Source organism: Diceros bicornis, chromosome 17 (genome assembly GCF_020826845.1).
Source record: "Diceros bicornis minor isolate mBicDic1 chromosome 17, mDicBic1.mat.cur, whole genome shotgun sequence".
Taxonomy (NCBI): Eukaryota; Metazoa; Chordata; class Mammalia; order Perissodactyla; family Rhinocerotidae; genus Diceros; species Diceros bicornis.
In genome coordinates, this window is record NC_080756.1 from 29,856,387 (window position 1) to 30,000,565 (window position 144,179).

Sequence of the window (144,179 nt, forward strand, 5' to 3'; positions counted from 1 at the left end):
AACAGCAAAGAGAAAAGTGAGAAAGAAACACAGAGAGAAGCAAAGACAACAGATGGAGAAAAGCCTTCAGCCCTAGAGTCTCAAGTTCCAATTGTTCCAGAGGTTGGGTTGTAACAAGCGCCCTCCCACTTCCTTAGCTGGTTGTTCAATTAATCCTTGGATTTTGTGAAATATTCCCTTCCCCCGCATTCTGCCAGTACATTCTCCTTTTCGCTAAAACTAGTTCAAGTGGGGTTTCTGAAATTCACAACAGCACGAGTCCTAGCCAATATAAAATATATATGAAAAAACAAAGCTGGCCCAAGACACATCATATACACAAGTAAAGACAATGTGTTGTAGTGGAAAGATTGCTGACTGGAAGTGAAAAGGTCTAGGTTACGACCCCAGGTTGGCACTGACTAGGTAAACTTTGATCCATCATTACCCTCTCCAGTTGCCTTATATGAAAAGTCAGAGGATTGGGTGAGGCTTTTAAAAATTTCTTAGTGGCAAACTCTCTTCAAACGAAATCATAAGGATAAACCAATATATTAAACAGATGGGGGAGAGGCGAATGGGGTGGGGAGTCCGGGTCCTCTCTGTTACCTGAAGGGACCCATAGAGAACTAGAACAAAGCGCTAGATGATGTCTAAGTCCTAAGTCATCTCCAATATCCTGTGATTTAAAGAACAAAACACACAAAGTGGTTTTAGTTAGAGAAGGTAAACTATTGGTTAAATTCAAAGAAGGAAAAGCAGAAGAAAAATTCTGGAGTGGGACTAGTAGCTACGTATACTCAAAAGCTGCTTTTGAGACGTAAGAGTTCCCGGGCAGATTCTCATGAAGCATCCACAGGGGAGTGGTTCCAGTTCTCCATCAGTGGCCTGTAGCCTTCCCTCTACAGATCAGCTGAAGATTTTCCCCATCCACCACCTGTGAAGAAAAAATTGCTGACAATGTAGAAATGGGATCATCTCTAGGAAAATCAAATGATGATTATTCTATCAATCCCCAGATCAAAATTGGGAAGGAATTCTGAGGATGAAAAGCAGTTAAAGGAATAAAGAATGCAATCAAAACTGAAAATCGACCTTTAGATCCTGGAAGAAAAACCAACTATTATTCTCCTGCTGATATTCGCTAATTGAATTTTTCTGACCATAAGCGCACATTGATTTTCTCCCATTGGTATGAAAGGCACCACATATTTTATTTTGAAAATTACATGCTGAAAAGTAGTTTTAGTTCTCAGTTTGGAAAAACAAACATCCTTCAGGGTAAATAGGTCTGCAAGGCTCCCCATCCTGACAGATTAATTTCCCTACATGAGAGATGCTGTATCTAATTTTATTCTGTGTGAAAGGTAATCTAATCCTTACCTTTCAGTCAACTCTACAAGTGCCCAAGCATATTTGGTTCTATTCAAGCAGCCTGGAAACCTCAATAGAATAGTCTCCTTCATGAGCTTTCAAGTTATCTGTATCTCATTGTTGAACTGGAGTAGTATTACCTTGTGTTTTCAATTTTTCTAACATCTTTTCTAACCAATGTTACCAATTTGTATGTTTCTTGTCATGTATCCTGGAGGTAGAGGAAAGTTTTAATGACATTTTCTAAGCAATACCCATAAGGCAGCAACAGTCCTTTCATAACAGATGGCAAAAATTGCTACCAAAGGAGATTGAGAACAATGCTGAAGGTTAAATAGCAAAATCTGGGCAGGGTTTTGATTTTTAATTTTTGCGTTTGAATTTCCACTTGATCATATATTAGAACCGTTGTTGATTTTCAGAAAAGTGAAACTGCATTAGAATTTTGACACTCAAGACATTTTTTCAATATTCTCTATTATGATTGACGTGATAAGAGTCTATCAGTTGTCAGTAAGTCAGTCAGCATATTTAACACCATTGGACATCTCTGAGCTTGGTGCTGAGGAGCATAAAAATGAACTTACTCTGTAAATAGCATACAAATGTAATGTGTTCATATTACATACATGTAATAAAAGTAAATGCATTTCTTCAATTCTAAGATGTATGAACTTTTTTATGTTGAAGCATTTCCAAAATAGGGATGTACTTAAGATTGATGGCGTCATGAAGTTGCTATTACCCAGACAGCAGTTATAATGCATCAATGATTGAGTCCAGGTGGAGAGTATACATAAATATTCATTGTAGTATTCTTTGAACTTCTCTGTATGTTTAAATTTTTTCATAATAAATGCTTTGGGAAAATCTATTTAATGAAATAATTAAACTGAGCAACTTAATAAAATAAATCTTTTTAATTAAGATATTTTTGGCACAGAGCACATTTTAAAAAAAGTGGACCAATAAATCTCAATATAATAGTATATCGCAAGATTTGAACTCCGAATGTGCAGAAATTTTAGAAATCATTAACCAATATTTTCGTTTATATGATATATAAGATGTAATTTTAAAAGTCTAAAAGAATTCTTTTAAAAAGCAAAAAATAATTCTCAACAATAAGCAAGCATTGAGTCAAAGATTAACTAGCAGTGATTTTTTTAATTTCTTACTGGTACTGAAAATAATGACACAATTAAGCACAATCAAGCATGCCTTAAATTTGATAAAATATGCTTAGTAAAATTTCTAAAACTACAGGTCAGTAAACAATTTACAGCCTCAGGGGCCGGCCCGGTGGCACAGCGGTTAAGTTCGTACATTCCGATTCGGCTGCCCAGGGTTCGTGTGTTCCAATCCTGGGAGTGGACATACTCACCATTCATCAAGCCATGCTGAGGCGGTGTCCCACATAGACGAGCTACAACTCTACAACTATGTACTGGGGCTTTGGGGAGAAAAAAGGAAAAGAAGAAGATTGACAACAGATGTTAGCACAGGGCCAATCTTCCTCAAAAAAAAATAATAATAATAATTTACAAACTTAAGTTTTATATCTGAGCGCTAAACAAATATTCTAGCTACCATTTAATAAACATCTATAATGTGCTAAGAATTCTACATGTATCACTTTATTTAGTCCTCAAAATAAAACCTCTGAGTATTATTTTCTCCACTTTACAGACGAGTCAACTGAGACTCAGAGACTGGTGGCCTGCCAATTGTTCTGTAGCTAAGGAAGTAACAAACTCAGGAACATGTGGTCTGAAGCACTATCCCGTACTAAATAGAAGAGACTTTCCTGCAGTGAAGGGAACCTAAAAAATAACAGCTAAAAGTAAAAAAACAATAAAAATGTTTTAAAACCCCCAAACAATTCAACTTGTGCTATGAATAGAAGGCTGGACCAACTTCAAGAAAAACTATGTGGTTAAATAAAACTTTCAACTTTAAAAGTCACCTCTAAAATAGTAAGTAGGTTACCAAACAGGGCAAATATTAGAATTATCTTGCGTTATTTTTAAAAATACAGATTTCTGAGTCTGATCTCTGTAGACTCTGATTCAGTAACTTTGCAAAGGAATTGGAGGGAATCTATCGATCTAAAACTTTCCAAGATAAATTTGACACGTAGTCAGTTTTGAGAACCTCCACTTTGGAGAGGAGATATTCCATGACTGTTAAGAGAGCCCAGATTCAAATTCCAGCTCTATCATTTTCTAGCTGGTGAAGCCTTTGGCAAGTTACCTTGTCACCCTGTCTTTTAGTGTATTCATCTCTAAAATGGGACTAATCATAGTACACACCTCATAGAGTGGTTGTGAGGATTAAATAAGTTAAATGTATGTGATGTTCTTAGAGCTGTTTTTTGACATAGATTAACAACGGAATACTTGTTGGTTACTATTGGGCGTTTGGCATTGATTTTCTTCTTTATGTACTCACAGGCTACTGGAAAGAAAGCCATATACAGTAACAAAATAAAATAAATACTGAGGGGATCTCTACTTCCAGTCAAGATGGAGTAATGGGGATTGTATTTCTCTCCCACTTGAAACGACAAAAACCAGATAAAATATATGAAACAATCATTTTCAAGGCACCAAACAACAGAAAACAAAGGGACGATAATCCCTAATTGATGGGGGAAAAATTAAGTGAGACCTATGATTGCTCCTGTTTACTGCGTGAAAGAGTTTTCTTACCATGGTGTAGGGAGAGGGAACCCAAGTGGAGCCTGGTGGATGCCCTGGGTGTGGAGACAAAGCTGAAAGTCTGGGAGATAAAGGAGGCTAGAATTAGTAAGACAGAGTATCAGAGAGGAGTGAGCTATACAGAGAGAGAACTCCAGAGAGCAGTAGAGGGTCTCCCTTGAGTCTTCAGCCAAGTACTGATCAGCACGTATATGTTAGGAAATTACCTGAGGACAGGTAAAATAAGATTAGAGGTAACAGTGCCAAAAAGAATCACCCCCAAATGGGGCCGGCCCAGTGGCACAGCAGTTAAGTGCGCACGCTTCGCTTCAGCAGCCTGGGGTTTGCAGGTTCGGAACCCATGCGCACACTGACGCATTATTTGTCAGGCCATGCTGTGGCAGCATCCCATATAAAGTAGAGGAAGATGGGCACAGATGTTAGCCTAGGGCCAGTCTTCCTCAGCAAAAAAGAAGAGGATTGGCATCGGATGTTAGCTTAGGGCTGATCTTCCTCACACACACAAAAAAAGCAGTCACCCCAAAAAGGTTAGAAGTAATAGTGTCTACTACTCAAACAGGACCAAAAATAGTGTGTGCTCTTACCAAGCAGAAGGGGAAAAATGCATGATTCATGGAGTCTTGGTAGAGTACATAGAAGAGTCTTACCTGAGTGGTATGAAGTAATTAAACGTAGTCTGAGCACTACTCCAAATAGTGTAGTGCCAAATAAATCTTAAAACAAACTTACAAGGGTCAAACTTTTCCAAATAACTTATCTGCATCCCAGAACAAAGCATATGAAAATTTACAGGAATAAAAAAAATATCCAACAGGCAGCAAGGTCAAATAGACAATGTCTGACATGCAATGAAATTTGCCAGATGTGGTGGTGAATTTTATGTGTCAACTTGACTGGGCCAAGGATGTCCAGAAACTTGGTCAAAGATTATTCTGGGTGTGTCTGTGAGGATATTTTTGGAAGAGTTTAACATTTAAATTGATAGACTGAATGAAGCAGGTTGTCCTCCCTCATGCAGGTGGGCATCATCCAATCAGTTGAAGGTCTGAATGGAAAAAAAATGGCTGACCCTCCCCCTGAATATAGAGGAAATTTCTCCTGCCTGACAGCTTTCAAGCTAGGACATAGGTGTTTTCCTGTCCTCAGACGTGTACTGAAACATTGGCTCTTCCTGGATCTTGAGTCTGCTGGCCCTTGGACTAGAATTACACTATCTGCTCTCCTAGGTCTTCAGTTTCTTGACTACAGATCTTGGAACTTGTCAGCCTCCATAAACGCATGAAACAATTCCTTATAGTAAATTTCTATAGTGTATATATATGTACATCCTATTGGTTCTGTTTCTCTAGAGAACCCTAGCTAATACAGCTGTTGGTACTGAGAGAACGGAATTTTAAGGATGAGTTTTATACATTGGTTCTGAGTTTCTAGAGTTGGCTTTCTAATCTGATTAGATTTAAAGATGCAAATGACTACACTTCCAGTAGTAACGAGAGCACTGATAGTCCATAGCATGATCTGGCAATAGAGACACACAAAATATCACCATTGAATACTCCTAATCAACCACTTAAAGGAAGCAAGGATCTGGGTGATTGTGTATATGATACTTTCAAACATTTTTGGCAGACTAGTGAATATAATGAGATTGGCTAAATTGCTCCTAATGCTGCTGGACAAAGTGGGAAAGAAAAGGATGAGCTCAAGGATTCAAATTCCCAGCTCAACCACCTCAAGAATGATCTGTGAGCTTCTCTGGATGCCCTGAAGCAGATCCTTGTCTCCTGTAGCCACAAGGCTGAGATTGCTGAAAATCACACATAGAACTGACTGAATTACACTGCAAGTTGAACTCCCAGCCTCACAGGGTATGTACACGGAAGACAGGGCATTGATTGGGAATGAATGGGATCCTGAAAGTTGGCATGGGGATGTGGGACCCTGATGAAGCTGGGGACGTTGAACCCCTAAATTCTAAGTCCTCTTTGCCAGTGGAAGCAGCCTTTCCACACCCAATGGAAGAAGCTTCTCCACATCCCTGTCTGAGTGAATTAACCCTCCATTGCCTGAGGAAACTATACCCTCATTCCCTGAGGTAGTTACTGTTGATTCTCCTCAGAACACCCCCCAGAAAACCCCTCTTTGCTTCTAGATCCATGACTAGACTTAAGTCCCAGCAGGCCCCTAAAGGTAAGATACAAAGTGTGACCCATGAGGAGGTGTGCTACACTCCAAAAGAACTACCTGAGTTTTCTAATTTATATAGAAAAGAACCCAGGGGACATGTGGATATTAAAGATGTGGGAAAATAGCAGAAGATAAACCAAGTCGAATTTATTGATATGAGCTCACTAAACAGAGATTCTGTATTTAATGTTGCAGCTTGGGGAGTTAGAAAGGGCTCTAACAGTTTGGTTAATTGATTGATTGGCTGAAACATGGACCAAAAAGTGGCCCACAGTGAGCGAGTTAGAAATACTGGAACTGCCTTGGTTTAATCTAGAGGAAGGGATTCAAAGACTTAGGGAGATTTGAATGTTACTGTGGATTTGTCATTTAAGGTCTACTCATCCAACTGGGAGAGTCCAGAAGATATGCCTTTTACCATGACTCTAAGAAATAGATTTGTGAGACCTTACAATGGGAACTTTGGTCACTGACTTGAGAAACTTAAATGCAATGGGAATAATTGGATCCCAGGGTGACAGGGGCAAAGCCAGAACACTGAACTGCCATAGGAAGGGTGGGTGTGATTACCGTAGAGAACAGCAGCATCAAGGTAGCAATCAGAATAGTCTGACTTGTGCAGACCTACGGCATTGGTTAGTTGATCATGGTGTTCCTAGAAGTAAAATATACACAAAAGCCTACTAAATTCTTACTTGATATATATGAGCAAAAAAGTTCTAGATCAGGTGAACAAAAGTCTAACCTGAATCATAAAAAGAGAGAGTCATGGCCCCTCAATCAATTCCCAGACTTGAGCCAGTTTACAGATCAAGAACCCCTTGAATGAAAGGAAGGCTAAGTCCTCTTGAGAAAGGATCCTGGTACACTGCGAAAAATTTACAATGTCAATCTTTCTTCCAGCCTTCTCCAAAAGAACTTATGGCCCTTTGCCAAGGTAACTGTGCATTGGGGAAAAAGAAATAATCAGAACTTTTGGGGACTACTGGATGGTGGCTCTGAACTGACATTAATTTCAGGTGATCTAAAATGTCACTGTGGTCGACCAGTTAGAGTAAGGGCTCATGAAAGTCAGGCTGTTAATGGAGTTTCAGCTCACTGTGGACCCCGTTAGTCCCTGAGCCCATTCTGTGGTTATTTTCCCTGATTCAGGAATGCATAATTGGAACAGACATGCTCAGCAGCTGAGAGATCCTCACATTGTTTCCCTGACCTGTGGAGTGAGAGCTATTACGTTGGGAAAGGCCAAGTGGAAGCCACTAGAACTGCGTCTACCTAGGAAAATAGCAACCAAAAGCAGTACCATATTCTTGCGGGGATTACAGAGATTAGCACCACCACCAAGGACTTAAAAGATGCAGGGGTGGTAATTCCCACCACGTTCCCATTCAGTTTGCCTATTTGACCTGTGCGGAAGACAGATCTTGGAGACTGACAGTGGATTATTGTTAAGCTTACCCAGGTAGTGACTCCATGAAGAAGTAGCCCAGGGTCCCCACTCCTCCTACACTACCTTGTCTCTCCTAGCCTGCACCTATGGCCTCATGGAGAGTTCCTTATGATCAATTGACAGAAGAGAAGACTCAGGCTTTGTTTATAGATGGTTTGGCATTATATGTAGGCACCTCCTGAAAGAGGAGAGCTGCACCACTACAGTCCCTTTCTGGGACATTTCTGAAAGACAGTGGTGAAGGGAAATTTTCCCAGCAGGCAGAACTTCAAGCCATGCACCTAGTTGTTCACTTTGCTTGGAAGGAGAAATGGCCAGGCGTGCAATTGTACACTGATTCATGGCCTGTGGCCAATGGTTTGCCTGGATGGTCAGGGACTTGGAAGGAACATGATTGAAAAATTGGTGACAAGGAACTTTGGATTAGGGAACAATTTTTTAGATATGACACCAAAAACACGATCCATAGAGGAAAAAAATGATAAATAAAACTTCATAAAGATTTTTTTTCTGCTTAGAAGATACTGCTAAAAGAATGAAAAGAAAGCCACACTAGAATAAAATATTTGAAAATCATATATCTGATAAAGGTTTTGTATCCAGAATACATAAAGGACTCTCAAAATTCAATAATAGGAAAACAAAGTTTAATAATAAATGATCAAAGTATTCAAACAAACAATTCACCAAAAAAGATATGCAGATGATAAACACATGAAAAGATGCTTGATACCATAAGCCAAAATGAGATATCACTACACTTATACTAGAATGTGAGGTGTACTCAAAATTGTAAACAACCCCAATGACCACTCACAGGTGAATGTATCAACAATTGTGTTTATACAATGGAATACAATGTATTCAATATATACAACAGCATTCTATTCTGCAATAAAAATTATTACACTGTTGATACAGGCAACTACATGGAGAGATTTCTAATTAGTGAAAGAAGGCAGACAAAAAGAGCAAATATTGTGTGACTCTGCTTATATAAAATTCTAGAAAATGCAAACAAATGTATAGTGGCAGAAAGCAGTTCATAGTTTGTCTAGAGGATGGGAAGGTGGGAGGAATACAAAAGAGCATGAGAAAAAGTGGTAGTAGCCATTGAAAATCCATATTGGAAGCCAACAGGGACTTCTATGTAAATAGGCTGATTGAAAACACTTAAATCTAATTTCACTTTATCCAAAAATGCCATTAAAAGTACAGAAGTGTTTTTTTTTTTAAATAAATCCAAAAGTAATGGGAGAATAGGAAAAGAAAACAGAAAAAAATTTGAAAGCTAGATAACAGATGGGCAAATGGTAATTGTGTAGCACATCTAAGAAAGTTGACTTCTTAATAGGGATAATAAGGCCAAGATTCAATCTGGTTTATGCTAAGAATCCTCTAAAGACTAAAAAAATAATGACATGTTTCTACTGAAAGAGGAAATGAAGAGAAGGGGCAAACAAGGTGCATTAGTTAAAAACGTAAGAAACAGTTGAACAGCTGGATCTCTTCCCTACCTCCACACAGCCAGGAAATTTCTCACAACCCAGAAGAACACTGAATAGTTTTCTTCTTCAAAAGGTAGAGATTGTTGTCTATTTTTGGACTTGGTGACACCAAGCACAGCTGAGGTCTTGTGTTCTGTACTAAGAATAGCGGGATTAGGAGAATGTATACAGACCAGATTCTAAGACCCACAGACTACTTCCTCAATTCATCTGCCAGAAGAATGATAGCCATGTTTTCACCTGTCAGACAGAACATTGGAAAAGTCTTTTTTAGGGAATATGATCATTCCAATAGAAAAGACTTAAAGATATTTACATCAAGGTTTCATAAATAAACAGGCCAGTCTAATCTTCCTACAATGACACACATAGTGGACAAGCCCCAACCCTGTGTTCCTCAGAGCTTTCCAAACAGAATTTTTAGTCCCACATTCTTAAATATGAGCCTATAACCAAGCGTTGTCAGACATTTAAGGAAGTCACTAATATGAAAGATATGGACCAAAACAAATAAGTAGAAACAAGCAACACAAAGACACGAGCAAGCTTGAAAGGTGTGAGAGAACTTGTAATTGTGAAATAAAAAAACAGTAAAAGTAGGAAACATCAGTTATCAGGGTGAGAGAATCTGGGGATCTAACAGTTTCTTAAATTTTCAACCAATTTTTCTTATAGTTTCTTCTGTTTTCACACTTTAAGAAAACCAGGTGCTACTGATTCCTAAGATTTAGGGGAATTACACAGTATAAACTGAGTTGGATTTGCCCTTTATCGATCCTTATGAATGATCAGCTTTCTCCAGTATTGTAAATCAATTACTATTTGTCCATCAGCTTTCTAGTTTTCATTTTTTTCTTTTTGCTTTTTTTCTCTTTTCATCTCCTCTCTTTTTCTTATAGTTGTCTGAGTTTAAAAATTTGAATTCAGAAATGAAAATCTCAACAGAAGTAAATTTTAGAATTAATTCAGGATGCCCAGTATCTGAATAATAGGGGTTCCAAAAAGAGAGAGCAGAGGAAACCTAGGGGAGGATATGACCTGTGAAAGAATTTGAGAAAAGTTCACAAAACATAGAGCCATGATTTTCCAGATTTAAAGGGTCTATCAACACATATGGTAAAAATAGACTCACACTAATATGTATAACTGTAAATTTCAGAAAGCTGGGGACAAATACGTGATGCTCCAGGCTTCCAAAGGATGGGAGAGGGTAGTCAACATAAAAAATAATTTGCATTAAGATGATTTTGCAATTCTTAATAGCAATAGTAGAAGCTAATAGAAAATGAATCATTGCTTTCAAAATTCAGAAAAAAATATTTTAATACTAGAATTTTATATTCAGGCAAACCATCCATCAAATGTGAATGTAGAATCAAGCTATTTTCATATGTACAGTATTATAAAAAATATTACTTCTCACAAACTTTTTCAGAAAGGACTATCAATATGTTCCTGTAAAACGAAGGAATAAACCAAGAAGGGAAAAGACACGGCAAACAGGATATCCATCACAAAAGGGTGGTGAAGATGTGGAATCCAAAAAATGGTGGAATCCCGGGATGATATATATCAGACTTGAAGAACAGTCAGTCGGGATTATAGCTGGACCATGGTATTATTTAAGAGAAATGTTCCCAAGAAAAAAAATGGAACTGATAAGATTACCGCACATCTTCTATTTCATTGAGTCATGAATGGACAGCTGAGGATTACTGGACATTAGAGAAAAGTCCAGAAATACAGACACTAAAAGTAACAAATAGGAAAAAAAAATCTCAGAAAGAGAATATATCCATGAAACCAGACATGATTTTATTTCTTTAAGAAAAGTAAGAGGAAGGACAAGGGTTAAGACAAAGTTCTTAGAAATTAACATACATAATACAACATGATGACTACAGTTAACACTGCTGTTTGGTATTTTCGAATATTGTTAAGAGAGTATATCTTAAGAGTTCTCATCACAACCAAAAAACCCTTTTTTTCTTTATTTTCTTGTATCTGTATGAGATGATGAACTTTAATTAAACTTATCTCAATAATACTGGGAAAAAAGTAAAAAGAAAAGAAAGAAAGAAATTAACAAAAGGGGAGCTAAAAATTTTTTTAAATCAGAAGAAGGATTTGATGAAATTACTAATGAATTTTCACAGACAATAGACCAAAAAAGACCAAGACATTTGCTCTTGAGAATAAAAAAAAGATAATTGTGTGTAATTCTAAGCAATCGAAAATCAGAATAATAATTAGATAAGAAAAATTATCAAAGAATAATACAAGAAGATATCTGTAACTGAAGGATACGAGTTTCTAGATCACAGAGTGAAAAACACAATAAACAAATATACACATATACTTTCTACTGAGAACATTGGATAGTATAGAGAAGTTCCTGAAAAGCTTCCAGAGAGAAAAACAAAACAAAATGTAAAAGAAAGCCAATACAAATAAAAACTAACAAAGCAGGAATCAGAATGACCTCAGACTTCTCAGTAGATAGTATTGCAAGCCCATTGGGTCAGCTGTGAATAACATACACACACAAACACACACACATACACATACATTCACACATAATACTCATATATATTACTAAAAAGAAAATATCTTATTTTTATTTATAAATAATAACCCAATTAGGTCAGCTGTGGAAAATATTTACATGACACAGTGATTTGTACACTCGATATTGAAATAACAAAAACTTGTGAAATAACAATTAGGAAGATGGAGAGGGGGAAGAAAACATGGATCAGATGGAACAGTGCTGAATTCTTCTCTTCTCTGGTAGATTATCAATAGATTGTGCCAAAAATGGAAAAGAAAACAAAAAGCTTATTTTGAAAAATGAATGTAAATATCAGAAGAAAAAGCTAAGGGTTGAAAATGGTTTTCTTTAGAGTATGGGGTTCAAGACTAGAGAAAGGTGCTTATTAGAAGCTTTGTAGTAATAGTAATAAAACAAATTAAATGTTTAATTAAATGATTTTCTTAGGAGATTAGGGTAGGCAGAGATGAACAAGTGAGTACTAAAGCAAGTTAAGCCTGAATTATCTCTAGAGGCAAAAATGATAAAACTGAGGCTGTCCTACTTTGGGCGCATCATGAGAAGGCAGGATTCTTTGGAAAAGATGACAAAGCTGGGATAATGCAGGAAAAGAAGACCAAATATGAGATTGACTCCACAAAAAAGTCATAGACATGAGTCACAGGAGCTGAGTAGGGCTGTTGAGGACAGGACCTTGTGAGCATCACTCATTCATAGGGTCTCCAGGACTTGAGAACACATAACAATAAGTAGGGGGAGAAGGCTTAAACAGGCATAACGATAACAAATTCATGTTGGAGGATGTTAAGTTTAAGGTGCTGTGGAATTTCCTGTAATTTCTCCCTCACAATTTCAGTATATTTTGAATAACAAGTTTCAACTAAAATGAGGGCGGCTTTTATTCAGAATAAGAGTGAATGGGTGTAAATGAGACAGAAAAAAGCCATCTTTCATTCCTGTGGAGTCTCCTGCAGTTTATCAATTTGGATAGAATACTCCACATCTGTATTATAGCGATGCACTGAGAATTACGGGATGTCAGCCTGCAGTTTTGAAAATTTCAAGTTCCTTTTGCAGCAAATCACCATTTAAAAATGATCTCAGTTCTCATGTAGTATTTTGTAATGGTAGGCATTCTACTTATGCAAGCAAGCCGAGGTTCTGAAAATTCCAAAGACTTTCTCTCAAAGTTATCCATCTAGTCAGGGAGAGAACCAAGCCACAGTACAAGTTGTTGTGTTTTTTTTTTAAATCTCCTAGACTAGTGATTTTCTTACTATGCTACTCTGCCTCCCTGAAAAGACAAAATATACTGGGTAAAGAGCCATGACTGAGATGATAAAAATGTGCATTTATTGCCAGCTCTGGTAGTGTGCGACTGTTGGCAGCTGCCTCAGACACTCTGAACATCAGTTTTCTTCTGATAAAATGAGAATGTTGACTCAGTCAATATTGACAAGGAACTTTGAGATTTTTCTTAATGAGCTTTCTAATTACAGATCCCTCTTTTTTCCAGTGGAGAACTAGCAAAACAGCAAGAACAAAACAAAATGAAACAAAATAAAAATTATGAACTTATATCAAACTCACATTTGCCAGATTATTTTTCTGACAGATGACCGTTATTATGTAAAGCATATAGGCATGGATGTGGATATGTCGGACACAGCCAAATCTCATCCTTCCCCCTCATTTGAATTATAAGCAAGATTTGGAGCATTTGGGCATATTTCTAACTTTTATGAGTCCATATAATTAATACTTCTCAATATTAAAGCCTTTGGTATTTGAAAAGATTTCTGTATTCCTTGTTATATAGTCAAGAAGATACTCTGAAACCATATGGTGGATCTGTCTGCCAACTGTGGAATGATATGTAAACACTTTGGTGTTTTCTTTAATAGCAATATTAACATCAATACCTGAAAAATGATTTTACATTGGATCCTCTTTGTCAATATTTAGAATACTATGACAACATAGAGGCAGAACTATCGTTATAGCATCTAATTTCTCCGTTTTAAGATTTAGCATTTTCTTAGTACACAAGGCAAGTGAGACATAAAATGCAAGAAGAACCCATATATAGATTGAAATGGAGAAATTGCCTCAAACCAAAGCAGAAGCAGATGGGGAGGCCCCAGAGTAGCTTTATCCCAAAGGGAAAGGTACAACCTGCCATTCCCACTTACTGTTGCAAAATTGAATGCTAATTAGGATAGAATATTTTTGCAAAAGCTTTGAAACAAAAATATCTATTTAAAAAATTGTTTTCAGGTCTTTTTAAGAGTGTTTTATTTTTTAAATATTACTAAATTCAGTTACAACCAAGTGAAAAGTATTCAGTGTCTCCAGACATGTTAATGGTTATTGATATGATTCCTACACATTTTTATACCTTGGGAGATTAGGTACATATATTAAAAAACATCACTTCAACATTTTTTGACATCTTTTGGGATCAAGACTTCATAATTCATTCTCTAGCTTCTGATCTGGACTCCCCACTTCCTTCCAAATATCTTTCCCTTTTGTGAGAGTGATCTTGTAAAAACAAAAAGCTTGCAATGGGCTTTTTCATGTCTTACTACTAACAAATCATCATAAATTCATTCAATCAATTAATATTCATTAAATGCTTCCAACTATTAAGATCCAGCTGGGCAGTGTAGAAGACATAGAGATTAGTAGAATACTTTCAAAATATACAATCTAGTAATAAAGCTAAGACAGCTACCCACGTCAATATTAATCTTTACAATGTGTAGTACTTCATTATTAAAAATGTCTCTTTTAAATTATGCAATTTGATTGTTACAATCTCTGTGGTAGGCTGGGTAAACAGCTGCAGTTATTCATTTCTTCTCTCCATACACATTACTGAGCTCTCATAATGTGCCAGGATTTGAAGTAGGTTCTTGGAATGGAAAAAAGACAGCATTCATGTTCTTGAGGATTTCAGAGATCAGCTGAGAGAGAGGAAAGGAAAGAGATAACATTGGTGCACTGTGATGATGGCTCCATGGGGTGTACAGCAACTTGTACAAACTCAGAGGACCAGCAACAATTCCAGGCTCACTTGGGATTGAATCCAGGCTCTACTTCCCAGGAATCATGTGACTTTGATCAGGATATTTAACTGCCTTGAGCATCAGTGCCTCATCTGTAAAATGCATCTATTTCATATAGCTGTTAAGAGGACTAAATAAGGTAACGTAAGTTCGGTGTCTGATACATGAATCGGTAACTAGCTCATTACATCTCCAGGAACATGTCAACCTATTCGAACTATTTCTCTTTTTCCCCAGCTCCATCTCTCTTTAAGTGTTTTGTCTCAGCTCTCAAAATGTCAGACATTTTGCAAGATGAACAGCAGCATGCACTGGGCTGAGGAAAGAGAAACAGCAGAAACCAGAGTTGAAAGAGCCCAGGGAACCATCCATCACAAAGCCATCCTGCCTTAAAGTGAAAAGTGTAATTCCCTAAGGTTCTGGCAACACCCATGACTGAACATTCTGCTAATCTTAGCAAAATAACAAATATGAACAAAACTTGTCTATTCAATTGACCAAATGAGAGCAGGAAACCTCAAATTGAGAAGAAACAAAAATTGAGAGCTCTTCCCTTTCACTTGCAACCATTATTAATAAACAATTGTGAAGACCCAGTTCCTCTCAAGAGATCAGAACTAGTATGATTCAATGTTGGCAGCTTGCTGGAAAGATTGTTCTTTCAGCTTGCAAAACCAGCAATCAATGAAGGTAAGAGAGTTGAAGGAGGCAGAGATGATGAGTGAAAGGATCAATTTGTTCAGGTTGGTAGGGGGTGAAAACCTGACGCTGCTAAAATTCCCAATGAAATAAAAATTGCCATCAAGAAGAACAAAAGAATATGAAAGCAGTTTTTTCGATGTTACTGCCTGCTCAGCTTCTTAGAGAAAAAAATGGATTTTTTAGATTAGATTTGCAGCAATGAATAATAGAAAATGAGATGAAGTTCTCTTTTTTAAATGACTTGTCCTGTTTCTTCAGCTGTGTTGTAAGATCCTGGAGGACACACACATCCCATCACAAATTTCCTTCTCTGTTCTTCTGTCCTGCCTAGAATAGGCCTGATAGGGTAGGGTTCAACACGGAGTCCTGCTTGGCTGATAGCTAGGAATAGAAGATAAGCAAAGCAGAGGGCACTAAATATTATTTTAATGTGAATTTACACTGACATTACTTTTTCCATAGAAAAGAAAGAAAGGCAAGAAACAGAAAGGAAGCCATATCTTGTTACTGCATTTCACTTAGCACAGAGGATGGCCCCCAGTGAATGTTTAATAAACGTTTTTGAGGGAGTTAGTGAGAAAAACAGCGTGGAGGTAAGTGGACAAGCGATGCTATATTTCTGTTGCCTTAATGAAAAGAAACATCCTCCTTTCGCTCCAGCGGGCATCCCAGCAGCAGTAGCAGCAGCAGCAGAGGTGTATGCAGCTGCATTTTCTTAAAATAGCACCATGGATCTACAGGTTACAAACCGTGACCTCCTGAAGGGTGCAAGTCACCTGTTCTACCTCAGTGGCTAGCACCCAGCTGAGCCCTTGACAACACCTGTGAACACCTGGAGTTGATTGAGTCATTTATTGTAGTTCTGTTCTCATCTCTTTCTTATTTGACCAGATTCTCCACGTTTACCTGAAAGGTCCTCCATTTACCTCAATTGAACAAAAGTTCCAACTTTATTGAGGTTACGTCTCTATAGGTTTGTTGCCTACCCTTCCTGGTTATAACATGATCTTGTAGAGAGGAAGACTTCTGTGAGATATGAAACATGAATCTACCATCTACTTAAAAAACCTCACGTAGCAAAGGTCTTGAGTTTATGATGCGTTCACCCTGGATTTCAGGCAGGTCTGGGAGTGTCAGGAGGATTGTTAGAGAAACGTTACAAGCAGGAATCTAGTCACATGAGGAATCAAGTCTCTGTAATCACAGAGTTCATTCATTCAACAGATATTTATTGAGTACCAACCGTGTGGCAATGTATCAGGCTTTGTGCTCAGCACAGAAAGCCATGATTTCTGCCCCCAGAGATGGTAGACAATAAGCAAATGAACTAAGAACTTTAAAGAATTATAGGACACTGTGGAAGCATATTACAGGGGGACCTAATCTAGTATATGGAGGGAGATCAGAGAATACTTCCCCATGGAAATTATATTCATGTTGAAACCTGAGGAGTGAGTTGAGTTGTGCCAGTGTCGGTCAAAGAAAGGATAATGGTCCATGGTTAAGAGTGGAGGGGTGGTTTTGAGGGCAACGTGGTGTCTGTTACATGGGTCATCTCCCAGATTAGCTTGTTTAGACTGACATCTGAGACTTAAAGTGCAATGTCCAAAAAAAAAAAAAAAAAGTTGGTGTGGGATAGTGGCTGGGACTAATATCTAGAAAGACTGGATCCTCTGCTCCAGATAACCCAATGTCTATGGCTTCCATGTTGAAAAGAAACTATTGCAATGGCTTTAGTAGCTAAAGGATACAGTGCTATTTCTTTAGTATCCATAGACTCTATGTAGATATTAGTGGGAAGAAGGCTTCCCTTTGCTAAGCAGACACAGGCATACAGTTACCACAGCAGCAAGCCAAACAAGTATAGGCAAATAGATAGGAAGGTAGTGTAATGACCACAAGTGGAATGTCCATGGGTACTCCCAGAAAGAGCTGGGAGAAATTTGAGACCATCTAGAACTCCTATGTGGAAGATAGGAGTGGATGGTGAAGCAAAATCACACATTATGATTTTTATAGTAACTTTGTTGGTGTAACTTAGATACACAGGTTTCCCTTATTACCTATAGACTTTGGATTTCAGCTTGTTTTTGCATTCTCTCACCTAAAAACCCCTGCTGGAACTTATACATCAGTGTTTTTATGGGAGTTAAGAGTATGGTCAGACGGGTTAAGTGAACTAACATAGAGAATTCTCCTCTATTTGTTAGTGTCTGGTTTATTTTTTGGAGTACTCAGTCCCTAAACATTTTAGGGTAACATTAACTGGTTTCCCTACTACTCTCCCTACTGGATCCCAGTATGAGGCTGGCTCTTTTAGACACCTTGTAGGTTTTGCTGTCCTTGTCAATGTGGTCCTGCCAGTGATAAGCAAAATACATTCAAGATGCTTTGTCTAAAATGGTTGAGATATTTCGCTAAGTAGGGAGTGTTCGTGAAGCAATGCATTAAATCTGTCATGCTCTAATTGGGCTCTTATTGCTTCAGTCATTATCATAAATATCATACTAATGAATATTTTAGACGTGGAAAGCCATACAGCAAAGGAGATTTATAAGAAAAATAACAATGTCATTGGCACAAACAGATAGAATGCTGGCCAAGTGTTCTGGGCTTCATCTGAAATTTTTTATTAGCCTTGCCACACAAAATACGATATATTTCAGTCATATAACTTACAGAAGGCCTGGATTACAAGTAAAAATCCCATTTTAATGAATGTCATCATAATGTCCAGTTCTATATGTCTAAATCATTTTTATATTTTGCTGGCAGCCTGTAATAATTATATCTAATTGATGTGGGCTCAATGGCCACTTTTCAAGTGAAAAATTTCTTTAACACATGTATTCACTTGTTTCTGAATATTTTGAAATTATCTATAATAATATAATACATGTATTCTACAGCTGTATCAAAATACTTATACTACATTAAATGTTCCTTTTGTACATGGAAATTTTTAAGGTTATTTTTCTCTTTCAGGCATTGTAATGAAAGTGGGGAAGGTTTTTTTAAATTATTTTTATTTTCTTATTTTGTAAAGGGCTCTTGATGTTTGCCCTGGTGGAATTTATGAAATAATAGCTCCACATTTGGAACCCAGCCATGAAGCGATAAGTGCTTAAGTGCTTCCATTTGATGGTGATCCCCATTGCCCAGAAATTGCATCCTCTTCATTGGTAAATTTCCTGTACCTAGCACAGAACAATTGTTAATGTTAGTTGAATGATTTAAATAAAAATGTGTAAGTCTACATTTGCCTATGGACAGTAAATTATTTGACAGCAGGAACTTGAAAAGAATCGTTGTTTTCTGAAGTACAATGTTGCCAGCTTGGCTTAGTTTAGACATGGCATTAATAAGACAACTGTGTTTGGTCTTCACACAAAAAATGACAATAGCTTATCATGTTATTGATTTAATCAATCCAAGAGCAGATATACTTTGCTAATATAAACCAACTGGTGTGTAAATCCTTGGAATACCACCAAAACAACATTTGGAAGTAGACATTATTAACACCGGGGCTAAATGACCCCTTGTACTTTTCCAAGAAACTGCTCCTACTGTTTGACAATAAACTGGACACCTAATCATTGCAATGACCTTCTTCTATAAATGACAGCTATAGACTCATTTTTATAAATGGATATACTATGACAACCCTTCCATTTCCTTCCAACAATCTCCAATTATGGTTGAATTTACTTCTAAATTGTTTTGTGCAATTGTCATTTCCCATCTGGATTACCAGAGTTCCTGACTTCAAGATGATCCTTCTCTAATACAGGCTTCATGTTGTAGCCACTGACTTTTGAAAGGCACAGGTATGATGATGTTATCATCTACCTGCTTAATACATTTCATTACTCCTCTTTCCGTTTGTTCTAAGAATTAATTCCAAACATGGCTTATAACACTTCATGACTTGGCTCTTGTTTATATATATATATAATCAAGTACATAAATATCAAGATTCATCTTTAATGATTTCTCTCCCACCTTTCCAGCAACACACACACTCTTACATATACCCCATATTCCATTCACCGCAGCTCTTCAGGAGTGGTGTTAAGTAAAGGCACAAAGAGAGGCAAGAAGTATTCCATAAGAAGCAACCTTCAGAAGAGGGGAAGGAGCTTTCCCCCTAACAGACTTATTTAGTAGTTCTACTTAAGATAGACACACTTGAAGAAGACACTTCGGTTATCTTCACTCAAAAAAGATATCTAATGTATTTCACAGCTGGATATATATGTTTATGATGAGGTCAAATTTCTGACAAAGAAAAGTTCTCTGAAACACTGACAGGAGTTTTGGGATAACTCAGCAGAACTAGATGCCACTTTCAGAAAAACAACTAAAACTATACCCATTTCTGTGTAAGATAAATAAATCTCTGGACTTCCTCTCTCCAACATATCCGAGCAGGCAGCTAGCGAGGTTATAAATGAGATCAAGTTGGATGTGAAACATGGCAGTCAACTGGTATAATAGTAGTTGAAGTCAGATGTTTATTCAACAAATACATAATGAGCACTTATCATGTGCAGAAACCACGTTATGATTAGTAAGACACTGTGTTTATCGCCTGGGAGCTTATAGTCTTATGAGAGATGTGGACAAGGACTCAGGCAGTTACAATGAAGTAGGATAAGTATTATGAGAGAGATAAGTGTAGGGCACTCTAAAAGCAGGAAGGGGGACCACCTTATCTCATCTCGGGCATGTAATAAAAGGATTTCTGGAGGAGATTTTAAAGGCCAAGTAGTTTGTTAAGCCCGAGAGGAGGAGGCACAGGGAATTACCAAGGAGAGGAGGCAACAAAAACAAAGGTCTGTAGTCCAGAGAACCAAAAGAATGACTGACATGCTTGGTTCAGCCTTAGCTGTTTACCTTCTGAGTGTAAATTGCTCACAAGGAGCAAAATGCTCACAGGGAATAGGAGACCTGCTTTTGACGGGGTCAGGCTCTGTCTTTGAGGTGGTAGCTGGGGAGTTGGCTTGGGTGGAGAAGTCTGTCAAATTCTGAGATTAGATATTAGGAAACCCATTTGGATGTTATGGTAAGCTGTGTTCTCCAACTTGGTCATTACCAAGGTCATGATTCAATTTCTCATTTGCCATTTGTCTATGCCTCAATTTGTTCAAAATCTAAGCGAAAAAGAGACTTTCTCAGAGACCCTCAGTAAAGTCCAATTTTTAAGAAGCACTTGGGGACTCCGCTGATTCTGTGCCTAAGCTGCACTCTAGCTAAATCAATGTCTTTTCTTCATGAAGTTACACGTGAGCAGACCCTGGACTTAGTGTATCCTGGGATTGATTTCAACTTCAGCAGAAGGCAAAAATTTGGCTTATGATGGAGACAAAATGAGAGTTGAATTTCATTGACTCCAGCTTCTCCTGGCTTGCTTGGTAGTAGACTCTATGCCTTAACTTGAACTTCAATATTTGTGTGTACATGAACACTTGGCTGAGTTCTAACTCACTGCCTCACCTGTGTTGCCAATCCCCTGGCATTTCTCAGGTCTGGACCACTTTCCTGTTTGCTTCAAACATTTGTTCCAAGTCTTTTTCTGGCCTTCCTGAGACTGGCTTTCCACCTATCTGCATTCTATTACTCCACGCACCTGGCATAGTAAAATTGGAGACATCAGCTATTATGTTGCTTTTTATAAAAGACAGAGCATGGCAGAGAGGGAAGTACCAGGGTCTTTACCACCAGAAAATCTAGTTTGAATTATATCCCAATATTTACTAGTTCCATGACCTTGAGCAATAGTAATGGCAGCAACAAATTACTGACTGCCTGCTACGTGCTAGACATTTGCTAGGATATGTTACTTCTCATATCTGTCAGCCAGATATATCAAACTTGCAAGGTAGATATATCATCACCCTTCAAAAGTGAAGAAGCCAAAGAGGCTATAAATTACACATGTAGAGTGCTTTAGCAGAGTGCCTAACACATAATATGTACTCAAAAAAAAAAAAAGATTACTTGTCTTACCTTCCCATTTTAATTTTATTTTTATAATGGTTTTACATTTAAAAGGTTCAAAAATGGTAATGATAAAAAATAAATGCTCTAAGAAGTCTTGGTCTCTTCCCTGTCCCTGTACCAAACCATTTTTATATTTCTTGTTTATTCTTACACTATATATTCATGCAAATATAAGCACATATATATGCATGCAAACACACACACAATTTTCTCACCTTTTTTTTAAATAAAATGTGGTATAATGTTCTCTGTAACATGTCGCTATGTCTTTCAGTCACTGAAGCCTAAAATCTTTTTGTCAACCTTGACTCCCTTTCTCTCTAACTCCCAAATCTAATATTTTAAACATCTAATCTTTTAACAATCTTGTCTACCTTCAAAATGTAAATATGACCATTTGTCACTTCCTCCACCCTGGTCCTATGCACCATCATCTCTATCCTGGATTAACTGCAATAACCTCCTCACTGGTCTCCATGCTTTTGTGCCTGACCCTCTACCATCTATTCTCACATTTGTCAGAATAACTCTTGTAAACTCTAAGTCAGATCAGGCCACTCTGCCCCAAAACTTAACGAAAATGTGTCCGCATTTAACTCTGAATAAAACCTAAAGTTATTACACTGATACGTCTGTTACCTATTGCTGTGCAACAAGCCACCTCCAAAATTCAGTGGCTTAAAACAACAACCATATTCACGATTCTCTAATTTGGGCTGGTTCAGCTGGGAAGTTCTGCTGGATTTGCCTGAGGTCGCTTATCTGGCAATTCTCTGGGACTGTTGGCTGGGATGCCTCGGTTATTTTCACCTGGGCTCTCCGGTAGGATAATCTGGACTTCTTCACACGGCCTGGTGATTTAAGGGTTTCAGGACAACAAGTGTGAGAGCGGCAAGGCCTCTGGAGGCCAGGCTTCAGAACTCAGACAGCATCACTTTGCCACATTCTAATGGGGAAAACAAGCCCCCAACTCTAACTTAGAGTCAAAGTTTGTAGAAATATGCTTCATTTATTGATGGGAGGTTTCGATCTACAACTGGGCTATAAAGCCTTCATGATCTGACCTCTGTTCTCTCACCACTGTTTATTTTTCCTCTCACTCACTCTGCTGTAGCCACACTGCCAGCCTCTTCATTGATCCTTACAAAGATCAAGTCCAGCCAAAGGGGGGTTTCCTCTGCATGGAGCACGGTCTGCACATGGCTAACTCCCTCACTTCCATTAAATTTTTGTGGACATGTTCCCTACTCAATAGATATGCCCTTTTAAATTGTAATCCTCTCCATTCCCTGAACACCCTATCTACCTGTTCTTTTCTACTTTTGCGTTTATTCACAACACCTATCATTTTCTTTTACATAGGTTAATAGATTATTTGTTATGTCTACTCTTTATTTTCTTTCCCTCCCTGGTGGGGGAGAAAGGAGGGTATGGAGGGTATGTATCTTTTTCTGATGTGTCCCAGAGCCTGAAAAATTGCCTGACATACACAAAAATCATTCAACATATATTTGTTGAACGAATAAAGCAACAAATAAATGAAGCATGTGATCCTCTTTATTTTGTCTTTTTTATTACATTTTCTAATATTTTAAAAAATTTTTAATTTTTCTGAGAACTATCTTTATTTTATACTTTTCTATAATATCTTTCATCCTTTATTTAATTGTTGCTTTACTATGAGCAACAATAAAATTTGCTCCTCTCTCTCCTCCACAACTCAACTTCAGTTTAATAATATGTTATTTCTTCATATTTATTTTTGAACTATTAAATATGCTTAAATGTCTAGTACTTATTTTGTCAGCAACATATCTTTTGATATAAACGTCATGAGATAAATAAGCATATTCCTTCTCTGCCTCTTCCCCTCCTATTTTTGCTACTTACATTATTTTCAAATTATCAATCTAAATTGTTGGTGAAACCAGTAAGCAATTAGCCATTGGTGATTAGGTAGCTGGTAACTAAAGTTTTTTTTTCTTTTTTGCAATTGCTGATTGTAGCTTTTCCCAAGCTTTTAGTTGTTCCCTCGCCCATTGTTGACTGTGTTTCTCAGGCAATATGCTGTCTGACTCCCACTAGGTTCCTGCAGATAACATCTTCCTGGTGCCTGGGTCACCATGGTAATGGGTGTTTGAGCTGTTTTTCAAGAATTACAACTCCTTGTCCACTTCAGTCCTGTTGAGACCACCAACCTGTCAACAGGGCCCACGCAGATGCCTGATAAGTGACATTTTGATGTCAAGAGGTTAAAACTCCACCCTCAAATCATCCTTATGCATGTGAACATGCATCCTATGAAGAGGCATGACGTCTGACTACGCTTCCGCAGATCATCAGTTACCTCACCTCTCCTCACTTCCAATCATCTATCTCCACACTTCAGACCACATTACCCTATAAATATCCCTGAGTCCCCGTTTTCAGGGAAGCAGATTTGAGACTTGTTCTCCCATTTACTCACTTGGCTGCCTTGTGATTAAAACCCTCTCTCTGCTGCAATCCTGTCATCTCGGTGTTTGGCTTTCTGGGTTACCAGCAAAAACAAACACTGGTATTTTAACAGACTGATGAACCCCTAAGTAAGACTGATCAAGAAAAAAATAGAATCATTTAAAAAAAATACTTGACATCAGAAAGAGAGAAAACACAAATTATCAATATTAGAAATGATAAAGCAGGCATCACTACAAATTTTATAGGCAAAAATAAATAAATAAAACCACAACGTACCAAAAGGAAGATGTAAAACTCTAATTATTTTCAGATGTCATGATTGTGTATGTAGAAAGTCCAAAGTAATTTATAATCTATTAGAATTAACAATTTAATTAGCAAGGTACATAGATACAAGATCACTATACAAAAATCAATTATGTTCCTATATTCTAGTAACCAGAAATTGGAAAGTTAATTGTAAAAACAATATCATTTAAAATAGTGCAAATATATCAATTTTTTAGGAATAAATTTAACAAAAGATATGAAGCAAAATATTATTGAGAGATATTAAAGAATACCTAAATAAATAAGAAATACTATGTTTATGAATTGGAATTTTTAATATTGTTAAGCTGTCATTTCTATCTAAATTGATCTACAGATTCATGCAACCCCAATCAAAATCCCAAAAGACTTTGTGTGTGTGTGTAAATTCACAAGCTAGTTCTAAGATATTTATGGAAATGCAAAACAATGTAGAAGAACAGAGGTGGAAGAATCAAAACTTATTATAAAGCTGTAGTAATTAAGGCTCTATGGTGTTGCACAGGGATGCAAAACTTAGAAACAGACTTACATGTATATGATAACCTAAATTATGTCAAACTTGCTACTTCAATTCAGCAGGAAAAAAGGAGGATGTCATTAAAAAATGGTGCTGTTGAATACTCACATGGGAAATAAAAACCTTGACCTTTTCCTCACACGGTACCAAAAAAATAATTTGAGATGGATCATAAACATGAACATGAATGTACACCATAAGACTTCTAGAAGCAAAAAAAAAAGGAGAATATCTTCATGGTCTTGATGCATACAATTATTTTGTAAGCAACAGGCTGGGAGAATATATTTACAATACATGTATCCCACAAGAAGACTTGTATCGAGAATATATAAAGAACTTTTTCAAATCAATAAGAAAAAGACAAACACAATTTAAAAAAAGGCGAAACATTTGAATAGGCACTTCATAAAAGAAGATATCCAAATGGCCAAGAAGTATATGAAAACAATTTTATATCATTAGTCATCAACAAAATTCACATTATAACCACATTGGGATACCACTATACACTGACAGAATGGATAAAATTAAAAGAATTGACAAACCACCATTTGAAAGGGTATTAAATTGGAACTCTTATATACTGTACATGGGTGGGTACATAGCCAATAGATAAATACTTATATTCACCAAAAGCATACACAAGAATATTTATAGCAGCATTATTTATAATATACCCATAATTGAGAAACTGATAAATCATGGTGTCAATGGAATATTATGTGTTGATGAAAAATAAAAAAACACTATTGCTATATACAACATGGATGAAAGAATCCAGACACAAGAATAAATACTGAATGATTCCACTTAAATGAAATTCAAAACAGGGAAAATTAATCTATGACATTAGAGGTCAGAATAGTGATTACTTTAGGGAATATTTACTGCTAGGGAGCACAAGGGATCCTTCTGGGGTGTTGCAACCTCCCACTGTTGATAGTACTAGTGTGCTTCATCATTTCTCATTGGTTTCCATTAACTCCACTCACAATTTTGTAACTAGTCTCTTCATCTGTGCAGCTCTCACCAATCCTTTTGAGGGAGCCAATTATTTCTGGCAGGGCTATTGCTGATAGAGCACTGCCCTTCCTGCCACTAAGACTCTCCCAGCTGCCACTAAAGTCTTCCTCTTCCCCAAGATCCCTCCTCTGCCTGGTTCTTTGCTCCATGCGTAAGCTTGGCAGTAGCTTAGAATGCAGGTGCCCCTACTCTGATGCTCAGTTGGTGAGAGACAAGCAAAATTCTCTTCCCTCTGTAAGTGTTTTAAGGTCAGAGAGGTTTTGCTTAATGTAGCCTGGAACATGTTCTTTTCCCATAGAACATTATTCCAAAAGTGGGTTATTAAAAATCTTAGATTTGATATTTTCCATTTTCACAGGAATTTGCTTTTCTTATTTCTCTTTGAAGTTTTAGGAAAAGGCTAGATAAATTATAGCCTAATACTGCAACAGAGATTTTTGTTTTAGTAAGTTATAAGTATATTCTATTTTTCTTCTTTCTATTAAGCATTACTATGTACAATATTAATATAATCTTAATCGTTCTCAATTTGTTGCACTTAAGATATTTTCATAATCTAAATAGTTTTGCAATGGGGTTGGGAATGAGCAATGTATTAAATATTTTAGTGACGTATATTGGACATAATACGTTATATAATTAAACTATATGTCTATTATAGGCTATTGATATAATACCTGATGTAGTTTTTTCCCTTGATTATTAGGGAGATTATATGATTGTTAACCACCATTAAATAAACTATTCAAAGATTTGTTCAAGTGAGAAGCAACTCAGCTGTAAACCAACGCCTGCAATTTCATCCATCCTCGTGCCTTGTGATTTGAGAGTCATATTTGAAACTGTTATTCATTTGATTTTGTTTGTTGTTTGCTTTGTTATCCTGTTCATGGAGACTCATGGGTCTCATATAAATTTGGTTCTGCGACTCTAGGACGTGAAGGATTGTTTTATTTTTTTGACATACCACCCAAGTCTCCCCAAAGTGATTTTCTTGTACATCATGTAGTCCATATTTTAAGGTAGATCACGCCAAGCATGCTTGCTAAATGTGTTGAAAATCCATCTAACTACTCTTACATAAATCTGAAACAGAAAAATGACAGAAACACACTTTTGTTTATACAGATCCATGAATCTTAGTTATGGTTTTTCTGTTTCACTTGATCTCCACCTACTTGTTCCTTCAAGTATAATTTTCTTCTCCTTCTCCTCCTCCTCTTCCCCCTCGTCCTTCTCTACTCCCTCCCTTTTCTCCTCCTCCTCCTCTTCTCTCTTTTTCTTCTTCTATTTATTTATGCTTTTTCACTTTCATACTTTTGGTTTGTATTTCTATAAACAAAAAACTCTTATTGATTTCTGTGCTTTATTGGAGCCATCTAGAAACTTCTAACAGGGAAAGATTTTGGGCAGTTCAATTGCCAACTCTTTCCCCAACTAATTTACCTACTTTATTTCTCACTATTGTAGGGATTTGATACGAGCCAGCCAGCTGTCTATAATGGAAAATTAATTTGCCTTAATGTGTTTCATCTCAAAGGAATATTTTCATTTTAATGAAAAATTTCCATAGATGGTATGTCAACGTAAAGGAATTAATCCTATAAATGGAGGTCTCCAGTTCCATGACAAATCAGCTGGAGTGTCGTTCTTCACATGACAACCTTTCCCTAGCACTTGTCAAATCTAACAGGTCACTTGAACTCAGTCTACAAAGATGTTAGCCTTCTCTTTTCTTAGATAAGCATGGCTATACATGCCAAACATGTTTTGATTGGAATCTAATCTAAGGCATATTAGCATGATCAAGTACTTGCTATGTATAAGGTATCTGCTAATTGTAATTTACTCACTGCTAGTAGATGGCAGAGACAAGATTTGGACCTATAAAGCCTGATTCTGAACTTTCTGCCTGCAATACTTCTGAACATGGAAACAAACTATAGCAGTTTCTCTCAATTTAATACTTTGGAAGATTTTTTTCTATCAAAAGCTTTCTAAAGGTCTATTTCTTTTATTTTTTTCTGTTTTTTCTTTTTTTTTTTCTGTGAGGAAGTTTGGCCCTGAGCTAACATCTGCCAACCCTCCTCTTTTTGCTGAGAAAGACTGGCTCTGGGCTAACATCCGTGCCCATCTTCCTCCACTTTATATGGGACGCTGCCACAGCATGGCCTGACAAGCGGTGCGTCAGTGCTTGCCTGGGATCCGAACCCACAAATCCCAGGCTGCCACAGCGGAGCGCGCGCATTTAACCGCTTGCGCCACAGGGCCAGGCCCTATCAAAAGCTTTCTAATTGACTGTCAAGATGTCAACATTCTGTCTATTCCCAGTCAACAATTCAAATTGGTAATTAGAAAAACTGAGAGTAAATAAGATTTCTGAAAATACACGTGTATATCTAGCTATCGATCTGAAATTATTTCATCGACTACAGTATTTTTTGCCATGTAACTTTTAGAACATATTTATTTTAATTTGGGATGCTCTTCCTATAGATTTAGAAAACTGAAGCAAAATAGTCTTTTTTTGTGGGGGGCAGGGTGTTCTTTCTATTTATGTTATAGTGGGAGGCTATACTTTCTATACTGATTATTTTCAAAGAAAGGAGTACACCATTTTCCAAGCCTTAGTAGGTCGTAAATGCTTATAATTCTGAATAAGCCAAGGAATAAATTTATATTGTGTAAATGGTATAGTTGAAACCACTGTGCACTGTACCCTGGAACTAATGGAACAAAGAGGACGATTCAGGCCAGAGGTGATTGTAAAGGACACACAAGCCCCAGAGCATTTCACCGCAGTGAATTCTACCTGGCAGAATAAGTACTCTGTTGCGAGAAGCACAAGTGGATAATTAATTCATTCCAAGATTAAAAAGAGTACTGATGATTTGTTTGTTTAAATTGATTGAACTTAATATAGCTAGGATATTTTAAAGCCTTAGAAAGCTAGCTTCATTTTTAAAAATTACTGTGCATGATATTTTTTTTTTCTGTTTCCTTAATGACTAAGAGCAAGGAAGATCAGACCAGAGAGATTTAGAAAAACAAGTTGATATTAAACTAAGAGGCACCACTTTTTTCTCAGGCTTGTTCTACAGGTTCCTGGGAAATTAACTACAGCAATTTACTGAAGCCATAAGCACAGTAGGATTTTTCACAAGAGCAGCCATAAAGATGCAGTTTAAGGAAGAATGGAGCTAATAGGGCAGATTATTGAACACCTCAATTTATGCCCAAGATTGCCCTTTGTGAATAAAAAATGTGTTGATTAACTAACTGGCTATATTGGCCAAAAAGGTAATAGAGCTGAGTGAGAGAACATGGCATAGAGATAACAGAACAAATTTATCAAAAAGTCACACAAAGCGTATAACCTGATAGTCACACATACCTAGCACATGAGTTCAAATAAATAAAAGAAACATTTTAAAGCACATTTTTAAAGCAAAGTTGCTGAAATCTAAGATTACTTAAAATCAGATTCTGGTTTTTTTTTAAGTTGAAAGGAAAATGTTCAATATAAAAGTAAATAAAACACACAAATATAAACAAAAAACACAGCTCATTTGGTAAATATCATAGAAATGCATTATAATATTGGAAATTGTTACCAGTACTCCTGCTGGTTGAAATATGCTTATAAACTATTCGAAAGAAATGAAGATGTAAGAAATTGAAACAAAAAGAAGGTAGAAAATGGACCTATGAATCAAGAATTTGCAGATTGTTAAAGGCTAGATTTATTTTAGCTGCTTAATCAAACATGTATATTGTCTAAATTTTTTTTTGCAAAGACAGACTTTTTACACTCTGCCTATAGAAATATGTATAATTATACATAATAACATATAAATATATATAACTATATATTTTAATTATAATTATATAAATATATATAATAACAAAACAAAGCAGGCAATCCAATTCAACATTAATATATCACATGGATTGACAAACACAGATATAGATTTTGGTTCATCGTAATTTCAGGTTTTGTAGTTGCAAATTTCATCACAGCCAATATTTTGAATGAATAAATTTCTTTCTGAAAAGATAATAGCTTCTGTTTAGCAATAAGGGGACCAAAGAAGTTAAATGATCTTTCCTATTCAACAATTCATAGCCCATTGCTAATCCATGATAAATTCTCTCAGCTCCCCACTATTGAACTGAAAGTTTAGGTGTTTTCAAAGATGGTCATATTTTAAAACGTTTCCGCGTTTGCTCTTGAGTTTAATCAACCATTCCCACTCTTATGTCCTTTCAATCCTTCATTTCCTAATGCCCTCCAACATTACTAAGACAAATGGAGAAAGATCTTTCAGAGTGGCATGGCGAGGAGATTGCTTTGCCAACTCCACAGTACATAAAAGATCTGAATTACGGAATAAGGAAAGAGAGTCAAAAAAAGTTCACACTAGTGAAATTTTGAGTACATAGCCAGAGGGATGTTACTACTGCATAAACAAGGTTTCAAAGCCAAGTATTTTTTTTAAGTTTTTATGCATATTTATGCACTATCAACCCTTGAAATCTCCCACTCTCTTTTTAGACAATTTTTGTAATTCAAAAGAAGCTTAATTTGATCTTCAACTTATACGGAATATGTCTTGATTTTGAATCTGCCCTTTAATTGTCCAACTCATAAAAAAGAATTATGCTAACCATTTTATTATTTTGCAATGTTCTTATATGTACGAGAATATAAAAAGGATTCTCAGTTCTGTTATCTGGGCCTGGATTTGTCAACCTTCCCACACGATCAGACAAAGACTGAATAAACAGATGGGTGTCGGGTTTTGTCAAAATAAAGTGGGAGGCTAGTTCCGGAGATAGAAATCCTGCTTAGGGAAACACTACTCCACTGACAGAGTCTTGGAATCCAAATTTGGGTGTGATAGCAGAGTGGTTGGCTGGCTTCAACTTGTAAGGTGCTATTGAGGCATCAGTGTGATTTAACCAGTTCCCAGCCCTGACCACAAACACTTGGAGGATTTAATGATGAAAGTGTGTCTTACATTACATTGAGATTAAGAAGTCAGTTTCTAAATGGAAAAAAAAAAATAAGTGAAACAATCAACTTTGATTTAAATGCCCTAGTTGCTAGGTAAGAAAATGATATGCAATCTTGCTTTTCTGTAGTTTGAAGAGCCCGTAAAGTCAAGTAGATATGCTTAGTTAAATTAAAGGGTGCAAAATGTCTCCAACAGAGTCATTTGCGGAGAAAGAGCACTGAAAAAGCACTTGCTCCAACCAAATGGCACTATTCACCCAAATCCACTCAAATCGCTAGGGACATTAGCTCTCTGTTTTTCTGATCTGGAATCCCTATCCCATTCCTTTTCTCATTCAAATTTCTGCAGGCTTCTGGTTTTCAATAAAAAATTCCTAAAGCATATCATTCTAGCCCTTCAGTGATCTCTCTTTTTAGAAACTCCCAACATCGTACCAAAAAGAGCACTTGGCACTTACAAGGCACTCAATAAATATTTCCTGCATAAAAGAACAAATATGCACAGCACTTTACAAATTGATTTTATACACAACTGTATTTTTGATACTGAGAGCAGTCCCACATGATGGATGTAGGACAGATATTCTTTCCTTTTTATACTGACTACCTGAGCATCTGACAGCTTATGCCTTATCCTGGTCACACCTGAAAGAGCAAAGCCTGGGCTCGAATATAGATTTTGCAAACCTAGTGTAGTCCTCTCTCCTCTCCTCCTACTTCTCCTTCAAGCTGGATTATTCATATCCTAAAGTTGTATGCAATGATGTATTCTTTCAAGAAGGTAGGTATTCTGAAACTGTTAATTTTACTGTATGATTTTTAGTGAGTAATTAAATAATTTAAAACATTGTTTTATATAAAAGAAAAATAGATATAGGAAGGGGAAGAATTTAAAATTTTCATGGTTTCAAAAAAGGATACATTAAAAATTGACTATGGAGAAACATATATCTTTTAGGGAGCTCTTATCTTCTTTTCATCACCCCTCCTCCAACACACACACACACACACACACACACACACACACACACACGCACACACACACGTATTGAGTTGAAGACATCATTTGGACCAGAAGAGAACCCAGGAATTTCATACAAAAAATATAAATACAAAAACAAGAAACAAAAAAGAAAATTAAAAATAACCAACTCTGCCTGACAGGGAATGACTTCTATCTAGATATAAGGTATCCTGAGAAAGACACAGAACATAGCAGGGGGGATCCTGAGGTAACTCTAATGGCTGCAAAAGACAATAAAAATCAATAAAAAACAGAAAAATAATAATGGAAACATAGTCTTATGCAAAATGAAACTAGCATAATAAAGCTTTCCTTACATTAGCAATGAGGCAGAGAAGGGGATGTCCCATCTTGCTTGTCTGCCTCACTCCCATGTTTACAAGAGGGGATCCTACCTTTTGGCATAACTCACACTGTATATGGAATCCCAGTCAGTTTCCATGTGAAAGAGAGGCCCATGTGGGAAACAGATCTATATAAATATAGAAGGTGCCTTTCCAAGCTATGTAGAGTCATCTACCTGGTCTGCTATTTGTTGATATAAACATACACCAAGCGTAGCCGACTTGAGGGAAAACAAAGAACCTGAGAGAGCAGGAGTAAATGAACAAACAGATGACTGACCAGATTTATTAAACATATGGCTTCCAAAATTAAAAATAAGTCTAACAATGATCACTGTTCAAATTTAAATTCGAATGTGAGAGATAAAGATAAGGCGTACTCCCAAAATACAGAAAAATAAGAAAAAGAAACAGAAAACATAAGAAAATAATAAGAAGCGTAAAGGATTGATTCAAGAGGTCTAACAGGCATCTAATAATAGTTATAAAGGAAATAACACAATAAAAAAGGGAATAAAATATATTAGAAAAATGTTACTATTGGGAAATTTCCAAGAGTTAAAGAGTAAATCTTTGGAATGAAAAATTCCCATTAAGTGTGAGGCAAGATAAATAAAGATTCACAACTATAAACCATGTTGAAATTTCAAAACTTCATGGATACACAGAAAATCTTAAAGCTTTTGGCAGAAGGGTAGGAGGGACAGCTTACGTGCAAAGGAGCCAAAATCAAATTGTTACCAAGAATGTGACTTGTAGTAACAGACTACGCTGGTTTCAATTCTAATTGTATCACTTCCTTGTCAGAAAACAATTAAAAAACACTTGTCTTTTTTAAGCCCCATTTTCCGTACTTACAAAATGGATTATCATAGAACATATTTTATTGGTTTGCTGATTAAGTGATCTCATCAATTATAGAATTATGCATAATAACATGGCACTTGTAAACTTTCAGTAAATATTATCACTATTATGGGTTGGCTCTATAAGTCAGTGGGAAAATATTTTTTAAAAACTGAGGGAAAATGATTTTGAAGATAAAATTCAATAAGCAGCCAAATAGTCAAACATGAGAGCAAGATAATAATAATTTTAGTTATGTAAAGGCTTACACAGTTCAGCATTCACAGACTGTATCTGAAACAATTCCATATGGATTGATGACATCAAAATGAAAAACGAATCCAAGAGATGTGGGTTATGTAGGATACAATGAAGCAGCAAACTCAGAGTTGACGTTTCCAAAGACAGATGACAGAAAATCAAACCCTGGAAGAAAGGAACAAAAAGGCCATTGAAGAAAGGAGGATACATATGGAGGGTCTAAAAGGGAGAGGCAAAATATGGGCAATTGTCTCTAAGAAAAATACAGAACTAATTGCAAAGAAAAATAGCCAAAGACTTAATGGAATAAAACTTTTCTTGAATGAATGAAGATATAAATCTGCAGATTGAAAGAATCCATAGAAACACAGGAATAATAATTTAAAATCCTTGAAGTTTCAAGACATATCTTAGGGATATTGTTAGATTACATATTCAAGAAAAACTGCATAGGAAGAAGAAGATGGTCACCTATAAAGCGTGTGTGCATGTGGGGGTGGGGGTGGGGCAGTACGTGTAGATTAGACAGTTATTGTCAACAATTTTGGAAGCCAGACAACAATGGAACACTTCCTTAAGGTTATAGTTTCATTAAAATCATTACGTCCTTCAAGGTTTGGCTCAAATGTCATATTTCCAATTAGATCTCACAAACATCATAATCCGATTAGATTAGATCAATAGATCACCCTATTTAAAATTGCAGTCTTTCCACTATCCAACATTCCTCATCCTACTTTTTTTTTTCTCATAGTACTTACCTTTCAATATACAATATTATTTACTTGTTTCTGTGTGTATTGATTTTTGTCTGCTACACTCTACCAGAATGTAAGCTTTTGGGGGAAGGTGCAATATGGTTAGTACCTGGCACTAGTGTGTGCAGCAATTATTCATTAAAAGAATGAGTAAATAAACATCGAGGGTTGGGAAAAGTATGAGAAATGGGTACTCTCATACATGGCTGGTGGGTGTGTAAATTATACATTGTCATAGCCTTTCAAAGGGTAACTTGACAATATCAAAGTTTAAAAATTCTCGTACTCCTCTATTAAGCTTTTCTATTTCTCTGTATCCATCCTAGAAAATTTGCCACATCCACAGAAAGACTTCTACAATGATTTTCACTATAACATTCTTTGTAATTGTTAAAAATTCAAAATGATCCAAATGTTCATGAAAGGGAACTAGTCAAATAAACTATGGTATATTTAATTTATGTAACACTCTACAGGATTTTTAAATGATCCATTTACATAAAACAAAATAAAACAAAGCCATATACCTGGATATGCACATATAAAGAAGTATAAGTGGATGAAAGAAATCAGGAAGGGCACAGATCAAATTGTTGAGTGATTACTTGGAAGGACAGTGGGAGGTGAAGAAAGACGAAGGGATGAGAGGCGTAGGAGGAATTCCACAATTTACTACATGTACACGTATTTCTATATTGTCTGAATTGCTTACAATGAGGATTTTTCAGATTTTGTTGTGTGGAATTCTTATGATAAAAAATAAAATGAAGCAAATTCTCCACCATGAGAATGTTCTGTAATGAATGAAAAATGTTTATGATAATATTAACAATAATTGCATTGTTTATATCAGTAATATTATTATACATAATTATTATAATATATTAGTGCTAGTAATTGTTAAGTTTTTTGTCTGTGCTAAGGCACTTTGCTATTGAACGCACATGTATTATATCATTTAATCCTCAAAACCATTCTGGTACTATTGTCATTCTTTCTTATTGGTGAGGATACTGGGACAGAGAGGTTAAATAACTTGCCCACAAACCCGCAAGCAGATACGTGGCAGAATAGGGCATGAGTCAAGTGCCAAAATCCCTTTTATTTTCCAAAACACCGCCTTGTAGGCTGTTCTAGTTTTTTAAAGTTGATTGGGGACCAAACCTATTTCTTATACAAAATTTTGTCCCTATATACAGTATACGAGAACTAAATAAATGTCTCTCACTTATGATTTCAAAAATGCATAAGCAACGTATATCCTATTTTGCTGGACATATTCTACACAATATGATTAAATGCAGATCTTTTAGAGTGGCACAATTTTTCTCTATTTTAATATGTCATAACAAAATTCAACTAGCAGTTATATCTACACAAGACTAAATTGAAAGTTCATATTTCAACCTGAGGTTTCAAAAGTAAATTAAATGTACATGCTTTAGAATTACACTGAATTTTTCTGATTTTCCTAGATAAATAATGAGATTTTAGAATTAATGCTTTAATTCTGCTAAGCTATTTAGCGTAAGTCTGTTCTTTCTCGTAATAATGCTTTATTAATAAATTAGATTCCAAACTGTTCATCTTATCTACACTTAGTTGTAATGTGTGGTATTTGTTTTTTTCTATATTAAACATATGCATTGCTTTAAAAAAGCAATAAAGAAATATTAAAAACATAAATTAAGGCAAACACAAGGCTCTGGAGGATTTTCCAATATTAGATTTGAACACATTTTAAATGAAGAACATGTTTCAGACATTGATTGGAACCAAATGATGGAAAAGGAACAGTCCATTTATATTCACCCAGTGGCCTCAAGTTCAGATTCAAATATTTGAGAAGACTTCCGATTACTGGATACTTTCTTTCCCGTGAATTTACACAATAGAGCCAGTGATTATTTCACAAGCATTAATTGAATGTGTTTTTCTTCCAAGACAATGAGTTTGCAGAACTACAGTGAGTACATATATGTGCATTGTTTTCTTGGTATTGGTGACTGGTTTCCATTGTATTGTGGGTTTCTTATCGAGACTCATGACAAATCTATGGGCTGGCTGGGATTAGGGGTTGTGCCTATGGTGATGGGACAGCGCAAAGTAAACCAATTTCCAGAGATTTCCATGGATGACCTTGCTCTCAGCTAGAAACTAAAAATTTATCTAACTACTTCCCAACAGCACGACTGTTCTCGCTAGGGTAATTTCCTCTTTGGAAGAAGGGATGCTCTTTTATTTTCTTTTCCCTTTGCATTTCCAAAGATATTTTTCTATCTCATCTAGGTGAATGGGAAACATATTTAATATAGTTCTCTTTAAATAAAGCCTCCTTTTGTTCTTTGATAAAATAGAGTATCAATTTTCCACGATATTCTGAATTTACAAGACCCATAAAAGAATATTACGTCAAATTTGAGTTTGATGAATGAATCAAATGTACTGAGTTAGGTGTTGTGAGGGTTGAGGGAAAAAAATCAGACTTTTCTTCGTTTTTTTTTTTTCCCTCCTCTTTCACTTCCTCATATCTCGGAATAAAAGATCCAAAAAAACTAAAAGTTAAACTTTACTTTTAAAAAGACAGGTTAGCGTTCTAAAGCACGTGGTAGGGGAAAAGAAAAAAGGAGGTTACTTAAGGAACCTGAAATAAGGATAATAATAATAATGATTGTTCATTATTTATATCTCATTTCTTTGTTGTGAAAGTATTTACCTACGTGCCAAAAGCCTATTCAGCCATTTTTCATATTGATATTTAGTTCATATTGCTAATTCATTTCCAAGTCCTGGAGATAGAAGAATAATATGAAAAGCATCCTTATACAGGAATTAAAAAATCAATTTTGAAAATAAATTCTTTTTTAAAAAATGTTAGAAAATCATGACTGTTAGGTTTTCTAGATTCTGTGCATAGATGTGGCCAAAAGAATAATGCGTTAGTGTGTGTGCATGGGAGAGCTGCTTAAAGAATGCCTCTCAGTCTGTGATCGTGCTGTGCAAAGGCAACTGGCATGAGATCAAAATGGGCCAGTGTGTCCCTCTTGCATAAGTGTCACTCGGGTCTCACCTTAGGTTGAAATTTGAGGCAGGTCAAAGGCCCTGAACTCTCTCTCCAACTTAGTCTCTGGAATATCTGTAATTAGAGAAAATTCTTAATAATTTCAAGTATTTTACTTTCAGAAAGATTCTGGCCCAATTGTCTGTCTTCCATCTTTCCTTGCTCACTTTTTTCTTCTTTTATTTCCACCCCCAAACATTTATTAAGCATTTACTCTATGTCAGACATTCGCTTCGTAATGAGCATAGGAAAACACAGAACCCCTTGCATTCAAGTGCAGAATACAGAGCGAGTCAGACATGTAAATAAGTAAACAGAACAAAATTCTATCAGTGATAAGACAGGTGTACATATATGGCACGTCAGGACTTTAAAGGAGAGAGTGATCTAAAAATGTTCTCTTGAAGAATTAACATATTAAGCCATTATTAGTGAATCACAGATTAGCTTCCATTGCAACACATTGCAAAAAAACCTAATGAATCTTGGCAAAAGCTATAAATTATCTCTAGGAAATGAGGTAAAGAAGGGGTTTGGGTGGGTCTAAATCACATATAAAATATCTATATAATTATCTATAAAATATAAATAAAATATCTATTACACACACACATATATGAAATTATCTACCCTTCCCCCCTCAAAAGGTGATTAATGCAATAAGAGTTTTCAGAAAGGTGCCATCAGAGTCTAGAAGACGAGACGGTTACTTCCAGCTGGGAAATAAGAAAAGACTGTATGCAGGAGGTGTCATTTTGCTCTGCATCTGAAAGACTAGAAATGATTTAGATTTGTGAAACTGAGAAAGAGGACTTCCAGGGAGTGGGGAGATTATTAGCAAAACATTACAAACTATGAATTACTGTGTGTGCAAGAACAAATAAAATAGCTCATTTTGTCTGATTAAAAGATATATAAAGTAGCATGGTAGGGAATATACTTGGAAAGTTTAAAGTGAAATTAAATGGTTTCTAAATAATTGCTTTCTATTATGGCTCTTAGCATATACCCTGATTTTAGCATTCATCATATTTGTTGTAATTATTTGTTTACATATCATTTTCTTTCTCAGCTGGAGTGTTCCTCAAGATTAGGGACTGACTCTCCATTATTAAAATAACAGAACTCAGCTTAGTCTCACAAAAATTACTGACCATTTATTATGAGCCAGAGAGTGTTAAATGCAGTAAAAATGCAGGAGTGGGAAAAAAAATAGAAAAAAGTCCACATTGGGAGAATGTAAACAACAAAAAGAAATGATTAAAATATATTTCAGAGGTGGGAGAATTACAATTTTAAATAAGAAAGACTTTATTGTTTAGATGACATTTGGGGTAAGACTTGAAACAGACAGAGACAGAAAGAGAGAGATCCATGCAGCGATTTTAAAGGGCCAGATAAAAGTGGGGGAGAGGACAGAGCTAGATCTTAGTAACTTCCAAGATATTTTTGAACAGTTTGAGACAACTGAAGAGGGATTTCTAGAATGTAAAGCTAACAAGACACAACAGAATTCCATAAGAAAGTTATTTGGAGAGAGAATGAGAGAGAGACAGAGACAGAATAAGTAGAATAACGTCTCTTCAGACAATGAAATCACATCCCAAGTTAGTTGTGTCCACTGAAAACTACTAGAAACAATAACAGATCTGGTAGCAAAGACCACTGGTAGTGCTCGGATTATGATCTCTATAGTACATTGCACAGTAAAAGGGAGCAGGGCTCTTTCAAGAAATGGCTGATTTTAGGACTGGAGCAGGACATGTACAAATTCAACATGGGAACTTTGTCACTGCAGAAACTGAAGAAGTTAAACTCTACTAGGCTCATGTCAGAATGGCTGAGGAACCAACTTCACGAGGTTCCTACTCTTGAACTATGTAAGTTTACAATTTAACAATTTAATGATGTAACAATTTGAGAATCAATAAAAATAATAACTTCAATAAACCAAAACACAACAAATATGTTACAATTCACGAGTTCATATTGATTTAAAAAAATCTCATTGGCTTTTAGAAATCCAGAGGTTATTAGGAAATTTGTTATTTACATAGAGGTTGTCACTGAATATTTGTAAATAAATGAAAGGATACAGTGTTTAATCTAACCTTGCTGTATGTTTTGTACCTTGGGATAACCAAATAGTTAATGAGAGAAAATTTCTTTCTTTATAGAAATATTCCAGCTGAAAAATGAACAAGGAGTAATACAATTAGAATATTACCACTTTATAGACCCCTTAATAAAACACGGATCCAGGCTATAATTACCACTGGCTTCTAACATCACAGCAAGAGAGAGAAGTGAACATTTTATACCTCCTACTGGAGGTATACACCACCACCTATGAAATATGCTTTCTAAAATATCAAACTTTTATTAAGCTTCTAGATCTACCTAACAATTTAAGGGACATTCTGGGCAGAAGAGTGTGTTAAATCCTACCATAGGAATGCAAATGGCAAACTCCAGATTGTGGGAAACTCTACAGGACAAACCATGTAGCTTCTTCAACAAAAATTGCAAGAGAATATAAAAAGGGGAGAAGAGAACCTATAAATTAAAAGAGATTGAAGAGGCATATTAACTAAATGTAATAAGTAGAAATTGTTTAGGTCCTGATTTGAATGCTGATTCATATATATTTCTATATGTATATATATATTTATGTATTTATATATGCATACATATTAATATAGAACAATTGAGAAAATTTTAACAATGTTTGGATATTTAATGATCCGAAGAAATTATTATTACTATTTTAAGTATGATTAAGATACTGTAGTTATGTTAAAAATAAAAGGCTCCTCAACCGTTAGAGAAATACACTAAAATCTTTACAGATGAAATGATGTGATGTGAGGAATTCACTATAAAATAATCCAGAGGTTCAGGAAGTGAGGAAGGGGATAGGGATATACATGAAATACCTGTAGTCATTACTGATGATTGCTGTAGCTTTTAGCTGGCTGATGGGCGTATAGAGGTTTGTCAAACTACTCTCTCTACTTTTGTGAGTATTTAAAATTTACTAATATATAAATTCTCTCCTCATAAAAATAAAAAGTATCTCTCTGGCTATTGGACTGAGAATATATTGGGGGATGGAAGCAGAGAGTTAATGAATTACGATGGTGATTTATACCTGAAGGGGAACAAAATTTGCCACCCCAAAATGTCTCTTTAACATAAGGATTATTTTAGGCTGATTATTTTTAAGAAAAAAGACTCAGAAATTTTTCTTTTTACCTCCCCTTTAACTGCCTAAAAAAATTTAGATAAATGGCATATAACAGGAAAAGAGCGATCACTAGAGATTTCTATAAAGAATATGGGGTAAGTGTTGTGGGGGAGACTCAGCAGAACCTAGAGATCAGAGTCCTCTGTGTCCCCTTGTCTCTGCATGGCATGGCAGACATTTGTTTACCAAACTTTTGCTTTTCAATCTCCATGTGAATTGCCTTCCTCCCCTTTGAGGTCCCAAACCACAACCCCTAACATCTTCTTTTGTCTTTAGCTGAAGATGGTATTTAAGGTGAGGACTTCAGCTATTTTGGCAAGTTACTTGGTTTTCCTGGGTTTCTCCCATGTGTACATGTTATTAAACTTTGTTTGATTTTCTCCTGTTCATCTTCCTCATGCCAATTTAATTCTTAGACCAGCCAGAATAACCTAGAAGGATAGAGGGAATTTTTTTCCTCCCCAACACACCAGAGTGATACTGGTGGAGTTAATGGAAATTGGTTAGATTCTGCATATATTTTAAAGGAGGAATCAATAGGATGTGGTGATGTGGGGTGTGAGAAAAAGAGAGTAGTCAAGAGTTCGGGGTCTGAAAGTGGAAAAATGTAGTTGCCATTTACTGAATTGGGAAAAGCACAGGAGCGGTTTTCAGATTTGAGAAAGATGCACAGTGAAGCCTTGGACATACAAGGTTTGAGATGGCTATTGGACAGCCAGGTAGGCAGTTGGCCATATAAGACTATTATCTCATGGCAATCAAATGTTGCGTTGTCTTTCAGATCAGCATCAATAACAAAGTTCTTAGGTTGAATCTGCTTGTTATATGACCCAAATCTTCTTTACACCGATTGTCATTCCCCAGTAGGGACAAGGTCTAGGAAATCAGTGGTATTGCCCACATCTTTCTTTTACGAAGTTCTCGGGTAAATTCACTGACACTCAGCAGTTTGGGAATATTTGCCTCAATGTATTTTGACTATAATAATAGGTTTCTGAATAAAAAAAACATCAGAGAATAGCAGAATGTTAAATCAGTTAGGAAATTCACATTTATCTCAAAATGCCCCAAATAGCAACTATTTCCATTCCATACCTGGACACACTCATGTTTCTTAAAACTGGTTTTGCAAGTACTGCATTAAAACTTTTAAAACAACATTTAACAATAATTTCAAATAATACATTTGCTGACTAGAGTTGTGCCTCACTTTGAGGACATTTAATCAAAAATCTAATTTATTAAATATCTTATGAAGTGTTTACCTACTTTACAAATTCATTATTCTTTTGTTGTTGTAAAAATTTAAAAAGTAATATTAATATAACAGTAGCAGGAAAAAAATGTTTGAAATATACATCTTCCTAGTGAAATAACTTCACCTGGGGAATTGATTTTATTCTTGGCCTAATCGCAGATAAATATTTTCTTAATTCCAATCATAGTATAATACGATTTTGTAATCCACCTGTTCCTGTAGTAATATAAAATAAACATAGTTTTAAGATGCTGCATAATCTTCTTAATCACTATTTTTAATTCAACGTAACCTAACCAATTAGATATTGCATGAACTAATAATTTTCCTGTTAGATATTTGTCTTGACTCTTATTTTTCTCTAATATTAAAAACAATGCTCCTCCTACACACACCCATGCAGGTATTTCCAAAAATTCTTTTGTATAATTTTCTTTAGCATCTATTTTCTATAGTGTAATTAGTTAGCAGTTATAAAAGTATTCATGGAATTATCATTGTATTTTCTAAAAGGCCATGGCAATTTATATTTCTTGTAGCAATTCATGTGTACCAATTTGAGTGTACCCTTGCTAACCTCAGGTGTATCATTAAAATATCTTTTAGTAATTTAAGGTATTAACCCATTGTTTTAGTTGTATTCATATGCTTAATTGTGAGATATAACCTTTTATTATTATTATGATGTTTCCTCTTGTAACTTGATTTATCTCACCAAGATTATCTATTGGAGCTTTAATACTATTTCTTAACAACTTGCATGCTCCCTTTATATTAATCTTTGTTTACTGTAATATTTTTCCAATTTATAATATTTTAATTTTAGCAAGAAATTATTTTAATGGAGTCATAATTAGTTTTCTTAATCACACAGAACATGGCTCTACTTAACTAATAACTATATATATATATACAAATTTCCATATGCCCAACAATTGTAAAATGTGAAACATACAGTCTACTATATTCTCTATTAAGTGAATTTAGCTCAACAATCACAATTATGATGATGATGGCTAAAATTAATGGAACACTTATTAGGTATAAATCTTTTTCATGTAGTAAAAATCGTTTGATTCCCACAACAACCCTCTGAGTTAGGTATTATTATGACTAAACATGTCCAGGTTCCCAGTTAGTAACTGAAAATAGGTCGTTAGACTCTGTGGTTATGTGAGCATTTATAGAATAACTAGACAGACAATAAAAAAGTCATTTCCTTTGGAGGAAAATGTGAAAAGGATTTTTACTATAGCTAGTCAATCTTTTGTACATGAAGAAAAGGAGCAGAACTTGAACTGCAAGAATCCTTTTCTTTTCTTGTTGGGATGTACTGGCCTCTGAATAAGCACCCTCCCTCACCCCCATTTCAGTGTTTCACACAGTAATAGCTGCGTCTCCAGCATCTTCATATACGGACGCTTTACTTTGTGTTGCTGATGCGCGCTTAGCTGAGAAGTTAGATAGCCTCTAAATCAGGCTCTTGGAAAGACTTTGAGGTCAGCTATTTACCATATAAAGTATTCTCATTGACGTTATTTTTTGTTTATAAACAAAGCTTCCCTGTGGAGACTGCTCTTACTTAACAATTCTCTTTCTCTGGCTTATCTGGAATGGAAAGTACTGACCTCAAAAATGACTGCCACTGAGCACTGAAAGGAAAAGAAGATTTGGATCTCTTGATGTCACTGAGAGTGAATGTGAAATGCACATTTTTAACTAGGACTTTGGCAAACTTGTCAGATTAACAAACTCTTTTAAAAAAAATAGCTCTCTAAAGCACCAGCTACTTTACACAGATAAAATTGCTTAAGACCTCTTTTTTTAAGTAGTATTTGCCAAATTCTGTAATCCAAAGTCAGATATTTATAAAATGTATTCTTTATTTGAGACTGAAGTTCATGTCATTTTGTTTCTTTCCTTTGGCTGAGAACACACTGGATACTTTTGCAGTGAATGGAATTAATTATCATCGATCACATACTGTCGGCATAGTCTGTGTTGTGCATAACTTAGTTGAGGAGATACAGGTCTTGCCCTAGATACCTTTTATTCTGTCTTAGACAAAATAACAACACATTTGGTACCCAGTCCTGATGGTGTTTTCATCCTACAGTATGGTGTAAGATTGTCATTTGACGTGGTTCATGCCCATAGTTTCCTTTGCTGAACAACTGTTAGGTGGTGTTTTGGGGACATACATTGTGCACAGGCTATCAAAGAGTGAAAAGACACGTGTCTGAGGTTCACAAGGGAAGATACTGGGTCACAAGTGATGTAACTAAGAGTGGATGAGAAAAATAATTCCCAAGTGGAGAGGAAGCTTCAAAGAGGATTTGGAGCAAAGAGAAGGGTAGTTTTCTTAGGAGGATGAGGCAAGAAAAGTCAGGTTCAGAGTTTACTATTTAGTTTTGAGCAAACTAAGTGATGAGAGTTTTCAAAAGTTTTGACGTTGGCAGAATTTCAGATGCAGTTGGCTAAATACTGTGTCCTGAAGTATGTGCTTTTCCTAAGAAGAGCTGAGTATCCATATGCTTCTGATTTCCTTAAGTTCATTCACTTGCCTCGCTCTCTACTTAATTACTCTGCCCACTATATAAAAATCTTCATTCAAGAGTGCTAAGCATTTTATACAGTTCTCATCATTTTTTAATATTTTAATTTCCATGATGAATATTTAAAAATTATTTTAAAAATTTAATTGCTATTTTTATCAAAATGATATGTGCTTAGTTAGAAAGTCAAACAGTAACAAAAGACCTGCAATGAAAATCAGAAGTCTGCCTCACCCCTCCCCGTCACTAATGGCTACTCTCAGAGAGGGAAAAGAGTAATTTTCAAAAATAGTAAAATCATGACTCTCATCTGGATATAAAATGAACATATATCAAAGAATTTATTTAACTCATTAATTAATGTGGAAACCGGTGTAAAGAATCCCCAAACCAGGCAAATACATAAGACCATCAGGAACTGATTGCATTACTATAAGTATTCTACTAATTACTTCTATCTCTACAGAGTTGTATAATAGCTGAAAAACAATGAAAGGCACAAACCCTATAGAATTTATAACCTGGACAGATATGCTGTAAACAATGCAGAATTCTCTACTGAAGTCACCTGGTGATTTTTTGGTCCATTTCAAAGTCTTTTACAACGTTCTCGTACAAACACTACTACTTGCGACTCTTGCAGCTGTTCTAGTATTTACCTCTTCCGTAATTGCTCAAGTTTAGATACCAGTTATTGATTTCTTTCTATAGAAAATGAGGATATAACTCTCATACATCACTTCTCACACATACTTTTATTTGCCTGTCCCAATCATTACATTAAAGATTTAATTCATTTTATTAAGTTTATAGTCACTGGGACTATTCAAGTACTGTTCATTGCTGAGTTAAGTAGTAGAATACAATTTCATTTCCTTTCTTGGACATGTTTCTATCAGTTTATCTGTAGCTCATTGCTGCTGCTGATGCTTCTCCATTTTCTTCTTTTTTTTTGTCTTTCTCCTCCTTTTTTGTCTTCTTTCCATTTGCTTAGCTTTCTTTGAATATTTGGCTAAATCTTCCCAAACCTTCCATTAGTTTATTACTTATTTTTAATTCCTAATTTTCCATCTGGTTAAACTGGCCAGGTAATCTAAGGATCCTATTTATATATTTCTTCTCCTCATGCTTCTTGTCATTCTACTTCTTCCTTTATTATTCCTTTTTTTTTCTGAATCCATTCCTCCTAGAGGCCTCCATCTTCCTGCCGAATTTGGGCTGATGGCTCTTTAGGCTGCTGTACCAGTGTCATTCTGGCACTTTTCTTTGCAGAATATCTAGGAATTTTCTTTACCTGTTTCCTCTGCTAGGCTCTCCATTTCCTGGGTCCCATGACTTCCTCTATATTAACTTACACCTTTGCTTTGATGGAGCCCATACTCCATTAACTTCCCAACAAAGAGTGAATGGGAGGTAAAATTTTGAGACCTTGTACCTCTGAAGACTATAATTAGTCTACCTTTATATTTGATTGATAGTTTAGCTGAATATAGATGTCTAGGTTTTAGTCATTTTCTTTAATAATTTTAAGGCATTGCTCTGGTATAGTCTAGATAGTTGTAGTTGTCAGGACAACTGGTTCTATTCTTATTCCCTATCCTTTGTATGACCTGATCTTTCTATCTGGAAGTCTTGAAAAACTTCAATTTGTTTCAATATTTCACAAAGTTATGCCTTGGAATGTGTCTTTTTCTCATTCAATGTCCGAACACATAGTGGATTCTTTTATTCTGCAAATACACGTCTTTTAGTTCTAGAAAATAATCTTGTATTATTTCCTTGATAATTTTCACCCATTTCTATTTGTCTTATTCCTCAGAATTGCTGCTATTCAGATGTGAGCTGTCATGGATGATGCTCTAAGTTTTATCTCCTCTCTGCTCTTTTACATGTGTTCCTCAACTTTATTTGCCAAATTATTACTGACTTTTAAAAATTTTGCCATAGTGATTTTAATCCAAGCACTCTCTTCCTGTTTTTGCTCTGATTATTCTATACCATCCTCCTTTTTCCTTTCTATAAATGCAGTGGCAAACCTACTGTATAACATTAGTTATAATATTGATTCTTCTGTTACTCTTTCTTTTTAGTTCTTTGGTTGTGACTTTTTTATTCTATCTCTTTCATGTTAAAAGCTTTCCTCAAATGTCTGGTGACTCTAGGCTGAATTTCATACTTAGGACTAAGGGATGACAATCTGGATGGGAAACTCTGCGTGCGTTGAATGAATGAATATTGTTTCGGTTTCTTGAGGTTAGAGATGGTGTATTATTTCTAGAAGTTCCACCACCTAGCACAGTGCTTGGTAAATGTTTGTCTCTGACATAAAGAAAAGAGTTCTCTTTGGAGGGAAGAAAAAATAATACAGAGAAAAATAAAAGCAAAGAACACATGGACTCAGGTAGCCACATGGTTACTTTCCGGTTAGAAGAGGAAAGTGCTTTAAAACAAGTGGAAAACTGACTAAAAATAAAAATCTTAAATAAACTCTACCAGCAATGAATCCTGAACACCACACACACCAAAAAAAAAAATTATAAAGTGAACAAAATATTTTCGAGCATTCCAAGACTCCCTTTGTATCATTTCTCACTTTGTGAAGTCCTGCCATCGAGACCATTGTAGTTGTGTAATACTCCAATGACTTCCTGCTCCTCCTCAAAACTTTACCTCATGAAAGAAAGAGGTTTATCCTTTGTACTTTTATGTTTTAGCTTGTCCACCTCTCTCATCACCTTAGTTATAATTTAAATTTTAATGTTTATTCTGGTACTAAAGGCTTAGCTTTTAGCCGAGGAATTTAAAACTTTTAGGAAACTGGTGAGATAAGCATTTGGAGGAGCATGGGGCCCTCTCAGGTGCCTGAAATCTTCCTACGTAACGTTGTGCTTACTCTGCCTGTGTGTGAGATTGATGATGCGAGGACACATAAACTTTCCACAGAGATCTCTGGGGCAGAAAGGAGCCATTTCTGCCATGCTGGTAATGCACCTCAGAAGTGGTCATTAAAAAAATGCTTTTCAAATGTATTTTTAATTTTTCCCCTCAACATTACATATCCATAAACTTTTTCTTTGCCAGATGATCATTTCAGAAAATGAGCTTAAAAAATTAACCCGTAAAAGACTGGAAATGAGCTGATCCTTTAGCCCAAGTATTATAGAATTATAAATACTGAGCAGAATGGGTTCTTGGAAAAGGAAGCTAGTGAGGTGCTTCACCTAATCATCACAAGGCCAGAGAGAATAAAAATAAGTAGATATAATCTTATAGGGGAATAATTAGGCAAGTCAACAGAAAACTGAACAGGGGCCGGCCCGCTGGTGCAAGCGGTTAAGCGCATGTGCTCTGCTGCGGCAGCCCGGGGTTCACCGGTTCGGATCCCGGGCGTGCACCGACGCACCGTTTGTTAAGCCATGCTGTGGTGGCATCCCATATAAAGTAGAGGAAGATGGGCATGGATGTTAGCCCAGGGCCAGTCTTCCTCAGCAAAAAAGAGGAGGATTGGCATCGGATGTTAGCTCAGGGCTGGTCTTCCTCACAAAAAAAAAAAAAGAAAACTGAACAGAACATATTTGTTCTGAAGATAACAAGCAAAATTTATTGGGGAAATGGTAAAACTTCATGTCCTGAAAAAATGTAAAATTATTCTGACGAATGCACTGGAAATTGTACAATAAGAAGTAATAGTGTCTTGAAGATAAAATGAAACAAAATTTACTCACTCATTTTCTTCTTATGTTTGTGGTTTGATATCACAACTTGAGAATTTATAAAAGCTTGAGGGCTTTTCTATGATAGCAAATCCATCACTGTGCTTCCAGACCTTTCCCTTGGCAGTCCATTTCCGCCATGGGAACGATGAGAAGGGGAGCAGGGAATGAAGGAAGGACTGTGGTGAATGGAACTAAGGAGACCTAACTTGTCTGGTAGTTATCTTCAACCACAGGTCATTCAAATTAGGAGAAATCTGTCTTCTGCATATAGAATCCATTTGGCTTGCCCTCCATTTTATCATGAATACAAATCTGGGCTTGTTAATGTGCAATTCCAAACAAATATTCAAAAGTGGTTGCAATTGTAGAACTATTGAAAGTATTTATTTTGTTGTTTGGTAGAAAGAAGTCCTAGGAGAGAAGTGTTGCAAAAGTCATCATGAAGAAAACTTGGTACTGTAATTATTAAATTATTATCTATCAGAGCAATTAGCATCATTTCACAGATCTCCTAGAACTTGCCTTCTGGATTCAGTTTGCTCCTTCTTTACAAGTCTTTACTCTAACTTCATAGATTCTTGAATCTTGTTCCAAAAACAAGTGCCATTCCAAAAAAAAATTTCCTTTTGTTTTATTCTGGAAAGAGGAAGCTTTTTGGGTTTCCAAAGTGGTGGTACCCATCTCTTGTTCTGCATGCTCTTTTACACATGTCCTTTAGTTACTCTGTTCATTTATCCTTTTAGCTTGGAGGAGGGCATATAGCATATAGCAGAGACAGTAGAGGGAGAGAAGTTTTGTTGACTGCCTATGGGCTTAGCATCAATTGCATTTTGGACAGATACCTATCTAAATATTTTACAGATGATCTATTAACACTCAAATTACACCAGAAGCAAGTGCTTTCTCACATTTTCTATGACCACCCATGCCATCGCACAAACTGGGAGACTCAATCATACTGAAGATGTCCTAGTACTCGAACGGGTGGATCCCAGCCTTATGAACACTATTGGAGGAATCTTGTGATGTCTTATATCACAGATTCAGTTAGCAGTGGGAAAGAGATCAGAATGAGCAAGATCTCAAAGCTGGAGAGCCAGGAACGTATTCATTGAGAAAAAGGCATGAGACAGCTTTTGAAAGATGATGAGACATTCGCAAGGCAGAAAACATAGGCTGAGTCTATCCTGGGCAAAGGAAGCAGTGTGAGAAAAACAGGGAGGTATGAAACAGCATGGCACGTTGAAGGAAATGAAAGCAGTTTGATGAAAGCAAAGTGGAGGAGGCTGTTGGCAAGAAAAGACGCTAACTAAATGAGGGCCGGATCGTGCAGTCCTTCACAGGCGGGGCTACTGGTGTCTTAAAACACTCAAATGCTTCCAATTGGCAGGAAGTATTTATTGTACCAATTAATTTTATTAGAAGTAGTAAAATTACGTATTACTTATATGTAATTTATGTAGAGTTTATAATACAGAATTTAGCTCATTTAGAAAATAAATTGGAATATATTTTTAAAAATTTTAGTTTATATCGATTTACATATTAACTAGTAGTACCACAAGATTTGTTAACTATTTTTAATATCCCCTGTGCTTAGCCATACCAGGAGTAGGGTGGCTGAACCCCCATCATGTCATCTATTGTTCTTTTAAACACAGTAATATATGCACAAGGGTAACCTTTCAAATCTCTTTTAGAGAGGCTTGTAAAGGAAAGCAATAATCTGCCACAGAACCTTTCTTAACCCCCGGTCTCCCTCCCCACCCCCTGACCTGCTTTCTTAGGATAAGCATGTCTAACTCTTTCTGTTCTTAAGTGAGAGGATAAATCCTCAGCCAGAAAGAGGGATTTTCGCATGGTTGTTAAAATATTTGAAATCATTTCACGTCTGTATCTCAATAAGCTGAAACTTCTCACTACTTTGTTTACATAAACAATTACAACATAGAGGTATGCACACAGAACAACCTATTTGAGGTAAATGTGCACATGTTGATAAAAATTTCGGGCTAATGCAAACCAATATGTGTCCTTATTTCAGAGTGAACTAATATTTATTGAGGGTCTATTGTGGACCAGGAACCACATGAGGCATTTTGCATTTGATATCTCACTTAAAACTTGTAATTATCACATAAACTAGACTTCATTAGCCCATAAAAAGAGCATGACATCTGGGGCTGGCTCTGTGGCCAAGTGGTTAAAGTTCCCCATGCTCCACTTTGGTGGCCCATGTTCGCGAGTTCAGATCCCGGGCACGGACTTACTCCACCCATCAGCCATGCTGTGGAGGCAACTCACATAAAAAATAGAGGAAGATTGGCACAGGTGTTACCTCAGACCTAATCTTCCTCAAGCAAAAAAAAAAAAGAGGAAGATTGCCAATGGTTGTTAGCTCAGGGCGAATCTTCCTCACCAAAAACAAACAAACAAACCAACAAACGAGCATGAAACCTGTTTATTATGCAGTGAGCCATTACTTGATTGGTTGTCTATCATTTAATTTCTTAGAATTGCTCTGTCTTCCACCTCTGTCCACATGGTCCAAGGATGTATCCACAACTGGTTGATCTAATTCCTCTCCCCAGGAGCCTAATCCCCCCAGGACTGGACCTCTATGCTGTCTCCCTCCTGTCAACCTTGCTTCCCCAGAACTGGACTCTGTCCCACAGCTGCCACCTGAATGGCAGGAGCCTGCTATACATAGATTTCCTCACATTATTACCTCTTCTGAATTACGAAGAAAATTTGGCCCTGAGATGTCTCTCTTGACAGTCTGTTTATCAGATTGGACATCTTTATGTTGCCGATGGCAAAACACCTCAGCTGAGGACCTTTGTATCATCCAGACACCTTTTCCGGATCTGACCTCTGTAGCTGGGTTCCTTTCTTTTGATCTGCCCACAGCGTCCACCTAATTTTAGCTTCTCCCAAGCCCCTCAGCCCACAGGGACTGATCTAGAAGAACGCTTCACATTCGAACTCACCCTTGTTATGCAGAAACTGCTACTTCTCAAATGCTAAATGTATTGTTTTGCTTATCTTTTCCCACAATTAATAATCGTTTTCATTGCTAGTAAAGTTCTTTCATAGTTGTTAACTTTTCCATTTACTTTTGAACGGCCTGGTCTTCTTTTCCTACAGGTGGTTCTGATTAACATGTTAGGGTTTGTTGTTAACACATTCCCGCTAGGGTTTGTTAATCTGGAAAGGGCTGTTGTCTTTCTTCGGTGTTTATTTTAGAGTGTGTGTGTGTGTGTGTGTGTATACGCTGTGAATGTCCCATGGCCCCATGGATCTTGATTTTAAGCTTCTAGAAGACAGGAGTTTTATACTTTAAATGATGTATCATTTATATGATGACCCGAATGCACAGGATTAGTATTCTTACCCTGGCTCTACTATTAACCATCTGTGTGCCTATTAGCTTGTTCCTTAACTTCCTTTGGCAAGCTCCCTTATGTGTAAAATAAGATGCTTTCCCCGCTAACTTCCTTTCAGCATTAAAGCCCAATCCTTTACCATAAAATTGTTTCCCCTGGCCTAGTGGAGTAGTGGTTATGTTTGCCTGCTCAGCTTTGGGCAGGGGTTCACAGGTTTGGATCCTGGGCATGGACTTACACCAATCGTCAAGCCATACTGTGGTGGTGTCCCACTTACAAAATAGAGGAAGATTGGCACAGATGTTAGCTTAGTGACAATCTTCCTCAAGCAAAAAGAGGAAGATTGGTGGTGGATGTTAGCTCAGGGCCAATCTTCTTCAGCAAAAAAAAAAAAAATTGTTTCCCCAAAGCATCTTTATGAGCATCATCAAACTGAAAGGTTTAAAAACCAACTCAAGATGATGGTGGTTAAAAATTAGATATTTCTATTATTTACATGTTTCTTTTAAAAGTATGTCATTTTCTGGAGCTCAGGATTAGTTCTCCCCTTGCACCCTGTGGTTTAGGAACCACGGTTTTAGTTTTGCTGAGCCACTAAGCAGGTAACTCACAGGGTTTGGGCCGACTGATAAGCACAAAGTGAAGTTCCTGGTGTGAAAAAAAGAAAATGTTTCTCCTTGATTTCCTCTCATAGTTCTCCTAAGAAAAATTTTAATCTCCAGACAGGCTAGTGTACAGAAAGAACTTGTGTCAAGACAAAAACACCTGCCCTGGAACCAGCTGAACAGATTGTGCAGTTCTACTTCATGACAGCTGTGAGAAAGAGGCTTGGAAACTGCTAATTCAATCAAGAACTGTTTAATGCAATTGGACAGATTTCCAATATACATCAGGCTATGTTACTATTTGGGGGGAAAAAAAAATTCCCAGCACAGAAACTCATAGCTTAAGGAGAAGCAGCGGCTGACTGAAAATTCTGATGAAATTTTCCTGTTGAAATGGAAAGTTAATAAATCTGGTCTCTATCCAAAGCAAATCTATAATGAATTGGAAGAAAGTAATTAGAAAAGTATCTGATGATGAGAGCCAGAAACTTTCATTACAGAGAGGCAATACATTTGATAAACTGAAAGTTCCACTAAATAGTTAAGCTCACATACTTCTCCTCTTCAGACTTCCAGGCCCCAACCCCAAAAATAAATCTGCTTGGTTTAGGCAATATAAGATTACAAAACCACTGGAGAAGTCAGTGACCCATGACCTGGGATCAAGGAAGAATCATAAATGAAAAAATAGACCCCTTCTAGACAAAAATACAGTGTGTCTCAGATTTGTAGTTAACAGAGCTGGGACTGAATTGTCTCTCTTTGGTTGATTAGCAAATACCTTAACTCAGGAATTGCAAATACAAAGGCCAAGTTGGTAAAAGTAAACGAGATGGGCTAAAGATATGTGTGGAGGGTCTGGGGTGGATCTGTTAGCGTAAACCCTGTCTCAAACTGGCAGCCACTACTTCGTTCTCGCTGGCCACGGTCAAGGGTACATCGGGCCCCAGTATGCCACATCTTGAGAAATTTCTAGAGAAACTGGGAACTCACCATTTCTATGTGAAACATTCAAATTTGAAATGTTGGCTTAAATTTAAAGTAAAACAAAAACGCTTTTTGAATCAAAGTAAGCATATCTGTGACCTCTAGTTTGTGACTGCTCCAACCTCTATGTTCTTCACAGACCTCCTTCATGTTAAGGGCAGCACCTGATTCACATGGCTATTTGCAAAAGAAATTTCTAGATTGAAATTGTTGGGTGAAGAATGTTTTTTCTTTTTTTTGTGTGAGGAAGAAGTCTCTGAGCTAACATTCATTGCCAATCCTCCTCTTTTTGCTGAGGAAGATTAGCTGTGAGCTAACATCTGTGCCCATCTTCCTCTATTTTGTATATGAGATGCTGCCACAGCATGGCTTGATGAGCGATGTGTCAGTCCACACCTGGGATCCGAACCTGCGAACGCTGGGCCACAGAAGCAGAGTGTGCGAACTTAACCACTAAGCCACCAGGCCAGCCCCAAGAATTTGCATGTTTTAATACCTTTGATGTATATTGTCATATTGCCTCTGAAATTGTACAAGAGTTTATATTCCCATAAGCAGGATATAAAGTAACCACTCTCCATACTTTGAACAATACTGAATATAATTGGGCATGCCTTTTAAAATTAACTTTAAAAATTAAAAGCATCATTATTTCTAATTATAAACATAATATATGTTTAAAAGAATAATTGAAATAAGGAACAAGGAAACAAGGAACAGGAAACAAGACGAGAAACCACTAAAATCTCTCCTCTTTCCAAATGACTCTCTTTAGACACATCCACACACACACATATAAAACTTTATATGTGACATCGTTTTGTAAATACTATTCTGTTACCTGCCTTTTTTCACTAAACAATATGTCAGAGAGAAATATCTATGTCACTACCAATATATATATACCTTGTGGTTTTTAACACGCTTCATAGAGTTGCAGGATGAATATCTTTATTCAGATAAAATACAAAATATAAAAATATTGCAGCTGTTTATTTAACCAGTCATTGTTTATAGACTTTAAGCTTGTTTGCAATATTTCACTGTTAAAAGCAACTCATCAATGAACAATGAAATACTATACATATCTAATAACTTGGCAATTATCTCTTTGGAATTATTTCCTGCACTATGATGTATATGTATTTAAATTTTCATGAATATTGCCAAATCACTTTTCATAGTGATTTGTATTAACACTCTTAACAACAGGGTGGGATATATTTGCCATTTTGTGGTTTGGTATATCATTTTGTTCTTTACTATTATTTTCTTTGGGTCAATCAGGTAGTTGGAACATGCATAATCAATTTTGCATTTATTTCTTTTTCTCTCTTGGTGAAGTTTTTTAAATAGTAGTAATATTACATTTCCCATGATTTGCCCGAATGTCTTCTGGGTTCTTTTTTCTAATGATTTATAAAATCAGATATCAGTCCTTTGTCAGATGTGCTGCAAATATTATTTTCTCTCAATTTAAAATTTGTCTTACAATTTTGTTAAAGGTATATTTTTTGCCATAGAGAAATTTAATTATTTGTTTACATTATAATTAAGTCTACTAAAGTTTCTGTGCTTTCTGGCTTTAGTGATATATATATATATATTAAAAAGACGTTCCTCATCTAAATTCTATCTTAAAATCTCGTGATACTTTTTTCCTACAATTTTGGTTTTAAGTTTTACATTTAAATCCATTGCTTTTTATGTTGAAAGTCGATTCCATTGATTATCTCTTCTATATCTCTTGCAGTACCACACTATTTTAATTCTTAAGACTTTACAGTGTATTTTATAAAAAAGAAGAGAAAGAACTAAAAATTTCTCACTTTTTCAGAATTTCCTGACTTCTTAAAAATGTAAGTTCTGGGTGAAATGTAGAAATACTCTGTCCAGTCAGAAAAAAGTTCCATTAGCATTTTTACTGAAATTTTATTGAACTTAGATTAATTAATAAAGCCCAATCTTTATAGTGTTGAGTCTTTGCCAAGAATAAGTTATATTTCTTCATAACAGAAGTATTTATGACCCTTGATAAATTTTAATAATTTTCTTCATGAGGTTTGTATATATTTTTGCACACATTTGCTGAATGAGTTGTTTTGCTGTTTTAAATGGCATTTTTTACAATTTCCATTAAAATTTCTAATATTATTTTTAATTAATAAAAGTTTCCTATTTTTGAATATCAGTTATGATATTCATTATCTTATTAAACTATCCTAGATTTTCCAGGTATTCAATAATACCATACCATATGCACGTAATGGTAATTATACTCCTTCATTCGAATATTTAAAATTTTCTTTAATTTTACGCTTGTATTTTTTAGAAGAGAACTGTCAAGCACCTTGTTTTGAATCTTCATTTTAAATCATTCTTTCACAAATTAAACTAGTTTCACATACGTATTCTGATTGGAGCCTAATTTAATCAACAGATGGTATAGTTGATATAACCATAAATATGACTTCCAAATACATGGAAAGGGATTTTAATCATATGTTGACTGCTCATATTAAAATTCTGTAAAATTAATTATATATTATTAATTATATATTAATTATATACTGGATCTCATGATCCAGTAATTAAAGTTAGTAATTTAGCAAAAAAAAAAAAAAGAGAGAGAGAGAGAGAGAAAGACACACACATAGACTTACATACATACATACACACACTGGGTCCCCTCGGGTACTCAGTTTCATAATAAATATCATTGAAATTGCTCTCCTTAGTCTTGTAAGGGTAAAATGCTGAAATTAGCTTTATTTAATAAAAAGGAAGGAGGCAGCTGCATCCCTACCTCTCCTCCTTAGAGTATCTCCTTATAAACATAATAGGCCCAATAAGAGGCCTGAACTTATGATTTTACAATTCAAGGTCATGGGCTTTTCTTACCTTTGGAACTATAAACACTCACTTCCAAATTTAATTCATGATTTTCTCATGAGTTTTATAGGAAACAATCACAAGCTGTGTCTATTTATCTCTCGAGGAGATAGAGATGTTTTCATTGTTCTACTTTACTCTGTAAATTTGTGTGCAATCCTGTTCAGAATTTGTAGTAACTTTCATGCTAACTTACATGCACGTAAATCTGATAATGCTTCTTCAATAATAAAGTGTATTCTTTCTGCTGTATTTGTATGGAGAGTTTTCTGTTAGCAAAATTGTTTTATATTCCCAACAATTGAGAAGAGTTGAGTGCAGTGTCTTTAAAGCAAACATCACACATATGGGTAACCTAGAATCAGAACGTCAGATCCAATGAAGATTATTTCAAATTGTTCTAATAACATAATCTGATAAATATAATCAATTTTACTTTTGGGTAATCATTTTTTTTTTTTTTTGGTGAGGAAGATTAGCCCTGAGCTAACATCTGTTGCCAATCTTCCTCCTTTTGCTGAGGATGATTGGCCTTGAGCTAACATCTGTGACCATCTTCCTCTATTTTATATATGGGACGCCTGCCACAGCGTGGCTTGATGAGCGGTGCATAGGTCTATGCCCAGGATCCGAACCTGTGAACCCTAGGCCACTGAAACAGAGCACAAGAACTTAACCACTATACCACCGGGCCGGCCCCTGGGTACTCATTTTTCTAAATAATAGTAATGACTTCTTATAATTTTATTAGTATGTGTACATGCACCTATCTGTGTTTTAAATTTATCTTAAAAATCACAAACTTGGTCAGCCAGCTTTTTTGTTCCAGAAACTTTTATTAAGAGTTAATGACGTGTCTTCCTACAACACTAATCCAGTACTTACACAAGCCAAGGCAACATCATTAATGCTAAAATCCCATATTTTGTCTTCTCAACAGAGTTCCTCTCGGCCCAGGAAAATGATTGAAACTTCCAAAGCAGTGCCAAATTCAGATGAGCCCCGTGGATCACATAATTAAATTTTAATTGCATTGAGTAAAATAAATGCTTGGGAGCACTCCAAAGGAAAACAAAAATATCCGGGTGGGTTTAAAACAAATGAGGAGAAAAACAGAATTACAGAAAGAATGATTAATGATTAAAAGAAGCTAACTCTGCTTTTTTGATCACTTTGGGGCTCTGGGCTGTCATCTTGAGATCATAGCCCTTTGGAATATGGCTCCTGTGGTGAATCTGATGGATTTAATAGTGACAGCTGCAAACTTGGTCCAAGTAACAATAGTTTCTGAATTCTGTCTCAGGAAGTGATATCAAGCAGAAACATGTTCCTTCTCTGGACAGCACATTTTTTTTTTCCTTTTTGTTTTCTCTCCTTTTTTTCCTAATTACTGAAAGTAAAGAATGAGCCTCAGACTGGAGCACTCTTAAGATAAAAGAGTTGGATACTCACGATTGGGGAAAAATAATTTCTTAAAATGGAGCTAAATAGAATTCATTCATGCATAATATTGATTAGTTGATGATACATATCTCTCAAGAAATAATACACTTTAAAATATGACTTATGTGTACATGATTAATAAAGTGAATGTGTACCCCTCAATATTACTAGACAATCAGAAAACTGTCAATTCAAATACAATGAGTAAAGTTAGTATAAAACAAATTGCAATCCTGGAAATGAGAGTGTGCACTGGAGGGATATCAAAGTGATGGAGAGGATTTTGTAATTAGAGAAGAGATGCAGACTGTCATATACTAGAAATACTAAATATGGGAATCTTGGGGAAAAATTATGATTTTATATTCTCCCATCACTGTCTAGAAATTGTCTTTACTGACTGGCTGACACTAGGACCCTTGTTTCCTTTTTAAGTAGCCCTACAGGAAATGGTGACCTATCAGGTTACCACAACTTTGTGAAAACACTTCTTAAAGTCAGCCAACTACCTTTTGCTTTCTGATACTTTTCTTCTGTTGTTAAGGGTGTGTTCTGGAAGACAATTTTATTCTTGCTGACATATATATTTAGTCCCTTTGGCAGTATCTATTTTAGAGAAAATAAGTAAGTTGTTATTTTGGTTTATGAATAAATTTCATTTGGGTTTGCTGAACATGGAACAGTCCTTCAGAGTCTGATCACCCACATCTTAATAAACTAGTGGTTTTGCAAACTTGCTGAGTAATGGAAGTGAAAAATGACAATGAAAGATCAACACAGAAGAAAGAACTCCCTCCCCCACACACACACATAAAATAATACCTAACACTTACATAAACATTAATTGTTAGTCACTACTCTAAGCCCTTTTCTTAGGATAATTCATTTAATCCTTAAAATAACCTTGTAAGTTCCTTACTAATCTTATCACCATCTTTACAATGAAGAAACTGAGGTTAGTAAGTAGCAGAATAGAATTCACACTCAAGTAGCCTCTTCCAAGCTCTACACCAAACCAGCCATCCACTGCCTCAGCTCCCTAGAACTCTCCCTCTTTTCTTGGGTTTGCATCTACATTCTGCTTGGTCTCTCTGGGGGTAGCCTAAGTTATGAGCCACCAAATCAATATTCGATAGTAGTCTCCTCTATCCTTCACAAAATAACCAAACCTTCTTTTTTGATAATCTTTTTAAATATAGAAGCTGTTTGTAGAGAGATTATGTTAATCTTTACAGTTAATTCTTACCTTTCTTTTGAAAGCTTCAAAATCTTTGTAGCTCAATCAGATATCTCTCTGATCATTTCTAGGAGCTTTTTGTGGCATAAAAATTGAAATAAGGCATTGTAAAAATTATTTTCTGTGATGTGATCCTATTGTCTCTACCTTCAAAATATATCTACAACGCAAACATTTATGAGCATTTCTACTGCTGTGCCTTGGTCCAAGCCTTAATCATCACCTCAGAGATTCTGGTTGCTTTCTAACTTGTCTCCCTGTGTCTGCCTTCACCCGTGCAGGGCATCTCCTCAACACAACAGGCAGCGTTCAACATCATCGTTAAACAGTATTGTTAAAACATCAGGCAGATGACATCATTCCTTCTTTTGAAACTCTCCAGTTGCTCCCAAGTGTAGGTCTAAACATGGATTTACATTGTCTTACAGAGTCTGTCTTCAATTCTTTCCCTGCCTTCATCTCCTATCGCTGTTCCCTCTACTCTCTCTGCTCTAGTCAGAGTGAGCTCTCTAATATTCTTACATATGATAGGTATACTGCTGCTTTAGGGCCCTTGCACTGGCTGTTCCCTCTATCTGGAATATTCTTCTGCCTGATATGTGCATGGCTAACACATTTCTTCAAATTGTTCCATAAATGTATCTTCTCCATTAGGCTTACCCTGACAACTCTGTTTAAATTTCTTAGTTCACTCCTTTCCTGATCTTCGGCATTCCTGATCACTCTCACTCTTCTCTACACTTTTCTCATGTCAACAATCATATTCTCTTTTTTATTATGCTTATTGATTATTGTCTGTCTTTTCCCTCCTCAAACTGGAATATAAACTCTGTGAGAGCTAGAATCTTTGTCCATTGTATTAACATTTGTATTAATCTTTGTCCGTTGTATTAATGTAATCTCAAACACTTAGAATAGCACCTTGCGTGTGGCAGGTCATAAATCAATTTGTTGAACAAATGAATGATTCCAGCACAAAAGTAGTAATATTTTATGAGTGCTTACTTGTTCCTGAAAGAGTTCGAAGCATTTAATTCTATTACTTAATTTAATCTTCACAGCAAACCTATGAAGTAAATGTTAGTATTACTCTCAGTTCATAGATAATAAAAGTGAGGCACAAATGTCTGCCAATTAATCATGAAAATTAACTGAGTCTCTGTCTAGAAGGTTGACCACAGGAACAAAGAAAGAAAAAGAAAAGATAATTACCATCCAAGATTCTAAAATTTCTGGGTCCTGGGTCAGGATAATGTTCATTTACATAGTCTATTTTGATTGATGAAATATAATAATCTTTAAATATTGAAAGTGAACAATTATTATATACACTCCAAAGAACAACATTATTCTAAACTTAGATCTTCCACTGATTTGCTCCATAGACTTGACCAAGCGCTGCTTTAGTTATAGCGTTTTTCTGCTAATCTACATGGAGATAAAGACACACAGTGAAAAATAAAAAGAAACTTTTCGTGCTATTTTACAAACATAAAATATGCCTCAAGTGGCAGAGGTAATTCAAACTTAATATAACTTGTCAGTAGAAGTAAGGAGTTATGAACTGTAGATATAATAACAATATTATGTCTATTTAAAAAGCATTCTCAGTTTACCAAGTATTTTCATACACATTTTCTAATTTTCGTCATTAGAGTAACTCTGTGAGAAAGGTATTACAAACATTATCATCATCATTTTACAGCTAAGAAAACACAGGTTCAAAAAGCTTAAGTTATTTTTCTAAGGTCACACAATTAGCAGAACCAAGATTCAAAATCAGTGTTCTTTCCACCAAACCAATCTCATAAAGACTCCTAGAGGGGGACAACCTGGTGGTGTAGCGGTTAAGTGCACGCACTCCGCTTCCACGGCCCAGGGTTCACGGGTTCGGATCCCGGGCGTGCACGGGCGCACCGCTTGTCGAGCCATGTTGTGGCGGCGTCCCATATAAAATAGAGGAAGATGGGCACAGATGTTAGTCCAGGGCCAGTCTTCCTCAGCAAAAAGAGGATTGGCATGGATGTTAGCTCAGGGCTGATCTTCCTCAGAAAAAAAAGACTCAGAAAATATTCTGAACCATACAATTGTGTTTACTACTACAAATGATAGATGGAATATCTTGAAACAGGTATGGCTTTAAAATCCTAAAGCACATCTATCAACAAATACTTATTGAAAGAATGAAGCTAGGAAGTAAAGACATACGATAGAGAGAAGACCTGGGTGGCTTAGGTATTTTCTCAGTGGTGGAGGGAATGACAGTGATGGTAATCGTATTTGTGGGAGGTAGAAGTGAAGGTTTAATTGTTGTGTGTCAGGGTGTTTGTCTCTATCTAAGGAATTTACTGACTAAGAATATTCCCAATCTGTCTTTCTGACTATTTGCCAGGTGCAATTAGGGAAGGGAAGTTCTGTTTCTTATTTGCATTCATAAATAGCATGAGACTCAGGAGAAACTGCGATTTCTGCTGCAGTCACACAAGAAAATACTGCTTGTACAGCATCAAAGTTGTTATTTTCAAAGACCTGGGAGAGGATTCTTGTTCTCTGTAAAAAAATTCATTTCTTCAGAATACTAAATGCATTTAAGGTTTTTGTCTTATAGATCTAAGATGTCTTCAGCACCTTGCCATCCACAGAGCATCATCAACGTATTGTACCTCTGATCCCACACTTGCAAAGCAGTGGTATGAAATGAACTTCTGAAAGGAAGAATAATATCTTGATGATCAAAAGACATGCAGCATCGTTACTTATATTGTGCACTATGCATTTATTCATCCATCAGAACATCCCCTTGGTAACAAAAGAATCATATCATTCTGTATGTGTTTGCTTTTTAACATCTAACATAATAAAGAGGGTTACTAAGTGACTTTTTTGGGCCCTTTCATTATAATTAAAGTACCATTGAAAGAATCTTCAATTTTTATGCTGTATCAAATGGATTGGTTTGTTAAATTCAAACTAAAGCCATTACAAGCTAGAGTTTGTGAGATTAGTTGAAAAAAAAAAAAGTAAGCATAAATGCCATAAACTTTCTCTTTTCTTCCCTGTGGAGTTACTAGAAAATGCATATTATAGCAGAGGTCTTTAGTTTTAATGCTGGTTCAGTTGTGGCCATGGAGATGAGAAAGAATGAAACCCCTCCCCACCAGAATCTGGGGCAATCCTTCCATAGCCAGAGATCCCGAGGCAGCTTGTAAACTCAGCAACCCAAGGAGTTTCTCTAATCCTCCTCATCCCTCACTTCTATTAAGATAACACGACATGTATCAGAATTTACAAGCTGCTTTTCAGAAGCTCTGATTTCCCTTAAGGCTGTTTGTCTCTATGGCTCAAAGTATAGGTCACCATCATGACTCATTTTAATGTGTAGTCTGTGATCAGCCCTTGACATAGTCCCCACAAGATTTTAAAAATATCACAGCAACCTACTTTGTCAAGTCCATCAGGAAAGCAGTGGGCCATTTTAGGGAGCTTACAGAACTCTTAGTTTACTCAGTAGCGTAAATTTTCCAATATCAGAATCTCACACTTCCCTACTTCACAGCCTCTCATAAGAAGTACTGGTGTGGAAAATGTGAAATCTTATTTCAAATTATGTGACCTCCAACATCTCTCTTTTTCCCAGTCTTTAGAGAAAGCTCGGGTACCCATCTACTGTGAAGAATAGAAGAGCATTGCCTAGAACAGAGGTTCTTAACTTGGGATTGAAAGACACGTAGGAGAGTCTCAACTGGCCTTCAGGAGGTCTATGAGCACCTGAAATTTTACATGTATTTGCCCATGTGCATTTTTGTGAGAAGACCTAGAGCTGTAACTAAAATCTCCAAGGGGACTGTGACTCCAAAAATGTCAAAATCACTGCCTACAGTCTATGTTTTGCGCAATATGCATTTCTAACTTCTCACTCTAGACAACTAGGGGTGAGAGAAATAGCCAAGTATTAGTGAGGAGCAAGGGTAGATGTAGATCTTATCCTGCCCTACACATGTCCACTTATTTTTTTCATAGCTAAACAAGATGAGGAATACAATATTAAATCTGCCAAGAGAAGACAGAGAAAAAAAGAAAAAAGAAAAGAGACTTCAATTCACTTATAAGAAAATGGCATGTTATTCATATTATTCAATGTCAATGCTTACTATTTCTAAGTAATACAAGCTTACGTGAGTAAACAAGAAAAATAAATCAGTTTCTGTTCCCCCAGACTTACTATTTATTCAGGGAAACGAGAAAGAGGATGTGAAAAGTGAACTGCAAACATAACAGAGTGTATGTCTCAGTCTGTTCAGTCTCCCATAATAAAATACTGGGGAGCTTGAACACCAGAAATTTATTTTCTCACAGCCTGGAGGCTGAATGTCTGAGATCAAAGGTCTGGCCTATTCGGTTTTCAATGAGGCCTTTTTTCTTGGCACGCAGACAGCCACCTTCTCTGTGTCCTCAGATGACCTTTCCTCAGTGCGTGGGGAGAGGGCAAGCTCTCTCATGTCTCTTCTTATGAGGCCCCCCATCCTATCAGATAGGGACCTCACTCTTATGACCTCATTTAATTTTAATTACCTCCTTATAGGTCCACCCTCCAAATACAGCCTTACTGGGGGCTAAGGTTTCAACATATGAATTTTGGGAGGAATACAAACATTCAGTCCATACTGATTTGTGATACAAAAATATATCTGGAGCCAGCAAAGCAAGCTATAATGGCTAGAGAAAAGTGTATGGAGGAGCTGGTCTCCATTTGGGCTTTTAAGGATGAGCTTATTTCAAAATATTCTTTTTATTTTACATTTATGGTTTTCCTTCTAGAAATTTGGATATGTTTGAAAACCTTTCTTTAATAAGAACTCATCAGTTTCCACAGAATATATTTAAAAAGAAAAAGTGCCTCACTTATTAGACAGAAGCCACATTAAACGATTCAAATGTGCAGTAACTTGATTTCGGAGGGGAGGTGAGATATGTTAGGAATAAGCTCCCCATATCTCCAAAATCGGGTACTTGTGTGTGTACATACATACACATGTGTATAGGCATACAAATGCCATTTCACTTGTATTAGCTTTTAGAAGGCAGAAATCTTATTGTATGCAAAATTTTAATTTGTGCCTAGATTACTTGGAATAACAATTTCTTCATCCAGTGTACAAACTGGTAGTTGCTGAGTACTTATTATGTTAGAAACAAAGAATAAAAGAAGTAAATAGATGAAATACACTACAATTCAGTGAGTATAATGGTTGAAGCATGAACATCATGAGGAGAAGACATAGAAAATAGACCAGACATCTGGTGAGGTTGTGGAAAGTCTTGCAGAGGAGATGGCGCTTGAGCTGAATCTGGCGTAAAAGGTGGGAAAGGGGAAGAATAGCTCATTTCAAATAGGAGAACAGTTTGAAAAGCAAAACCACAGCATGAAAGTCAGTCCTGGGTAAGATTATACATGTCTCGCAGCTGTGTAGAGCCCCAAATTGCATGTGTATGCCCCTAATTTACATCCGTCTGCAAAACAAAGATAGAGGGCTAAGATTTTGACTCTTCCATATTTCTACTCTGTCAGTTAAATGAATAATATATAAATCAAACTGCACAGGTTTAAATCATAGTCTTGATTTTAACCTCTCTGGGCCTATTTTTAAATCCTAATTAAAATGATGATTAAAAATTGGAACATACTTTGCCTTATCAAGAAAGTGAGATTTGAGCAAGCACCTAAAAAAGGTAGGTCATTAGACAAATGTATATCTGAGGGAAGAATGTTCCAGAAAGAGGGAACACTGGTGCCAAGGCTGTGTCTTGGGTGTGCATGGTAGGAGGCTAATGTGGCTGGGGCTGAGTGATCAGGAGGAACAGTAGTGGGAAATGAGGTCAGAGAGGTAACAGGAAGCAGATCAAGTAGAGCCTGATAGACTGTCTTAAGGACTTGGTGTTTACTCGGAGGGAAATGGGGTGCCATTATAGGGTATTGAGCACAGGAGAGAAAAGATCTGCTTCAAGTTTTAAAAAAACCACTGTGTTGAAAATAGATGGAGGTGAAATTTGGAGGAATGCACAGGTAGTCAAAGGGGAACCCATTACTAGTCTATTACAGTAATCCAGGCAAGATATCTGGTAACTTGGACCAAGGCGATGGCAATGGATAAGATGGGAAATGGACAGGCTCTAGATGTATGTTGAAGGCAGAGCCAATAGCATGTCTCAATGGATAGGGATTTGGAGAGAAAAAGACTAATTAAAGATGACTCTCAGTTTTTTGACCTAAGCAACTGGAAGAATAAAGTTGCCGTATATGTATATGTGTGTGGGTGGGTGTGTGTATGTATGAATGTGTGTATGTATGTATATGTATATACATATAAAATCTACTCATACATATGTTATATTATATATGAAAAATTATTTAGCACATGTAAAACACTTAGAATAGTGCTTGGCATATATCAAGAATCCAATAAAAGTCATTTCCATTCATGTTTGCTTTACTATACATGTCTCTTTAGGGCCAACTTAGTTATTTTCTTGTGGGACTTTGACTCGTTAATAACTTCTGGGTCAGATCAAAGTTACCATACCTAGAAATTCAGCCTGCTGAGTGGAAAAGAAGTTGTAAAACTTTTCTTTGGCAGCTTTATTTCATGGCAAATCTCTTGGAAAGAGCAAAAAATCACCTTTGGAAAGAAAATGCAGGTGGCTAATAGATAATAGCTCCTAGGCTGTTTCATCTATAGAAAGAGAGTGTCACTGTCATCCTCGTAAAGGATTAGGCGAGAATATGGGGTTACACAATTCATAATGGAGGCTCTGACATGAGCCACAAGATTAAATTAGTGCTGGAGGAAGTCTTGTAGCTTGTCACTTGAACAGGAAGCTGAGAGAGTGATGTGACATTAAGTCAAAAAATCAAAAGTTTGAGGATCCAAATAAGCTTATAAAATGTTAACTCTCAATCATAGACCACAAACATGGCCATTTGGGAATCTTGCCTGTATCTTTGAAATACCCATATTTGTATTTAATACATAATTGTATTATTTATGTCAAATGAAGCCATATTTTCTTTCCCACACCTAGATAGAGGCAGCTGTTTTAAAATCTTACATAGGAATACTGTGACTAACTTGACAAAGTGACATAATGCTTGGAAATTTGACACATCACATCAGCTAGATAAACACCACCTTGAAACTGGCAGATAGGATCAGGGGCAGACTAGAATGTTTTCATGAGGAGTAGCCGGATCAAAGCTACTTTCTGTGTTTTCTTTAAATTATTATTAAATCAGAAGTAAGAAATTGACCCCAATTTCAGCAACATGAAAAAGGAGCTGCAAATCAATAGCCAGCTAAAATTCACCCCACAATGAAATTAAACAGATTATTAAGTCACAGAAGAAACCCCAAACACTCTCTAGTTTTCAGATGATAAATCTATTAGCAGACCTCCCTCCTAGGCAGCTTCTCCAGATTGTATAGTATACTCTGAATCACATATTTTTCTCTTGACATTTTAGTATCATAACAGGGGGTAAATGAAAACTTGAACTACCTGCATAACAGATTTTTGTTCAGGTAATTAAAGGTAACAGCTGGAGTTTTGACTTCTATTGACATGTTTAGGAAGAGTAAGAGAAATGATCCTTGACCAGTGTGCTGGAATCCCAGTGGGGGTGAAGTGGTTTTCCACAGGCATCATGATTAATTTGAGCTCAGAAGAGCCCTTACTACACATACTTCTCTGTGGATTTGATAATTTTGTGTTTCAAAGTATTCAACTATGACCCAGTTTGCAAATAACATAGCCTAGCAATAAGTTTGATAACCAGAATTTATTTTTAAAAATTTCTGTGTCCAAAGGATTTAGAATACTGCCTTAAATAACAAACCTGGATGACCTCGAGCACAAATCAGTTCTGTCCATCAGTCTCACAAATAGAACTGTGAATGTGTCTTCTTCTGCAGCCAGTAGGAAAGAAAAGAAACACGATGTCACACGGGAATTTACTTTTCTCTTTCCGCCTTCTTCTGCCCACTCTTTGTGGCATCTAGATTTCAGTTTTATACGTATAACTAGTCAGATAGCAAAGAAAGTCTGAACACCAATCTAATTAATTCAAGTACGACTGGAATAGTGACTTTTGGGGTAAGCTCTACCCTTTGTGTCATCATCACGTGGTGATGGTTAAGCTGATCTATGTTGCTGTGATCGAAAGCAGCCTACTGACCGCTTCATTTCAATTCCAGTTCTTTGGGACTATTTTGGTGCCAACGAAGATCCTGCACTTGCTTTGTGAGGAACGTGATTAAAGTTGTTATTCCTCAAATGTCAAAGGGCATGAGAGCAGAAGAGAATTGGTTGCTTCAGGTTTCTATTTAATCGAGGCATAAAAAGGATTCAACGTAGATGAGATATATAACTACAAGTGTTTGATTTGCAAAATGCTAGAGATTCGTTGAGTTGAGAAGTGTTGTATAAATGTAAGTTGTTATCATTGATTTTCTGAATAAACGGAGAAAAATGTTTGGGGAAAAAATAGAGGTGATAAAAAGGAGTGCATGCTCCTGTGCTCATGGTTGAATGCTCCTTTGACTTTCTGACGCTTCCCAGAAATTCAGCATTCCCACACAAAAGCCAACATCATTGTTGGACTAGCATGTTTATAATTGATGAAAATTCTTTATATTACTTTCTGCTGCCATTGCAATTCCTCTGCTCTAGGATCAGCCATAATGCTTGGAGTGCTTCATGATTTTGAGGAAGACCATGAAAGAGATAGTGGATTCCACAGCAGAGAGATATTTTGAAATTTTTTTTCATTGTGCTCGTTTTACAGAGCACAAAGAAATTTAAATATTTCCGAATAAGAGAAAGATCATGAAAAATTTAAAGTCAGGTTCACTAAGAATATCAATATTTAAACAAAATGACAAGCAAAAGAAAATTACAAGGTATCATCATTCATTAAATTTAAATTAAGCACTGACTAACTGTTACTTAGTTTTTAGATGCAGCAAACACACATGAGTTAGACAAGGTCCTGACCCGTAAGAGTATCCCTCTTTCTAAGGGAATACATTTAGGTTTTATGAAGGGAGCAAGAATTAAAATCTGAGTGGCTTGCCTTTAAGGTTATTTATTGTTTTGATTAAGGCAGAGCCTATCAGTCAACTTTCCAATTACTGCATTCTCACTAGGAGAGAAAAAGGCATGGAGAGTGCATTTAAGAAAAATGACGCAAGGTCTGGAAGAGCCAGAATAAGAAAACCTAGAGTAAAGAATTGCTTTTAAACATGAGATTTGATTTTATGGTAAATAGGTCAAGGACCCTCAATAAATAATTTCACAGTCTTAATAAAATGCTTCCACTATTCCACAGACTTTAAATGTATTGACTTTTCATCACTTTGTCCAGAAAAAATGATACTAGCTTCTGATGGAATAAAGCTATGTGGTAAAGGTTTAAACTTATGCATAAATTACTGATTCTCTTAGTAGCAGAAGAGATGACACTGATAAATAGGGTAGGGCCAAGAAAAACACTGCAGGCCAGAAAATTTTTTGGACGTGGTGCATTATAGAAAACTGATCTTAATAAGGTCAAAGTTATTAGTCTTCACTACACCTGCATGAGAGGTGTAACCTACATATACCATGCTCCCTATCTTTCTAAATTCTTCATTGAATCCAAGAGGAAACCAAATTTGAATTTATCATGGCTATTTTCAATACTATTGCATCCGTGGGGGAATTCAGCTATGGATTTAACCCCCCACGTATTCATCCAAGTCAAGATTTGAACACCCTGTGCATTTACTTGCTTAGTGACTTTTAAGAATCCAGATCAAAAAGATTGCCAAGCTCGGTTTCCTTCTTACTTTCAACTGGCAGTAAAATGTGAGGCCCTGCGTTCTTAAGTTCTCTGTGTAAACCATGTTTATTGACTATGAAGTAGGTTGGCTTAAGTAAATAAACAAATCCTTACACGTACACATAGAGGTACTTTAGATGTCCTCATGTTCTCCAGTAACTCAAAAAGACAGCTCCATTGGCCAGTTTGACAGATCCAGTAGTTACATGTGGGAGTAGAGTGCCTGCATTGTCTGAAGTGAGCATAAAATACTACAGTCACACGATAAGTGCTTTCTTATTGGTTGTGATAAAATGAAAATCAACGATGCAGGTTTCATCATTTAGGGAAGTAGCTTGGAGACACATTAGGATTTCTGGCAAGGCATTGTTGAGGAAGAAGGTAACTAAAAAGAAAGGCATGCAGGAAAACTACTCCTCACTACTACTACTTCTACTATAACTACTACTACTCCTTATAGTAACAACTAACAATAATTGAGTGCTTCCTATCTTCTAAGTGTTATACATATGTTATCCTATTTAATTCTTACAATAACTTTACATGGGAGGTATTAACACTCACTTTAGAGATGTGGCATTTAAGGCACAGAGGAGTTAATTAATTTGCCCTAAATTAACAGAGCCGCTAATTGATGGAGGTAGGATTTCCGATGTAGGAAGTCTGGATTCATTCTTAACCTTATTTTGCTTAAATCTCCTGTAATCCATTTTATTTGGGCACCAAATGTTAATAAGTATCTGCAGACAATTAGTCTATGAAGAGCAGAAAAAGAGGAAACCAAATATTTCTTCACAGTTTTTCCCCAGGACTAATCTGCATCCCACAGGGAAGGACACATGTTGGGTAGGCAGTGCAAATTGTTCATCTCTAGGTTTCCAGGATGTTGCTCAGAGCAAAGACAAGTCAGTGTGTGGGCTCCTTTTCCGGTGCCAGAATCAAGGCAGGGAAGCTCCATTCTTTCATCATTTCCCTTTAAATGCTACAGGCAGTTCTCTCCAAAGCTCTTGAAATTGGGCTAACTGATCATTAACAGTAATTGTTGGGGTCTCCTTTGATATTGAGGTAGGGAGATGAGGCTACATAGGGAGAATCTGTTAGAGTAAGATATTTTAAGAGAAGGAATTACTACATCCTAAATTTTATATTCCAATTTCCAAAGTCAGTGAAACCAATGAAATGGCTTCTACATTCTTCGGATTCTGAAAATGAGATCTCAGATGGACTGACTTGCCCAAACTCACTCAGTTAGTTGGTGTCAGATTAGACCCAGATTGGGCCAATCCCAAGTCAACCCCCTTTCTTAAAACAATTTAAAAGATACATCTGTTTATATCTACTGGGCACTTGGAATTAAATATGGAGCACACATAAGAAAACGTGATGTTCAAAGAGAAAATGATTGTGCAAGAAAACCTTTGAGGAAGTGGCTTTTGAAGTTAATATTAAAATGTAGAATAATGATGAGTTAGTAAAAGGAACAGGAAGCACAGTCTAGGTGGTAAGGATCTATATGTACTTCAGAAAAGAATCAGGACTGAAAATATAGCGACAATTGTCAATCAGAATCTACAGCTACTAGAGTGAAACTGTTATGTGGGGAAAATGTGCGAAACGGTGAAACAGATATTAGGAAGTGGGTTAGTAGGAAGTTTGCAGAATGCCTACTCTGTGCCAGGCTCCACTGAGTTGTTTTTCTTTTTTAAGATGTGCATTATCACATCTAACATTCCCAACCACCTCATGATGTAGCTGTGATTATTATATACATTTTATAAAGGAGGAAACTAAGATAAGTAGATGGTGGATCTAAAAGTCCAACTGAGACTAATTTTCCTTAACTGTTGCACTATTATTACCAAAAAATCTTAATAGGAAAAAGAGTATTGCATGTATAAAAGAATATTTGAAAGTTTCACTATAAACATATGAACTCCTCAAAACTGCTTTACTCCTAACTAATGGAAGGGTTTGAAGCATTTAATTCTCACTGAAGTAGTTATATATAGAAAATCTCTGAAGTTTAGCACTTTACCTTTTCAGGTCACTTTAAAAAGACTTTTCTTAGTTAGCTGCAAGGGATTCACATCATAAATTGATGAGAACTAGCTCCAAGGAAACAAAATCATAAATGTTTAAAGAACAATAAATCACGCATTAATAATTGAGCTTTCCACATTTCTCTATTTGAGGAGTGCCAATTAAATAGCACCTTGGAACCTGAGTGCTAGAATTGGTCATCTTAAATCCTGAGATTTTAGTCCCACATATTTATATATATTTTTTTGGTGAGGAAAATTCTCCCTGAGTCAATATCTGTTGCCAATCTTCCTCTTTTTGCTGAGGAAGATTGTCCCTGAGCTAACATCTGTTCCAAACTTCCTCTATTTCGTATATGCGATGCTGCCACAGAATGGCTTGATGAGTGGTGTGTAGGTCCGTGCACGGGATCCAAACCTGCAAACCCTGGGCCGCGGAAGTGGAGCATGCAAACCTAACCACTATGCCCCCAGGCCAGCCCCCCAAATATTTTTTGCAATACAAATATATGGGAAAATTGCAATGCTTTTATGAAAGGAATATAGCCAAAGAATTAAGAGTGCATGATTCAGAATCAGTCAAACTGAGTTTGAATTTTGACTTTGACACTAATAGGTAGGCAGCTATGTTCTTTAATGTGACTTAGCTTATCAGTATCTACTTTATTGTTGTAGGTACAAATTAAGTGAACTAATATACAGGATTATGTAGCATTTGGCAAATAGTAAGTCATGAATAAATTGTAGTTATTATTATTGGAGCCAGCCTTGAATAGTCTAGTGGTTAAGATTTGGTGCTTTCACTGCCAGGGCCTAGATTCATTTATTGGTCAAGGAACTACAGCACTTGTCCATTGGTTGCCATACTGTGCTGGCTGCGTGTAGCTGTGATGCTGAAAGCTATGCCACCAGGATTTCAAATACCAGCAGGGTCATCCATGGTGGACAGGTTTCACTGGAGCTTCCAGACTAAGACAGATTAGAAAGAAGGACTTGGCCACTCACTTCTCAAAAATTGACCATGAAAACCCCATGAATAGCAGTGAAGCATTGTCTGATATAGCACCAGAAGTTAAGAGGATGGTGTAAAAAAGACCGGGCAGGGTTCCACTCTGCTGTACACAAGGTCCAACTGGGAGTTGGAATCAACTCAATGGCACTAACAACAAGTTATTATTGGACAAATCAAACTAAGGCATGAAAGAAATTAACACACAGGAATCTGCTTTAGCATATGGCAGTCTCTGCGTATGTCTGCTATAGAAGCATTCTAGAAAGTTCAATCTCATTGGCCTGGTATGCAAAGATCTTCATGAGCTTGTCAGTACAGCACAGGGTAAAGAATGTAAGTTCTGGAATCCTTCTACCTGGCTCCAATCTTGCCTATCTGATTTTGGCTAACTGATATAACATCTTTGTGCCTCCATTTTCTCATATGTAAAATGGAATAGCAACAGTGTTGTAACTTTGTTAAATTAACATTTGTTAAGTAGAGCCCTGGGATGGTAAGCCAACATGGTTCAACAAAAGACCCTAAGGGAAAGTGAAATAGAGAAGTTTATTACTCATAAGTCCGGGAGGAGGTCCACAACATGCCTCAAGGGGCCACTCATGGAGGTCAAGGCAGGGCACAGGTAGAGAGATTGTGGCAGGACCTGGGACACATGCCTTTATTAGGGTCTACAGGTGGAGGGCTTTGGAGTTCCTATGCTAAGGCTGGAGCGGTCAATTCAAACCAAAAAGAGTGGGTTTTGGTGAGCTTCAGGGGAGTATTATCTAAGGAGCGCACAAGGAGAAGGCCCTGGGCAGTGCGAGAGAACGCTTATCACAAGGGTCCCTGGGGGAGTCATATCCGGAACTTACATTTACTTGTGACTCTGTAGGCTATTATCTAGGGCATGCACTAGGGCATGAGGACTAGAGCCAGTTCAAGGCCCCTGCAGGCCACTTGGCAACACACAATGGATGCCAAGACAGTAATATCATGGAGCAGTTTAGCTGAACGTTCAATAAAGAGTCTCTATGTTTGGTAGATGTAAGGATTAAATGAAGTAATCAATGTAAAGCCCTTGCCTCAATTCCTGGAGTATAGGAAGCACTGAATACGTGTTATCCACAAAGTAAGCTAGCTGGTCCTGTCTCCTCTGTCATTTCATCTCCTGCTGCAATGCTGCAGATACGTTTGGCCTGGCCAAACCAACCACAACAGTTCCTAGCACATTCCTGTTCTTCTGTGCTTCCTTTCCTTCATATATGCTGTTATTACTGCCTAGGATTCCCTCTACACTCCTCTACCTAGCTGACTCTTACTATCCTTCAAACCTCAGCTCAAATGTCCCTCCACTAGCAAGTCTCCTGGACTCACTTAGACCTAGATGTTTCTCCTTTGTTCCTCATAGTCCGCTGTGTTTGTACAACTGGCCTGTACTGCTTGTTATGCAGCACTGCAATCACGGCTTTATTTTTCAACCTTTCTCAGTAGAACATGCACTCCTTGAGATAAAGGTCTTTGTGTGTATCCAGGGACGAGCGTGGTACTGGCTCTCCATAAACTCCCAATAACTGATGTGGAACACATGAATCAATAAATATGGCTGACTTGCTCAAAAGTTACAGTAAGTTGGTCTACAGCATTTAGGGACAAAATAGCAGAGAAGTTAAGAGCATGGGCCTTAGGAGGTCGACGACCTGGATTCAAGTCCTGGCTTGCCATTCCCAGCTGTGTGACTTTGGGGGTGTTATTTAAAATATCCGTGGCGAAGTTTCCTCATCTGTAGAATAAAGATGCTCATAGTACACATCTTATAAGGTGGTTGTAGGAGTTAGGGAAATAATCCCTGTAAAGTATTTGAGATAGTGCCTGGTACATAAAACCTGCTCTATAAAGGTCAGCTGTTCAATAGAGACCACAAACTCCAGAATACAAAGCAAAAACTTGACACTGCTGTCTCAAAGCGATTGAGAACAGTTTGGTGTTCAGTGTAAGAGCAGTGACATCTGGAATTGCATGGAACTTAAATACAGCCCGCAGTTTATTGGCCAAGGGACCAAGGGATGGCCTGGAGACACCCAACATCACACTCAGATTAATGGTGGTTTGAACACTCCACACATGTTATGACATTGGTTTGAGAGGTTTTCATTTAACTAATTCTTTCTTTCTAAATATTCAGTATTTGTTAGTCTCCTACTTTTTGCCCCCCTTGGGTGACATTCTGATTAGTTTTCCCTTGCTGTAGAAACCATGAAGATAGTTCATTGACTTCTCTTGTCGTATAGAAATTAGGAGACTTCTTAGTACTGTACTGACTTTTAGAAAGTCTTTTGAAATGGATAAATGTTTAGTCTATAGACTAGGAAGAGCAACTCTTAGAAACTGATGGAATTAAATTCTAGATTCTTACTCTGTATTCACCAGAAAAATTCCTCACTGGCTGAACGGTTAGGAAAGATGACCCCTAAGATTCATTCCACATTAAAAAAAAAAAAAAAAGCAAATATGATACGATTCTATGGATCTCAACATGTCTTATCTTCTTTTCTTGACTGAAAAAAGTCAATAAAAATTTAAAAACCAGATGAAAATTTCATCTCAGTTCATTTTAATAGAGAGGATGGTGAGTTTTATTACTGACTATTATCCGTTTTTTTCAAATCAAAGAAGTCGGTATCAATAAGACGGAAAATATAAATTCATTTGAATACCAGAAATTTAGCCATATGAACAAATGTATAAAATATCTAAATTAAGCAGAAAATTCACAGTATATGCAATTAAAGCAATAAGTTTCTGGGGTATCATCTCAGAGACTGAACCTCACTCAACCTCTTTGGAGAGTGATTTCTCCACCATTAAAATATCAGCCCTACTCAGTTTGCAGAGTTGTCAGAGAAAAAAATAATAATCGATGCAAAAGTCTTTGTAATGTTACCCACGTGCAATCTGGGATTAGCATGCCCAGCCTCGCAAATCAATGAAGAAAAATTATGTCACATTTAAAGGACACAGCGTATCTTGACTCCAAGTCTCACTGCTCTGTGCACTTACTTTTCTAAGTAGGAATGTCAATATTTTCTTGTAATTATTTGCCTCCAATATTCCTTAGAATTTCCAGGTGTGCTTATGTAGTTCGTGACAGAATGTTCTCTATTCTCCACGAGTTCAAGAGTCTCAGACAAGGACACTACCCCATGAGAAATCGCGGAGGAAGCTGTGGGGAGGAGGTAGAGGGTGAGCGGGAGTGGTGGTCTCACGTGTGATCAGAGTTGCAGCTCCTGTGCCATTGCTGCCCTTCTTTTCTACTGTCCTTGTTACTCGGCTGCCCACCCACTGCCCACTTCCTCTTCCTTACCCCATGACATGCTCTTTATTACTCTCATTCTGCTTATTTTTTCAGGATATCTGAGTTCTTCTCCAGACCAGGATTTCCTTCTGGTGAGTCAGTTTTGATGGAGTTTCCCCAGCAGAGTTCTGCAGCTCCAGCCCATGGCGGCCCTAACCATTCTTCAACAGTAGAGCCTTCCCCTCTTGCTGAATCACGGAGACCCTGCACAGCAGGTTGGCTGGGGAATGGTAGGGATTAGAGCTGAATTGTCTGACTAAGAACAACCTCGAGACACACTCTCTGAAATCATGCTTTCTCCAGGGCATGCTGCTCACTCTGGCCCACTCCTTCAGACATTTGCTCATTCAGAGTGATTATTTTTCTTCTCATAGGGCCAAGTGCCCAGCTTCCTTTGGAGACCCACATGCTGTACAATCCTGAGTCCCACAGGTATGAATGAGATTCAAGTTGTCTCTTTCTTGGCCCACACAGGAGCTCTTCAATGCACCCAATTACATACTCTGACATTGAAGACACAATGTGTGAAACATTCTAAGAGAGGAGGCTGCTCCGCCCAGGGCTTACAGAGGACATCAAGGAGATGGCAGGGGTCTATCAGAGTCTTTATTCAGCACAAATACCTTGTTATATGTATTAATGATTATTATTTTCATATTAAGAAGTCATAAGTGACTCTACGGCCTTTAGTGGCACTATGACACTCATCCTGGCAGCACAAGCTCTCTCCTCTCCCTTCCGTGCTGCCAAATTATTGGCTTTTGTTACCCAGCTCCTACTTATTGTCAAATACCAAAGTGGGGGATCCACTGTCACTCCCCAAAACCTTCTAGCCAGAAAACTGGAGCTCAAGTAAGCAAAGAAAACAACAAACCATCCTTAGTTATCAATTCCAAATAGAGGTTAGATTGCTGACCTCAATTAAAAAGAAAAAGACATTTATCATAACAACTCAAAGTCCACAAGGCATTAAGAATAAATGTTAGTACTAGGGTGTAAGATGCAAACTGAAAGTTGATCTCAGGGAGTTAAAAATCTAATGCAATTTAATTTTATAGTAATGATGCTATCAAGACAGAAAATGAAATTACTTTGATTTGAAAAGTCATGATGGGAATGGGCACTTATTACAAGTCACAGAAGACTGGAATATCTAATTCCAATTTTGACATTAAGATCCATTTATATATGGCACTCCTTAATAATCCCATCACTTAAATGTAAGGAAGAGTTACTGCTTACCCTGTACTTCAAGCAATTTTAGATTCAGACAGGCATGGGGGTTTGATAATGGCAAGATATATTCAAAGAATAAGTCATTCTCCACTCATCCCATCTATAGCTGGCGGCTCTGGAGAAAGAGCTTCTAATAAAACATATGAGAAGAGAAATTACAAAAACTTTCCTCTTAGTCACCATTGGTACTTGGGGATTACTGGCTTCTTATTCTTAAAATATTTTCCCAAGGAACTAGAGTCATTAACATTGATTCACTTCTGAATTCTGAATGAATAGTCCTGCTTGGCCTATTTACTACCTTCTGTTCTTCCTCACAGCAAAAGGGAACAAAAAACCAGGTGATGTATATCGTTTTTAAATGGAGAAGGTAGATGTGGGAAGCAGGAGACTGCATTTAGAAGAAGAAAGAACTTAAGTGTCTCCTTATCAATACTTCATCTAAAGTTCATGCTCATCATTCTTTCATTCTTAATCACAAGTTCATATTTTGTTGTCTTCCAAACACTTAGCTCTATCCAAAATTATAATGATATTTGTTTACTTATTGTCTTCTCTCTCTGCTCACTTGAAAATTTGATCCTTGATAGCCATGGACTTTTAAGTTTTTTCATCATTGTTTCTCCAGTTAATAATACTTAGAGTAGAACCTGAAAAAAGTATTGAATGAATGAACAAATAACAAATGAATATTTAATGCATTCAAGAAAAGAATTGTGGGGCCGGCCGGGCGGTGCAAGCGGTTAAGAGTGCGCGCTCTGCTGCGGCGCCCCGGAGTTTGCCGGTTCGGATCCTGGGCGTGCACTGACGCACCTCTTGTCAAGCCATGCTGTGGCAGTGTCCCATATAAAGTAGAAGAAGATGGGCATGGATGTTAGCCTAGGGCCAGTCTTCCTCATCCTCAGCAACAAAAGAGGAGGATTGGCAGATGTTAGCTCAGGGTTGATCTTCCTCACAAAAAAATAAAAAAATAAAAATAAATTAAAAAAATAAAAAAGAAAAGAATTGTTACAAATGAAGGCAATAGTAACAAATAACTTTAGTCCTAAGTTTGAAAAAAATTAACCTTTTAGGATCCTGGCCTCTAAAGTCTTCTTTCAAATTAATACTTTGGTTTATGACTCATTGACCAACTGGAAACTACTTATATTTCCATTCAAATATAGGTAATTAAATTAAATTAAATATAGGTAATTAAATATAGTATCAACTTGATTAAAAGTTATGATGCTTTTAAAGTGTTAAGATAAAGCCTTATGCAGCTAAATGGAAACTTGTATATACTATATTTTCAAATGAAATAACTATAGTGAAAAATTTTTGCCTATTCTATAAGATTATAGCAATGGAAAAGAAGAAAATTAAATTAAAATCGTTATCTTTGCTAAGGTTGTGGTACTCAGGATGACTTCCTGTTTTTACTTTTTAACTTGTTATTTTTTTGATAATGCTTATTTATATTTTTAAAATATTGGCATTAGAAAATTCTTGGGACCTGTCCCAGGCAGATTTGGCCATATATCTCAGCTTCTCTAAAAGTCTCTAAAACCGACTACTTTCTTATCAATTTCTCTAGGCAAGATATCTGTTGCCTTCTATTTTAGTTGACTAACAACTGACATTTACTTACTGCTCTCAGTGTATTTATCACACAGTGATTAACTCTATTACTGCCTCTTTCCACTGATAACTCCCTCCCCATTCTTTCTTGTTTTTATTCTAAGAATAGCTGTCACAGACCCTATCTTCTTAAAATCAGCATGGAAATTATACTGTGGGTTTATGTGTGTGAATGTCGAATAACAGGGGAAAATGTGAAGAAACACCAGCCCATAGAAATAGAGCAATCCAAATAATTCTTTCTCTAAAAGTGCTAGCCATTCCAAAAAAATAAATATTCTTTTAAAAATCAAAGATTCACAAAAATGAAGATATTTTTCTAGTAATAATGAAAATGCTATAAATACTGCATATTTGGCATTACTTTATCAAAAACAAATCTTTTTCATGTGTTATCTCCTTTTACACACTAGCCCCAGGAGAGAATTAAAACAAGCATTAATTAGTTTTGAAAAATGACTTTACTAAATATATGCATAGGTTGTCTAATGTTCCTGTTCCCTCTACCCTTTGCCACCGAATTTCTTTTTCTTATAGATATTGTATAAATGTATTTCTCTAGTACTGACATCTTATTTGTTCTTTAAAACAAGATCAGTTAGAACATGCTGCATTTCCATGAAATTTTGCATTGAGCAGACTGAAATAAGTGAACGTGAATGATTTTATGCACCACTTGATTTGCACTCTCAAGAAATCTTGTTATAATTAATATCACTATGGACAATTTATCTTCAAGATGGTTTAGGTTGAACTATTAAAGTTGTTGACTGAAAAGTCAAAGATTAATCATTTTGGCTGCAATTATTTATAGGAGATGACTGAAGGGACTCTCAGACCTTTGGTGTATTTCTATAAAGGAGACCTTCAAATGAAGATGAAATGAATTTGAGCTCACAGGACTGCCCACTGGTTTAATTAATGTTTATGGTTTTCTGAGAGAGAAAGAGTTGACATTCATAACTGCCCATAAGGAAAACTGAAACACAAAAGAATAAGCTTTGGAGGTCACACTTTGAGTAAATCATGGCATTCTGAGATTCTGTCCCTTAGGCTTCAGCTGCCTAAGGGTAAGAACTATACTGTCCTCCTAAATTCTTTGCACCTAACACATGGCTATACATGTCCTAGATTCCTGTCAACTGCCACTAATGACCAGGGTAATGCTTCCTTCGTGGAACCATGCTACCTAATCAATTTTGTCATACTCTCCTTGAATTTCCTCACCCTTTTTTCTTTTTCTCTATACTGCTTGCAGGTAACATTAAATACCCCCAGTCATTGTATGATGTAGCAGGTTGAATGATGGCCCTCAAAAACGTACGTCCATGTCTAATACCCGGGTCTTGTGAATGTTGCCTTATCTGGAAAAAGAGTCATTGCAGATGTAAATAAGTTAAGGATCTTCAGATGAGATTATCCTGGGTTACTCAGGTGGCCCCCTAAATCCTACAGCAAATATTTATAAGAGACAGAAGAGAAGACACAGACACAGAGGAGCAGGCCCCGTGAAGATGGAGGCAGAGATTGGAGTGATGCAGTCACATGTGAAGGAACTCCTGGAGCCCAGAAGGTAGAAGGGGCAAGGGAAGATTCTCCTCTGGAGACTTCAGGGAGAGCGTGGTTTTTATGGACACCTTGGTTTCAGACTTCTGAAATCCAGAACTGTGAGAGAATAAATTTCTGTTATAAGCCACCAGTTTATGTTAGATTGTTGCAACAGCCCTAGGAAATGAACACAAGCCATGACGATAAGTCGTGGAGAAAAGACTCTGAATAGCGAAAATAGGAAATATTCTAAGCTGTATGAATTTAATTTAGGCAACACTCCAAGAAAAGAACAAACAAGTATATGTAACAATATAAAAACGAGCTACATTTTGATAAATTGACCTGTAAATAGGAGTAGATGCTTATACCACTTATTCAGTTGGTTAATTTGTCTCTTCAACAGCTACTAAAATATTAAAAGGATGCTTAGTGCATTCAAATAATATTTTCTCCTGCCTCAAGTTTCTGATTTTATGAGTACGAGGGATAGGTGTGACTCTGGTGACCAGAACATCTCGTTTTGAACTGTAGGAGAGGAAAAATTTTTCCTTCTATCCTTCTAGGCTCTGTGGCTGGTCTAAGAATTAAATTGACGTAAAATAGATTAACAGGAGGAAAAAAACCAATTTTAATTAGATACATATGTGCTGGAGCCCCATAAAGCCATGAGACTCGAAATGTTGACAGACGATTGAGACTTAAATAGCATCCTGAGCTAAGGAAAGAGATAGGGGTTTGGGGCTTCTGGGGGTGGAGGGAGTAGGCAATTCACAGGAAGGTGAGAAGAGAAAATGTTTAGTCAACAAAGATTGCTCCCCCTCCCCCCATTTTGGTAAGTTTCTCAGGTGAAAATGTTGTTTCTAATAATCTCTAGTAAACATTATCTCTGGTGCAGGTCTCCTTTCTAATGTGAATTTCCTTTATAAATGTAGATTTTCACCACAAATGGAGAAAGTTATATTTTCTTTCAGACTGTTAAAGGGGGAGGTAAAGAGCTTTTCCTAAGTTTGCTGGGTCTTGTTTGTCTTCCACTCAATCTTTATGCCAAAGTGGCATATTTTTGGGGTGGCATTCTGAACCCCTTCACTACTGATGAAATAAACAAATTTGCCTTGCAGTGGGAATTTTCAGGGTTAGTCTTGGGTGGAAAAGCTGGAGGCCGAGAAATAGATTCTTTACCATGTAAAATGTGTTTATTGTCTAAGGTTGTGGTCATAGATGTTATGCCTAGAAAAAAGCATAGAAATATCTGTATATTTTAGAATATAAAACCACAAGTGATATTTCCAAAATTAAAGTGATTTCTCATCTGTAGGGGGCATTTTTTTTCTGTAACTATGACCTTTATTGATTTACAAAATAATAAAGCCTAACTAGCCACTCTAATGGAAGGAGTTGGTATACAGATAGCCCAAGCCAGTGGCTAATCAAAAAAGGCATCGACAATTTTTTTGGCAAGAACAATGGGCTTAATGGTGTGTCTCTGAGAGACACAAGAGCCCAGCTGTATCTGTTTAAGCTTGATTAAAATCTCTCCATCAAGCGTTAACTCTTCAACGGGAGTCCAGAGGCATTTCCCAAAAGGGTTCTTTGGCTATGATTTTCTTGCTGTGGTCATTTGATCAGGAAACTCAATTTCCATCATTTTGGGTCTCCCCTGCTGTGAACCCCAGTGCTGAGAGTACAGCTGCTCAGGACACCTGATAATCATTTGCTGTTTCATCTGTTGTTCATCAATTACCTCCATGTCACAGTCTTTGTCACTGGACTTTGAACTCACTTTTTGTTCCTTATTTTACTATGTTCTTGTGACTTACTTTTGAAAAAAAATCAAGATATTGCCTCTTTTACTTTAAAATGGCAAAGATTAAACTCACAAACAAAGATGTGTGTCAAGACAGCCTATTCCTTAAGCTTTGGGAGTTGCATACTTTTCCCCCAAATTGTACAGGCCCTCCCAGAGCCCTGTGCAAGATTTCTCTATTCTAGTCCTACTGAAGTCCTTGATATGTAAACCAGCCCTTAAGGAAACACTGACAACATTATCTAAAAAAAAGACCAAATGAACCAGATAATTCAGAAGAACTAGAGGTCACATTTCCCCTCAGGATAACAAGTTCAGCTCCAGTAATAGTTCAACTGAATTACTGGAAAGATATGACTTCTTTATGGTTCAAACAATTTAGTCTCTTCAAAAGGAAATGAATGATTTGAAATCAGTGATTTCAAATGGCTGCAACTCTTCAGACTCTTCTACATGAGGCAGACACACAGAAATTCTTTTTTTGTTGTTTGTTTTTTTTTGTTTTTTTTTTTTTTGTGAGGAGGATCAGCCCTGAGCTAACATCCATGCTAATCCTCCTCTTTTTTTTTTTTTTTTTTGCTGAGGAAGACCAGCTCTGAGCTAACATCTACTGCCAATCCTCCTCCTTTTTTTCTCTTTTTCTCCCCAAAGCCCCAGTAGATAGTTTTATGCCATAGTTGCACATCCTTCTAGTTGCTGTATGTGGGACGCGGCCTCAGCATGGCCGGAGAAGCAGTGTGTCGGTGCGCGCCTGGGATCTGAACCCGGGCCGCCAGTAACAGAGCGCACACACTTAACTGCTAAGCCACAGGGCCAGCCCGACACATAGAGATTCTTCAGTCACTAATTATAAATATTTCAACACCTCCAACAAGACTCCAAGGTGCAACAGAGCATAAGTCACCAAGTTACTGAAATCCCTCCTGCACTTGGCTGCGCTTGTGTTCTGCCCTAACAGAATCAGAAGGCTTACCTTGAGGTCTAGGTTGCCTCAATCTAGTTTTCTTAATGAGAGTGAAGGAGAAGATTTCTGGGACTAGGATTATGACTTACTGACTTACTTAGGTTTTAGAAAAAGTAAGTAGAAGTAGTCCTATACGAGCTAGTTTCCAACATACAAAGAAGAGGAACCACATTAGGCAACCAAGACTTAATTAGATTATATACCCTTCCAATAAGAGAGTAACTTTCTCATTTTCTGATAATAAACTTCAGTCTCTCAAAAAGAAACAACTTGATTGTATGAATCCAATTTTAGGAAGACTTTTAATATATCGTTTCTCATCTCAAAGGTAATTAGAAGACTTCTATGAGCATGTTGAGTCCTTGTAAAGCATACCAGGCCAATGTGTAAAATTTGGCTATATTAGGTTGAACCATATAAAATTGCTTATTTAGGTCAAAAATATTAAAATATTGTCAGTTTAGCATGGTTATTTCTTACCAAATAAACTAAACCCCTCCTTCTTTATGTAAAGGCCTAAAATACTGTGTTCTCTGCCCATTTATGGAATCTGCACAGGTCACAATTCTTTAAAACTAGATTATTATGCTTCAGAGCTCACCTCTACAAAGATCTTTCAGTTTTGCAGTTTCTAACCACAATATATAGCAAAGTTCCAAATTGATATGCTACGTACAATTTAATATCTATGTAGTTGACTTAACGACTAGTCAAAGAAAATCCCAGGCTGCAATTTCTGATGTGTTCTGATATGTTCTATTTTGAGAATTACTAGGAATAAATCAAACACTTGATCAGGAACTTCAGTTATTCCTTTTTAGTTTAATTTTTGCTGTTTTGTTATTGCTTGATACTTTGGTCTATTATGGTAGGTTTTCTATAGAGCACACCTCTCAATTATTTATTAATTATTTGTTAATATCTAAGACCAGTTATTTTACATCAAATTCAATTATTTCTTAACTTTACTGAAGTATTATATGCATATTTAAAAATCATGTATTATAGTTATACAGCTCAATACATGTTCAGGAAATTAATATATCCATGTAGCCAGCGCCCAGATCAAGAAATAGAATATTACCAGCATCCCCAAAAGACCTTTCCTATCACCACTATCTTGACTTCAAATAAATAGCATAGATGGTTTTGCACGTGTATGTACACTGTATACATGGAATCATACAGTGTGCACTTGTGTCTAGCTTCTCTTGCTCAACATTATATTTTTGAGCATACTTTTATTCATAGTTGTAGTTTGTTCTTTAATGTTGCTATATAGTGTTCCTTTATGTAAATATACAATATATGTTTCTTCATTCTACTATTTATGGAGAGTTAGGAAGTTTTCAATTCAGTTAAATAGTGCTGCTGTGATAATTTCTATTGGATATACATCTAGAAGTGAAAGTTCACAGAGTATATGAATTTGCAGCTTTAGTAGATACTTCCAAACAGTTTTCCAAAATTTTTGGCCAATTTACACTCCTACTGACAGTGTATTTGAGTTCCAGTTTTTCCATATCCTTGTAACATATAAGATTTTCCATAGTTTTTACTTCATCCATTCCAGTGAGTACATAATGGCATCTCATTGAAGACCGACTAAGAAGTCCATTTTCATATGGTTATTGGCTTATTTGGATATTCTCTTTTGTTTTTCTTTTCTCTGAAAACACCGTTATTTCATTTTCATTTTTAAGAATACTTTCATTGTGTATAGAATTCTGAGTTGTCTTTTATTTTCTCTCAGCACTTTAAAGAAGTCATTCTACTTTTTCCACTGTTACTGTTGAAAAGTCAAGTATCAGTAATATCATTACTTCTTTGAAGGTAATGTGTCGTTTTTCTCTGTCTGCTTTTAAGATCTTCAATTTGTTTTTGTTTTTCAAAAGTTTGACAATGACGTGTCTAGGTATGATTTTCTTTGTTTTTATTATAAAAGAGATTACGTATGCTTTGTGAGTCTGTAGATTGTCTGTAACTCATATAAATAAGTTGAAAAATTCCCTGCCATTACTTATTTTAATAAAACTTCTGCCTCATTCTCTTCCTCTCTTTTCACCTTCTTTGACTTCAATTGCAAGTATATAAGGGCTTAGGAGGGTTTTCCACATGTCACCTATGCTTTTATATGTCTTTCCATTCAATTTACATTGTGTGTTTTAGTCTGGGTACTTTCTATTGATATGTCACTAATCCTATCTTCTCCTACCACAGTTATTAAACCCATGCACTTAGTTCTTAATTTTAGACATTATATTTTTCCTTTCTAGAAGATCCATTTGATTCTTTTCTGTAGATTTCAATTTGCTGATGAAATTCTCTATTTTATCCTTTTTTCCTCTATTTCTTTAAAATATATGTATTTTAATTTTTAATGTGAACTTTTATTGAAGTATAACATACATACAAAACCTAAGTGTACATCTCAATGAATGTTTACAAAGAAATCAGCACCCACTCAAATCAAGAAATAGAACGTTATCTGAACCCTAGAAAATCTTCTTGTCCATTTTCAGTCACTATCCCCCAAGGCTGACCTCTAACACCACAGGGGTTTTTTTGGTCTATTTTTGAACTTTATATAAATGTAACCCTACACTATGTATTCTTTTGTATCTGTCTTCCTTTTCTTGGCATTTTGTTTGTGACATTCATACAAGTTGTGATTTTGTAGTTCATTTGTTGTCATGACTGTGTATTATTCCATATTTATCCATTCTACCAACGGACTCTTGAGTCATTTCCATTTTGGGTCTCATATAAATAGAATTGCTATGGATATTTTTCAACATATCTTTTGGTGCACATATGTATGCAAATGTGTTAGAATATACCTGAGTGTGGAATTGCTGAATCACAAAGTATGAATATTTTTAGCCTTAATAAATACTAATAAATCATTTTCTAAAGTGGTTATGCCAATTTACGTTCTCATAAGCAATGTATGAAAGTTTTTGTTGTTCCCAATCTTCATCAACACTAGGTGTTTTCTATATTTTTCATTTTAGCCCTCCTGGTGGAAATTTTGTGGTATCAGGTTCTAGTTTCATTTGCATTTCCCTGGTGACTAATGATCTTGAACATTTTTCATACTTTTTTTTTCATTTGGATACCATTATTTATAAAGTTCAGATCTTTTGCCCATTTTTTTCTATTGTTTATTTGCCTTTTTCTTATTGACTTGTAAGAGTTCATTTTATTCTGGATAGGAGCCCTTTGTCAAGTATTAAAAGTATCTTCTCCCACTCTGTGTCTTGCTTTTTGCTATCTTAATTTTTGAGGGGATGAGCAAAAGTTCTTAATTTAACTATAGTATAATAGATCAATTTTTTTTGCTTGGTGGTGTTTATGGTCTATTTAAAAAACATTTTGCCTACTCCAATGCCATGAAAACAAGAGAACTTTTTTACTGATTGAAATTTTTATTGAAATAATTATAGAGTCACGTGTAGTTATGAGAAACAATACAGAGTAATTTCTTGTACACTTTTCTCAGTTCTCCCTCAATGGTAAGATATTGTATACATCACAAATAGTACAATGTCACAAGTATGATATTGATATTGATACAACGTACCAGTTGATACAATCCACTGATCTTATTCAAATTTCTTCTCTTTTATTTATAAACTCATTTGTGTGTGCATATGAGTGTGTATTTTCTATACAATTTTAGCATCTGAGTGGGTTCATGCATTCGCCACCAAAGTCAAGATACTGAATAATTCCATCACCAAAAGGATCCCTTGTGTTGCATCTTTATAATCATATCTTCGTCTCTTTCACTCATCTCACTATAAAATTAATTACAGTTATTTCATATGAGTGAGTCTGCATCTACTGTTTGTTTTCTTTTGGATATCGGCCATGTCATATTACCTGTACTCATGTCTCATAATATTTTTATAACATGCCAACCATTGTGTATAAAATAAGTATAGAGGCTCCAAATTATATCTTCCATCTGAAAGGAATCCCCTTTTCTTTGTTAGGCAGATAGGGTGAAGTGGCTGATGACATCCATCCAATCACGGGTTGAGGTTGAGAGGAAATTTTGGTAAGACATCCTACCTCAGGATTACTGCTGTTCCTAGGCCATGATACTTAGAATTTTATTTGGGATATGCATATTTGCAGCTATGCTTTTCAGATATTTTCAGCTTAGCTCTGTAGCTTCATCCCCCAAGCAATTCAATATTTGGCAAACATATTGGGAGAAAGATGAGCCATATTTTTGAGATCCCATGAGTTTCCAATATTGTCTCGCCTGCCCTGCACAAACAACAAAATCTCTTCTTGTTTTTACATTCCATGGCAAATGCCTTCCGCTATGTACTAGACTGGGGTTGTTAGCCTCAGCAGGGCTGATAATTGGGAAGTTCCCCTAGGTGATTAATGATTGTTTATCCTAGCCTCAATTCCCCATTCCCTTTACGTCAATGATTCTCAAAATGTGATTCCCAGAATAGCAGCAGCAGATTACCTGGGAACTTGCTAGAAACACAGATTCTCAGACCACATCTCAGAATTACCAAACCAGAAACTCTGGGTTTGGGGTTCAGCAATTTGTATTTTAATAAGCCCTCCAGGTGACTCTGATACACTCTAAGAGTTTCTCAAAGTTTCTGATTCAGTAGGTCTGGAGTGGGGCCCAAAAATTCGAATTTCTAGCAAGCTATGAGACGATGTTGATACTGCTGGTCTGTAACCACACTTTGAGAACTATTACAACACGGTTTCATAGCTTGTCTGATTTGTTTTCAGACTCCCTCCCCCAGCCCGTCTTTGTTAGTTAGATGGCATGAGATTTTATTCTGCCATTCAGATTTTGGTCTAGCTTTTTATCCTTTTGTACAGCCTCAAAATTCAGCAATATTATTGGAGAGAAACCAGCGGGCGTTTGAAACTCTTCAACTCTCCAATTTTCTCATTCTAGTCATGACCAATTGCTTAAAGTTTTGTCCATTTCTCTTTCCCTCAAAAGTTTCCTCTGCCAGGGTCACATCTAAGCCCATTCCCATAATTGGCAAAAGTTTCCAGGGAATAAAAGAACTGCCCTGAATCTTCAGCTCACCCTTAATGGTCATCCCCTCCGGGAGTTTAGTCTATCGGTCTTTGTTGCTACCACAGCTCTCCGGTACTTTTTAAAAATATGATTTTTATAACATATTCTGTTTTTCTAGCTGTTTTCAGCAGGAGTATTGATCTGTTATGATCTACTGCATACTATCCAGAAGAGGAAGTCAATGTAGTTTTTTGTAATTTCAAATTTATTATTGAGTACAATAATGTGTTAAATGCATGTGATATAAAATTAAAAAATAGAAAGATATAAAATCTTTCAAAATCCACAAGCCAGTTCTTTTTCATAAAATAATAATGTTATTGCACATTCTTCTAGAGATACCTTAATAATATATAACATGCACACATGTATATGCGTGTGTATATATGCTCTGTTTTCCTACATCATTCATAGCATGCTCTGTATTTTACTTTCCATACTGAACAACATATCTGGCAGAACTTTCCATTCCAACGCCTTGTTCTTTTTAACAGCTACACAGGATTTTATGATATATATGAAATTTAGTTCATTAATCAGATACCATTGATTAATATTTAGGTAGTTTCACATACTTTTCTATTACAAACAAATGTATAAATAAATATCCCTCAAAAAATGTCATTTTGTGCTTGTATAAATAAAGATAGAATTCCGGAGCCTGGACATATGTAATTTTTAACAGCTTTATTGATACATAATATAGATGCCATAAAATTCACCAATTGTAAGTGGTTTAAGTTATTTTATAGAATTGTGCGACCATCATCACAATCCAGTCTTAGAATTTTCCAGCACCCCAAAAAGTTCCTTTGAGCCCATTTGTAGTCAGTCTCCACTCCTATCCCTGTAGCCCCAGGCAACTTCTGATCTGCTTTAGATCTCTATAAATTTGCATTTTCTGGGTATTTCATATAAATGGAACTATATACTATGAAATCTTTTTTCGTGTCGCTTCTTTCACTTAGCAAAGTGTCTTTGAGGTTCATCCGTTTGTTGCCGTTCTTTGTTAATTTTTCTTTCTAAATTGCATTGCATTTTATGGTTATATGACATTTTGCTTATCCATTGACTAATTGATAAGCATTTGGATTGTTACCATGAATAACGTTGCTTTCATCCAGCTCTCCAGGCCCTTATTCTAGGACTAAGTGTTATAATTTTGGTTCAGATTTATTGCCCATGAGGACTTTGGGGAAATCACAGATCCATGCCAGGGCCAGTGGGCAGTTTGTATGGACTCAGGATTCTTGTGAAGATTAAATTGCACATCTATATGTAAGGCGAATTCAAGCTTTTACAGAGGTAGTCAAGGAAGGATTTGTACATGCGAGGGATAAAGAAAAGAGATGATTGAGGGTAGCAATTATTCTTATTGTTTTTGCTTTAGATTCAAGACTTTACAATTGTCACAGCAATCTCATGATACTGGTTAACTACCACTTTTAAAAATTATAAAACCAAGGATCATAACTGCTAATAATTTGCTAAAGATCCCACGGCATATAAATGAGAAAGTCAGGATCTAATACCAGTTCTGTATCATGCCAAAGTTTTCAAAGTTCTCTCAGGACTTTAATTAATTTATGAAAGAAACAGATTAATAAATTAAGGTATGTCTTTAGCTGTAATATCTCTGTTATTCAAAAAAAATTGTTAAATTAATGAGTGTCCAATTGCATGAACAATAGCAGAAAAAGTTAGATGGGGCCCTGGGTCAAAATTATTACACAGAATTTGTGTTATATGGTATGTCAACTTAAATATTATGCCTTAACAAACTACAGAATTCTAGAGGTATGTGGGATTTTCTCACTTACAAATGAGGAAACCAACATCCTTGAATGATGAGATCAGTACAGGATTACATGTAAGCTACAGAAGAGCTGACATTACAACCTCGAGTTCTAGAAACTTGGTCAAACACTGCAACAAAGTCCTGTCTCTGGTGACAAATTTTTTTATGAGGATCCCTATGAGCTCCAGCTGTATTTGAAAGATAATTTGACATAAGATAATTCTAGTTTAACAAAGATCTTGAGGGTTTTAGCATTTAACGTATTTGCCTAGAAATCCTAGGTATCTTAAGTATTTTATTTCTGTAACAATTCTTTATGACTCTAAGAAACCCATTTCCTATAAATCAAAGTGAGCAAGTCCTGCTTTAGCAGAGGCTAGTACACAAAATCACCTGGGCTTTTATTAAGGCAGTCCTTGGAAGAGTTGAGAAGGGATTCAGACTGTATGCTGAGGATTTAATACAGAATGTCAAGTTATCTCATTACAGTGTTTGAACCACTGAGAAATGTTAGTCCTCATTAGTCCTTAAGCATTGATCATGTTTCTCATTTTTGTTTTTTAACCGGGAATGTCAAGAGATTCATTTGTGACGGCATTCAAACAGTCATCCAAAACTGAAGGCTCTGGTGTTTTTCTTTTACAAATGAGCAACTGGGGATATTTTCTTTGCTCTCCTCTTGAAATGAGCAGTGATTTAGGGACAGCTGAGGAGGCCAGAATCCAGAAGTCTGCCTAACAGGGCATTTGTTTTTAGTTTTTGGAGCACTGTGACAATCACAATGATTGTAGCTCTCACCGTACAGCCTTTTTTCTTCTTGTGCAATAATAATGTAGGCATGCATTAGTCATCTTCACCAGCTGATATCTTATCTGGCACTCCTGCCTTGCTATCATTTTAATTAAGAGGACAGTCATGAGCACTTCCCTTCCTCCTGATAAGTCCAGGGAAGAGAGGACAATGCACACTAAAACTCTTAGGGATATCGGCAACAACAACAACAAAAATGAATGAATGAATGAATAAAGACAAAAGGTCAAAAACATTTCATGTTTGATATCTTCAAATAATAGAGGTTTAGTGAGGGGAAGGAGAGAAAGTTAACTCAATGAGATTTTTCCCCAGAGGAAACAAACATGTTTTCTTAAGTTTAGATTTCCTATGTATTGGCAGATGGCTATTTGAGCAACTTCAACTCCATTGAGCCATAGGACGCATCCTTTGAGAAGGCATTATCTCTTTCATCAAGACATGCTCCCTGAGTTTAGAGCCCAATGACAGGAATGTGCACCATGTTTAAAGTAAGTAAGAAATCTGAAGAAAATTAGAGAAAATCTTTCAGTTTTCAGAATTTTATGTAAGAAGACTGTGTTTAACTTCTTCAAATTTTATCTTCTGGATTTTAAGCTAAAGCCAGGTAATCCTCTAGCCAATGAAATTTCGCGTTTTTTCCCTTTCACCTCAGTAATGTTGGTAGGTTTTCTACCAATTTAGCCACTTTCTTTTGTTTTGTATTTTGTCTTGTGCTCAGTGGTGCAAGTTGGCAATCAATAAATGAATCCATCATCATCAAATATTTATTGACAGGCACTGATGATAGGGAAAAAAATGTGGAGTCAGAAGACCTGGGTTGAAGTCTCACTTTGCCATTAGCTGCTTGTGTGATTTCAGACACTTAATCTCTTATTAAGTTTCTCATCTGTACAATGGTGAAGACAAGGAAGAAGTTCTTCTTCTTACTGTTATTGTGAAAATTATATAGAGCATAACAAGATGTTTTAAATATAAAATCAAATAATTAAGATCTATGGTACATATTATAAATTATGTGGTACTCGCAATGGTTAATTTTACATGTCAGCTTGGCTGTGATGCCCAGTTGTTTGGTCAGACACTAGCCTAGATGTTGCTGTGTAGGTATTTTGTAGATGTGATTAACATTTACAATCGGTAGAATTTAAGTAAAGCAGATTACTCTCCATAATGTCAATGGGCCTCATCCAATCAGTTGAAGGCCTTAAGAATAAAAACTGAGGTTTTCTAGAGAAGAAAGAATTCTGCCTCAGGACTGTAACATAACAAATCCTGCCTGAGGGGCCAGCCCGGTGGCACAAGTGGTTACATGTGCGCACTCCGCTGTGGCGGCCCAGGGTTCGCCAGTTCGGACCCCAGGTGCACACTGACGCACTGCTTGTTGAGCCATGCTGTGGCGGCATCCCATATAAAGTAGAGGAAGATGGGCATGGATGTTAGCTCAGGGCCAGTCTTCCTCAGAAAAAAGAGGAGGATTGGAATCGGATGTTAGCTCGAGGCTGATCTTCCTCACAAAAAAAAAAAAAAAAAATCCTGCCTGAGTTTCCAGCTTGTTGGCCAGCCCTACAGATATTGGACTCAAGAGTGCAACATCAACTCTTACCTGAATTTCCAGCCTGCCTGCCAGACCGCCCTACAGGTGTTGGACCTGCCAAACTCTACAATAGTGTTAGCAAATTCTTTAAAATAAATCTCTTTCTCTCTTTATATGTATATATATATACACTCCAGACCTCTTCCCTTAGGATATATTGAGAAGTAACAGAACCAACACCATGGCCATCAACACTGTTTATCTACAGGCCAGGTAAAGAGAGATGGACTCTTCACAAGAATTAATTGATGTAATTGGAGGTGTATGCAAGAAGGAGAGACTGGAGGCTTTTGAGCTTCAATGACTTAGTTCTTAATGTCTTCTATGTGAGGAGGGTGTGGAAGAGCTTAACAAGTGTTTGCGGAAACTAGAGAGTTTTACCTAAACATAGAGACTGATGCTTGCTTCTTATCTGGAGATTCCTGAGGTGAGCAGCTTTTCAGAATAGCCCACACAACCAGGTTGATAAAGGACTGTAGTGCAGAATACCGGGGTGCCGTGGACAGCTGGGGAAGAGTAGGACACCTCTATCTCAGTTCCCTATGGCCCTTGGAGAAGGCACAAAAACAATTCCTGTGGTTTCACATGCAGGAGAAAGGGGATTAGCAGAAGGAATTAACGCATAGGGCTGCCAAGATGGACGACAGTTTATCTTAGTCAGGGTTCTCTAGAGAAACAGAAATAGTAGGAAACATTATATATATTATATTATAATATGTTATATATTATATAGTATTATATATATATGTATGTGTGTGTGTATATATATATATATAAAGAGAGAGAGAGAGATTTTCAGGAATTGGCTCATGTGGTTATGGAGACTAAGTCCCACTATCTGTCATTTGCAAGCTGGAGACCCAGGAAAGCTGGTGGTGTAATTCAGTCAGAGCCCGAAGGCCTGAGAATCAGGGGAGCCAGTGGTGTAAACCCCAACCTGAGGGCTGGAGAAGATGAGATGAGATATCCCAGCTCAAGCAGTAAGGCAGGAAAAGAAGGGTCAATTTCTCCTTCCTCCACTTTTTGTTCTATTCAGGGTCTCAACAGATTGCACGATGCCCACCCATATTGGGGAGGGCAATCTACTTTACTGAGTCCACTAATCCAAATGTCAATCTCATCTGGAACAACTGGCACAGACATAGCCAGAAACAATATTTAATCTGGGCACCCATGTGTTACAGTAAAATTGACACATAACCATCACACAGGTCATGTGAGAAGATACCATACCCAGTAAGGGGGAGAGGAAAGGATTTGGTGCTGTTGTCAAGTCTAAAGGCTAATGTATTTCTCTGAGTGCTTTATTCATCGGGAATGCCAGGTGGAATTGAGCACTGCCCTAAACAATCATACACATAACCACAAAGTTCACCACACAGAGACACAATGAACTAGGAAAGACCAGAGCCATCTTCTAGCAGCTCTATAGGGCTGGCTCATATCAGAAGATATCTCTTACTCCTGGTCTCATCCTGGCTCCATTCTTCCCTTGAAAGGGGAGTAGGGAAGAGACATCTTCCTGTTCCCCATCTTTTCCATGCAAACAGTCAGTACCATAGCTTTAATTAGGGGTTACAGAAGAATTATTATCAGTTTTAAAGAGACTGGTGCATTCCAGTAGTGGAAAAGGATTGGAAATTCTGGACTCTATCCACGACGTTTACACTTTCAACAAAGCAGAGTTGAAATCAAGTTTTGGAAAAAACTAAACCAATTTCACGTTTATATTCTGAGTTGAGAATTCTTTTCTTTTTATTTTTGATGAGGATGATTGACCCTGAGCTAACATCTGTTGCCAATCCTCCTTTTTTTTTGCTTGAGGAAGATTTCTGCCAAGCCAACATCTGTGCCAATCTTCTTCTACTTTGTACATGGGACACCGCCACAGCATGGCTTGATGAGTGATGTGTAGGTCCGTGCCCAGGATCTGAACCCGCAAACCCCTGGCTGCTGAAGTGGAGCCCACAAGCTTAACCACTATGCCACTGTGCCAGCCCCCTGAGTTGAGAATACTTGATAAACTAATTACACAACTAAAAGATAATGTATATTAGAATAAATAGCACCTCATCTATATATGCTCCTTTCCAGTTTACATAGTACTTTTAATTACATCATCTCACAAGAATCCAATAAAATGCTATTTATATCTCTATTTTTTTAAGATGGGGAAATTCAGCCTCAGAATGATCAAGTCCCAAAGTTGCAGAGCAAGGACTAAATCTGGTCTCATGACCAATCTGATCTAAGCACAAGCTTTTTTCTACTGCACTAGGTATTATGGGTTAATCATCCCACAGCAATGATCTGAAATAATGGTCTATTGTTGAAAAAGACCAGTCCTACCTACATCCTCTGGTATATTTGCCAGAAGCCCAGAGTAGCTGTGATGTTACTTGTTACCTACCACAAGGGCATATTAAGAATGATCAGCATTTTTAATAACAACAACTTTTCATTAAACCCTTATGCTGAATGCTTTGTATGTGTTCTCATCTAGCCGCATTATCATACCAATGCCAAATTGCTGGATAGGTGAGTTTTTCCTTGACCTAACCTTCCTGCCTCCTTCCTGTCATCCACAGTCAAACACCTCAGCTGCATAATAGGAGATGAATATATGTGTTTTGAATATATTCAGGAAGGATTAATGAAATAATAGCTACGAAATTGACAAGCAGCATATATTGACTTTCACCTACCATTTAATTCATCAAGTGGGCCTCTACTTTTAAGTACTCAGCAAATATTTGTTGAAAGAATTTACAAATGAGTCATGAATTACAAAGAGAAATCTATCCTATTTTAAGGATTGCCCAAAGGAAATCTACATCATTTTCATTTTCAATATCAGAAGATCATATATTTTTAAGTTGGTTTTATGCCCCTCTACTAATCTTAGTAGCTAAGATTTTAAATAACATAATTACCAAAGGCACCATAATTTATTCCATGATTTCGTGTTCTTCCTCTGGGCAAGTGAACATATATTTTATTGCAAAATGAAATATTATTCTCCATGGATTAAATTCAACACACTCTTGAACTAGCTTTTGCTAATCAAGAAGTTCTTCCCTATATATAAGTTTTTCTTCAAATGATTTAAGTCATTTCATTTTGTTGCTCTTTGGTAAAATGGAGACTTCTTGGTAAGAATCATTTTTATTTCTCTAATTCAGACTAAACTATTTTTTACTTAGGCTAGGTTCAACTTCAGGGAATAGAAACTTAACTCTGTTTTAAACAATGAGGAAATGCGTTGTTTCACGGAACGAGCAATCCAGCAGAGGGAAGGCAGGCTTCAAGCCTGGTTGATTTTGTTTTTTGTTTTTAGGGTTTTTTGGGGAAGTGCTCAGCTTTGCTGGCCACAGCCCAGTCTTAATGCTAAGTCAAGATTTCCTTCTGGTAATCAAAATTAAAGCCACAGACTTTGCAGTGGATACAGTGTATTTATGACGCTCTGCCATGTTTTTGCCTCTCTAACCTCTTCTCACTCCATCCTCCTCCCTACTGTCTGTTCCAAGTACACTGATCTTTATGCCGTGCCTTTGCCTAGAGCCTTTACTCTAGCTGTTTACTCTGCCTAGAACACTCTTTCATCACATCACATATCCCGTTGGCTAACTCCATCAGATCCTTAAAGTCTCTGCACAAGTCTCACAGACTTATTTTGACCACTTTCTTTAATTAGGCAAGCTAACTCTGAGCACACTCAATCCCACTCTCCTCTCCTTTTATTTTACATGGTACACATCACCTTCTAACTTATTATATAGTTTACCTATTTATTATACTGATTGATTATTATCTATCTCCTCTGGTAGACTGTAAATGCCACAAGGGCAAGACTTTTTGGTTTATGCATTAGTATATCTCAAGCACCTAGAACAGTCCTGAGGAAATAGGAGGTACTTAATTAAGTATTAGTTGAATATGGTTGAATGAATGTTAATAAAATGGCTGCCTCTAGTAATGAGGTCCATAAGCTTCCCTGTTTATTTACAGGAGAAACAGAGAACTGGCTTCTCTTGTTCTGAAGAGAACAAGGAAGTTTTTTAGAACAAGGCTCTTTAGAACAAGGAAGCTTCTATCTCAGAAAGAACAAACAAGACTCTGCTAAATCTCATTGGCTAAAACTTAGATCACATGCCCTTTCCTAAAACTTAGATCACATGCCCTTTCCTAAAACTTAGATCACATGCCCTTTCCTCATTTCCTCAAGGAAAGTGAGATTACCGAGATTGGTTTAAATTGAGCAGAATCTAGTTCTCCAGTTTGGGGATGGGTTGAACTCATCTAAGCTAAGTCACGTGGGCTTTATGAGGAAGACATGATTATCGCTATGAAATTAAGGTTTTTTAGCAAGGAGAGAATTGATACCAGTTAAGTAACCAACCCAGCCCACTATTCTTCCCATAGGGATACTTAATAGTCCTTCCTGTCTTATTTCTTATTTCTGTTATACTCCCTCAGACAATAGACCACGGAATTATTTGTGGTTCTGGTGCTTCCCAGCTCTGGCTGCGTCTTACAATTCCCTACAGAGTTTTCAAAACTCCCAGTGCCTAGGCTGCACCTCAGACCAATTAAATTAGGATCTGCAGTGGTGAGACAGAGATAGCAAACATTTTTAAAGCTCCCCTGGTGCTGTAAAAGAAACATGGCACTGGTTCTAACAGTTAAACAGACAAGGAAGATTTTATTCAAGACGTTTGCAATAAGGGAGAGAGATTTTTGCAATAGAGGGGAGAAACTGAACTCAACTCTGCTGAAGCAAAAAGCTAGAGCGTTTTTAAGCACTGGAGTAAACTAGAAGAAAACTATTAGAAGATGTTTAGTGGGGTGGTTGTTCAGTTAGATTAGGCCATCTATGTTTGCTAATAGTGGCTTATTGAAGTTAGATTCCTACTTTCCCACAGAGACTGGGAGATAGGGGTGCTGTCTTTCATGATGATAGCATTTCAAAGGGATGGATCCCAGGTCCTTGAGAAGGATATTACTAAATTGTAGAAGATTTACATCTCAAAGGGACAGAAAGAATTTATGATTGCAAGTTTTTTTTGTTTTTTTTTTAGTGAGGAAGATCATCCCTGAGCTGACATCCATCGCCAATCCTCATCTTTTTTTTTTTCTGCCAAGGAAGATTGGCCCTCAGCTAACATCTGTGCCCATCTTCCTCTACTTTATATGGGACACTACCACGGCATGGCTTGACCAATAGTGTGTCGGTGTGCGCCCGGCATCCAAACCTGCAAACCCTGGGCCACTGAAGCAGAGCAGGCGAACTTAACCGCTATGCCACCAGACTGGCCCCTACGATTGCAAGTTTTTAGAAGTCAATGGTCTAAGAAAAGGGAGATCAGGGCCTATTGTTGGGAAGAAATCTGTCTCAAGTTTAGTCAAGCTGAAGGGACTATTAAGGCCGTCTTGTTAATTCCAGTGTGCAGCTATTTCAGAAACACTGCTCTACCCCTTTCCCTTCCTCAATAACCACATGCATTCAGTTGTTGAATTCTCTTAATTTTATCCTTTGTAGGTAAAATTAGGTATCTCTAGTCTGATTCCTTTTTGCCATACACATGCCTGGGCTCCTGAAAGAGACCCCAAACTAATCTTCCTAGCTTGGTTATTTTCTCACTCTAATAAAACTATAACCTGCTGCAAGAATTATCTTACTAAAATACAAATCTCTTTATTCTATTTTCTCACGTAAAATCCTTCAGTGCTCTCCATTTTCCTCAAGATATCATCAGATCCTCCCAACATGGTTCATGAAGATCTTATGAATCAAGCTATACCTTCCATTTTATAGCTTTTCTTCCAAATTATTAAAGAGTCAATATTTCCTTTAGGTTTATATCCAATTCCAGCTTCTTTAGGAAGTCTTTCTAAATCCTTTCCAGACTCCCATAAGGTGTCATTATTATGACAATGATCATTATCTGCGCTGCATCATGTTTTCTATGTAGTTGTTTGACTTTTTCCTAGGCTGTGAGCGCCTGTAAGGCATCCCCTCACCCCTCACCTGTTTTCTTAATCTCCACACTCCCTTGCCTCCAAGGCTTTGTGGAAATGAATAAAGTTCATTTTAAAATTACACTATATTCTTTACATGCAAGTATGTATAGCTACTAAGTGGTAGCACTGGGATTTGAACCCAAGAAGACTGCCTCCAGAAAATATATTTGTAACCAAAATCTGTGTGTTTCAGAAGTAAAGAAGACACGGAACAAAGCCTAGGCTGACATATAATGTGAATGAGTAATCAACCTTTGTTGTTGGGTTTATTTATTACTAAAGCATAACTTTACCTAAACTCATTGATATAACTCCCTTTAGTTTTTAGCTTTTGGGTTTTTATTTATATATTTTTTAGTTTCATGGTGGCTTTGGCTTTTGCATAAGTGTTAGATTCGTAGTGCATTGTTTTAAGATCGAACCTACAATTCACTCCATTATTGTATTTATTTGTAAATAATAAAAGTGGATGTTCTTATAAACTAGTTTTTATTTCTTTTACTTAGAATTAAAAATAAAAGAAAGCAACAAATTGTGGCATGATTCTGACTACCTTTGTTTGGTTAAAAGGGTCTTTCCACTCTTGAGAAATTTCCAGGGCAGCCTTACTTACCAAAGTGTCTGACTTCAGTGCTTCATAACTAGCTAATGGACTCACAACTATAAATGATTCACTTGGGGGAAAGCTGTTTTATATATGTGAGAATTTTAAAGTTAAGTCAGAAAGTTCACACCTTTTCTCTTGGATTGGCATTGAACTTGGAATTTTGCTTTCTGCAAACTCAAGGAAAAGCTGACCTGAGTCGGAAAGATAATTGCCATAGAATGTGCTAAAAGAGAATAGCTCCTTCAGCTTTTCTCTGTGCGTTCACTGGTGCTAATTCTATTCTGCTATTTGCTGTCGAAAAGAAATGCCCATATTCTTCTGCCAACCTGGGCAAGACTGACATATTCCTTGGCTCAGGCTCACAAGAGGCTTTGTAACAAAACGTATTGATCTCTCTGGAAATGAATCCAACATAGAAATATACGGTTTGCAGTTAGATGCTTTACACTCTTATAGACACAGATAGTTCTCAAATACCATTAATTGCATTGTAGCTAGTCTGTAGCAAAAGTTCTTTTTAACATTTGTTGACATGTGAAAGTACCTATGGTATTCTGTTTACTTACTTTGTGGACTTCTTTCTCTCATTTTGACAATCAACATTTATTTGGCTTAATTATTCCTTTCGTGAAATTTTGGTGCTCTGTACATCCTTCTCAACGCTCTCTATTTCTAGGAGACCAGTGCTCTGAAATCAAAACCTTTAACCACTGTCCATGCTCCAGAAAATATTTTTTTGGAAGATTATTTTGGTTGGTTGGTTGGTTTTAGTCTAAGTTGGCTATCTCTGCCCTGGCATAACTCAGTAGCTAGGAGGATAAAATAGCATTTGGGTGCTCCCTTCTCTTCAAAGTTTTCATTGTGATATTTTACTCTTTGAATTTATTGGACTTAAAAATGGTATATTCTCACTCAGGATTAAGTATAAAAATATATGTGAAGTAAATATAAATTAATATTTGGAGTGATCATCATTGTGTGTTATCCATATGTCAGCTCCTTATTTGTGCAAATAATCAAGAAGTGACTATGTGTAATATTTTCCCCAGAATTCCAAGTATTAGTCAGCAAATAGGAGCTATGCTGTGGAGAATAGCTGCTTTATATGCGATTGGCGTAAGATAGGGGAAGTGGCCACAGCATTAGAACTAAAAAGAGGATACTGCCATAGAAAATCTTCTATGTGGGAGATTTTTGCTTGTTGTTGTTTCTTCCAGAAGGAGTACCTGTATTATTGAGCAAGTCTTTGAAAGTCATAGAATCAGGTCAAGTTCTCCACTATGCAATCTCATTATCTAACCTCAGAACACAAATCTTAGAAAAGTCATGTCAAAGCCCTGCCTAACATTCTCAGGCAGTGTTAGCAATAAGTTTTCTAGGTTCCCCAGCCCCTTTTGCTTAGAACTTTATTGATCATATGTTAATTGTCCATTTGTCAGGCTCCATTAAATTCTACGTTCCTTCAGGGCACTTACCTTATAAACTCTTATTATGTCCAGTGACTAGCTTAGTAGGAGATCAATAGATGTATGTGAATCAATTAATAAAAGGAAAATTTTAGCTAGGGTCTTAGGGCTGCTTTGGGAACTTCATTCTCAGTCAATTCTCTCACCAATTTTATCATATATATGATAAAAAACCATTCATCATGCTCATTTCTCCTTTCATGGCGTGTTTTCACAGTCAATGTTTATTTAGAGTTAATAGTAAATTTTACTAAGTTCTTGACCCATCATTTCCTCTTGCTCTCCAGTATCTCCTCTGAGATTGATATTTTCTTCTTACTAGAACCCATCCACTGAGAGGTGATCTATAGGTGCCACAATTTATGAGTCCTTTTTTTTTTTTTTGGTGAGGAAGATCAGCCCTGTGCTAACATCTGCCAATCCTCCTCTTTTTGCTGAGGAAGACTGGCCCTGGGCTAACATCCATGCCCATCTTCCTCCACTTTATACGGGACGCCGCCACAGCATGACTTGCCAAGTGGTGCGCCGGTGCGCACCCGAGATTGGAACTGGTGAACCCCGGGCCGCAGCAGCAGAGCGCGCACACTTAACCACTTGTGCCACCAGGCCAGCCCCATATGAATCCTTGTATTTCTGAATATGTCATTAATTATCCCCACATATTTGAATGATAGTTTAACTGAATATAGAATTCTAGATTCCCAATTCACGGAAGATACTCCTCCATAATATATTTGCCTATTATGTGGCTGATGAAAATCTGATGATAACTTGATACTTTTTCCTTTACCGGAAGTACGCCACCTCCATCTTTGATGTCTTTATATACATATTTTTTATCATTGATATTTTGAAATCTTACTATGTGTCTAGAACCAAGATTTTTTTTATGTTGTTCTGTTTTTGTTTACTTTTTAATTTATTCCCTTAACACTTAATAGATCCTTCAAATATAAGTACTCTTATCTTCACCACAGGGAAATTATTTTCCTTCTTCTTTAAGTAACGTTTCCTTTTATTGTCTCCATCTGGAACACCTATTAGATGAACTCTATAATTTCCATATCTGTCTTCCATGTATCTTTTCTTTTTTTTATGTATATCTTTTATTTCAGCTCAATATTATACTATTCAGTTATGTCAATTTTCTATTCAACCATGAAAATTTATAAATTTAAGTCCCAATCTCTAATGAGTTCATTTGCTGTATAACAGCCTTTTTGTCATGAGTGGCATATTCTTCCTGTTTTTTCTAAAAATTACACTGGGTATAAATCCTATATTTATTATTTAATTAACTCTCTACCCTCAGGTATAAGTTCTTATACTAGTTGAGTTTAATTGAGTTTCTTTTATTCAATATGTCAGTACTCATCTTATAGTTGGTGATGTGCTCATGATTTTAGTCGATGTTGTATGCTAGGCTGCCTGTGGCTGTGTTTATGCAGCTTCCTTTGTAACGAGGCAGGAGCTCTTGCCTAGCTTGTACTCCACACTGTCTCAGACATAGTGAACAATTGGCATGAAATGCTGCTAGATGGTTTACTACCATGGTTCATCTTCTGATTGTTGGTTCTTTATGTTCTTCCCTGATATCATCAACCATCTGGATTCCTGCCCTTTCATTCATCCCTAAGGTCCCACTTTTATTACTCTTGTGTGTAGACAGCTAACCCATTATTGCCTGGTCCATTTGGAGCTGGGGATGGAGCATGTGTCAAAGTGAGAAGCACGGCGTTTGAAAGCCTTGTGTGTTTTCATGACAGAATACCAATGAATCAGCTTTGATTTCCCCAGGGCTTTTTCCTGCTCCTTGTATCCACCACTTCTGTGGCAATATATTTTTTCCTGCACATTCTGGCATTTTTCTCTTTAATCTAATAATGTCTGCTTTCAGTATTTCAGGAATTCTATAGGTTCAAGTTCCACCAAATCCTCCTTTCTCTTGTTTTTGAGCTGCTCTGACCTTTTATGTAGAAAGGGAGAGATTACATCACGTGCTTATATTGCCATCCTACTTATTTTTTAAATTGTCATCAAAATGAAAAAGAAAATTTCTCATATACGGACCCCTGAGGTCATGTCCTCAGACATATATTTTTTAAAACACTGCCCTTCACCATGTGATCTCTGAGTTGAAGTAACACCTCACTGCTTTCTTGCTATTGGACTCATTTTGGTACTGTTTTGACAAACATCTCAAAGTAACCTGGAAAGTACTTGTTTTGCTCTTGAGATATCTGCCTTGCCTGCACATCAACTTCTGAATCAAAGCAGGTGTGAAAAGCACAAAGCAGGCCAATTTGCACAGATGGTATCGAGGTCAAGTGAAAACATATTACATTCCCCTGAGTTGACAGTTGTGGGTACTGTGAAAACACCAGTTATAATACCTTGTTAATAATCAGTTCTGTATCATTTATGTGTACTCAGTAGCTTTCCTTTAGAAATCTAACAACTGGAAATGATGCATTACACAATATTAGAATCTGTTATAATGACACGGGGAACACAGCTAGGGACAGACGTCTAAAGAGACTATTTAAACAGGTCAAAATAGTAGACCTAGTTCAGTGAGTTCTGTGAAGGCATACTGTACTTTTTTCATTACCAGACAAATAGCATTACATTAATTATTAAGTCAAGGTTTTTAAGGCAGCTGCCAAATTGATGTATTGAGTTGCCAATACAAAAATGAGCCATTTATTATTAATTGTCCCTAAAGCAATCTTTTTAAAAATCAACACATTTTCTTGGATTTATTAATTGAGTTTATATAAAACCTATCAATATTTTCGTTTGGCAATAAGCTAGGAGAACTGGACACAAAACGTATCTTGCTAGAAATGTGACTCAAAAATTACGTAGTACTGAATTACTGAAATTTTAAAAATTTAATTCTCATTCAAGAAATTCCATCAGAGCTTTTCAGAATCATCTACTATTTACGTACTTGACTTAGACTCTTCCTGCTTTGCTCTATATACTTTCGGGTCACATGCTCTCAGTAACACTGCCTTTTTGGTTCCATATCACATGGGTGGAGTGAAGCATCACAAGATCTCTTCAGTTTCAGGGCTACATTAAGCTCTAAAACCTCCTTTTGGAAGCCGTCTATGTATATTCTTGTTAGAACAAGTATTTGCCCTTCACCATGAATCATTCTCCATGGGGGATGGATGGAAATATATCTCTTCAAATTTAAGCAGAATATAAATTAGTATAAAATCATTTGGGGTATGAAAGTAATCTTGGATTTCTATATGATACGATAAGGGACAACCACATCACACAAGCCGGGGACTAGAATTCACAGAGGAAGCTTGAAGTACAAACTATTTTTACCGTCAAGTATGGATATTCCTGCCAGTTGAAATTGGTACTTTTACTGGAGAGTTCATTCATCCACCTATACCCTTGAATAAAATCTGTCATTACGACATCATAATCACCATTCATCCAAATGCATTTAGAGATTTTGTACCATGTTTACAAATCCCAACAAAAAATAAAATACTGTACATACTAACTCTTACACAATGACATTCCTGGTGTCTGTTATTGCTTATTTAGCCTTTCATAGAGGTCTGTTAAAGGTTCAAGACTATAATGAAAGATAAGCACTTTGTCTTTTATTAAGATGCTTGCTAAGTTGTTCATGTGCTCAATTTTAAACCAGTCTTTATTTCAGTGAGCATATATTCTGTTTATTTAAAAGTGCTTTAATACCAGTTTCCTGAGAGAGAGGCATTGCTAACTTCTGTAGGTATTTCTTCTTCTTAAGAAGACTTGGGAAAATTTTATAAACCTAGATAGTGTCAGATCCATACTCTTGAAACCAGGATGAATAGCAAACTTCTCGAATGGTCCCAATCACCTATTATTCTTCTGCATTTAGACAGCCTCTGAGAGCACAACAGAGTGGAATGAAAATGGATATTGTAACTGGACAAACTTAAGTTTTCATCTTAATCCTACATTTTATAGATGTTTGATGTTGGATAAACTGCTTGTCTCTCTGGGTCAGTTTCTTATGCTGAAAAAATTAGTCAATACATATTTTTCAGGTTTATATGTAGGTATGTGTGTGTGGATATAGCAATAGTTGCTAGAATTGTGAGCATTTTACACAAAATCTTATTTAATACTCATAAGAGCCCTGGAGGTAGCTATTATTATAGCTATTATATCCCATTTTACAAAGAAGGAAACCAAATTCAGAGGATAAAGAATTTGCCATAATTCAACAAGCAGTTAATCATTGAAGTTAGAATTTGTACTGGGGCCCTCACAATTTACCACTATTTTATGGTGTATATTTGGACCGTGTAACTCCTAGTACAAATAAATTTAAACGGTCTCTGCTTTGAGCTATATAAGGAAATTAAGACCATTGGATCTAAGTTCTAAGGGCCATAATATATCAAAACTGACAGTCCTTGGAGCCAAGTAATAAGACTATATTTTCCACCAAATGAAACTTTGTAGCAACCTGGAGGACCTATGGGACTGAGAATTTCTTATGTTGGGGTATAACAATTATGCAAGATTGTAATTTAAAAACAAATGATAGGAGACTAAGAGAGGTTCCGTAGACAGATGCGGTGGTTGCTAGTAAAGAACTTGTGCTATCATTGTCTCTGGACCTATCTCATGTGGTTCTTTCCACAAAATCTTATTTTATCTTAAAACAACATTATGATTTAAATAAAATTATTCCATTTTTAGATATAAGAAGACCCAGACTTAAACGTTACCTTTCCTAAGCTCAGACAGTTGTCAGTAATGGAAACAGGCTTTTTGCATTAAGCCATCAGGTACTGGATAAGAAATATGGTTTATTCCAGCCCACTACTAGGTACAGCCTTTTACAGTAGCACCAGGGGCTAGCTTTTGGAAGAGCCTAACAACTGTCTTACATTCTCTGAAGCCATTTTCATTACGTAGCAAGAAAACCTCTACTCACTTTGAACTCATCTTCAATCACTTTTATGGTCCTGGCCACGGGTTTGTCTAACTATTCTTGAATCTAGTTTTACTTACATGTTTTCTGAATGGTAGCACATTTCAGAATCTTCACTGTCACCATGAAAAGAAGTGCTTTTATCTTTGGTTCTAAAAATTATCTCAAGGTGCTGGTATGGAGGTAGGAATGGCAACTAGGACAAGAAGAAAATAATGAAATTCAAGAGATATGGGTTCTTTCCATGACTTAGTCCTATTATGTATATAAGAAAATAAAATTCAACTAGACCATTCTCAAATTGGAGTCCATGGAGACCTAGTTATCTATAGAAGGGCTCTAAAAAGTTTGCAAGCCTCCTGACATTATAGGAAAAATTATTTTCCTATATCTGCATTTACATATGTGTAGATTTTTTAGGGTGAGAAACCAAATTTATTGAGATTCTCAAAAGGATACAATCTTTCATTCACTATGTCAACACGTTTTTATTAGACCCTTAATATGGGCCAAGTATTGTGCTAGTTCTAGATTTATAGTAGTGACTTTTAAGAATTACAAAGAGTCTGAGATTGTACTTTACTTGCAAGCTCACAAGTTAGCCTGCCACAGATTCATGGATGCTGACAGAAGGCATGAAACTCTTGGGTCAGAGAAAAAAGGCAGTTTATTACTCACAGCAATAACATTAGCCAACATATAACCATTTGTATTGGTTCCCCAAGTGCTGTAAAGAGTGCCAGATGGCACCTGCACACACAGTGGAGTGTGTTATGGGAGAGAAACCCTGACTTTAGGGAACTCAAAATCTTTTATAATGGGCAGTAGGCATGTCTAACCTTTGTCTAGATGAAGACTACCTATATTACAGTGGAGAGCAAGAATGCCTACTTTGGAGACACCACCTCTGTCTTCCAAGGCTGTTTGCTACACAAACATCCTTGAAAAGATGGTCAGGAATGAAGGCAGTCAGATGTTCTACTGAACATCTACATCAAGATGTTCAGAAACTTGAGAGACCCATGGAAACTTGTCTCCCAAGAGTGACCAAAAAAGACATGCTCCCTGTCCGCATGGACTTTTTCTGCCTGGTTTTGTAAACAAGTACAAAACCAAATATATAATTATAGGTTGTGATAAAAATTGAGAAAGAAAAGGAACAATGTGCTATTATAAATAGAGGAGTATGAGTTAGATTGAGGAGGCTCAGAAGTGACTTATCTGAGAAAGGAACTTTTAACCTGAGCTATAAAACAGAAGTGAGGTGAGTAGAGTAGAGGAGAGAGCATTTTAGAGCAGCATGTTTGAAGGTCCAGATTTCAGAGAATTTGGAGATTGTTAAAACAGCCAGTATGGTGAGAATATGTGAGAGAGGGGATAAAGGTGGGAGATGTGGTTGATGAGTAGATTACTATATTCAAAGAGCACCAAGAAAGCCACTGAAGGGTTTAATTGAGGAATTTTGTCATCTGACTTACATTTTAAAAGATGGTTGTGCTATGTGTGGGATGTGTAAGAGGAGACAATGATGAAAGAAAAAAACCAGATAGGAAGCTGCTAGATGATAGTTTCTTGGCAAGGATGATGGCAGTAGAAATGGAGATAAGTGATGCTCAGGGCTGTCTTCCTGCTTTAACCTCCTATTGCCAGCCTTTTAAAAAAGAATTGAGTCTGTTTTCACTTTTCCATTTTCTTCCCAATTTTGCAGTTTACTAATGAACAGAAGTAGTAAACCATGAGGGAGGCTAAGTCACCCTAACATGTGGGATCTTCAATGGCATGATTGTCAGAACGTTATTGTAAACCCCGTTGTTGACAAATCTCCCCAGATTAAGTCCAATTTGAATAGATTTTTGGCTTCCTGCTGGCCAACACTCAGTATTTTGCATCTGTATATACCATTAAGCAAATTAATTAATACATGAATAAATGAAGGCTTAAAGGATCTATGGCCAGCAAGTTTTATTTTTCTTGTTGTGCACACTCCAGAGTAATGGGATGGATCTCTCACCCCCAAAATTTGGTTCACTTATTAAGACCGACGATACTATACTCACACCATGAGGGTTTGAAAAGACTTAACTATTCACATAATGAGGTTTTCTGGGCAGAGCAGGGCAGGCCTCGCAAACTGGTCCAAAAATGTGTGAGAGAACAGGGAGGAGAGACTGGCTTGAGGTTTTCATATGATTAGGGGGTGGGACTGGAGCGAAGTTTCCTTGGCATGATTTTATCTTCCTGCTGGTGACAAATGAGGAAACACTGGGACTTTATTACTGATATAGGCTCAAGACAAGGTTGACATGAGGGACACCATTGTAGAAAAGAAACCCTATTGTAACTTGGAATGACCTCTGACAAACTAACCCAGCTGGATCTGCACCCTCCAGGAAATCTAACTGGTATGTAGATTTTAAGACCTCTGCACGTGCATGTACTTCCCAGCTGTGATAAGACAATAACTTTGTTCTTTTGAGTTCCTTAGGAATGTGATGACCGTTGAACAGAGAATCTATGCTAATAGCCATCATCAATGAAAACTGAAAGATCTGGTGTGGTGACTCCGAGTCTGTAACACCAGTGGGTCAACCTTCCTAACCCCTTCCCCTATAATCAACCAGCCTATATAACTGCTGTGAGATTTTGTGACCTTTAAGATGGTTTTTTTCAGACATTAGTCGACCATCTTCCCTCTTGCTAGCAAGGTGTAATAAAAAAGTCCTTTTCTCCTACCACCTTACCTCTTGACTATTGGCATGTCTTGCAGTGGGCAAAAGGCCCCACGTTGGGTGGTAACCTCACCAGTTTGCCAGGTATGGAGCAGAAAAGGAAGAGGGAAGAATAAGACTTAAAATCTGTCAGCAGTCAAACATCAAAAAATGGAATCAGACTCTTTATTACACTTCTTTACTGGAATGAACCTTGAAAGAAACCAGGAAAGTGATATGTGTGAAATATAAATATAATGTAACCTTTTTTGTTATTAAACTTCTGGTTAACATAGTTTACACTGAGATCAGATATCTCCTAGTGTCTTCACAATAAATAACCATCCTGCATAATAAAGTCCATCTTGCTAGTTAGAAATTAGTTTATTAATTACAAAATTATGGTCATTAATTCCTACAACAAAATTACATTCGTATTCAGTAGGGGGCCCTTATTACATATTGTTATCTTATTGCAGGCACTAAAGAGGATTGGCAGGACTCTCAACAAAAACACCAGCACATTGTACTCAGGAAATTTGGACAAGGGTTAAAAAGAAGCTCTACTGATATCTCTTCCCCAAAGCTTAATAATCAAAGCAGGCACATTTAAATTGTTCACCTTTTTCTGGACAGTGACTGGAAAGAATTAGATGTGACTGTCATAATCAACTTAATAAAAGAAAAGAAATGGGGAAAAATGCTCAGAAAGAAGACAATGTATAAAATCTTGGAGGAAAAATAAAAAACATTTAGAAATGGAACATATGCTCAATTACAGCCTGAAAACGGACACAAAATAATTAGATGGAACATCTCCTTCAGCACATTTACATATTTGTAAAATGAGACCTCCGTTTCTTTCCAGTATGAGGATGTAACGGTCATTTATATTCTTACAGGAATGGAATGATTACAACTTGTGATTATTCAGGAATTGATTTTCTAGTTTGGGGGCTATTCACTCCCATTGTTTCTCTCTTTCTTCCTTTTTGCTTCCTGCCTTTTGGCTGCTTCTCTGCTCATTAGCATTTATTCAGTAGCAAGTGTCTGGAAACTGAATAATAAAGGAAATGAAATTCAAATAAGTCTGTTGGTTACCTACTAGCATATCAGCTAATAAGATTAATCAGGGTAGAGGTGATTATACCTATCTGCTAAAATGATTTTACTTCTCTATGCTATTGTCCCTTAATCACCATGGATAATCAAGAGCTATCTACATGTAACTGAGCGAAGACTGTTGTCTCTGTATGGTTATCAGACATTTTAGGGAGTTATAGATATTGGTTTCAGTGATTGTGTGATTTTGGAAGAAATGAAAAACATAAATGCATAATTGTAAAACCTATCAAGTATTAGATGAAGATACATATCAAATAGATACAGTTATCATAGTAAATTGTAATCTTTTAATGAGCCTGAGTAGTAAAGAGTACCTGTAAATATTTGTATGAAAAATACTTTTGCAAGAAGAAATAATATTTCCCTGTTAGTATTTTGTGCAAGACAACCAACAGTTGAAAGGTAAAATTAAGTACCTGTCACTTATTTCTTAAATATTTAACTTAATAGAATTTACTACCATTGAGATGCATTGAGAAGTGAAATTTTAGAGAAAGATTAGGAAAATTATCCTAAAAAGAATGGATTCCACAAGGTCCAGCAAACATGCTCCTTGGTACTTACCCAAAAGAGTTGAAAATTTATGTCCACACAAAAACCTGCATACAGATGTTTATAGCAGCTTTATTCATAATTGACAAAACTTGGAAGCAACTAAGACATTCCTCAGTAAGTGAATGGGTAAATAAAATGTGGTACATCAGACAATGGAATATTATTTACCACTAAAAAGAAGTGAGCTATCAAGCCATAAAAAGACATAGAGGAATCTTAAATGCATATTACTAATGAAAGAAACCAATCTGAAAAACCTGCATACTGTTATGATTTCTAGTATATGACATTCTAGAAAAGGCAAAACTATGGAGTAAAAAAGACAATAAAAAACATTGGTGGTTACCAGGGGTTGGGGAAGGGGTAGGGATGAATAGGTAGAGCACAGAGGATTTGGGGGGGGAGTGGAAATACTCTGTATGATACTATAATGATGGATATATCTCATTATACGTTTGTTCAAACTCATAGAATGTACAACACCAAGAGTGAACCCTAAGGAAAATACGGATTTTAGGTGGCTATGATGTGTCAATGTAGGATCAGCAGTTGTAACAAATGTACCACTCTGGTGGGGAATGTTGATAATGGGAGAGTCTATGCATGTGTCGGGGCAGGGAATATATGAGAAATCGCTGTACCTTCTTCTCAAATTTGTTGTGACCCTAATACTGCTCTAAAAGAAGTCTTTTTAAAAAAGAAAGAAAGAAAGATTAATGTTATTAAATGTTGCCACTTGTTAAGCTTTTGTATTTTAAATTTAATATTGTTTAATATTTTGACTTTAAAAAAAGATTCTTTTTATTTTGTCTCTGTCCTCTTCAACTTCATCTACGTATTTGAAAGATGAGATTCTTCCTTCTTTTGCTAGGCCGTCAGCATGTGGCCCACCTCTTTATATATTTATATGAGGAAATAAAATCTCACCTCTTTTCACTCCTCCAATACTTCCTGCAGTGGCAAATCATTTTACTAAAGGTTTTAGGCACATCCTTCTTGAATTTGGTTCGTATAGATTTTGAAATTAATTTACATATAATATCCAGATTGTTAATCTTATTTTATTTTTAACTCTTTTTGGGGTTAACTAACAGCTTTTTGCTTCCATTAGCCAACCTAATCTATTTGGACAATGTAGCTCGTTATTAAGGCTGTAAGCCAGCAGCATGAGAATAACCTAGGAGTTTATTAGAAATGAAGAACTTCAAGTACCACGCAGATGGAATGAATCAGAATCTGCATTTTTACAAGATCACCAGGGGATTTATTTGCATATTGAATTTTGATAAGTGTTAATTTATGCTTTACTTCTACCATGCTCCCAAAAGCTATACTATGGTGATAACAAGCACAAGATGTGAATCCAAATCAGCAATCCAAATTCTTGCTTCACCATATATTTATTCCATGACCCTGGGAAAATAATTTAATCATTCTGTGCCTCACTGTATTCATCTGTAAAATGGATTAATAAGTATGGCTAGTGTAAAGATTGAATGAGATAATGCACATAGTATACTAAACAGTGCCTGGCACATAGTAAATACATAATAAAGAAGAACTATTATTGTAATGCTTATATTCTTCTTCTAAATAATACAATCATCTGTTCCTCAAAACAGCCTTAAGTCTCTTTTCTCCAAAAATAACTTTAAGCAATGGATCTAGACAGAAAAGCAATAGGGAAACTTTGGACTTAAACTACATGTTAGACCAGATGGACTAAAGAGACATTTACAGAACATTCCATCCAACCACAACAGGATACACATTCTTCTCAAGTGCACATGAAACATTCTCAGGGATTGATCATATATTAGGCCACAAAACAAGTCTTAATAAATTTGAGAAGTTTGAAATCATATCAAGAATCTTTTCTGACCACAATGGTATGAAAAAAGAAATCAATTACAAGAAAACTGAAAAATTCACATATAGGTGGAGATTAAACAACATTCTCCTGAACAACCAACGAGTCAAAAAAAGTGAAAAAGAAATCAAAAAATATCTTGAGACAAATGAAAATGGAAATACAACATACCATCGCTAAGAGGGTGCAGCAAAAGCAGTTCTAAGAGAGAAGTTCAGAGCAGTAAAGAAAAAAGAAAGATTTCAAATAAACACCCTAACTTTACACCTCAAGGTATTAGGAAAAAAACGAACAAATTAAGCTCAAATTTAGTAGAAGGAAGGAAATAACAAAGATCAGAGTGGAAATAAATGAAACAGAGACAAAAAAGATAATGGAAAAGAGATGAAATTTAGAGCAGGCTTTTTGAAAAGGTAAACAAAATTGACAAACCTTTAGCTAGACTTGCCAAGAAAAAAAGACAAAGGACTCAAATAAATAAAATGATAAATGCAAGAGGAGGCGCTGCAACTGACAGAACAGAAATACAAAGGATCATAAGAGATTACTATGAACAATTATATGCTAACAAATTGGACAACCTAGAAGAAACGGATAAATTCCTAGAAACACACAACCTGCCGAGACTGAATCATGAAGAAGTACAAAATCTGAACAGACCAATTACCAGTAAGGAGATTGAATCAGTAATAAAATACTGCCCAACAAAGAAAAGTCTAGGACCAGATGGCTTCACTGGTGAATTCTACCAAACATTTAGAGGAATTAATACTAATCCTTCTCAAACTCTTCCAAAAAATTGAAGAGGAGAGAACATTTCCAAACTCATTTTACAAGGTTAGCATTACTCTGATACTAAATCCAGATAAAGACACTACAAGAAAAGAAAATTATAGGCCAATATCCCTGAAGAACATTGATTCAAAAATCCTCAAAAAATATTAGCAAAGTGAATTCAATGCCATGATGTAATGGGATTTATTTCAGGCATGCAAGGATGGGTCAACACCTGCAAATCAGTCAATGTGACACACCACATTAACAAAATTAAGGATAAAAATCAAATGATCATCGCAATAGATGCAGAAAAAGCATTTGACAAAATTCAACATCCATTAATGATAAAAACTCTCAACAAAGTGAACATAGAGGAAATGTACCTCAAAATAATACAGGCCATACATGACAAGCCCATAGCTAATGTCATACTCAACAGGGAAAATATGAAAGCCTTTCTTATAAGATGAGGAATAAGACAGCAATGTCTGTTCTCTCACTTTTAATCAGCATCGTACTGAAAGTCCTAGCCAGAGTAAGTAGGCACAAAAAAATAAAAGACATCTAAATCAGAAAGGAAAAAGTAAAATTGTCTTTATTAGAGGACATGATATTCTATATAGAAAACCCTGAGGAATCTACCAAAAAACTTTTAGAACTAATAAAAATTTACTTCAGTAAAGTCATAAAATAGAAAACCAATATACAAAAATCAATTGCATTTCTATACACTGATAACAAACTATCAGTATAGAAATTTTTTAAAAATCCCATTTACAGTTGCATCAAAAAACAAATAGCTAGGAATAAATTAACCAAGGAGGTGAAAGATCTGTACACTTAAAACTATAAGACATTAATGAAAGAATTGAAAGAGACACGAATATGTTTAGTGCTCATGAACTGGAAGAATTAATATTGTTAAAATGTCCATACTACATACAGCAATCTACAAATTCAGTGCAATCTCTATCAAAATTCCAGTGGTTTTTTACATAGAAATAGAACAAACAACTCTAAAATTTGTGTAGAACCACAAAAGACCCACAACAGCCAAAGCAATCTTGACAAACAACAAAGTTGGAGGCATCACACTTCCTGATTTCAAAATATATTACAAAGCTATTATAATCAAACAGCATCGTATTGGCATAAAAACAGACAGATAGGTCAATGGAGTAGAATAGAGAGTCCAGAAATAAATTCACATGTATATGGTCAATTAATTTATGACAAAGGAGCCAAGACTATACAATGGGGAAAGATAGTCTCTTCAATAAATGATGTGGGGAAAACTGGAAAGCCACACGCAAAAGAATGAAACTGGACTACTGTCTTTCACCATACACAAAAATCAACTCAAAATGGATTAAAGACTTGAATGTAAGGCCTGAAATCATAAAACTCCTAGAAGAAAACAGGAGATAAGCTCCTTGACATCAGTGTTGCTAACGATTTTTTGGATTTGACACCAAAAGCAAAAAAAAAAACAAAAAACAAAAAACCAAATAGGACTACATCAAACTAAAAAGCCTCTATACAGCAAAGGAAACCACCAACAAAATGAAAACGAAATGTACGGAATGGGAGAAAATGTTTACAAACCACGTATCTGATAAGGGGCTAATATCCAAAATATATAAAGGACTCATATAATTCAAGGCAAAAAATACTCAAACAATTTGATTAAAAAACGGATTGAGGAACTGAATAGACATTTTTCCAAAGGAGACATGCAAATGGCCAACAGGTACATGAAAAGCTGTTCAACATCACTAATCATTAGGGAAATGCAAATCAAACCACAGTGAGATATCACCTCACACCTGTTATAATCGCTATCATCAAAAAGACAAGAGATAACAAGTGTTGGAGAGCATTTGGAGAAAAGGGAACGCTTGTACACTGTTGGTAGGAATGTAAATTGGTGCAACCACTATGGAAAACAGTATGGAGGTTCCCCAAATAACTAAAAATTGAACGACCACATGATCCAGCAATCCTACTTCTGGATATATAGCCAAAGGAAGTGAAAACAGGATCCTGAAGAGATACCTGCACTTCCATGTTCATTGCGTCATTATTCACAATAGCAAAAATATTTAAAAAACTTAAATGTCTGCCAACAAATGAATGGATAAAGAAGACGTGGTGTGTATATATATATATATATATATATATATATATATATATATATATATACACACACAATGGAATATTATTCAGCCATAAGAAAGAAGGAAATCTTGCCATTTGTGTGAATATGGATGGACCTTGAGGGCTTTATGCGAAGTGAAATAAGCCGGACAGAGAAAGACCAACCCTTAATGGCATCACTTATATGTGGAATCTAAAAAAAAAAAAAAAAAAAAAAAAAATCAAATTCATAGAAACAGAGAATAGGAAAGTGGTTGGCAGGGGCTGGGGGTGGTGGGAGAAATAGAGACAATTTGGTAAAAGATTATAAACTTTCAGCTATGAGTATGATGTAAAAAAATAAAAATAATTAAAATAAAAGGTAAAATAAAGGAAAGCCTGATAAACAAAAAGGAACCAGGACTTGACAATCTTGAACATTTCCACTCTCTCCAAGTGGCAACTGATACTAAAGATATTAAATAGACTCAAGGGCAAATCAAGAACACAGTCACAAATATTTGCTCTAAAGATAAAGCTAATGGTTGGCCTCTACAACCCATGTGATGAACTTAAAAAGAAACAAATAATATCTCAGAGAATTGTTCAAACAATAGACCTTCTTAAAAGCTTAACATTATTGGTCCTCAGCAGTCTCAGTATAAGCTCAAGGTAGAGAAGGACTAATCTTGAAAAGAGTTTGCGATATAGATTTTGTTTAACAAAGTGAATCTCCATAAGATACATAAAAGACCCACATGTTTTTAAATAATTATATTGGTCAAGACACCAGCAGCTTGAACTGAAAGGGACAAAGATAGAAAATAAATAAATGAATAAATAAATAAATTAATTAATTAATTAATATTTATCTAGGGAAAGAGAAGTTGGCAGCTAGGTTCTGAATTGTAGTTTAATATTTCAATAGTGACACTCACTGATATGTTCATAGAATTGGGCAGCTGAAATGAAAAGAGTATGAAAAATTCTTATATATATATCCTTTGAACTCGCAAACCTCTATAGGCAAAAAGTAGTATGAGAACACTGTACATCTGCAAACATAGGCTACATTTAATGGTATTTATATTTGTTATTTAATATTACACTACCACAGACATGGAAATACTCATGAGACAAGTGTAGATCATCACACTACAACTCTGTATATGAGACATAACATGTCTGACCCCAGCTTTTCCCCAAGTCCAGGCCCGGCCTGCACCACGGATGGAAGGCAGCAGGGGAGGAGGTGGGAGCAAGGGACGGGGCAGCTGAGAGCCTGTCCCAGGGATGTGGGGAGGTAGCAGGAAGTAGGCTTACATATGATCCAAGGTTCCAAGTGTATGCTTCACTGTCCCATCCAACTTCATCTATACAAAACAAATTTAATGACAAAATTAGTAAGAATATTAAAATGGTGACCACAAAACATTAAATCCTAAATGTAGTGCCCTCTTCTGAGCACCCTATACAACTTCAGAGTTTTCATGTCTATGAAGCAGGCTCCGCATTTGGGACACTGGGTGCAGGATGTTGCTATTTACCAAAATTGGGAAGAGAGAGGAAGAACCAAGGGAAAATAATTTGTCCAATCTTAGATATGTTGGTTTGGAGGGACACAGAGACATATATGCAGTCCAGGTCAGTGGGCCTCTGGATCTGGAACTTGGAGTAAAACGTCTGGATCTACAATATATAATTGTGAGTTATCAATAAGTTGATGGAAGTTGGAGCCATAAGAGCTGATGGTTGTACCTTGCTTTGGATATTAGAGAAAAGAGGACCAAGGAGAAAACCATGGACCATTGAGTAGAGAGAAGAAAAATAACAAAGAGACTGAAAAGAATGGCCTGAGAAATTGAGGCAGAACAAAGAAAGAGTAGAAGGAGGAAACCATAATAAATAGAGAATTTCAGGAAAAGAAAGTGTTTACTGGTGCTACATGCTGCAGAGAAGTCACATAAAATGAGAACTGTCTTGCCAGAAAAGCTTCAGCAGGGTCACGATACAAAAGCCTGATTGAATGGGTTTTAATGAGTGAGTGGGCATCACAGAAATGGAGATAGCTGATGAAAATTATTCTTTTAAGTTTGGCTCTGAAAGAGACAGTGTTAATCAAAGAGGGATTTAAACATATTATTGACTATAGAGAGGAAATCATTGGAGAGACAACTTAAAAATAAAGGCAAAGAAAGAGTAGATGGAGAAAAAACCTACAGCAAGGAAGAAGTTGGAGTCCAGAGGACAATTTTTAGTGAACAAAAAAGGAGTCAGATTTTCTTCTGACATAGATTCCTTTTTTAAGTGTGGGGCTAGGAATTTGAATAGGTCCATATGTGATAGTATTAATTTTCCTTAAGGATCATGAGACAAAGTCATTTGCTAAGAAAGAGAGGGATAAGCGTGGAATAGGGAGCTTTAAGTGGTGTTAACGTTTTGGAATAGCCATTATGAGAATGCAAGGAGGGGACCAGGGTCTACCCAAAAATTGAAAAATGGGACTCTGGCCCAGCTGACTCTGGAAAACAGAGTGGTGGTGGTTCTACTCCATATGTTTAAAGAAATGGGCTTGTACAAAAGACAATTAGTAGAAGGCATTTAGAATTTGCAAAAGAATGAAATATATGATGCATTATTGTATCTACAATGGTTGGTGGGTTGTGGCTATTCTGCCCTGTAAGTTTCCTAAATTCTAACAGAATTCTTAACTTCAGATGCAACTCAGGAGGAACCACAGATGTCCTAGGCAGCTGGGGCCATTTGGTCACCTTATATTCTTCTCTGGTAAATAGTGTCTCGTTTCTTGATTGATTTGGTATTAAACTGAAGTGAATGTGATCTCAAACCAAAACTGAGTTGTCGTTTTTGCCAATAGTCAAACCCAGAGGAGCCCCCCGTGACTTGGTCTAGCTTAGATAGACAGGAATGGAAGTCAAGAAATGAAGAAAAGGTGGACTCAGAAGATAGTGGGGTGACTAGGAGTTAGAGAATCCCATGAGGTAGAAGAGTAGGTGTGGCCAGAGTAAAGAAGGGAGACATCCAGGCAAAGAAAAATTGGTGGCCAGAATCTGAATTGTAGTTTAATATTTTAAAAGTGACATTCCATATAGACTTAATATTTCCATAGAATTGGATAGCTGAAATGAAAAGAATATGAGAAATTACTGGAATTGAAGAGGGCAAAATCATCAAAACCAGAGTATTTCGGGTAAGTTGACCATATGGATATTGACTCAGGATGGAACTTCCTTTGGTATTTGAATTTTTTTTCATTGTAGGCCAGATTTATCTTAAAACTTAAATAAATGAATAGCCAAATATTGAAATTTTTTCTCTTCATCTAATTTTCCCCATTTTCTTTTCAGGAATAGAAGGGTAGAAAGTGTTGTTTTCCAAGTCAAATACAACAATCCCTTATTCTTGGCCCATAGAAACAATACAGCACGTGTCTGGGACTCCTAATCTTTACTCATCCATAAGAAGCTACTTTCCACTTACTATATTGTTTTTATATCATCAGATATTCCCTAGATAGTACATTTTCTAATACTACAAATCATTAATTTAAACCTCAAGGAGACATTTTCTAGACCAGCTTTATGACTGCAATGTGTACATAATAAAGTACAAACAATGACTAACATTTTTTTTACTTGTATTTGAAATTAAGGAGAATGCCATTTTTATCTATGCAAAATATTGCTCATTGCTTCATTTTTCATCAAACTGCATCCCAAATTTTTAAAATGTATAACCTCATATTTCTCTCTCACGCCACAGATCTGTTTAGACATATTTTTCTCACATTCTCTTTAGTGAGGCTGAGAGTAGGTTTGTCATGGATATGTTCTGTCCTTTTCATTGTGTTTGTCATCTGCCTTGCTGCCATTTGAGCATTATTAATAGAGAACTTTAGCGCTGAAAGAAGTCAGGTCCAAGGCTCACAAATGTTTTGACTGCATTTCATTTTCATATGGATCTCCACCAGTCAAAAAACCCATCCTATTCCCAAGAACTAGATCAAATTCCCCCAACTAATTTAAGCCTTTGCTCTTTCCCATTGTCCTACATACTCTCCATTTCCTTTGAGATACTCTGAGTCTCTCTTAATGATTGGATCATTTATTCAATAAACATTGACCACCTCCTACCTGCCAAACACTTGTTAAGCACTAGGGGTATAAAGAGGAAGATAACACAGACCCTCCTTCAAAAAGGTCTTAGTTTATCAGGGAAGACCAATATGCAAACAAGTTCTTGCAATATATTTGAAATGCAGTTATTAAATACATCATTGTATTATAATTATTCATATAACTCTATTATTTCTCCCAAGAGATTATAAGCTCCTGAGGGCAGGGGTTCTGCCCAAACAACTGGTATCTGTAAGTGGTTAGCACAGTCTCTGGCCAGTGGTAGATATTCAGAAAGTGTTGAAGATTCAATTCTACCTTTAATTAAACTTAATTAATATTTTTAAATGAAAAGCATCTTTTCTAACATGTTTAACTACTTTAGAAGTATATTTTTTTCTATCATTATGACTCTGTGACTACACCTCTAGTAGGAATAACTAGCGTACAGAGTACACTGCACCATTTCTTCAGCATACGTAGTCTGTGTCTCACTACCTTTTGTACTCTGATGCAGGCTACATGTTTCATTTTTTCATCCAGGCCTCAAAGTGCAGGTAAATTTCAGATCTGATATCCTAGTCTACCCAAATCTTCTACCAAACGGATCACTAGATCTCTAGTTCTATGACAGCTCCAATGATGGGAAACACAATTTTTCCCTTCCCTTCTCCTCCTACAATGTAACCAATTCACAGCTGCCAGAGAGCCCTGCATCTCTAATAACTAAAGTAATTTCTGGCATATAGCAATTAAATGAAAGAATGAATTATAAGGCAGTCTTTTCCATTTCCAGACAGTTCTAATTCCTATTCAAGGTTATAAAATTATAGAGTAAGAATATCCTTTAAATAATATTCAACTTGCTTTATTATAAAAGTAAAATCTGCACATGGTAAAAAATAAAAATGTTACAGAAAGGTGTAAAATGACTGCTAGAGGGGACATTTTCCTCACTCTTGGTCTACATGAGGAGAGATTTTCTCTATGAGAAAATTCTGATTCTATTTTCTCCTTTACTCATTCTGTTCCTAAAGAAATATCATACTGATAAATTTGGTAATATTGGTAAATTATCATATTGGTAAATCTGACAAGAACGAATAGGCATGTTTGGCTTACTTCTACCCTCCCCTTCCTGCTTTGGATCTTTCCATCTGCAAGGAACACGTTGTCCACTGGTTCTCTAGGGTGGTTGCTTCTGCAGGTGGTAAGAGATCGGGATGGGGAAGATATTTGCCTATAGGTAACTTAGTCTTTCTGAGATTTGGATAGCAAATCTATTTGAGACTCACACTCTGCAACTTACTCCAAACTGTCCTAAATCTGAATAAAAGGGAGTTTTTTTTCTTCATTATTATATTTCTCAAATTACTAATGGCTTTGGTGGAGAAGAAGAAATCGGCTATTTATAAGAAATCTCTTTCGAGACTCAACAATGATAGCAACCCACCCAATCCCAAACATTGGTCCTATTTCTGAATTAAGGGTTAATATGTACTTGTGTTTCCTTTCCAAAAAAAAAAAAAATACATACGTAAACATACATATACACATTTATATTTATACCACTTTTTATACAAGTAGGACTAGTAGAGTTACAGTATCTATTTTGTGCATTATTATCATTTACACTAAACATTATATCTTGGAGAGCTTTCCATAGCAGTCCATAGAAATCTACTTTACTCTAATTTTTTTATAGCCACATAGTATGTCATTGATGTATAACAGGCTTCAATTAATTGATCCATGGGTTAAAATCATCCACTCCATTGCTTTCACAAAACATTTTGAGTGGTCACAATCTAAATCATAATCTGATATACTCTACCACAGCAATGCCTGATCTGGTTTTGTAAATTTATCCATCGCAGCAAACGGGGGCATGTCATGCTACAAAACCCTTCCGTATGCTGCTTCTTTTTTCTTATCCTATTGCACGGAGCAATTTATCTCCTCCAATTACCTTTTCCAAACACCTCCTTTAATCTCTCAAACCTTCTCTGAAGCTGTAAAATTTTATCACTAGAAAGATCCCCTCATCGAACTACTTTAATCCTACTCTTCACAGCATCAGAGTAAATGAAGATCTTTAAGGGTAAGATCTAGTTCTTATGCATCTTTGTATTTCTTATCACAGAGAGAAGAACATAATAGGTATTCATTTTCTTCAGAAACAACATCTAAATTGTTTAATCCAGTGTTTCCCCACTTCCTCTTTGTACTTTTAAGACAACTGTTAATATAGAAAATATGAAAATTGTTGAAAGCATCAATGAACCTAATACAATTGTATTTATTAATCACAAGATTTATATACATTTAAAAAAAATGGTGCATACATCTGGGAGGTATATACAACCTACCCATCCCACGCTTTATATCCATAGTGTTATTATTTTAGATCCATGTTATCCCCAAGGGAGTCCTTCATCTAGAATTTGGACTAAGGATTTAATAATGTCATTCTTTAGTCTGTATAACTTTTCAGTAAGGAGATTTCGGTAAAGGGATTTTGAAACTATTAAAAAAAGGATGTGTACAAATAATAGCAGTAATAATAGCAGACATTTTTGAATGCTGTTTTATAATTTTATTTAGTCCTCACTCCCACCCTAAAGTGTTTTCTAGTAATACCCACACTATGAGACAGGAGTTATTAGTTCTCTCTAACTGAAGAGGAAAATAAATCTTAGAGGTGTTACTGATGTATTAGCAAGTGGCAAAATCAAGATTTGTACCTAGCTTCATTTGGCTCTTAAAACCCATACTAATTGGATGCGCGATGAGAAAGATGAGCTCCATGTTAAAAAATATTTGTAAATATTTAAAGACACGTTCAAAGAGCTCCATATCTAAAAAAAAAAATAAAAAAAGGTAAAGTTAAAAGAATTTATGTGAAATTCCATTTGCTTGAGGCCCAGAAAAGCCCTTCATACAACTAGGCATTTAATAGAGGTTTGAGGCTTCTTCTATTCACTCCCAAAGTTTTTTAGCAGCAAAAATTTAAATGCTATCAGCATTTTTTTTCATGAGGAGATTATCAATCAGCAAATTTAAAAAACATTTTTGAAGTACAGTGTGAGGCACTTTGAATAAAATCCTGCATACAGGAACAGTCCCTTTAGTCAAAGAATTTTAAAACTGATTAGAAGGATAAAGCTATACCTTTAAAAGATTTCTGTTTTACAACTTAGGTGGGATAGCAGCTCAGAAGAGCCTGTGGTCATAAGAGAGTCTTTCACAGAAGAGATGGTTTTTGAATTGAATCTAGAAGGAGGAAGAACATGAGCAAAGGCATGTGGTAAGACTGGGAGAAGTTAAGACATGTTTGAAGGACAATTTGAATAGAGCAGACAGAACATTCTTATTGAGAGTAACGGAAGAAAGGTATAAAGAGGTTGGTGTACATTTTTATCCCAGTTAGGATTCTCTCTGTTGCTCAGCAGATGTCTGCATCTTCTTCCCTCTAAATTGTCCTTGGTCTATGACCAAGAAATTTAAACTAATTTTTGTATCAAGATAAGCAAACTACCAGAAAGTTGGCTAGCCTATAAAAAGTATATAACCCATTCTAAAGCTAACCACGAATGACTTTTGGATTTTATACTATACTGCATTGTTCATTCACCCTCTCTTTTATGTTATGTGGATTTTTGAGATCTGCCTACATATTAAAAATGAAAAGGATTCCAAAAACGAAAAACAAAGAGCTCCTTCCCAACAACACCACTGTATATTTTTATATCTGTATCAAGCAATTCTTTTTTTAGCTTATAGTTTTGTGAAACATTTGCTTGCAGAATAGTTTCTTTGTGGCTTCCCATGCTGCATGCAATAATTAGGAACAATGGTGAATTTCAGTTCAGGAGAACCCGAGGTAATCGTGGCTTTCTGGAAGCAAACTCAGGTATTATGATGCCTAGCAGATCTCAAAATAGGCAGAACAGAACTTAGGAGCCATAGAGGCGCAACTCCTGTCTTTGATTTCTCTGTTAATGGGGGATACATGCACGTGCATTGAGTGGCGTGTATGGAAGTGAGAGTAGATTTCACTTATAAAACCAAAACTACTACAACAAAACTATTTTTCTTTGTGGAGAAAGTTTTACTTCAGATTTCTGCTTATCTTGGCATAGGAAACCAGGCCAAGTTTATCAGGAACCTTCCCCACACTGGTATTATGTACCCATCTGATCTCACAAAGCACATTTCAGAAGCCCAGACGGGTACTCTTAATCACCAGTGTGTGTAATCAGCAGCATGAACCAGGGATATGTGGCCCCCTGCCTCACATTCCTTTATTCTATTGACATTTATTGACTTAGACTTTTGAAATGTCCTGTCTCCAGCCCGAAAATCAAAGACTCCTCTTGGTGTCAATGTCAAAGTACATTTTCGAGAATCGTGGACTTCTGCCCTTGCTTCTTTTCCCAGCACAAAAAATTTAAAAGCGTCACCCTATGGGGCCTTCAACATTGTTGCTGTCAAAATAAATGCTGTATAATTCCTTTCCAGGATTATTTATTGAGCTGACATTTCACTCTTTTCCTTGCTTTTTCAGAAACGGGAAAAGAGTGTGGCATGGAGTCTCGGATAATACACGGGACGCATTGAAAGATACATTTATCGATCTACCCTATTAAATGTTGAGAGACTGAATGCACAGACGGACAATGGCCAGCCGATATGACAACAGAACTCTGACCGACAAGTTCTGCAGCAGTCAGCCCAGAACAATTAGGACTTGGGCAATAACCGCCAGCTTTCCTTATTTTTGTGCCTTCTTCCAACTTGGAACAAGTCAGAGAAAGCCAAGTATGCTCCCCAGTCAATTACCTACGATGCCCCACTTCTAGTTATCCCACCGCCAGCTTCCTCATGACAACAACCTCCAATTAGGGCGTACTTGAAACTTCACTTTTTTGCTATGAAATTTTCCTACTCCCTGGCCTGCCTTTGAGTCTACACTACATTCAAATGATGGTGGCTGACTCACTTGCTATAGCAAACTCTGAGTAAATAGTCTCTGTGTTTTCTCATCTCAGTTGCCTTTGTTTATGTCCACGATGTTCTCCTTTCAAGGCCCTGATCGGCCCAACAGATGGTCAAACAACTCTGTAGGTACCTTAAAACATATGTTAGGTTTTGAAAATAACTTCCAGGCACCAAACACGCACCAGTCTTGTCCATGAATCCTAGAAATAATCAGATCAAAGGTAGTGAAAAATAGTAGCCAAGCCGTATCATTGTCACTCTGACTTGTGCTATTGGTTTCTACTTAAATTTTAATATCAGAGGTTTATTTTGAATTATACCAAAAGAAAACAACAACTGCAACAACAAAACAAAAATTTAGAAATCCACCTTCTAGAAATCAAAGTCAGTACGTGTATCAAGGGCTGCGGTTCAATGGCAGTATATGGCTTCTTCTAGAATACCTGTAATTCTATGTTGCTGGAATTTCAATTAAACTACAATAAAGGTATGTTTCGTTAAAGGTTTGCTTATCCTTTGCTTCCTGTTATTCCCGATATGGCATCTTTAGCCATTGGTATTGCCCTATGTATAAAATAATTACATATTGCCCCACAACACAACGCTCGCATTTTATTAACAGTTCATGTTCATTCTTTCCTCAGCAGGAATTGTACTCAACAAAATTTTGATGTTGTTAGATTTTGTGTTCTGGCTCTCATGATCTCCTCCTCTTATGTCTTTTAATCCTCTCCTGTCTTCATGCTTCCTCTACTTCCTATTTGAAAACTTGCTCTTAAAAGATCTGATAACTAAATGACATTGAGGTATGCATGACTGAAAAGGTTGATTATAATGGATTTCAATATGCTGTTGTATTTGACAGGAAGTAAAATATCTTTAGGGCCTTTGTCTTCGTATTTAGTAAGCACTCAATATATTTTGAGTGTGTGTATGAATGAATATAACAACTTACATAAATATCTAATTACTGAGACTTTCAGACTTTTATTGAATGGAAGGAAAAGAATTTCTAGGATCCCATAAATAATGCTACGTAATATTCAAATTTAGTCATGAACAAAATCAGAGAAACTCCTACCCAAAAGTCTCTTCTGTGACTTAGGGCATTTTATTTACTAATGGGTTTGTAAATATTAGAAGTACCCTTCATTTTCTAGATGCTTATATCTACAGTGGTTTTCGACCAGTTATGTTAATTTATAGAACCAACGGTTAAAATTAAATGCAATGGTAAATGATTTTAAAATATTTATATTAGGCTTTCAGGTGTTTGCTAATGTATTTTTCAATGGAGTTAAAATCTATCAAGCTTAGAACTTGAATTATTCGAAAAATTTTAACCATGCTTTTAAGATTTTGCTGTCTAGTTACATCGCCCTGACCTTGCCTTAACTACATCCATTATCTTCTTCAGAAATGCACTGTATCACTTCTCAGATGAGTGTAAAGAAACAGTGTATAAAACAGACCTGAGTTTGTTCTTTCTTCTTGCTAGTTCAAGAAGTGATGGCACGACGTTGAGAGCAACTTATAGTTATCCAAGTGCTAGATGAAATAGGCTAATTGACTGTTGGTGAGATACTGAAAAAAACATATTTTTCAACAATGATATACTCAGGATCATAAGATTATAGAACTCTAGGCTCGGAAGCATTTGGAGATCATCTAATAGAGACCCTTCATTTTATGATAAAGAAACTAAAGAATAATTGAGAATTGACTGGACTTTGAAAACTATCTGAGAGACAAAACAAGGACGAAGCCATAGGTAAATATCTCTGGTCAGCACTTGCTTAGCCCTTTGTAAAATTTCCCAGTGGCCTGGAAGTTTCAGAAATTTGGGCTCTTTCTTTTAGTGATAAGTGAATACATGAAAGGATTCTCACTTGCCATTTCTTTTAACTGTGTCCAAACTTGGCCCAATAATAAGAGAGGTGATTGTTTTGCCCTTGTGCTATAACACAAAGATTTTGATGGTAAAGAAATGTAAGGGAATTTGAAACTTTTGGCAACCATGCATCAAGGATATAGAGGAGTTGCTGGGAAATAATATTAATGAAAATATATTAGCATTGACGCTTTTTATTTTTATTTTTTTAGTTAGATGTAATTGACATGTTATATTAGTTTTAGATATACAACAAAATGATTTTATATTTGTATATATTGTGAAATGATGACCACAATAAATCCAGTTGACATCTATCACCAAAGGTAGTTACAAAAACTTTTTTTCTTGTGTTGAGAACTTTTAAGATCTACTCTCTTAGCAACTTCCCAAAACACAATACAGTGTTATTAACTATAGTTGTCATGCTCTCCATTACATCCCCATGACTTACTTATTTTATAACTGGAAGTTTGTAGCTTTTGACCCTCTTTACCCATTTCATCTGCCTCTAACCCACCACCCCCCCACCTCTGGTAACCACCAATCTGTTCTCTGTATCGATGAACTCAATCTGTTGGTTTGTTTTTTAGATTCCACATATAAGTGAGGCCATACAGTATTTGTCTTTCTCTGTCTGAATTATTTCACTTAGAATAATGCCCTCAAGTTCCATCTACATTGTCTCAAATGGCAAAATTTTCTTCTTTTTATGGCTAAATAGTATTCATATATATAACACACACATACATATATAGCACATCTTCTTTACCTATTCATCCTTTGAGGGACACTTAGGTTGCGTCCATATCTTGGCTGTTGTAAATAATCCTGCAATGAACATAAGGGTGCATATATCTTTTAGAGTTAGGGTTTTCATTTTCTTTAAATAAATACTCAGAAGTGGAACTTCTGGATCATATTTAAGTTCTATTTTAATTGTTTTGAGGAGCCTCCATACTGTTTTCCACAGTGGCTACAACAATTTATATTCCTGTCAACAGTGCACAAGTGTTCCCCTTTCTCCACATCCTCATCAACACTTGTTATTTCTTGTCTTTTTGATAATAGCCATTCTAACAGGTGTGAGGTGATATCTCACCGTGGTTTTGCATTGCATTTCCTTAGTGACTAGTGATGTTGAGAACCTCCTCATGTACCTGTTGGCCATCTGTCTTTTTTGGAAAAATGTCTATTCAGATTCTCTGCCCATTTTTTAATCAGATCGTTTGTTTTTTTGCAACACTTTTTATATACTGAGACAAAGTAGTGATCTCTCTTAACCTTATTTTCAATGTAAAAGAGAGATAATGGATGTGATGAAAAGGTTCTATCAATATCAGAGAGATGACAAGAGGAAGTGTGAGCTCCTGAGAATAATCACCAGGAAAATTTAGGCCCAGTACCTAGTATTTGGAGGGTAGAGCATTTAAAGCTATTTATTGAATGAAATGGGTGATTAGAAAAATTAGTATTCCCATAATAAAAAATATTTTGAGCTCCTTCAAAATTAAAGAAATTCTAGATGGAAATTTCTATAGAGTGATGTTAGTCTTTCCATGATTGAATTGCAGCATTGTCTCTCCTTTTGCTATGTTTCCCTAATAAGCCTAAAGTTCTCCCAAAGAAGTTATATCAAATAACATTGTTGAGAAGGTAGACAAAACAAAGAAGGAAAAAATGGAGAGAGAGATCATTTTAAAATAAGTAGAAAAAATTTTTAATCCTTAATACTCTAGAATTAGATAAATTCCTAGAGGAAGGAAGAGAGTGCCAGGATAGGATGGAAGGGGTATATATTTTATCTTAAAAAGACAAGGGGCAGCCTGGTAGTGTAGTGGTTAAGTTCGGGGTGTACTTCAGCAGCCCGGGGTTTGTGGGTTCAGATCCTGGGCATGGACCTACACCACACATCAAGCCATGCTGTGGTGGCATCCTGCATACAAAATAGAGGAAGATTGACACAGATGTTAGCGCAGGGCAAATGTTCCTTAAGAAAAAAGAAGAGGATTGGGAACAGGTGTTAGCTCAGGGCCAATCTTCCTCACCAAAAAAAAAAAAAAAGACAAGATAGAATACATGTTGAAAATCTCTTTCTTGAAAATTTATCTTGGCTAATGTGCTGTACATTTCAGTATCACTATAGAATTCTCCAAAACACCAAACTCAAATATAATAACGATAGGAGGAGAAAGTAACTAAACTGAACTTGGATTTGGGAGTAAAATCCAGAAGAGAGAAAGAATTAATATAGGCTCATTGGCAATCATCAGAATGCTGCTCAAAACTCAGCTCCTTTTTAGTCCAGATAAATGGAACACTTTACTGGCTACCTAAAAGCAAAAAAGTGAACTTCTATGGTTTCTTTCATATTTTTGTTCATGGAATAAACTTTTAAAAAACATTCTTATTCTTCTTTAAAGTATCTATTTTTCACCTGTCTTTTCTCACCATAGTCTTAGAACATCTACCTTGGAGAAAGAAAATCTGTTTTGTATGTCAGTGTTCCAATGTGCTCAGATTCATCTAAGAAATATAAGTTTTTAGGGCTTGCTGCCCAGGACTGAGGGATCTGGAGCAAAAGATTGAGATTGCATTGCCCTGATTTTCAGTGCTTTAGGTGTACAGGATGACCTGAATGTATCAAAGGGACCCTGAGGGAACCATAGAAGAGACGCATGGGTTATGTGAAACCCATCACTCATACCGTGAATGTCCATTGTGAGCATGGCCTACTCTAGACAAACCATCTGTGCCAAGTGATCCAGCCAGCCTTCGGAGGTGTTGTCAGTTTTGACAACAGACTGATTAGATAAATGCAGAAAATCCAGGTTAGCAAACCAGCTACACATATTTCAGACTTTCACAAAGATTATGACTTCCTAAGAAAGTTTCTTCTCCCCTCTCTAATAAAAGAGGATGATACTACAAAGGCATTTGGCCTACTGAATTGTAAACCTATTAAGATCCTTAGATCTAAAATTTCTCACGATAGTAAAAAAAAAAAGGGAAAGAGAAATTCACAAACAAAAATACTTCAGATGATTCCACAGGTAAAAAATAAGAAAGAATACTGATCTAGATATGTATGATCTCATTATTATCCATAATTAAATGTATGAGTTCATATGAAGAAGTTCAAGAAGGGGTAATAGTAGATTATGAAAACATTCAATTCAAGATCTATAATAGTAATATTGAATAAAAGAACATTTCATGTACTGCTAAATATTCTAGGCAGAGAGAATACAATGCAAGAGAGCATGATAGAGAATAAGTCCGTGGCATGGTTAGAAAGCTGTGAATTACTTGATACAGAGAATGGGTTGCAACAAGAGCTCGCAGTAAGAATAAGAGCAGTTTGTTCCAACAGGACCTTAACACATCATGATGGTATGAGTGGATTTTTTCTTGGACAGAAAAAAAAAAAAGGGAAAGTTTTTGAAGATTTTTTTAAAAAGAAAGACACTATGATTGATATGAATTTTAGAAAAATCATTCCAGGTGTAGAATAGATTAGAAGGAAATGAGACTGAAAGTAGGAAATTAGTTGAGAGATTTTTGCAATAAATATGAGTGTGGAAATATAAAGGCCTTGTACTAAGAGAATAGTAGAGATACAAAGGAAAGATGATAGATATAAGAGACGATAACTTGTAATCCATGAACTCTCTGATTAATTGGTTGTAAGAGGTAAAAAGAAAGTGAGAAAACTAGAGTGACTCAACGTTCTTGCTTGAGAAACTAGGTGGATGATCATACTTGGGAAAAATGTTGAGTTTTATTATGAAAATGTAAAATTCACAGTGCCTGTGGATGTAGAAATATCCAGTCGATAGTCAGATATATGATCCAAGGAAAAAAAATCTGGGCTGGAGTTTTAAGATTGACAATCATTAACATACTTGTAGTTGGGAAAGTGATGAGAATGAATAAAATTATCCAACAAAAGGATGTAAAGTAAAAAACAGCCATATTCATAGAGGAAGAGGAAGTAATGAAAGAAATTGGGTGCAATAAAGAAAAACTGGGAGAAAGTCATGTGTCAAATGCTACACATAGGTCAAATAAGATAAAGTGGAAATTTTTCCATTGGTTTCAAGAAGGAGAAGCTGGCAAGAGCAGCTTCACCAGAGACTGTAGAGGGCTGAGATATGAAGTGAGAACGTTGATAGAGTGAGTGTGATGTTCTCTACCGAAAATGAACGGCAGTGCAGTATGAAATCAGGGAGTAGAAAGCATGGGCTCTGGAGGCAGCTTGCCTAAATTTAGATCTCAGCTCTGCTTTAATTGGCTCTGTGACTTAGAGCAAGTTATATAACTATGCTCTGCCTCAATTTTCTCACCTATAATAAGTAATATCATAAGTACATAATTAAGAGAAATAAAAGGACTAATACCTATAGAATATTTAGACACCTGGCACATAGTAACTACTCAATGGGCATTTAGAGATGTTATTATCATTAAGTAACTTGGCTGAAAAGTGTAGAAGAGTTTAAGGTGATAGAAGGAATAAAGTGGAAGAGAGATGTTTAGGCTTTTTGGTTGTGTTTCAGGGGATTTTTTGTTGTTGCTATTGTTTAAATTGGGAGGGACTTGATGTAAAAGAAAATATTCAGTAGGGAGGAAGAAGGTGGAGAGAGAGAAATGATATAATTAAGATGGAAATTTAAGTTGGTGGAAGGAGATGGGATTCAGAACTAAGGTGAAATGATTATCTTGATAAAAAAAAGAAAGACTATCTTTGCGTTGAGATGGGGAGGAGGGAGAGATGGATGAAATAGAAGGAAATATGTTTGAATACGGCTATATAGGAAACCAAAGGTGCTCTCGCATGGCAGCCTCCATTGTCTATATAGTGTAATGAGTAAAAGCAGGACAGAGAAGGTGTCACAGTAGCTAGAAGATTTTTAAATTTACTCACAAAAGTTGAAGAATAAAAATTATCAGAGTATTTCTTGCCAGATAAAAAGCATGGCTTAGCTAAGTACCTTGGTCTTCTTTCCTCCCTCTGAGAGAAGCAGAGAGAGAGAGAAAGAGAGGGAGGGAGGGAGAGAAAATGTTTGTATAATCATTAGGGCAACTTCACACATCAAATGTACTGACCCGTATACATATGACAGCAATTTTCTCGTTGATAAAAGCGTCTCACTAAATGCTTCTCTGCCTTCGTTTCAGATTTTGCATGTCTTCTCTAAGCTTTGTTTAATCATTGTTATTATACTATCTCCCAAAACCGTCTAATTTTTGCTCTTTTTCTCCTGATTATCTTTTCCAGCAAAGATCTTTAAATCTTGTTTTTATTTTCCTAGTGGCTTATAGAATATCTGTCTTTTATTGCTGCTTTGCTTACAGATATTCTTCTGTAGCCAATCAGTAGATAATTTTACAGCTGTTTGAAGGATACTCCGGTCTCCATCTATTATTCTGTATAAGCTTTGCTTTCTTCAAGGCAAGCATAAGGTGTTTATTTTAGGTTAAATATACCTAGATGCTATTTCTAGAAAAAGAGAAAGCTTGAGGCAGTACAAAAGGGATTCTTATTTTATCAGATATATTAATAACACATAGAAAAGCTTAGTTTACTCAGGTTATATCTTACTGAGTTGTGCTATCCACTGCTAACTCAGTAAAATCTTTGACATAGAGAACATCATATTTTGTCTGCCGATATACCTTGAAAAGATAGCTTAGGCAATTATTGTTTGAAGGCCAGAAAAGACCTGTGAAGATCTGTGCATTCAAGGCAGGAAACCACATTTTAACAATATATATTGATGGTTAACTTCATAAAGGGAGCTAAGGAAGATATAAAGAAATATCATGTTATAACTCTTGTCTTCATATAACAATCCAAAGGGAAAACAGGATAGACTATAAAAACTAGCTTATTTATACAAGGACATATATAAATGAAATTTTAGAGGCTATGTAAACAAGTTCTTGGGGTGTCCCCAAAGTAGTGATTAGAATTATTTCCTGAGGAGATGAAAGTTGAATAAGGTAGCAACTGATGAAGAGAGGAGTATGAATCGACAAAGAGTAAGTGACAACGAAAGCAAACAAGCAAGATTAATGAGTAAAAGAGAGAGAATAGATTTGCTTTATTGGATGCTATAGTAGGTGATGTGATGAATCAAGAAAATAAAGTAAGATGAGTGGTTAAAAGGTCAGGTGTCTGTACCAGATAGACTGGGCAATGGAAATCCACTGTTATTTTCCAGCATATGGATATAAGTGATCAAAATAGAATTTAAGGGAAATATTCTCACTTTGAGAATGAATAGATTGAGAGGATAAGTTAGAAGTTAAGGAAGTGAAATACTATGTGGTGGATATCAAATGCCTTTCACAAATGTAAGGCAAGTATTAGTATTGAGCTTGCAAAATGACAGAAGAACAGAGAGCATTATATCTGATATTTGCAGAAGAAGGATGGACAGGACTGGATGAAGAATAAAATATGGTGATAAAAGTTAGAGAAGCTACTTCAATCATTTCGTCCTTACTTCATTCAATCACTTATTTCTTCATGTATCCAACCATTAATTAACTAAGGAATTTTAGATTACTACAATAGGCAAAGGATTAGAGTAATAAGACAAAGACTGAGCACTGATTCCTGACTACTTACAAATGTCTTTAAAATAGCTTAATCTGAAACTTGGTTTCTTTATCTATGCTGTGTTAAAAATAAAATTTTTCCATCCATGAGGATCAAATTAGATATTTGTAGTTATCAGAGCCCTTTCACGTGTAACTGAAATGTGCTTATTCGATACGTGTAAACCCTAGTTTCCACGTAGATAAGATTCGTGGAGCCAGCTCTGGTTGCCTCGTGGTTAAAGTTCAACACTCTCACTGCTTCAGGGACCTGAGTTCGTTTCCCTGTCATGGGACCACACCACCCATCTGTCACTTGCCATGCTGTGGTGGTGGCTCATATAGCAGAACTAGAAGGACTTACAACTAGGATATACAACCATGCACTGGGGCTTTGGGGAGGGGGAAAAAAAGAGCAAGATTGGCAACAGATGTCAGCTCAGGGTGAATCTTTCCCAGCAAAAGAAAAGGAAAAAGATTTATGAAAATATTTTGAAAAGCATAAAGTCCCAAATAAAATTAGTGTATATTATTCCTATTATTTCATTACATACTCGGGGCACAGCATGACAGTAAGTGCTGAAGGGAAAGTAAAGTAGGCTAAAATATGTTCCCTGCCCTCAAGGGACGAGGACAAGTGCACATAAAATAATTGAGTAACAGTGCAAATTAGTGTCTGATAAAGGCAGCTAAGAAGCATAAAGGAAATATATGCTTAAAGTTTTGAGGTCTGATGTCTTGGAAAGGCCATATGAAGAAGCCAGGACTTGAGTTAGGGATTAGGGATAGAGAGAATTTAATTAGGTGGACACACTGTAATGTATGATGACCTTGAAGATCTTTCCTAAATCCTTCAGGAATAGGGCTTGTTTACCTTTTTAAAAAAATTTCATTTTCAAGTCAAACCAAACAGCATATTTACACCATCCTGGAAAGTGTAACAGAAACTGTCATTAGGTGGGACTCAGACCAAATATATATGTAGCTTGTGGAAGGCTTAAATCAAAAGAGGGAAAAAGTCTGTTGGTCACCCAAGTTACAGTCATTAACTGATATCATCTTATTCTAGTCCTGACAGAATCATAAAGAAGAGACTTCATTTGATATAGAATGGTAAATTCCCAATAGAAATGTCACAGTGAATTTTTCCAGCATGAGATAAAATGCACTTTAAATCACAGAACATTAGTAGAGACATGGTGTCATCACAAAAGTTTCGCTGTAAGAAAATTAGTGTTCAACTTTTAATTAAGAATGATTTAAAAAATGCTTACTGACTCAGTTAAAACAAGTTCGCTACTCACATGAATAGCATTGTTATCCAACGTACCATTTTGAAATTATGTAAGAATTTATCACGGGAGCTCGGTCTTATGGTGTTGCTGAGCAACAACTTCCCGTGTCGTTCATCTGACAACTTGGCAGGAAAACTTTGTTTAAGATTGAACCTCACTGTTTCATTTAAAAACAAATGGGGAGACCAGTAAATTGTTCTCTGTTCTCTACTGAGCTATTATTATAGTACATAGCTAGCTATTTTCTCTCTGTTGATACCACAAGGAGACTATTCCTTCTCATGAAATCATGACTAGAATTTAATATTTTAAAGTAACAGTAAGTTTTGTTTAAAAATGCAGAAAAATATTCTTCTAAAATAATTCTATTGTGATATAGTTCAAGTGTACAGTGACTAACAAGATCCTTCTTAGCTAATAATAATTACGAACATTTATTTGGTACTTACTACATGCTGTGCACTATGTTAGGCATATTATTTTCATTATTTCAGGTTTTCGCCTAAATATCACCTTACCAGAAAGTTCTACCCTATTCACCCTAACTCCCCCACTCGTGACTCTTGATCCCTTTCCCTGTCTTATTTTATTCATAAGACTTTTTTTTTGCCAACTAATATAGTATGTGTTTATTTGTTAAATTACTTATCATCTGTCCACTCCCTCTAGAACTACCCTGTCCCATAGGGAACCACTAGACACATATGGCTATTTAATTTTTTCCACAGATTCTTCATAATAATAAAAGCAATTAGGTATATCACACAGCACGATATTGGCTGAATGGATGCGTGGTAGATAAAAGTCAGTTGTGGTACATGATCATCGTTAATTATAATCAAGTTTATGGTTTTAGTATCTAGGTATGCCAATTAGTTTTATAAGGCATAACAGTTATAAAGTGTATTCTTAACTCTAAAGTTTTATCATAAAATTGTATCATTGACACAAAACACGAGAAATAACCAAATAATTTTATAAGAGACAACATTGATCCCTTTTTACTACATGAAAAACTTCTAAAATTAATATTTTTGCCAACAATGTAATAATAGTCTATTGGTTATATTCATAATAATAATAATACAATCATGAATTATGATGGGGGAGTAGCTTCTATTTTCTTCATAAATTCCTCTACAAGATGTCTTATTTGGGGGACGTTTAACTTTAGTAAGAATCACTTGAAGTGGTAATAATGAACCGGCTCCAAAAGAACTCTACAAATACTATCTCATTTGTTTCTAGATAAGAAACAGATATTAGGAGTCGTCAATTTATTTTAATTGATCCGCAAGATCCATATATTTAATGTTCAAGCCATTTCTCTTGTTCTTTTCAAACTTTATTTTCAATTTTATTTACACATTTTCTCTTGAAAGGAATATATATATGCTCCTTATCTGCTAAGATTTAGACTATGAAAAGAAAACAGAGATCACTCAAAACTGGCAAACGCTCCCTAACAGCATATCCTGCTCTTCCTTTCTCCTCCTCATCACTGTAGACAAGATCCTTTAGTCAGAACCAGCAGCTACAGTCTCGTGAACCATGGCTGTCAAACAGATGAGCGGAGAGATAGAATGTCACTAAGCATTGGAGTCCCAGGAAAAGAAACTTGTCGACCAAAGATCAAAGACTGGAGAAAGAGAAGGACAAACAAAAAAGAAGGTAGATATAACAGATCTCCTAAGGAGGTTTTGAGTAGATAATTAAATCTATGAAGAAGAAACAACTGAAGATAAAGAAATTAAAAATATGATTTGAAACTTCTCACTAGTTGTCCTTAATCACAAATATGGAGATAGCTAAAGAAAGAAGTAGTCAGCTGTAACGAACATGAAAGGTTTCCTCAGTACAGGTGCAAAAGTATAGATTGATAGTGCAAAACAAAATGTTATAAACATGGAGGACAAATTCAGAAGTTCCACAATCCATCTGAAATTATAAACAGAATTCAAAACAGAGAAGGAAAGGGAGTAAACAATAAAACAGGAAAAAATCCTATCCACAGTGGAGATGTAGTTATTCACACAGAAATGCTCTCTAAATTATGTGAGCTGGGGTTTAAAACAAAGACCTATATTCAACATATGTAGGTTAAGTTTCAGAGCACCAGGAATAAAAACGAAATCTTAAAAGCTGCTATGCTATGGAGGAATAAAAATATATAAATAAATACAAAAATGCAATAAAATAAACATTAAAATAATAAAATATAAATAAGATATAATAAAATAAAAATACTTTAAAAATAAAAAATAATAAGTAAAATATACCCACCGGAGTGGCATCAATATTCTCATTGACGACATTTGGTGACAGAAGGCAATGGGGCAGTAACTTCAAGCTCCGAGGGGAACTTACTTTGACCACAAGATCTACATCCAACTAATTAGTGTGGTGACAAAATAAAGAAATTCCTAAATTTGTGAGGATGTAGACATTTTCCACAAACTTTTTTGAGGAAATGAATAGAACATATACTGTAGAAGAATAAATAATGAATCCAAGAATAAGGAAGATGTGATAGACAACAAATAATTGTAAGGAAATAAACTAATACAACATGTGTTAAAGCTTAATTAAATATTAAACTTCTAAAAAATCTGATTTTTAACATTCAGATGATCTAAAAAGAGATTAAGGAGATAAAGAAAATGGAATTATTCCAATAAATTTTTATTAGGGGAGAATATAAATTCTAATTATCTTTGGATTTTTAGTTTGTTAGTGTTGCCATGACAAAGTACCACAGACTGGGCAGCTTAAACCACAGAAAATAGTTTTCTCACAGTTCTAGAGGCTAAATTTTCTAAATCAATGTGTCAGCAGGGTTGTTCCTTCTGAGGCCTCTCCAACTTGTAGATGGCCATCCTCTCCCTGTGCCTTCACAGTCTTCCCTGTGATAGTATCTTTGTCTTAATCTTCTCTTCTTAGAAGGTCAACAGTCATAATAGATTAGGCCCATCTTAATGACCTTGTTTAAACTTATTTACCTCTTTAAGGACCCTATCTCCAAATACAATCACATTCTGAGGTATTGGGAATTAGGACATTGACATGAGAATTTGATGGTGGTAGGTTGGAACAATACAATCCATAACAATTAGAACAGATGAATTTATATTAAATAGTACATATGTGGAATATGGTTATCATTAAAGAATGTGTAAACTACTCGAGAAAAACAATGGAGCAAAGAAAATTCAATTAATCAAATGAAAAGCAAGAAGAAGGAAAAGATAAAAAAATAGAAGCAAGTATTCTAGCTACAAAACATAAAGATAGTATAAATTAGTCCAGACAAAATGATTAACATGTCATAATAAATATGAATTTGTTAATTTCCCTATAGAGACAAGAACTCTCAGAATGTGCTTAAAAAGAGATTCCAGCTATATATTATATGCAAGATATAAATATAAAGGAAATTGAAAAAAAAAGTTTGTAAATAAAGGTATAGAAGAAGAAATGGTAAAAAAAAAATGCTGATTAAAAAAAACCAGATATAGATGTGACTATTAGTATGAGAAAAAAGAGATATCAAGGTAAAAAAATTACAGGGAGAAGGAAAGATTGTGATAAAGATGTTACTCAGCCAAAAGTAATAATACTCCAAACATGGATTACGCACTTGTATTAGTTTTCCATTGGTGTGTAACAAATTATCACAAATTTAGCAGTTTAACACAGCATATATTTATTACCTCACAGTTTCTGTGGGTCAGGAGTCCAGACATGGCTTAGTTGGATCTTCAGCTAAAGTCTCACAGAGCTGCAAAGTGTCACCGGGGCTATACTATCATCTGATGTTCTGGATCATTTTCCAAGCTCATTCAGTTTGTTGGTAGAATTCTGCTTCCTGTGGTTATAAGACCGAAATCCCCATTTTTTTGCTGATTGTTGGCTGGAGTTTGCTCTCAGCTTCTAAAGGACTCCCACTCACAGACTCTCCCCCAACATGAAAGCTTACTTCTTTGAGGCCAGGAGGAGAGCACCCCTCTGACTCTTCCTTTTTTAAAGGCTCCTCTGATTAGGTCAAGACCATCCAGGACAATCTCCTTTTGGAATAAATTAAAGTCAATTGATTGGTAAGCTAATCACAGGAGTGATATTCTATCATTATTCATACTCCAAGGACAGAGATTACACAGGGCAAGTACACTAAGGAGGTAGGATCTTGGGGGTAATCTTAGAACCCTGCCTACCACAACACCTACCAACATAGTTTTAAATTAAGTTAATCAAAACTGTTACTGTTAAAGGAGAAACTGGCAAATTCATAGTTCATAGTGAAAGACATCAACATATTCCTCTCAGGAATGAACAATATAAGAGATAAAAAATAAATAATAATATTGTTTATTTGAACATATTAATTAACAATCTGGATCTAATTGATACATAGAAAGAATGTTATACCTAAAAAGGAGTTTTTTTTTTTTTGGAAACCATGTTCATTCACAAAAATTGACTATAAGGAGATGACTCAATAAATTCCAGATGACTATTGATCAGAACATAACAAAATTAGAAGGAATCAGTAAAAAGCCAGAAACTGTCAAATTATAAACTTTTAAAAAATCAATAAATCTGATAAATTAGTTAATATAAATGTAAAAAAAAACTGTGCATATGTGAAAAAATAATGAGAGTACTGGGATAGTCTTTTTTATGTGTCAATTTCACTAGGCTACAGTCTCCAGTTATTCAAACAAACACTAATCTATCTGTTACTGTGAAGGCATTGTATAAATGTGATAAAAGTCCATTATCAATTAGCTTAAGTAAGTGAGATTTTACTAACTTGTCTGGATGGGCCTGGTTCACTCAGTTGTAAGGTCTTAAGAGAAGAACTGAGGCTTTCCTGAAGAGTAAGTAATTCTGCGTGTGGTCCTTAAGAGTTCCAGCCTGCACTTTCTGTCAGCCTGTCCTAGAAATATAGCACTTACCTGGCCAGCACACACACTGGTGTAAGCCACTTCCTTGCAATAAATTTTTTAATATATATCTCTTACTTGTTCTGTTTCTCTAGTGGAATTGATTTTAATCAAACTAAAGAGTATAACGTGGTTGATTGGTTTCTTCTAATTTGTTGCACAGAAATAACTAGGGAAAGAGAAAAATGATCTCAAGGTTTCAATTTCCCGGCTTAAGCTCTGCATTAATAATCTGAAAGCTTCCATATACGCCCTTTAAAAAACCTTATCTTCTTCAAACACCGTATGATCTCACTCGTATGTGGAATATGAACCAACACATGCACAGAGAAAACTGTATTGTGGTTACCAGGGGCAATGAAGGTAGGGGGTGAGCACAAGAGGTGAAGGGGGACATGTATACGGTGATGGACAAACAAAAATGTACAACCAAAAATTTCACAATGTTATAAACTATTAAAACATCAATAAAAAAATGTGCTTAGGAGTTATAACACACAGGAAAAAACAAACAAACAAACAAAAACCTTATCTTCTTTAGCCACAGGGCCAAAATTTCTGAAAACCAACTCCAGAGCCTCATCCTATGTTTGACTGAATTAAAATGCAAATTGAATTCCCAACCTCACAAGTATCCTCTGTTAAAGAGAGAATATTAATTGTGAGGAACAGAATCTTGAAAATTGGGATGGGGAAATAGGGATCTATTCCAATGAATCTGGGAAGACTGAACCTCTAAATTCAGCTGCGTCTTTTTCAAGAGAAGCAGCTCTTCCACTCTTGCCTGAGAAGGTTAACCTCGATTTGCCTGAACAACTTGTAATGGCCTCCCTCAAATAGTTGCCTTGAAAGGCAAGTTTGATTGTCCTCAGGACCAACCCATGGTCCCCCTCTGTGCTTCTAGATGTATAACTAGACTCAAGTCCCAGTAGGCCATCAAAAGGGTGAGATATAAAGTGTAACAGATAAAGAAATGTGCTACACACCAAAGAGCTGCATGATTTTTCCTATATACACAGACAGAAATCTGGGGAATGTGTGTAGGAATGGATCTCAAAGATGCTGGATTGGCGGGCCCCATGGCTTAGCGGTTAAGTGCGCGTGCTCGGCTGCTGGCGGCCTGGGTTCGGATCCTGGGCGCGCATCAACGCACTGCTTCTCGGGCCATGCTGAGGCCGCGTCCCACATACAGCAACTAGAAGGATGTGCAACTATGACATACAACTATCTACTGAGGCTTTGGGGAAAAAAAAGGAGGAGGATTGGCAACGGATGTTAGCTCAGAGGCAGTCTTCCTCAGCAAAAAAAGAGACGGATTAGAATGGATGTTAGCCCAGGGCTGATCTTCCTCACACACACACACAAAAAAAGATGCGGGATCATGTGGAAGGAATATAAAGTTGATTCATATACGGGTATGAGCACACGAAGCAGAGATCTTAGATTCAATACGTTAGCTCAAGAGGTTAAAAAGGACTGATTGGCTGAAACATGGGGCCCAAAGGTGGCTTATACTAAATGAAGATTAAATGCCAGAACTACTTTCGTATGCTCTAGAAGGTATCCAAAGGTATTCTTGAGGATATTAGAACATTAGAGTAGATTTATCATGTAAGACCTGCTCAACCACCCTGGGATGGTACAGTGGACACAACTTTTACCATGATTATGGAAAATAAATTTGTGAGGGGAGTCTTAGCATCCTTGATGGGGTCTGCGGTCACTCATCTGTGGGTCAGAAAACTGTAATCCCTAAATGTGCTGGAGATAACAGAATCCTGGGCAAGGGCCAAGTGTCACTTGATGACCAAACAAAGTACATGGTTACCATAATGGAGAGTGGAGACAAAACAGTAATCAGAATAGTTTGACTTACAGAGACCTATGGCATGCGCTAGTTGATCACGGTGTCCCCAGAGAAGAGACAGATGGGCAGTCTACTAGATTCTTACTTGATCTGTATAAGCAGAAGAGTTCTAGGTCTGGCGAACAGAAGTCTAACCTGAACCACCAAAACAGAGATTTGTGACATCTCAATCAATTCTCATACTTTAGACAGTCTATAGACTGAGAACTCCTTGAATGAAGGTGATGACAGGTCTCTTTGAAGAAGGGCCCTGCAACACAGACAAAAAATGTATTAATCTTTCTCTTAGTCTTCCATGTAGGGACATATGGCCATTTACCAGGGTGACTGTGCTTTGAGGGAAAGGGAAAAATCAGACTTTTCAAGGATAACTGGACATTGGCTCTGAACTACCACTAATTCCATGAGATCAAAAATGTCACCACGCTCTGTCAGTCAGGGTAGCGGCTTTTAGAAGCCAAGTAATTAGAGTTTTATCTGAAATGCATCTCACAGTGAGCCCACTGGGTCCCTGAACCCATCCTATGGTTATTTCCCAACTTATGAAATGCATAATTGGAATAGACACACTAGACAACTGGCAGAATCCTGATATTGGTTCCCCTACCTGTGGAGTGCGAGCTCTTATAGTAGGAAAGGCTAAGACGAAGCCACTAGGTAGCCTCCACTTACAGAACTAGAAACCCAAAAGCAATATCACATTCCCAGCGGAACTGCATAAATTAGTGCTACCATCAAGGACTTGAAAGTTACAGAGGTGGTGATTCTCACCACATCCTCTTTCAATTTGCCTATTTGGCCTATGCAGAAAATGGATGGATCTTGAGGAATGATAGTGGATTATTGTAAACTTAATCAGGTGGTGACCCAATTACAGCTGCTATTCCAGATGTAGTTTCATTGTTTCAGCAAAGTCACATCCTCTCATACCTGGTATACAGGGATTGATCTGACAAGTATTTTTTCTCAATTTCTGTTAGTAAAGACCACCGGAAGCAGTTTGCTTTCGGCTGGCAAGGCCAGCAATACACCTTTGCTGTTCTACTTCAGGCATATATCACCTCTCCAGCTCTATGTCATAATTTAATCTGCAGTGCTCTTGATGACCTTTCCCTTACACAACTTACCACACTACTCCATTACTTTGATGACATTATGCTGACTGACTGGACCTGGTGAGCTGGAAGTAGCAACCACTCTAGACATAATTGGTGAGACATTTGTGCATCAGAAGGTTGGAAATAAATCCTACAAAATGCAGAGACTTTCTACTTCAGTAAGAGAGATCGTTTAGATAATCTGGGTAGACCTGCTTGCATCAGTTGAATGGTCCTAAGAACAGAGCTGAGGCTTCCTAGAAGAAGAAGAAATTACAACTGTTGACAGCAGCTTCAGCCTACCCCCAAGAGTTCCAGTCTGCCCTACGGACTTGCCTAGCCAGCCCACACAATTGCATAGGCTAATTCCTTGCAATAAATCTCTTAATATATATGTCCCACTGATTCTGTTCCCCTGGATGAACACTGACTGATACAGATTTTGGCACCAAGAGTAGTTGTAAGAGAGCAGACAGTGGTAGGCTGAACAATTACACTCACCCTCCCCTAGGATGTCCATGTCCTAATTTCTGTATTGATACAGAAGAGACCAAAAAAAAAATTATGACATTATTTCGTGCACCCTCCTGCAAGTAAATTTGAAAGCCTAAATGAAATACATAATTTCTTAGGAAAATACAGGTTACCAAAATTGAAAGCTTGAAAAAGACCAACTCCCACAGATAAAGTAGGCAATTTTTTCAAGGATCCAACTAACAGAAAAGCACAGGCCCAGATGCGTTCAAGGTGAATTCTAACTACCAGATATCAACTGCTGGATACATTTTTTTGGAGTATAGAAAAAAGAGAAAGCTTTCCAATCATTTTTATGTAGCAAGTACAATGTTAATATCTAAACCTAACAAAGATAGCACAAAAGAAAATTACAGACTAGTATTGCTTATGAGTATTGAAGCAAAAGTCCTAATTAAAATATTAACTATTTGACTTCAATACACATTAAGTAAACAACACACCATGACAAAGTAGAATTTATACGATGAATCTAAGGATATAAATTAAAAGAAAATATTTATAACATTTATAACAAAAAATTAATACCCAGAATACATAAAGGATTCATTCAATCAATAAGAAATACCAACAAAAAAATGAGCAAAGATTATGAATAAGCCATTCACAGAAAAAGCAATAAAAAACATATAAAATTCCTACTGATGAAGTGTAGGGCAAAATGCATACCCATGTTCTATTGATGAGAATACGGAAAGTAAAGGCCTTTTGTAACAATTTCTGCAAAATTTCTTTTGTTTTGTTTTTTAATTTTTTGTTTATTGCAGTAACATTGGTTTATAACATTGTATAAATTTCAGGTGTACATCATTATACTTCTATTTCTGCATAGATTACATCATGTTCACCACTCAAATACCAATTGCAACCCATCACCACACACATGTGCCAAATTATCCCTTTGGCCCTCCTCTCTCCCCTCTTCCCCTCTGGTAACCACCAATCCGATCTCTGTCTCTATGTTTTTGTTTATTGTTGTTATTATCTACTACCTAATGAAGGAAATCATACGGTATTTGACCTTCTCCCTCTGACTTATTTCACTTTGCATAATACCCTCAATGTCCATCCATGTTGTCACAAATGGCTGGATTTCATCGTTTCTTATGGCTGAGTAGTATTCCATTGTGTATATATACCACATCTTCTTTATCCAATCGTCCCTTGATGGGACTTAGGTTGCTCCCAAGTCTTGGCTATTGTGAATAACGCTGCAATGAACACAGGAGTGCATGTGTGGTTTTGATTTGCATTTCCCTGATGATTTATGACATTGAGCAACTTTTCATATACCTGTTCGATATTTGTGTATCTTCTCTGGAGAAATGCCTATTCCAATCTTTTGCCTATTTTTGAATTGGGTTATTATTATTGCTATTAAGTTGTAGGAGTTCCTTATATATTTTGTAAATTAACCCCTTATCAGATATATGGTTTACAAATATTTTCTCCCATTCCTTAGGTTGCCTTTTCGCTCTCTTGATTGTTCCCTTTCTTGCACAGACCTTTTAGTTTGATGTAGTCCCACTTGTCTCTTTTTGCTTTTGTTGCCTGTGCTTTTGGTGTCATATCCAAGAAATCATTGCCAAAATCAATGTCATGAAGGTTTTCCCCTGTTTTCTATTAGGAGTTTAACAGTTTCAGGTCATATGCTTAAGTCTTTAATGCATTTTGAGTTGATTTTTGTGTATTGTGTAAGATAAGAGTTCAATTTCATTCTTTTGTATGTGGATATCCAGTTTTTCCAACACCATTTGTTGAAGAGACGATCCTTTCACTATTGTATATTCTTGGTACCTTCATCAAAAATCAGTTGTCCATATATGTGTAGATGTGCTTCTGGGCTCTCTATTCTGTTCCAGTTGTCTATATGACCGTCTTCATGCCAGTACCATACTTTTTTAATTACAGGAGGTTTTTAGTATATTTTGAAACCAGAAAATGTGAATCTTCCAGCTTTGTTCTTCTTTTTCAAGATTGTTTTGTCTATTCAGGGTTGTTTGTGGTTCCATACGAATTTTAGAATTGTTTTTTCTATTTCTGTGAAAAATGCCATTGGAATTTTGATAGAGATTGCATTGAATCTGTAGATTGTTTTGAACAGTATGGTCATTCAAACAATATCAGTTCTTCCAATTCATAAGATGTCTTTGTATTTGTCATCTTTAATTTCTTTCATTAATGTTTTGCAGTTTTCAGTGTACCAGTGTTTCTCCTCCTCAGTTATGTTTAATCCTAAATATTTTATTATTTTTGATGCTATTGCAAATGGAATATTTTCCTAATTTCCTTTTAGAATAGTTCATTGTTACTGTTGTTAGTGTTCCTTTTTAGTGATTTTTTTATATTGATTTTGTATCCTACAGCTTTACTGAATTGTTTATTGGTTCTAACACTTTTTTATGACATCTTTATGGTTTTCTACCGATAAGATCATGTCACTGGAAAAAGAAACAACTTTACATCTTCCTTTTCAATTTGGATGTCTTTTTTCTTTCCTTGTTCAATTGCTCCGGCTAAGACTTCCAGGACTGTGCTGAATAGAAGTGGCAAGAGTGGACCGCCTTGTCTTTTTCCTGATCTTAGAGGAAAGCTTTCAGTTTTTCACCGTTCAGCATGATGTTCACTGTGGGCTTGTCATATATGGCCTTTATTATGTTGAGGTAATTTCTTTCTATTCTTAGTTTGTTGAAAATTTTTATCATGAAAGGGTGTTGAATTTTGTCAAACACTTTTCTTGCATCTATTGAGGTGATCATATGATTTTTATCCTTTATTCTGTTAATCTGGTATATAATCTGGTATATCACACTGACTGATTTTTATATGTCCAATCGTTCTTGTATCTCATGCATAAACCCTACTTGGTCATGGTGTATGATCCTTTTAATGTTCTGTTGAATTCAGTTTGCTATTATTTTGTTGAGAATTTTACCTCTATTTTCATTAAGGGTATTGTCCTGTAGTTTTCTTTTCTTGTAGCGTCTTTGGCTTTGGCATCAAGGTGGGTAATGCTGGCCTCTTAAAATGAGTTTAGAAGTGTTCCCTCTTCCTCAGTTTTTTAGAAGAGTTTAAGATATAGATCTTGCTTGATATAGATCTGTTCAGATTTTCTATTTTCCTCATGATTCAGTCTTAGTAAGTGGTATGATTCTAGGAGTTATGCATTTCTCTTAAGTTATCCAGTTTATTGGCATATAATTGTTCATCGTTATCTTTTATGTTCCTTTTTATTTATGTGGCATCAGTTGTAATGTCTCCTCTTTCTTTCTGATTTTATTTATTCAAATCTTCCTTCTTTTTTTCTTAGTCTGGTTAAAGACATCAATTTTGTTTATCTTTTAAAAAAAACCACCTCAGTTTTGTTTTTTTTC